The sequence below is a fragment of the Rhinopithecus roxellana genome, chromosome 7 (assembly GCF_007565055.1).
Source record: "Rhinopithecus roxellana isolate Shanxi Qingling chromosome 7, ASM756505v1, whole genome shotgun sequence".
In the NCBI taxonomy this organism is placed as follows: domain Eukaryota; kingdom Metazoa; phylum Chordata; class Mammalia; order Primates; family Cercopithecidae; genus Rhinopithecus; species Rhinopithecus roxellana.
In genome coordinates, this window is record NC_044555.1 from 58222873 (window position 1) to 58338335 (window position 115463).

General features: G+C 51.1%; 5 protein-coding genes across 5 annotated transcripts; 2 read left to right on the forward strand and 3 right to left on the reverse strand.

The window, feature by feature from the left end:
• Positions 1-19343: 19343 nt before the first annotated feature.
• Positions 19344-33858, forward strand: LOC104670347 (long-wave-sensitive opsin 1). Its single transcript, XM_030933513.1, has 6 exons — positions 19344-19490; positions 24511-24807; positions 27500-27668; positions 29458-29623; positions 31144-31383; positions 33642-33858. The coding sequence occupies exons 1-6, from the start codon at positions 19379-19381 to the stop codon at positions 33750-33752; spliced, it is 1095 nt and encodes a 364-aa protein (XP_030789373.1). The 5' UTR covers positions 19344-19378; the 3' UTR covers positions 33753-33858.
• A 174-nt stretch (positions 33859-34032) lies between these two features.
• TEX28 (testis expressed 28) lies at positions 34033-59122 on the reverse strand. The gene is made up of 5 exons (XM_010373542.2): positions 59051-59122; positions 55502-55601; positions 51136-51863; positions 35169-35304; positions 34033-34553 (listed from the first exon to the last, which is right to left on the reverse strand). The coding sequence occupies exons 2-5, from the start codon at positions 55511-55513 to the stop codon at positions 34197-34199; spliced, it is 1233 nt and encodes a 410-aa protein (XP_010371844.1). The 5' UTR covers positions 55514-55601; positions 59051-59122; the 3' UTR covers positions 34033-34196.
• A 6434-nt stretch (positions 59123-65556) lies between these two features.
• On the forward strand, positions 65557-89833 carry TKTL1 (transketolase like 1). The gene is made up of 12 exons (XM_030933514.1): positions 65557-65808; positions 69714-69811; positions 71197-71388; positions 71472-71599; positions 72939-73132; positions 75483-75647; positions 80853-81009; positions 83269-83399; positions 85361-85444; positions 87614-87710; positions 87865-87984; positions 89012-89833. The coding sequence occupies exons 1-12, from the start codon at positions 65725-65727 to the stop codon at positions 89182-89184; spliced, it is 1623 nt and encodes a 540-aa protein (XP_030789374.1). The 5' UTR covers positions 65557-65724; the 3' UTR covers positions 89185-89833.
• Positions 89834-98470: 8637 nt separating this feature from the next.
• On the reverse strand, positions 98471-99690 carry LOC115898580 (collagen alpha-1(II) chain-like). The gene is made up of 2 exons (XM_030933517.1): positions 99381-99690; positions 98471-99188 (listed from the first exon to the last, which is right to left on the reverse strand). The coding sequence occupies exons 1-2, from the start codon at positions 99566-99568 to the stop codon at positions 98477-98479; spliced, it is 900 nt and encodes a 299-aa protein (XP_030789377.1). The 5' UTR covers positions 99569-99690; the 3' UTR covers positions 98471-98476.
• An 8071-nt stretch (positions 99691-107761) lies between these two features.
• On the reverse strand, positions 107762-110223 carry EMD (emerin). The gene is made up of 6 exons (XM_010364789.2): positions 109900-110223; positions 109660-109764; positions 109424-109501; positions 109076-109209; positions 108572-108621; positions 107762-108487 (listed from the first exon to the last, which is right to left on the reverse strand). Exons 1-6 carry the CDS (start codon positions 109979-109981, stop codon positions 108160-108162), a joined length of 777 nt encoding a protein of 258 aa, XP_010363091.2. The 5' UTR covers positions 109982-110223; the 3' UTR covers positions 107762-108159.
• Between the last annotated feature and the right edge of the window lie 5240 nt (positions 110224-115463).

A 115463-nucleotide genomic window follows, 5' to 3' on the forward strand; every position in this document is an offset into this window, starting at 1 on the left:
GCCAGTGGACTTGGGGCACAAGTGACTTAGTGAGCTAGCAGCTGGAGTGGCTTAGGCCATGTTTACACCTCCCTCCCCCAAGGCCAGGCAGTGCTGCTCAAAGCTCCAGGAGCCCCTCCTTCCTCCTGCTTGAGGAGAGGAGAGGGAAAAGTGGGGAAGACATTGTCTTGTGTCTTGGATACCAGCTCAGCCACAGTAAGACAGGGCAGAGTTGTGAGACCCCCATTCCAGGCCCCAGCTCCTAGACGATGTTTCTAGATACACCCTGGGCCAGAAGGGAACCCTGTTCCTTGAAGAGAAGGACCCAGTCCTAGCGGGACTCATCACCTGCTGACTGAAGGGCTCTTGGACGCTGAGGAACCAGCAGCAATACCCAGGCCGTGCTTGCTGCAGGCCTCGGCTGACGCTCAGAGCCGTGCGGGCCCAGCACACTTCCAGCTGCGGTGGCCAGAGGCAGAGACCCCTTCTGTTTGAGGAAAGGAAAGGGAAGAGTAAAGGGGACTTTGTCTCGCAGCTTGGGTACCAGCTCGACCACAGCGGAGTAGGGCACCGAGTGGGCTCCTGGGATCCCCAGTTTCAGGCCTGGGCTCCTGGGCAGCATTTCTGGACCTGCCCTAGGGCCAGAGGGGATCCCACTGCCCTGAAGGGGGAGGCTCAGGCCTGGCAGCACCACCACAAGCTGACTGAGGGCCTTTGGTCCTCAAGTGAACACGAGCCTGGCAGTACTCCCCGTGGGCCTGGGGCAGTGGTGGCTGTGGGGTGAGGGTTCTCTGCCTGTGGAAAAGGGAGGGAAGAGTGGGGAAGGCCTGTGTCTCACAGCTTGGGTGCCAGTTCAGCTGCAGTAGAATAGAGCACCAACTAGATTCCTAAGGCTCCCAACTCCAGGCACTGGCTCCCAAATGGTATCTCTGGATTTGCCCAGGACTAGGGGGAACTCGCCACCCTGGAGGGGAGGACACTGGCCTGGCTGACTTTGCCACCTGCAAGAACCACAGGGTTACTGGGCTTGGGGTGCCCCCTAAAGCAGATACAGCTGCAGTGTATCTTAGATCCCGAAGGGCAAGGACAGAGAGAGGATCCCAAAAGCAGCAAGAGAAAAGAAACAACATGCAATGGAGGCAGCTGACTTCTCAGTGGAAATCTGACAGGCCAGGAGACAGTGGCATGACATATTTAAAGTGCTGAAAGAAAAAAAGCTTACCCTAGAATAGTATAACTGGCAAAAATATTATTCAAACACAAAAGAGAAATAAAGATTTTCCCAGACAAACAAAAGCTGATGGATTTCATGAGTCCCAAACCTGTCCTACAAGAAATGCTAATGGGAGCAGTTCAATCTAAAAGAAAAGGATGTTAATGAGCAATAAGAAATCACTTGAAGGTATAAAATTCAGTGGTAATAGTAAGTACACAGAAAAACACAAAACACTATAACACTGTAACTACGGCATGTAAAGTCCCAGCTACTTGGGAGGCTGAAGTGGGAGGATCAGTCGAGCCCAAGAGTTTGAGGCTGCAGTAAGCCATGTTTGTACCACTGTGCTCCAGCTTGGGTGATGGAATGAGATCCTGTCTCAAAAACAAAACGGAACAAAATGGGGCCTGGCGAGGTGGTTCACGCCTGTAATCCCAGCACTTTGGGAGGCCGAGTCAGGAGGATCATCTGAAGTCAAGAGTTCAAGACCAGCCTGACCAACATGGCGAAACACCATCTCTACTAAAAATGCAAACATCAGCTGGGCATGGTGGCAAACACCTGTAATCCCAGCTGCTCCGGAGGCTGAGGCAGGAGAATTGCTTGAACCTGGGAGGCCAAGGTTGTAGTGAACCAAGATCGCATCACTGCACTCCAGCCTGGGCAAAAAGAGTGAGACTCTGTCTTAAAAAAAAAAAAAAAAGCAAAAAAAAGCAAAAGACCTTAGTAGACATTTCTTAAAAGAAGGCACAGAAATGGGCAACAGATATATGAAAAATGTTCAACATCACTAATCATCAGGAAAATGCACATTAAAACCACCACGAGATAACCATTTTACTCTAATTAGAACAGCTATTTTTTAAAAGACAAAAGAAAACAAGTGTTGATGAGGATGTGGAGAAAAGGGAACAGTTGGTGTGGGTGGAAAACAGTATGAGGCTCAAGAACTTTATAATCGGCCAGGCACGATGGCTCACACCTGTGATCCCAGCACTTTGGGAGGCCAGGCGGGAGGATCACTCGAGCCCAGGAGTTTGAGAGCAGCCTGGGCAACATAACAAGACTCGATCTCTACAAAACATTAAAAAAAAAAAATTAAGGCTGGGCGCGGTGGCTCATGCCTGTAATCTCAGCACTTTGGGAGGCCAAGGTGGGCGAATCACCTTAAGTCGGGAGTTCGAGACCAGCCTGATCAACATGGAGAAATCCCGTCTCTACCAAAAATACAAAATTAGCCAAGTGTGGTGGCGCATGCCTGTAATCCCAATTACTAGGGAGGCTGAGGCAAGATAATCGCTAGAACCCGGGAGGTGGAGGTTGTGGTGGGCCAAGATCATGCCATTTCACTCCAGCCTGGGCAACAAGAGTGAAACTCCGTCTCAAAAAATAATAATAATAATAATAATAATAATAAAATTTAGCCAGGCTTGGTGGTGCACACATGTAGTCCCAACTACTCAGGAGGCTGAGGTGGGAGGATTGCTTGACCCCAGAAGGTTGAGGCTGCATGAGCCGTGATAGTGCCACTGCACTCCAGCCTGGGTGATACAGTAAGACCCTGTCTCAAAAAAAAAAAAAGAAAAGAAAAAAGAAATCAAAAATAGAGCTAACTACCATCTGATCTAGCAATCCCATTGCTGGGTATATATCCACAGGAAATGAAATGGTGTGTCAAGGAGATCTGCACCCTCATGCTTATTGCAGCATTATTCACAGTAGTCAAGTATGGAATTAACCCAAGTGTCCATTAATGGATGAATGGATAAAGAAATTCCGTTGTATCTATACACAACGGAATCCCATTCAACCATAAAAAGAATGAAATCCTGTCATTTGCGACAACATGAATAAACCTGGAAGACATCATGTTACGTGAAATAAGCCAGACACAGAAAGACAGATACTGTGTGATCTCACATGTGGAATTTTTTTTAAAAGAGGTGAGGGTAGGTGCAGTGTCTCACAAGTGTAATCCCAGTGCTCTAGGAGGCCAAGGCAAGAAAATCCCTTGAGGCCTGGAGTTTGAAACCAGCCTGGGTAACCTAGTGAGACCCTGTCTCTACAAATTTTTTTTTTAACCGGGCATGGTGGTGTGAGCCTGTAGTCCCAGCTACTCAGGAGGCTGAGGTGGGAGGATAATTTGAACTCAGGAGTTCAAGTCTGCAGTGAGCTAGGATCATGCCACTGCCCTCTAGCCTGAGTGACAGAGTGAGACTCTGTCCGTATACAAAACAAAAAAAGCTGATATTGTAGAAGTACAGAGTAGAACAGACTGGGGAAGGGAGCACAGGGAGAGGTTTGTCAACAGTACAAAATTAGATGGGAGGAATAAGTTCTGGTGTTCTGTGCACAGTGGGATGATGATGATGGTTAACAGTAAGATATTGCACATTACCGTTAAAAGAGCTAGAAGAGGCTTGTCATCCCAGCACTTTGGAGGCTGAGGTGGGCGGATCACCTGAGGTCAGGAGTTCAAGACCAGCCTGGCAAACATGGTGAAACCCCGTCTCTACTAAAAATACAAAATTAGCCAGGCGTGGTGGCGCATGCCTGTAGTCCCAGCTACTCAGGAGGCCGAGGCAGGAGAATCACTTGAACCCGGGAGACGGAGGTTGCGGTGAGCCAAGATCGCACCACTGCACTCCAGCCTGGGGGCAACAGAGCAAGTCTCCATCTCAAAGAAATAAAATAAAAAATAAAATAGCTAGAAGAGAGGTATTTGCACGTTCACACTGTAAAGAAATGATACTTGCATGAGGTGATAGATACACTACCGTGATTGGATCATTGTGCAACATGATATGAATTGACATCAAATTGTGCTACCATAAATATGCATGATTACAATGTGTTGAGAAAAAACAAATAAAGCCAAGAAAATAATCTAAAACTCCAGGTTTCCTCAATATTTCTTTATAAGAAAAATCCTTGAATAGATTACATAGTTTTATTCTTCATTTAAAAGATAGCTCTGTGTCTTCTCTCCAGTTTTGTCACAGTATGAGGTACGTAAAAGTGACAATAGGAACACTGCACTTTGGTTTTTTGCAAGATTTGAGATGCATCCATTATGATTTTCTCTTGAGAAATTGTATTATGTTGACCTTTCCAAACCCGTAGTACTTACCTTGCAGATCACGTACGTCAGCATTTCTTACACTAAATATCTAAGGTTTTGTAAATGTAAACACGAGCTGAGCTAAACTGAGTTATAATAATGAATATCTGTATTTTTAAAATCAACCTTTTAAACTTCCAACAATAGCAGTAATTTTGTAGCCCTACAAAGTTACTCCACCTTGTAAACGGAATAAATTTTAGTGTCATATTTGTCAAATTTTATTAATCAAGTGTGATCATATTGTGCTTCAATGTCACCCTACTATAATTTCTTTCTTTTTGTTTTGTTTTCTTTTCTTTTCTTTTTTTTTTGAGACGGAGTCTCGCTTTGTTGCCAGGCTGGAGTGCAGCGGCACAATCTTGCTCCACTGCAACCTCCGCCCCCCAGGTTCGAGCGATTCTCCTGCCTCAGCCTGCTGAGTAGGTGAGATTACAGGCATGTGCCACCACGCCCAGGTAATTTTTGTATTTTTAGTAGAGACGGGGTTTCACCATGTTGGCCAGGCTGGTCTCGAACTCCTGACCTCATGATCCGTCCACCTCAGGGTCCCAAAGTGCTGGGATTCCAGGTGTGAGCCACCACGCCCGGCCAGCCTACTATAATTTCTAAGACTCCCTCATCTACTGACTTTGAGACCTGGAGTGGACAATAAATTGAGGTAATTAGCAAGTATGTTTACCTGGATAATCTCCAAAGGAGTGAAAATTCATGAAGACAAAATGCAAATGCACACAGTTATTTCTGACATATGTGTATTCTAGTCTATGCATAAACACAACGGTACCACACAACACTCATAAATCAGAAAATCACTGTAGTCTAAACATTGTTTTGTGCTATGCCTGGATTTTTACTTACTTATTTATTTTTTTAGAGATAGAGTCTCACTCTGTCACCCAGGCTGGAGTGTACTGGTGCAATCCTAGCTCACTGTGGCCTCAAACTCCTGAGCTCAAATGATCCTCCCATCTCAGCCTCCCAAGTAGCTGGGATCACATGCGGGTGCCACTACGCCTGGCTGATTTTTGTATTTTTACTTTTTGTAGAGATGGGGCGTTGCTGTGTTGCCCGGGCTAGTCTTGAACACCTGGCCTCCAAGCAATCCTTCCACCCTGGACTCCCAAAGTGCTGGGATTACAGGCATGAGCCACTGCGCCCAACCTATGCCTGATTTTTAAATTTTTGCTATAAAGAGTAAACTCTTTTTTTTTTTTTTTTTTGAGACGGAGTCTCGCTCTGTCACCTGGGCTGGAGTGCTGTGGCTGGATCTCAGCTCACTGCAAGCTCCGCCTCCCGGGTTTACGCCATTCTCCTGCCTCAGCCTCCCGAGTAGCTGGGACTACAGGCGCCGCTACCTCGCCCGGCTAGTTTTTTGTATTTTTTAGTAGAGACGGGGTTTCACTGTGTTAGCCAGGATGGTCTCGATCTCCTGACCTCGTGATCCGCCCACCTCGGCCTCCCAAAGTGCTGGGATTACAGGCTTGAGCCACCGCGCCCGGCGAGTAAACTCTTAAAGTAATAAATAATACCACTACCTGAACATCTGTGTGTGTGTGTGTGTCTGTGTGTGTGTGTGTGTGTGTGTGTGTGTGTGTGTGTGTGTGATGGAGTCTCACTTTGTTGCCCAGGCTGGAGTGCAGCGGTGTGATCTCGGCTCCCTGCAACCTCCGTCTCCCAGGTTCAAGCGATTCTCCTGCTTCAGCCTCCCGAGTAGCTGGAATTACAGGCATGCACCACCATGCCTGGCTAATTTCTGTATTTTTAGTAGAGATGAGAGTTCACCATGTTGACCAGGCTGGCCTCGAACTTCTGACCTCAGGTGATCTGCCCGCCTCAGCCTCCCAAAGTGCTGGGATTACAGGCATGAGCCACTACGCCTGGCCCTGAACATCTTTTAATGTGACTGCATATAAGTGTATGTTTACATAGACATACATAGAGGTGTATTACATCAATGAATGTTTTTAAAAGTTTCTGTATAATGGAGTGCAGAGGCCTGGGCGCAAGGGAGAAAAGAGTCTTTAAGTAATCAATATATTTTCAACCTCAAGTATCCTACCTAAAGCCAAAGGTTTTTTTTCTCACCCTACTAGGAGCTCACAGCACTGCAAATCTGTTAACAGAGGTGCTTTCATGCTGCCCCTTGGCATGGTTATTTCATAACTGCAGCCAATTATAAGAGAACAAGCAATCAAACAGAACAGACAGCAAAGGCTCTTCCCTTGAGGAAGAGCTAAAATTCCCACTGCTTATCACGTTACTTTCTCCAGTGTGTTGTTATCAAATATTGGGACTCTGGTTACACTGTCAAGGCCATGGGCCTTTCTTGTTCTAGGGCAGCTGTGGTCCTCTCTTAAGCAACTGACCCATCTCCCCTGGCAACTCTCTTTGGTACCACCTTCTCCAAGATCAGTCCTCAAATTAATAACAACACTGACAATGGGCTTCGGACCACCGTGTTTGGTAGCCGGCTGCTTGGGACCATCCAGGTTTGCCCCTTTGCCTGGCTTGGGTAACCCACTGTATGGTGCACACGAATAAAGGCCGATGCCAAGAAGAATGAGGCTTGTAGTTATGAAAAGTGACTCAATTGGATTATAAAATCTACCCTGCAGGCTGGGAGCAGTGGTTCACACCTGTAATCCCAGTGCTTTGGGAGGCCAAGGCAGGAGAGTCGCTTGAAGCTAGGAGTTGGAGGCCAGCCTGGGCTATATAGCGAGACCCTGTCTCTACAGAAAAAAATACAAAAATTAGCTGGGCATGGTGGTGTGTGGCTACTGTAGTCCCAGGTACCTCGAGAGGCTGAGGCAGGAGGATCACTTGAGCCCAGGAGGTCGAGACTGCAGTGAGTTGTGATCGTGCTACTACTGCAGTCTGGGTCACAGAACAAGATCCTGTCTCGAAAAAAAAAAAAAGTATCCTGTAAATGTATAAAAATGTCACTAATTTCAATGTGTTTCAGTAAAAAGGAATGAAGTCCTGATACATGCTAAAACTGAGATCGATCTCAAAAACATTATGCTCAGTGAAAGAAGCCACACACAAAAAGTCACATATCAGATGATTCACTTTATGTGAAATATCCAGAATAGAAGAATTCATAGATACAGACAGCAGATTAGGGGTTGCCAGGGGCTGAGGGATTAGGGGATGAGGAGTCGCCATGTAATGGATACGGGGTTTCTGTATGGGATGATGAAATATTCCGAAAGTACATAGTGCTGATGGTGGCACAACGTGCATTAGTAAATGCACTAAATGTCACTAAACTGTACACTTTCAGATGACTAATTTTATGTTATGTGATTTTCACTTTAATTAAAAACTACAATATTGGCCAGGCATGGTGGTTCACAACTATAATCCCAGCACTTTGGGAGGCCAAGGCAGGAGTATCATTTGAGCCCAGGAGTTCGAGACCAGGCTGGCCAACATGGCGAAACCCCCATCTCTACAAAAAAATACACAAAAAATTAGCCACGTATGGTGGCATACACCTGTAGTCCCAGCTACTTGGGAGGCTGACGTGGATCGCTTGAGACCAGGAGGCAGAGGCTGCAGTGATTGGAGATCGCACCACTGCACTCCAGCCTGGGCAACAGAGTGAGACTCTGTCTCAAACAACAACAAAAACACAATATATTTTGGTAATTCATAACTTCTTAGGATGAATTTTAAATGTTTATTTTTTATGCAAGCGCTAACACAAGTGCTCTCAGCATGATGACTTTTTACCTTCTGAAAGATTGTACTGTGAGCTTTAAAATCTCTTTGTCCATTAATAGTTTTGGTGACTCACAAAATGGAGATTTCCAGACCCAAGATAGCTAGAAACAAGTGGCCTAGCAGGACAAGGTCATGGTGTACAGCCAAGCTGTACCTTGGTGTGAATGCAGTGGCTAGAATGCATCAACACCAAGGTTTGTCAAGTGGTGACACTGTGGACACCAATACTTGGAAAATGGCAGTGCCACCATCATAGACCCCCACTTTCCCCATCAGAGATCCCAGTGCCAAGGATGTACCAACTTCTTCCTATTCCTTGGGTTTTCTCTTTTTTTTTCTTTTTGTGAGGGGACAGGGTCTTGCTTTTGTTGCCCAGGCTGGAGTGCAATGGCACTATCTCAGCTCACTGCAACCTCTACCTCCCGGGTTGAAGCAATTCTCTTGCCTCATCCTCCAGAGTAGCTGGGATTACAGGCGCCCACCACCACATCCGGCTAAGTTTTGTATTTTTAGTAGAAACAAGGTTTCACCATGTTGGCCAGACTGGTCTCGAACACTTGACCTCAGGTGATCCACCCACCTTGGCTTCCCAAAGTGCTGCGATTACAGGCGTGAGCCACAGTGCCCAGCATAGGGTTTTCTCTTAAACATGGGAATGGACGGAACACCTCTCACTTCATGAGGTAGATTGTTTCCAAAGATGGCTGCTCCCATGGCTCCCATTCTGCATGTCCTTCTACAGCATTACTTGGCACTCTGCCCAACAAGAGGCAGAGGCTTTTTCCCCTTCTCTGGAATCAGAGCTGGCCTTGTGACTTGTTTTGACTACTAGGATGTGGCAGACAGAACATTAGGTGACTTCCAGACCTAGGCCATAACAGGATTTGCAGTTTCTGCCGTTGCCCTCTTGGAAGCCAGCACTGTAGAAAGAAGTCTGGGCTATCCTGCCTGAGAGGCCCTGCAGGATGAGATGCCATGTGGAGGAGAGTAATACAAGCCAGCTAACAGCCAGCACCAACTGCCAGACATGGGATGGAGGCCATCTTGGATGTTCAAGCCTTGGCTAAGCTCCCTGCTGGATGAAGTCACATGAGTGACCCCAACCAACACGAGATGGAGCAGAAGAACCATGCCTTACAGGTCAGTCAATACATAAACTCATAAGAACTCATCAATTGTTATTTTATGCCACTAAATTTGGGGGTGGCTTGTTAGGCGGCTCTACACTTGAGATCCAGACCAAACGGAGAGACTATGGTAAGCTCTGGGGAGCAGGTCGCAACCTGAAAGGCCTGGCGGACTCGACTTGTGGAGGAAGACTGCTGGCCCCTACTTATTCCCCCAGCAGAATAAGTAATAATTACAAAGGATTTGCAGGGAACAAGGGAAATTGATGAGGGAGAGCCGGTTCTTGTTCTCTATCTGTCTTGGAATATTTTTTGGCATCATCCTTAGTGTACTATTTCTAATAGTCATACAATGATGTACTGTCCTCTTGCCCTTTCTCTATTTCTTCATTTAACAGGTTAGGTCTGTGCAGGCTGGATGCTGCAGCTCAGACATCGAGGACCACATTAGATCCTACATGCCTCCGTGGCAAGAGATAGTATCACAATGTAGAAAATGCTTATATTGGCTGGGCGAGGTGGCTCATACCTGTAATCCCAGCACTTTGGGAGGCTGAGGTGAGCGGATCACTTGAGGTCAGGAGTTCGAGATGAGCCTGGCCAAGGTGGTGAAACCTCTACTAAAAATACAAAAATTAGCCAGGCATAGTGGTGCTTGCCTGTAGTCCAGCTACTTGGGAGACTGAGGCATGAACATTGCTTGAACCCAAGAGGTGGAGGTTGCAGTAAGCCCAGATCACACCACTGCACTCCAGCCGGGGGGACAGAGTGAGGCTCTGTCTCAAAAAAAAAAAAAAAAAAAAAAAAAAGAAAGAAAGAAAGAAAAAAAAAAGAAAATGCTTGTATAGCAAACAGGTTATGCTTTAGAAAACCACAGCTGTCTTTGATAGAGGAGTTTGGGTTGAGAACATATTCAACTTGACTTTTATTTGTTCAAATGATTACGTCGATGACCAACCTCAGGTGAGCTTATGACTGGGCAGGGAATGTGACCAATGTCTGAAGTCTGTGCCGCGCCACTGCCCACGGGCTGCTCGGCTTCAGAACAAAGCGGTTATTTGTATCAGTGAATCCAGGTTGGTCCTCTTGCCTCCCATGTTATCATTGGATATATCAAGTTTGTAAGTACAATATCACCAGAAATGTCACTTGTAAATGCAAAGCTCAAATCATCAGATCCAAGACTCTAAGAAACCCAGCCTTGCAGAACAAGGATGGAGCTTGAGAGGGGAGAGAATGTGCTAGAGCTTACCCTGATGACCTGGAGGGTCACAGCCTTACCCGGATGCACAGGGGCTGCAGTCAGAGTGGGGACAAGTTTTCTGTTCAAAGGCAGTAAAAACCTTTTTAGAACAATGGAAGCAAATAATATCTCTTGTTGCGTCGTGTACAAAATGTGAGACAGATCAATGGAATATACACAATAACAGATAAAGGAAATACACAGGAAATGGGCGCAAGAAAAACACCTGGGTCCCTGAATGACAGGAAATAGTGCTGTTTAAATGGGTTTGCACTAAGGTTCTGTTAGACGTTTCTTCCCTAGCAATGAAAGACAGTTAAAGGGTATCATGTCATTGTATGTGTAAATCTGAATATTTTAATTGCATATGTATCGTATAAATCAAGCTTTTGTCTGATTTCCACTGTCTGTAAGAGTTAAAATTAAAAAAAATAAACTTGGCTAGACCACACATTGAATTAATGATCTTAACACAAAAATGATACTGAAGACAATGTGAATGCACTAATGCCACCGAACTGTATACTTAAAAATGGTTGAGATGGTAAGTTGTATGTTATGGGCATTTTACCACTATTAAAAAAAAAAAGTTTTTAAGAAAAATGGCTAATAAGATTTCTGGGTTCAGGCAGGAGTAGGAAGGCAGTGAAAACCCGAATTCCCCCACTTCTCCTAAAAGAAGTCCAAACACAAGAAGAATGAATGAAACCCCCTGCTTGATATACTGGAGAAAACCAGAACCTATGACATCAGAAAGCGCTAGGATGTGACAAAGCAGGGAGGGGACTACAAAGGGCCCCAGCGGTCCTGACCAGGATCCACCCTTTCAGGACATGGCCCAGGCCAGCGCAGGATCGCATGGGGGCAGATGCGAGCCCCAGGAGAACTCCCGGGGCCCCGCGGCGGCCGCGGGGGGCTTCCTGACGCACGAACTGTGCGGCGGCGCCAGAAGAGGGCGCCCGGGAGCCGAACAGCAGGCCAAGCCCCGGGCCTTCCCGCGTTCCCGGGGGAGGTGGGGGGGCGGTCCCCGTGCTAAGGCAGACAGAAGACGCCCACCTGTCAGCAGTGAGAACCAGAATCCACAAAGGCCAACGTACGGCAGACACTGGGACAAAGCAAAGCGACCCACAGAACAAGAGGACCCAGCTGCCGCCGCCGCCGCTCACCGGAAAAAGCATTGCACAGGGCCCGAGGCAGGGGCTTCGCAGAGGCGTTCAGCTCCTTCCTGCTGGGAGCTGTTCTGGGTCTCCGGGTCCCACGGCCGTTTGCCCAGCCGTTTCCGAAGCCGCAGCCTTGCTCCGGATTCGCCTCACACTTTTTTTTTTTTTTTTTTTTTTGACAGTGCTAGGAAACATGCGTTTAATAAAGAAATCTAGGCATGCAGTTTTCAATTAACATGGCCCATTATGTCTCTCTCCTTCCGCTTACACTGAAGATCAGGACCATGAAGTGAATTTGAATTTCTTTCTTTTCTTTTCTTTTTTTCTTTTTCTTTTCTTTTCGAGACAGGGTCTTGCTGTATGGCCCAGGCTGGAGGATCATGGCTCACTGCAGCCTCCACATCCTGGCCTCCAGCAATCCTCCCACCTCAGCCTCCTGAGTAGCTGTGACTACAGGTGTGCACCACCACGCCCAGCTAATTTTAAAATTTTGTTAGTAGAGGTGGGATCTCACTATGTTACCCAGGCTGGTCTCCAACACCTGGGCTCAATTGATCCTCTCACTTTAGCCTCCCAAAGTGCTGGGATTACAGTCATGAACCACCGGACCCAGCCACAAATTCCTTATTTTCTTTGTCCTACAATATGAGCAACCAGTGAAAAGAGAAGCCTGCCACGGGGAGGGGAGCGCAGACCCAGCAGGCAGGCTCTCAATGGGAGGTTCAAGGCGAGTCCCCCTCCCACCCACCTGCTCCCAGCTGAGAGTCCATCTGGGCCTCTGGTGGGCAAGGACAAAAAACTCCATTTGGTTGAGAAGACATGACTGGCACTGGCTCAAAGCCAAACAAATACTTGGTGGGCCTGCTTGGAGTTTAGCTCATACTTTTTGATTTTCTATTCATTGAATTTCACTGCTGTAGGAGCCTCATATAAATGGAATCAGATAGCGTTTTTTTTTTTTTTTTTTTTTTTGTATTTTTTAGTAGAGACGGGGTTTCACCGTATTAGCCAGGATGGTCTCGATCTCCTGACCTCGTGATCCGCCCGTCTCGGCCTCCCAAAGTGCTGGGATTACAGGCTTGAGCCACCGCGCCCGGCTGCGTTTGTTTTTTATGACAGGCTTTGGGGGATGTATCTTTTTGAAGGCTCTTTATCACTAAACACTAAATAGTTTAATTACAGTGGAAATTCTCTGGACTAGATTGTAAATGTGGATCAGATTTGGAAATAAGACTTTTTTCTTTTCTTTTCTTTTCTTTTTTTTTTTTTGAGAAGGAGTCTTGCTCTGTCGCCCAGGCTGGAGTGCAGTGGCCTGATCTCCACTCACTGCAAGCTCCGCTTCCTGGGTTCACACCATTCTCCTGCCTCAGCCTCCCGTGTAGCTGGGACTACAGGCGCCCGCCACCGCGCCCGGCTAATTTTTTTAAATGTATTTTTAGTAGAGATGGGGTTTCACCGTGTTAGCCAGGATGGTCTCGATCTGCTGACCTCGTGATCCGCCCATCTCGGCCTCCCAAAGTGCTGGGATTACAGGCATGAGCCACCGCGCCCGGCCAATAAGACTTTTTTCAAGTCAAAGAAGAAAAACCAATTTAAAAATACAAGGCAATGGCCAGGTGCGGTGGCTCACGCCTATAATCCCAGCACCTTGGGAGGCCAAGGCAGGTGGATCACCTGAGGTCAGAAATTCGAGACCAGCCTGGCCATGATGGTGAAAACCTGTCTCTACTAAAAATACCAGAAAAAAGAAAAAATTAGCCGGGCATAGTGGTGCATGCCTGTAGTCCCAGCTACTGAGGACACTGAGGCTGAGGAGGATCGCTTGAACCCGGGAGGCAGAGGTTGTAGTGAGCAAAGATCGCGCCACTGCACTCCAGCCTGGGCAACAGAGTGAGACTCCACCTCAAAAAAGAAAAAAAAAAAAAAAAGACATGTCAGAAACAAAGAAAGAAAGACACAACAGGCTCAGAATCAATGTCAACCTGGGCAAAGGTCAGAAATGGAGCAAGGACCCGTCTTTGTGAGCAGGTTTGAAATGACAGGTTCAGCAACTTCAGCTCTTCTGATCCTCTCTTTGTTCTTGAGTCCGTTTTGGTTGTGTTTTCCTGAGAGTTTGCCCACTCCATCTAAATGTTCACATCAGTCGGGATCTGTGAAGAATGTCAATGGCTGTGAGGCGAGGGCCCCTTGCCCGTCCCCATGTTCGCTATTTATGGATGCCTGATGCTCACAACCTCGACTTCTCAGCTGAGGGCAGCTCCTCCCGTCCTCTCACTGCTTCCACCTAAGCCACCAGGAAATCCTATTGGCTCCACTTACAAAAGCTCTCCAGAGTCTGCTACCTCTCACCACCCTACTGTCGCCTTCCTCACCTGGTCTCCCTGCTTCTGCCCTGGCCCCCACAGCTCGCAGACAGCTGCCAGAGGAGTCTGTCTGAATCAACTTCAGATTGCGTCACTTTTTTTTCAAAATCCGACAAAGTTCCCCATTCCATTCAGAGCGAGAAGGGCCCTGCCATGCAGCCTTTCCTCCTCCTCCTCACCAACCCCACTCTCACTCCAGCCATCCTGATCTCCTTGCTGGTCCGGAGTAGGCCAGCCATGCTCTTGCCCCAGGGCCTTTGCACTTGCTGCCCCTCTCCTGGGATGCCCTCCTGGATCTCTGGATGGCTCCCTCCTGCCCTCCCTCCCTCGAGTCTTTGCTCACATGTCCCCTTCTCAGAGGGGCTCACCCTGGTGCCCTTCGAAAGTGGGCATCTACCGCCTTCCCACCCTGGCACCTGCACCCTCATGTCTTCCTTTTTCTGTTCTCCATCCTACTCATCTCCCCCAACTAGAAAGGCAGCTGCAGCTGTCAGAGCATGGGATCTCCATCTGTTCGCAAATGCATCCTGGGACCTAGAACAGTGCCTGGCCCACAAAAAGTACCTAATAAGTATCTGCTGAATGAATAATTGGCTGAGTTTTCTGTACCAAAGACTGAGCTAAGACTCTTTAAAAGGATGATCTTATTTAAGCCTTACAGCAAGTAAATGTTATCCCCATCTTCCTGATGAGGACACAGTGACCACCACGCTCAAGGACACAGAGGGTGGACGTGCCACATCCACACTCTTGACTTAGAGAGACTGGATGGACAGGGACTTAGGAAGCCTGCAGCAGCCAGCATGAGATTATGAGGCTGAGCTGAGAATATCAAGACTGTACCAAGCAGGGGGCCTTGGCAAGTGTGGAGAGCCCGGCGGCTGAGGAAGAGGTCGGAGTATGGTGTGTGTTTACAGACCTCTTCAAACGAGGTAGGAAGGCCAGAAGTCAAAAAGGAAACAAGTGATATTTAGCCACATGAAAATGAAAATCCAGTGGTTGGAAATCCATTCCAAATACACAAAGGCAATGGATAAGTGACCCAGGCCAGGCACAGAAGGCCACGCACCTGTAGGATTGCACTCTGAGCTCCCAAATGCATAGGAATAGAAGGGCAGGTGCCAGGGGCTGAGGGGTCGGGAAAGGGCATGGGTGTTTCATGGGGACAGAGCTTCCGTTTCATGAAGTGAAAAGAGTTTGGAGACAGATAGTGGTGACTGGACTGTACACTTACACATGGTAGTGATGGTACACTTTGTATTACGTATATTTTACCAAGATTTTTTAAAATGTCAAAGGCAAATGACCAAATGGTTCCTTGTCCTGTAGCTGTAGCAGCCATCGGCTATTAGTGACAAAGCCCCTGAGTCAAGATGACAGCAGCCCCCATAACTCCTAATCGGCTCTCCCGCGTGGAGTCATTTAGGAGTAGTCGCATTAGAGACAAGTCCGACATTTAATCTTCCACCCTGGCCAGGGCCCCAGCTGGCAGCGAGGACGGGAGACTCCGGGCAGAGCAGAGGGCACTGACAGTGGGGCCCGGCCTGGCTTGGGTCCCTCTGGCCTTTCACCAGGGGCCACCTTTCCTTGGGGCTTTCTTGGGTCGCCGCTGCTCCCGCTCCTCTCCCCCTATCTTACCCCCTCACCCCCTCTTTCTTCACATCCTTCTCTAGCACTCCCTCCACTTTCACCCACCCTTCTGCAAGAGTGTGGGACCACAAATGAGTTTTCACCCGGCCTGGGGACAAACATGCCCCACAGGTGCTGGGTGACTTTCCAGGACAGTAATCTGCTTTAGGCTAAAATGGGACTTGATCTTCTGTTAGCCCTAATCATCAATTAGCAGAGCCAGTGAAGGTGCAGAACCTACCACCTTTTCAGGCCTCCTCCCACCTCTGCCACCTCCACTCTCCTTCCTGGGATGTGGGGGCTGGCACACGTGTGGCCCAGGGCATTGGTGGGATTGCGCTGAGCTGGGTCATTAGCGTAATCCTGGACAAGGGCAGGCAGGGCGAGCGGAGGGCCAGCTCTGGGGCTCAGGCAAGGCTAGGGGCTTCCCTCAGACACCCCGCTCCTCCTCTGCCGGACCCCCACTTCACAGGGCACTTCGTGTTCTCAAAGGGCTTCCAAACAGCATGGTGGCCTTGAATGCCCAGGGAAACCTCCAAGTTGCTTATCTCCCTCTAGACAGAAGGAGAATCTGGGTCAAGAGGGAGAAGTTGCCCTGTCAAAGGCCACCCAGCCAGCTCATGGCGGTGCTGGGACAAGGCTGGCCAGCTGTCCCATGCTCAGAAGGGACCTGGTGGGGCAGGTGATCTCAGAGGAGGCCCACTTCTAGGTCTCACATTCTTGTATCCTTGGATTCTCTGACTCTGGTGGGGACAGGCAGACCAAGCTCTCTTGGACCTGGGAAAAGGGACCCTTGGAAGTCCCTTGGGATTGAGTTCTAGAGACTTGACACTGTTTCAGCAAGTGGCATTGTGAGGTCTATGCCTTGAACACACCTCAGGCATCTCATCCACAGAACAGGGACAATGACCATTCCATCTTGCCAAGGAGTGGGGGCACACACCATGCTGCTGGCAGCCAGAGTAGAAAGTCAAGGGGTCCCAGCTGAAGCACTGCCACAGAGGCAGGATGCAGTCCAAGAGGGGACTTCAGATCAGGGACCCGAGGCCAAGGCATCAGGGAGGTCTTTCTGCAGGGGGGATCTCTTTAGGAGTTGGGCCCTAAAAACAGATAAGAGGAGGAAAGGCACTTGGTGGTTTTGGTTTATTCACGGTGCTGTGTAGCCATCACCACCATCCAGCCACAGAACTCGTTCATCTTCCCAAACTGAAGCTCTGGCCCCGTTCAACACCAACTCCCCACCCCCCAGCCCCTGGCACCCACCCTTCCACTGTCCGTCTCTATGGAGTTGACCACTCTAGGCCCCTCGTATAAGTGGTAATTTTACAGTATTTGCCCTCCTGTGACTGGCTCATTTCACTGAGCAATGTCCTCAACAGTCATCCATGTTTGAGCATGTGTCAAATTTCATTTCTTTTTAAGGGTGAATCATATTCCATTGTCTGTATAGACCACAATTTGTTTATCTAATCATTCATTGATGTTTGTTTCTTTGTTTGTTTGCTTTGAGACAGAGTCTTGCTCTGTCACTCAGGCTGGAGTACCCTGGTGCCATCACAGCTCACTGCAGCCTCAACCTCCCAGGCTCAAGCAATCCTCCCACCTCTCCACCTCCCAAGTAGCTGCAACTACAGGCGCCTGCCACTGTGCCCTGCTAATTTTTGTATTTTTTGTAGAGACAGGGTCTCACTATGTGGCCCAGGCTAGTCTCAAACTCCTGGGCTCAAGTGATCCTCTCACCTCGGCCTCCCAAAGAGCTGGAATTACAGGCATGAGCCACCATGTCCAAGACAATTGTCCGTTGATGGACACGGGTGGCGTCCATGTTTCAGCTGTTGTGAATCGTTCCTGTAATCCCAGCTCTTTGGGAGGCCCTTCCAGACCCTGCTTTCCATTTCTCTGGGCCTATACCCAGCAGTGCGGTTGCTGGGCCCTATGAGAGTTCTAGGTTTAACTTTTGGAGGAGCTGCCAAACTGTTTTCCACAGTGGCTGCACCATCACAATCCAATTTCAGAATATTTTTATCACCCATAAAGCATTCCCTGTACCCATTAAGAAGTGATCCTCCATTTCCCTCCCCCCGCTGTCCTGACACCCATTCCTCTGCTTTCTGTGCCTCTGGATTGGCCTATCTAAGCATTTCACAGAGATAGAGCCATGTGCTCTGTGGCCTTTTGTGTCTGGCTTCACTCACCGAGTGTGCTGTTCTTCAGGTCTGTCCACGTTGTAGCGTAGGTTAGCCCTTCATTCCCTGTTATGGCCAAATGATACTTCATTGTACGGACAGGCCACTTTTTGATTACCCACTCATCTGCTCCTGGACTTCCAGGTTGCTTCTACCATGTGGCCTGTTGGGAACAGTGCTCTGTTTGTATTCATGTATGGGTTTTCGTGTGGACACACATTTTCAAGTCTCTTGGGTACATAGGTGTAGAACTGACGGAGTCAGGGAAAAAGCTCACCGGTGCTGCTGGGCATCGAGCCCACCTTTCTAGGCTGTGAATGGACCCTGGAAGTCTGTGGTCAGGACTCGACTTCTCTTCCACATGGGGCCCCTAGCTTGCCACCTAGCACGTGGCAGGTAGCGACAGACGTTAAAAGCCATTCTTGCTATGGGTAGCCAGGCTGGGGCTCCATGCAGCCCTGGCCTTCAGCTTGGCAGCCAGGGCCCCCCTGTGCCTGCAGCAGAGGCCATGCTGCCAGGAGTGTAAGTGTGAGCCAGGAATGCTGGAGAATCGTGGCTCCAAGAACAGGGACAGGAGGCCACAAGCTCACATCTTGGCTTTCCTGAGCTTAAGGAATAAACCCAAAAGGAGGTACCTGAAGGGAGCTGGATTTCAGGGCTGAGCCGGGAGCTGGTGTAAGCTGTGAAAGGGGATGTGCTCCCGGTGGGGAGCGCTGGGATGGGTGGGCTGTGGAGAGGACAGGTCCCCTTGGTAGGAAACTGAGGCAAGGCTACGAAGTTGGGCACTAACAGGTCATCTGTGCCCCTGCCAAGCATGGTGACAGAGGGACAGCAGACACGGCCTGTCTGAATACTCTGTCAACAGGGGGCCTGTGGTTGGTAAAGCCCAAGGCAAGCCTCTGAACTCAGGGCAAGGGAGACCTGAGCAGGCGCTGCCCTGGGCTGGTGGGGGCACTGCATGAGCACCCTGACGGCTGAAGGACCTGCAGCTCATGGGGGGAAAGGGGGAGGAGGGAAGCCAAGAGCAGGATGCGCGCAGTCAGCCTGCACCGCCCCCCACCCTGGAGGAGGAGCCCCCACTGGCACAAATCTCGCCCGTTTCGGCCCACGGAGATGGCCAGCCTCGCAAGGAGGATCTCGTTCCAGGCCTCGACCCTAAAAGTCTCCCTGGGCTTTCAAGAGAACCACATGAGAAAGGAGGATGCAGGCTCTGGGCAGCTTCAGCACCCACCCCCCAGTCTGTAAATCCTGACCCTTGAGTCCACCTGCCCCAAAGGTGGGCACAAGACAGTAGAAGGGAACAGAGGACACAGAAACACAGAGAGGGCCACAGAGGCTCCCACAGTCACCTCCACCTGCCTGGCGGGGATGGGTGGGGCGTCTGAGTTTGGTTCCCAGCAAATCCCTCTGAGCCGCCCTTGCGGGCTCGCCTCAGGAGCAGGGGAGCAAGAGGTGGGAGGAGGAGGTCTAAGTCCCAGGCCCAATTAAGAGATCAGGTAGTGTAGGGTTTGGGAGCTTTTAAGGTGAAGAGGCCCGGGCTGATCCCACAGGCCAGTATAAAGCGCCGTGACCCTCAGGTGATGCGCCAGGGCTGGCTGCCGTCGGGGACAGGGCTTTCCATAGCCATGGCCCAGCAGTGGAGCCTCCAAAGGCTCGCAGGCCGCCATCCGCAGGACAGCTATGAGGACAGCACCCAGTCCAGCATCTTCACCTACACCAACAGCAACTCCACCAGAGGTGAGCCAGCAGGCCCGTGGAGGCTGGGTGGCTGCACTGGGGGCCACCGGCCACCCACCTGCCCCGCCCAAGGGAATCTCTCTTCTGCACATCCCCACCAGCAGAGGCTTTCTCCCATAGCTTTTCAGACGACATGAATCCAGGGGTCCTCTCCGAATCTAGAAGGACACCATAATATCGAATATGCATTCGCAAGCCACACAGGCTTCCCAGCCTCTTTGAGAATCCATGGCTGGGGAAGAATTTATGTGCTGTTTCTTTCTGGCCCGTAGATGAGTGTGTTCACTGCTAGCAAGTAACCTCTCATTCCACGGAATCCCTCAGCTTCCTGGGGAAGAGTCGGGTCTGTCTTTACATTTGAAGCCAAAAGAAGGCAACATACTGACACACCAAGGGAGGCGGGAGGGTGGGGAAGACAGCAGCAGAGGGCAAGAAACTTCTAGAACTTCAGGGTCGGCAGAGATTGTAGCAGTCATTTTGTTGAACTCTATGATGGGGCCACACAGCTTCTGGCTGCACACCTCTGGGGGAAGAGGCTAGATTGGCACCCAGGGCCACCTTTCCGTTTGGAGCAGTCCTGGCAGAGAGGGCTCAGGCCCAATAGAAAGCTGAAAGCTCTCATCAGGGCAGCCCGAGTTCTCCCATTGGCAGTTGCCCAATCCAGAAGCTGCGCGCAGGCCCTCAAAGAAGCTGAGGACGCCAGTGACCTCCCTACTCCTGGCCCTCTCCCCTGGCTCCTCCTCTAAACCAAATTCCTTTGGTGCCTTCAAGAACATCGTGAAGGCAGGGCGCGGTGGCTCACGCCTGTAATCCCAGCACTTTGAGAGGCGCAGGCGGGCGGCTCACGAGGTCAAGAGATAGAGACCATCCTGGCCAACATAGTGAAACCCCGTCTCTACTAAAATTACAAAAATTAGCTGGGCTTCATGGCACACACCTGTAGTCTCAGCTACTCGGGAGGCTGAGGCAGGAGAATCGTTGAACCCGGGAGGCGGAGGTTGTGGTGAGCCAAGATCGTGCCACTGCACTCCAACCTGGTGACAGAGCGAGACTCCGTCTCAAAAAAAAGAACATCATGCAGGCTATGGGGCTGTGGTTTCCAGAAACCACGCCAGCTCCTTGGTTGCCAATAAATATCCCACTGTGGGGTGGCCAGGACCGAGTGCCAATTAGTGACAGAGTGCCCAGACCAAATCGGCTGAGGATCTTGCAGTTGACCTCAACGTGACTGTGCCCAGAATTTCCTTGGTGGCAATGCAACAGTCTCTTCCTAGATGTCCCCAGACTTCATCAATGCATGATGCTTCAATGCACTCTTTTCAAATGTCCGGGTGGGTTTTTTTTTTTTTTTTTCCCACAAAACTTCAAGCATCTACTAAAGTAGAAGGAAGAGTGTAATAGAGTGTAATGAACCCCGGTACCCATTACTCAACTTCCACAGTTTCATCTCATTTCATCTGTAACCCCTCCACCACCCTTTCTTCCTGATTCTTGGAAGCAAATCCAAGACCTCACACCCTTCCCTCTGTAAATCTTTACTATGTTCCTCTAGGAGAAAAGGGATCTTCTCAATACATAACCACAAGTCATCATCACACTGACGAGTGTAACAGTATTTCCTGAATAGCTTCAAATACCTAATAGTGTTCAAAAAATGTCATACGTGTTTTCAGTTTGCTTGAACCAGGGCTCAAATGAGGTCCACACATTCAGACTGATTGATAGGCCTTTGACTATCTTTGAATCTAGAGGTTCCCTCTCTATCTCCCTGCAATTTATTTCTGGAAGAAAGCAAGTCGTTCATGAGGTAGCCTGACAGGCTCCTCTGACGTCGTTCATTATGATTTTTCTGTAAACTGGTAGTTGATCTGAGGGTCTGACCAGAGGCAGGTTGGATTTGTTGGTGTGTCTTGGCAAGGAGATTGTCTCTTTTCAGGGGTGTTGGCGGCTAGTGAAACTCAACGCCCAGACCAATTAAACCACTGCAGTGCGGATGGGAAATGATGGCATTCGGACACCTTACCCTGTCTTCACCTATTGGTGACCAAAACTTTCACATCTTCACAGGTCTTCTTCCCCTGAGGGTATATGCCACTAGGTCATGTAGTAAACCAGTGTGTTTCAAGTCCCTTAGAACAGTCGTTCTCTAAGTGATATGCCACTCAGTGGATATGCATTTAGCTTCATTTCTTTTGTTGCTGATTTTCAGAGATTGGTCTTTCAATTTAAATTTTTCTTTTCTTTTCTTTTATTTTATTTTTTCAAGACACTCTCACTCTGTCGCCCAGGCTGGAGTGCAGTGGCGTGATGTCAGCTCACTGCAACCTCCATCTCCTGGGTTCAAGCGATTCTCCTGCCTCAGGCTCCCGAGGAACTGGGACTACAGGTGCCTACCACCACGTCCAGCTAATTTTTTTATTTTCAGTAGAGACAGGGTTTCACCATGTTGGCCAGGCTGGTCTCAAACTGCTGACCTCAAGTCATCCGCCCACCTCAGCTTCCCAAAGTGCTGGGATTGCAGATGTGAGCCACCGACCCCAGCCACTTAAATTTTGTTTTATAATTATGTAATAAAACAGTTAAAAGTTTCAAATTAAAGTCTAGAAAAGAAGGTGTACTTGAAGAAGTCTGGCTTCTCTGCGCCTCTGCGTTCCCCTCTCCCCCCGCTGCCGCCTTCCCTCTCTCCCTGTATTTCCTCGAATCACTTTGCCTGGGAGTTGACTTTGATTCTCTTGCTCGTTGCTTCACGAAATCAGTTCCAGAACTTTCACGAGGGCGAGGCAGGCCATTACACCAGCTCTAGTTGCACTGGTGGCAGCTCCTGTCCCCTCCCCAACTGCTGCTGGGACCTGTTCTCTCCTTTGCCCCCTTGTCCCTGCACTGCCCAATTTGGACCGCAAGGGTTGCCAGGGAAGAGAACTGGCTGCCTTGTTTTGAGAGGTCACAGCACCTAGATTGCTGCAGCCCCTTGCACTTGCCTACAGGCCAGAGTGTCCCAAACCCTCCCAGTCTCAGCTGCTCTTCCCCAGTTCACCCCAGGTACTTCCCAGGGAAGAGCTGCCGACAGTTTGGGGGTTCTCTGTTCTTAGGTCCATCAGCAACCCCATTGTTCCCCTCTGCTTCCTTCTGCACGGAGACTGACACCACGAAGGCCTTCAATTGTCAATGGTCTGTCCCTACTGCTCATACTGGGGGTTCCTGGGGAGCCAGTGCCAGGTATCAGGATTGCAGACATTGTCAGTGGGTTTCTGGAAGCTCCTTGTGTTACGAACAAATGGGGCCCATGCACAGAGGACAGCAGAGGCCTTGTGGGATCCAGCTGTGCTAGGGGTGAGATTTATCTGTCTCTCCTGGCCGGAGCCAGGAAATCCCCATTTTTCTTAAGCTAGCTTGAGTTGGACTTTTCTAACACACAACTAAAGAATCTCTTGATAAATCTTGGGACTCTCCATGAGGCCTTATATAGCAGCAAGTCTGTGGCTTGCAATCCCTTCAAGTAATCTACCAAAAACAATGTTACGACAAAGGTCCTTCCAACAAAAAAGGTGTAGAGCCCTAGCAAACTCCTACAAATAAAAAGGAGAAGTAATGCATTTGTAGTCCCAGCTACTTGGGAGGCTGAGGTGGGCGGGTCACTTGAAGTCAGGAGTTCGAGACCAGCCTAGGCAATATAGCCAGACCCCATCTCTACAGAAATAAAAAAATTAGCCATTGCGGTAATGTGCACCTGGTAGTCCCAGATACCTGAGGGCCTGAGGCAGGAGAATCACTTGAACCCGGGAGACAGAGGTTGCAGTGAACCAAGATCACACCACTGCACTCGAGCCTGGGCGACAGAGCAAGACTCTGTCTCATAAAACAAAAAACAAAACAAAAAAAGAAAAGAAAAGAATAAAAGAGAAATTACCATAGATTGGGTGGCTTTTAAATGACAAATTTATTTCTCACAGCTCTGGAGGCTGGAAGTCAGGGTGCCAGCGTGGTGGGCTCTGGTGAGGAACCTCTTCCTGGCCACAGATTGCCAACAGCTTGTTGTATCCTTACAGGGTAGAAAGACAGCTAGAAAGCGCTCTAGGGACTCTTTCAAAAAAATTAAAAAGTTTTCATTAAAAAAAATATTTTTTTACATGAGGTGTTGCCATGTTGCCCCGGTTGGATTTGAACTCCTGGGCTCAAGAGACACTCCTGCCTCAGCCTCCCAAAGTGCTGGGATTATAGGCATGAGCCACCATTCCCAGCTAATTTGGACTGTTCCCAAAGGCTCAAGTGATCCTTCCACGTTGGCCTGCTGAGTGGCTGGGGTTACAGGCCTGAGCCACCATGCCCAGCTTCTAGGGCCCCTTTCATAAGGGCACTAATCCCATTCATGAGGGCCCCACTTGCTCTGCACACATGAACTGAATGACCTGCCAAAGGCCCCACCTCCTAATACCGTCACCTTAGGGGTTGGGATTTCAACACAGGAATTTATGGGGGACACGCACATTCAGATCATCATGAACAGTAACTCCTATATGTGACAGAAGGTGACAGAGGTGGGTAGTGGTCTTCCCCTCAAGGGGGTGAGTTACCACTAGTTGGGGAATCTGGAAAGGCTTCTAGAAGGCAAATGCATCTGAGCTGGGCTTTACACGAGGAAAGCGTCTGTCTATGGAAGGGCGGAGGACTCTGGGAGGTAGGAGGTGGAGCTGAGGCGAAGGGAAGAGGGGAGCAGGGAAGCGGGGTGACTGCACACTGGGAGCAGGGAATCAATTGGGGGAGATGATGAGGAGTTCCGTTAAGTTCAAGGTGCCAGTGCCGGTGACCAGCAGGCGATGGTCTCTGGCTTGAGCGACAGGATGGAGGGGAGGCTGTCGGTCTAAGGATGGGCAAAGCTGGAGGGAAAGAGCCAATTGCAAAAGCAGGAGGGCGGGAGGGGGAGGGGAGGCCTTGATGGGGCAGGAAGAGGTGAGATCGGCATTGGTATAGACAGGCGGGGCTGCCCCCCAGTTCCTCTCTCTCCTCTGCCTCCTGCCCCCAGGCCCCTTTGAAGGCCCCAACTACCACATCGCTCCCAGATGGGTGTACCACCTCACCAGTGTCTGGATGATCTTTGTGGTCACCGCATCCGTCTTCACAAATGGGCTTGTGCTGGCTGCCACCATGAAGTTCAAGAAGTTGCGCCACCCGCTGAACTGGATCCTGGTGAACCTGGCGGTTGCTGACCTAGCAGAGACCGTCATCGCCAGCACTATCAGTGTTGTGAACCAGGTCTCTGGCTACTTCGTGCTGGGCCATCCTATGTGTGTCCTGGAGGGCTTCACCGTCTCCCTGTGTGGTAAGCCAGTCGGGGCCCAAGCTCAGCAGAAACCATTCATTCACTCTGCAAGCCCCTCCAACCACCTCATGATGAGCTGGGCCCAGCTTCTCCTGTGGGTCTGTCTCCCTCCACATCTGTGCCTCACATCCATATAATGAAGGGTTCTGGAGGTTTCTATCTGGACAGTCACATTAAATTCAGCTCCCTTCAGTCCAACATACCCTGAGTTCCTACTCTTGAGTCAGGCTCTGCCCGAGAACAGCCAGTTCGGAGCTATGGGGTTGGTGTGGGGGGAGACAGATACAGAGCTAGACAACTCCAGAACAGTAGGGGAGTGGGGACTCTGGGCACCCTGGACAGAACTCCCCTGCAATTAGGAATGCCTGCCATTTCAGCTCACCGGCATCTGCTTTTCCTGGAGGAGACACAATTCTCAGATCTTCTCCCCATCCCCATCACTAATATATCTGTGGGCCACGATTCCGCTCAGGTCAGCAGACAGTGGCCGAGAGGTACCAGTGTGCCAGGCTCTGTGCTAAGGAGAGGGCCCTACACCCAGACGGTGACCACACAGTACTGTCATCAGTCCTCTCAGACAAGAAGGGGCCTGGGGCAGGTGGTGGAGGAGCGAGTGGGAGCAGTTGGTGGTTCTAGTGGGCAGAGTACCACCAAGCAGCCGTGGCTGCCAGACACAAGGTGGCCAGGCCCAGGTCTTGGAGGCCTCAGAGGTCACACCCAGCAGCTGGAACTTTATTTCAGGAGGAGGAGACCCCACATCCAACAGGAGCAGCTCCTGCTCTTGCCTCCCCTCCTCTCTCTTAGCAGCCTCCCCACCCGGTTAACTGCCTTGAATTGTACCCACGATGGCCCAGACCAGAGAGGGCGCTTGTCCAAGTCCCGGCACTACCCTGACAGTCTAGAAGGGGAGCCAAGGGAAGGTCAGGCAGAGAAGGTCCATCCTCAGGTCCAGTGCTCTCTGCAGCAGGCATGGCCTCGGTGGTCACACGACCCTTCCTGAGTGCCCCCCTGCATCGCCGCCCACGTCTGTCTCTGTTTCTGCCAGGGTCTCCTGCTCACCCTTGCCTCTGCTCATGGTCTGTTCCTGGGTGAGTCAGGTGCCAAGCAGCCAGCACTTCCCCACCAGTTTTGGTCCACGGATGACCTTGGCCATCTGGGAAGCCTATGGACCCCATCTCAGAGGAATTTTTGCAAACACATAAAATGAGACCCCTAGGATTACAAAGGCAGCAAATTATATTGAAAACCAGTTATCCAAGTATTAAACATTCATCAGTAGCACAGTCTTTCGTTAAAAGCATTTATTGGCCAGGCTCATGCCTGTAATCCCAGCACTTTGGGAGACTGAGGTAGGAGGACTGCTTGCCTCCAGGAGTTTGAGACCAGCCTGGGCAACATAGTGAGACCTCTTCTCTACAACAGATAAAAACAGCTGGGCGTGGTGGCACACCAGTAGTCCCAGGACTACTCAGGAGGCTGAGGTGGGAGGATCACTTGAGCTCTGGAGGTCAAGACTTCAGTGAGCTGTGATGGCAGCACTGCACTCAGCCTGGGCAACAGAGTGAGAGTCTGTCTCAAAAAGTAAATAAAAATAAAAGCATGTATTAAACGTATTAGTGACACCACTCAGTACTAAAGTATTAAATAACAGGATCCCGCCTGACAACCACTGTTATCTCAGAGTAGTGATGAACATAAGTGATGTTCGAACTGTCTGCCACCTCTATGAATTGACAGAAAAACATCTGTGACCTCTCTCGCTGACCGAGTCACGGGTACTGCTAATACTGTCACGTTCATAATGGAAGGAAATGCCCAGTGTCTGTTCGAGGTAGATGGAAAGAAAGATGTCGTTTTTTCCACCTCAGTCTGTGGAGCCCTGAATTCTGTGTGCAGACGTTTGGGGTCTAAGCAGGACAGTGGGAAGCTGTCTCCACCTACTGCAGAGAGGGAGCCGGGGAGAATCTAAGGCCTTTACAAACGCCTAAAGGAACATGGGTGTGTACCGGAAGGAGGAACGCCAGGTTCTACACAGGGCCTGATTCCTTGCTCTTGGCTGGGACAACAGCACCTCAGTGTGGCTATGCTGCTCTGGACGTGGCCATCAAGAGTTCTGTCATTAGAGGAAGGGCTGGTGGCCAAGAGGGCAAGAAGTGGTAACAGGGCTCCTGTGGGTGAACAGGCACCGGCCACTGCGTCTGTGGCTCTGGCTTCCCTTTTGGTGCTGGATGTGTGGAGGTTGAGGACAGAGCTCCCTGAGTTCTGTTCCCAGATTCGAGATTCTAAGACTGGGTTGGCAAGAAACCCACTGGCCAAACTGGGAGCTCTAAGCTCCTGCTCCAGAGGGAGAGCAACAGAGGTTTAAGAGGAAAGAAAGAAAGGGGGGAGGAGAGGAGGAGAACAGAGGAGTGGAGAGTAAGGCACTGGGGTCAGTGGGGAAGCAAGGCGGGAGGAGAGGCTGAATGAGATGGGGAAGGAAGTGGAAAGCAGGAGTTAGGGAAACAAGCTGACCCAGAGGCCTGCTCACCCTGGACCTGAAAACACTCTTTGGAGACTTAGGTTTTACAGCTGGGTGGGAGGACACCTCCTGATTTTGAAAGCTTTCGGCTGGTCGGGGAAGGGAGCAGTGACATTGAAGGCTGTTCCACCTTTGCTTCGGCACAAAGCCCTCATCTGTCTGGTCTCCCTGTAGGAATCACAGGTCTCTGGTCCCTGGCCATCATTTCCTGGGAGAGGTGGCTGGTGGTCTGCAAGCCCTTTGGCAACGTGAGATTTGATGCCAAGCTCGCCATCGTGGGCATTGCCTTCTCCTGGATCTGGTCTGCTGTGTGGACGGCCCCACCTATCTTTGGTTGGAGCAGGTAAGGGTGCAAGGGCACAAGATGGAGTGGGCAGGGTCAGACTCTGTGACCTTAAGGCAAATCACTTCCTTTCTCTGGGCATCTCTGAGCGTGCAACGTCTATCAACGTATGAATGTGGCTGCAACATAGAAATGGATCTGTGGTCCCCGAACCTCTGGAAACATATTTGTCCCAAGTACGATCGGGTCACAGGAGCACACGGAGCTCAGGCCATCGACACAGCTGTCAGTGAACAGACAGTGTGTTTGCATTCCAGGTCTCTTTCTTGCACATGCTGCCCCCCATGCCCCCCACCTTTCAGAGGCTGCTTGGGTCATAGATCCACCTGGGCGTGCAGAGGACATGTCCTGGCCAGGCCAAGCAAGTGGCTCAAAGGTTTGATTGGGAGGGACTGGATGGGACAGCATTTCACTGTTTTATCAACAAGCTCGTGAATAAGTTCTCGTGGTGTTTGGAGAGCGAACATTCTTTCTTTGGGAACGTTCCATCATTCTGGGAAACAAACCTTGTGAAAGCCTGTCTCTGTCTCCCACCCTCCTCATGCCGCCATGCCCCACACAGTTGCCTGTTATCAAACATGTGTGGTGAGCTGACCCTGGTGGAGGCTCTCCCGCGGGTTATCTCATTTAATCCTTCAGGCCACCCAGTGAGCAGGGCCTTTTATTTCAGTCATGGCCTAGCTGACCTCAGATAAAAGACTCAGCTCTTCACGGGTGTTCTCAGAAGGTCAGGGCAAGATGGAACCTCACACTCCGTTTGTAAAAAGGGGGAGTGATTGGGTAGATGAAAATGTTCCGGAAGCAGATAGTGGAGATGTTTGCACAGCATCGTGCATAGTGAATGTACCAAAGGTCATAATGGTACTTTTTTTTTTTTTTTTTTTTTTTAGACAGGGTCTCACTCTGTCACCCAGGCTGGCACAGTGCAGTGGTGTAATTATGGCTCACTGCATTCTCGACCTCCTGGGCTCAAGTCATCCTCCCACCTCAACCTCATGATGAGCTGGGACTACAGGTGCACCACTTTACCCGGCTAATTTTTTTATTTTTTGTAGAGACAAGATCTCACTGCGTGTTCCAGGCTAGTCTTGAACTCCTGGGCTCAAGCAATCCTCCTACATCTGCCTCCCAATATGCTGGGATTATAGGCGTGAGCCATTGTGCCTGGCCTCTAATGGTACATTTTATGTTATGTATATTTTACCAGAATTTTAAAAACAGGAAAGGCATGAAATCTAAAAATGGATAAAGATTTACCAAAATCCTACACAACGGTTTCGTTTTGGGTTGATGAAAATGTTCTGGAAGCACAGGTGGTGACTGTCACAGAATTGATCACTTCAAACTGGGAAATTTCATGCAAAGTGAATTTCACCTCAATTTAAAAAAACAGGCTGGGCACAGCGGCTCAGGCCTGTAATCCCAGCACTTTCGGGCGTGGAGGTGGGCAAATCACAAGGTCAGGAGATTAAGACCATCCAGGCTAACACAGTGAAATCCTGTCTCTACTAAAAATACAAAAAATTAGCCAGGCGTGGTGGCGGGAGCCTGTAGTCCCAGCTACTCGGGAGGCTGAGGAAGGAGAATGGCATGAACCCGGGAGGCAGAGCTTGCAGTGAGCCGAGATCACGCCACTGCACTCCAGCCTGAGTGACAGAGTGAGACTCCATCTCAAAAAAGAAAAAAGAAAAAAGAAAAAAAAAACCCCCGGACTCAGCACCATGCCTGAGCTAGGAGTCCTGGGTCACCCTACCCTGTCTCAGGACTGGCTGCTGGCTCTTCTCTCCAGGTACTGGCCCCACGGCCTGAAGACTTCATGCGGCCCAGATGTGTTCAGTGGCAGCTCGTACCCCGGGGTGCAGTCTTACATGATTGTCCTCATGGTCACCTGCTGCATCATTCCACTGGCTATCATCGTGCTCTGCTACCTCCAAGTGTGGCTGGCCATCCGAGCGGTAAGCCCCCCGATTCCTCCTGGCCTCACCCCCCTCTTGCCCCTAAGTTGTTCTGCCCCCAAATCAGTCCACTGAGACTCCTAAACTATTTTTTCAAAAATCATTAGAGAAGAGGATTCTACCCCATAAGAAAATATTAAGATCCAGCGATGAGAATTAGGTGATTCCTTTGGGGCTTTACCACTGCCCACTGCCTCCAGGTTCAGCGCCAGCCCCGTTGTTCCTCAGCTCTGTGAGACGGGAAAGCACTGCCACTCCCTCCCTGGAGGAGTCCACTAAGGGAACAGAGGTGTGCCTTTCCCCGACCCTGGACAGTTCTCCCCGGGGTGGAAAGGCTGCCTTTCCCACAGAGTAGAGTGGAGCAGCCACATCAGCAAATGACACCTGCAAATCAAGGCATGTTTTTATGAGGCTGCCGCCGGAGTACCCTTGTCCCTTTCATAGGCTGTGGGGCCGACCAAGAAGTGGACCCGAGTGTGCCATTTGACCCCCGACCCACTCTCCACCCTCCATGTCTGGCCCTCTGCCTTGGGAGGCTGATCCTGTCCACAGCCATCACCCCCTACCCCTAGACTAGGTTACCACTGGGAGCCCCCGCGGGACATCAGGCAAGCGAGGAGAGCAAGGCTGGTTCTTTCTGTTAGCAGTGGGAGCCCTTTCAGGGTGGTGGGCTTTCCTATATGAAGCTACCTGTGCCCACAGTTGGATGGGCATGCCTGCTGAGCTCTCCCTAGAGGAGTCTGTGAGCCTGTGAAAGGCCCCCTTACCCCACCACCTTGGGCTGAAGGCTCCCACACGTACCCAACCATAGCTTGGGCTGTATTAGTCTGGGATGGTGGAGCCCCAGCTCCAGAATGTGACCCCAGCCCTGCTATCTTGGCCGTCCCCGCATTCCAGCCCTCACAGTCCCTCTCTCATCCCCACTCATCTGCCTGCCATCAGTCCCCCATCCCTGGCAGCCGGTTGCTGGCCTTTGTGGCCTCCCCCACAGTGCTTCTGCCTGGAGGTCATTCGTCTCCTTCCAGCTGCCCTCAGCCGCCTCACAATGAGTCCAGGGCAGGATTTAGCCCACAGAGGGACCAACCTGGCCTAGGAAGCCTGAGGGAAGTGTATGCATTGCTCTGAAACTCCCACTGGGCACCCCGCCAGCCACGGCTTTCGCCTCCCCCGTCATCTCCAACTTGTTAGCTCCTTCATTCTCCACACCCAGTGATCAGGTCCGGCCTCCATGCTCAGGCCTGAGCGCAGGACAGGACAGTCTGTTAAGGGATCAGGTGAAGCAAAGGAGCTTGTTAGATCCAGCTCTGAGGTAGTCTTAGGCCAGGCCTAGCTACGTGCCACCTCCAATTCTAGAACTCCCCCAGGGCCAGCCTGAGGCCGCCATGTCTGCCTGGGACCGGCTATGCAGGGCTGGAAGCTGGCTGCTGGGCTCCTCTCCTCCTCCACACAACTCCCTATGCCTGGGGCACCTGCCTCTTGCTGCTCCCCAACCCCCGACTCACTGTCCCTGTCTCCCTCAGGTGGCAAAGCAGCAGAAAGAGTCTGAATCCACCCAGAAGGCAGAGAAGGAAGTGACGCGCATGGTGATGGTGATGATCTTTGCATACTGCGTCTGCTGGGGACCTTACACCTTCTTCGCATGCTTTGCTGCTGCCAACCCTGGCTACGCCTTCCACCCTCTGATGGCTGCCCTGCCAGCCTACTTTGCCAAAAGTGCCACTATCTACAACCCCATTATCTATGTCTTTATGAACCGGCAGGTAAGCAACGCCATCAGCAGATCCCACTCAAAATACTGTGTGGCCTAGAAGGACAGAGTGATGGCCCCACCTGGAATCATGTCTCTGATGAGAAGCCCGTGGAGCATCTGGGGGATCCCCCAGGGAAATGACCGGGAAAGGCTCAGCATGTGACCCAGCCCCAGTCAGAGCTCCAGCTGGCCCTTAGCAGAAGGCTTAGGTACGCCCTCTGGAATCCTTTATAGTCTCAGCCTGAGGGTGGCATTTCCCAAACTGTCTGTGTGCCGTGTGCTCTTCCTTTCCGGTGGCCCTAGAACTATGGCTGCCGAGCTTCAGGGGCTCCCCTGGCGTTCAGACGCTCTAGGAGTTGGTGAGCCCTAGGTATATCCACCCTACGTGTGCCCCTCTTCTGTTCAGACTCAACCCTTCTCAACCCTCATCTCTCCATTTTCAAACCATAACCTCTGGAATTTGTCTTCCTATAAGAACAAAAGTCGGCCCTTCTTGGCTACACTGACCAAGAGTTCAAGAGCTTTCATGAGTTCGTGGGTTAGTTCAGTGGGGAAGTGCTGTGGTCCTGCCCAGAGGCAGCCTCCTTAGCTGACATATTGGGCCTCAGCAGCAAGCTGCTCACACACCTAAATCCCCCCACCTCCTGTAGGTTACAAGCTTCATTAAAGCGCAGCTGGGATGTGACTCGATGGTGGCCAGAAAGGTGCGCAGGGGCCTCCCATTTCACCAGGCCCAGTCCATCCCTTCCACGCGGCTCTTCCTTGCTCCTCCATCTGAGAGCCACTCAACGGCTCCAGCCCCTTTGGCTCGGCTTTGACTCACACAAGCCAAGTCTGCAGAGTTCATTAAGGGTTCATTCTCTCTGGTAACTTTTAAACAGTAAGTAGGACCAGGCCTGCAGTGGATTTCCGGGAACTCGCTGTAGCACACTGATGCCCAGAGTGTAGTTCTATCCCTGACCCCCGTTTCCTGACTTTCATGAGGATCTTTTCTAGGTTTCTGGAATCCTAAACTATCTTGCAAAGTACTGTCTTTACTGGATTATTTCCATTCTCCCTTCCAGAACTCCCCCTCCTAGACAGATGTCGGCACTTCTGGACCTCACCAGGCCCCCAACTTTGCTTTCACCCTTTCCACATAATTATCCTGTCCTGCCACATTCTGAGAGAATTTTCTGGAACGCAGTTCCAAGAAGACAGGAAATTATGCTGAGGACAGAGTCTGGCACACAGTGGGTGCTCAGGCAGCAGCTGCTGGATGGACTCCTCAGCCCTATCTCCCAGCTCTTCAGCGGAGCTGATTCTGCTGTTCATCCCATGTCTTATGTTATTAATTTCAACCATTATATTTTTTAATTTTGAGAGTTTTGATGATAGAGGGAGGTAGAGCTAGTCAGGAGTAGGCCTGAAAGAGTTAGAAAATGCCTTTGGTCTGGGTCCTCAAAGCATTGCGGTTACTTCAGTGATGACACAGGACATGATTTGAGACATTCATATGGCCCAGATCTCTTTGGGGTGAAGCAGCAAAGACAGACCCCCTCCTGGTACCGGAAGACGCTTGCCTGGAGAGATAAGGTAGGGGCTAGATTGTCATTACCTAAGCCTCACCTTGCCCCAGATCCATGGACTGGAAAAAACATAACAACCACATGTCTTTTCATTAACATTCCTCTGAGCCGCTCACCAGACAGTCTGGGGACAGGTCACCACTGCCCCTTAGCTGTCACTGTGGATGACTGTCCTGGGGCTGCCGTCACAAACTACCACAAACTCGGTGGCTTCAAACCACAGAAGTGGATTCTCTCACGGTTCTGGAAATCATGAGTCTGAAATCAGGGTGTTGGCAAATGGAAAGGTTTCCCATGGAGGCCGAGAGGGAGAAACAGCTGCAGGGCTGCCGGCAGTCCTTGGCGCTCCTTGACTCCAAGGTGTGTCGCCCCAGTCTCTGCCTTCATCTTCACGTGGCCATCTTCCCTCTGTCTGCGTGTCCGTGTCTAAGCATTCCTTTTCTTATGAGGACATCAGTCATTGGATTAGGGCCCACCCGGCTCCAGTGTGACCTCGTCTTAACCTGAACACATCTTTTGGGGGACACACTTCAACCCAGTGTAGTCAGATGACATCCCGGCGTGTGAGGGAGAAATAGCCCAAGCCTTCCTCCATCCCCCATGGCGTTCAGAACGGGTGAACGGAAGGCTCGGGCACGTATGTTCAGCACAGGGCTCCACCCTTTCCTGCTCTGCTCAATAACACTTTCTGTCCTTCCAGTTTCGAAACTGCATCTTGCAGCTTTTTGGGAAGAAGGTTGACGATGGCTCTGAACTCTCCAGCGCCTCCAAAACGGAGGTCTCATCTGTGTCCTCGGTGTCGCCTGCATGAGATCTGCCTCCTACCCGTCCCGCCCACCGGGGCTTTGGCCACCTCTCCCTTCCCCCTCCTTCTCCATCCCTGTGAAATAAATGTAATTTATCTTTGCCAAAACCAACAAAGTCACAGAGGCTTTCACTGCAGTTTGGGACCACCTGAGCCTCTGCATGTGCAGGCACTGGGTCTCGAGACGGTGCGAGGGGGATAAAGAGGAGAGAGTGCTTCATAGACTTTAATCTTTCCCGAGCCTCATGTCTATCGATGGCGTGAAAGGACCCTGACAAAACGGAAGTGTGAGGCAGGTGGGCGTCTATATCCATTTCGCCAGGCTGGTGGTTACATAATCGGCAAGCAAGAGCTGTGGAGGGGCTGTCTGGGGAGGGCTTGCTGGATGCCCTCGACACCCAGGAGGAGGGAGGGAGCTAGCAAGCTAAGGCAGGTGGCCCTCCTGGCCCCTTAAGGTCCATGTGCTGGAGGCCCAGAGTTCTTGGAGTACAGTCTACACCTGGAGGAGACCCATTCCGGCCAGTCTGTGGCAGGGATGGCGTGCCGCCTCTGCCAGGCCAGTACCCCAAGCCCAGTCAGCATCAGGGTGGTGCAAGCGCACAGGCGTGGGGTGATCAGTGATGAGGGGCAGGCACACAAGGTGGAGACAAGGACCAAGAGGACGGTTGCCAGTGAGAGGAGCAGACTCACGAACTTGAACAACATCTTCGGGGGACGGCTTTGGAGGTGCTCTGCTGCCTCCAGTTGGGTGACTTGCTGTAGCATCTCCAGCTTGGATATCCGGCTCTTGAAGGCCTCCATGATCTCCTGCAGGAGACGAAAATGCACGCACCAGAAGTCAGCACGGAACTGTGGTCGTTTACTGAGTTCCTAGGGGTGAGCAGCAAGCACCGTGGGGTGGGTATTCGAGGAGGCAAGCAGAGAGCCTAGAGCACATCCAGGGCAGAGGGGAGGGCGCAGGCTCTCCAGCGACTGGGAAAGCTTCATCTGACCCAGCCGTACTCCCCCATCCACTGTCTCCCGAAGCTGAGGACCTGGTCAAGACACAACTACCCAGGGATGGGGGTGGGCGCTATGGAAATGGAACAGTGAGGAGAGGGAAGCCAGGTCTAAGGAGGGGTTCTGAGAGGGTGCTCCCTACACCCGCAGCCGCAGCAGAAGCAGCTCCACCCCAGATCTCCCGAGTCAGAGGCTCACAGGTGAGCACTGCAGCACCAGAGTGGCAAAAGCAGCTAAGCCAGATGGTGGGAAGCGGAGCGTGCGTGTAAAGGTCAGATGCTGCTAGCTCTGAAACAAATGTGTATGTGGCCATTGAACACTCAGGAGGGGGCAGCTCGAGTGTCTTGCTTTGGTTTGGGGGTATCAGAATGGATTCGCTCATCCCTCCAGTCTTCTCACAAGGCTCCCCCAGGAGGTTCGTACCCATATTTCCTTGGCTCTCTCATAGGATAGATAGGCCATTCTCTCTTCGCTGCAGGCCAGATTGTGTTTGAGGTTGTAAATCTCATTCAGGTGTCCCTGCAGGCGATCATTCGCCCGTTCTTCCATCAACGCTTGTCTTGGGAGCAAAAGAGAAAGTAAGATTCCTTCAGTACCTCACCCAGAGTTCATGCCAACAGCGAGCGGCCCTGACCTAGACTAGATTCGGGTTCAGCTTCTGCCTTCCTCCTCCCCCGCCCCAGGCTCTAGGGAAAGACTGCCTCCCGCTCCACGTCTGCCTGGGAACACCCCAAACACACACCAGCCACACGCACACCAATATTCATATATGTTTTGTATGTAGTTACTCTTTTGTAACAGCTTTACAAGAATAGCCATAGACTAGAAGTTGTAGAAATGACAGTGTGAACTATCCGTGGGTGCTTGTCAATTCCGCAAATCCCCAGGACCAGTGTGGAGTACGAAGTTTAGCCTGCAGTTACTCTATAGAAACATGGTGACTATAAGGATTGAAAAGTCACAAAAGACCACAGATTCCAGTACGATTCCACTAATTACGAAATGTCCAGAATAGGCAAATCCATAGAGACAGAAAGCAGATTAGTGGGTGCCAGGGGCTGGGGGTGGGGGATAGGCAGTGGCTGCTAATGAGTACAGGGATGCTTTGGGGCTGATAAAAATACTGTGGAATTAGATAGTGGTGATGGTTGAACAACTCTGTGAATATACTAAAAACCAGTGAATTGTACACTTTAAATTGGTGAATTTTATGGGATGTGAATTATAGCTCAAATAGAGCTGTTATTTAAACAAAAAGAAAAAAGTGAATCATGGCAATAGTTGCACAACTCAGTAAATTTACTAAAAACCATTGAAATGGCCGGGCGCGGTGGCTCAAGCCTGTAATCCCAGCACTTTGGGAGGCCGAGACGGGTGGATCACGAGGTCAGGAGATCGAGACCATCCTGCCTAACACGGTGAAACCCCGTCTCTACTAAAAAATACAAAAAACTAGCCGGGCGAGGTGGCGGGCGCCTGTAGTCCCAGCTACTCGGGAGGCTGAGGCAGGAGAATGGCGGGAACCTGGGAGGCGGAGCTTGCAGTGAGCTGAGATCGCGCCACTGCACTCCAGCCCGGGCAACAGAGCGAGACTCCGTCTCAAAAAAAAAAAAAAAAAAAAAAAAAAAACCATTGAAATGTAGTTATAATGGTGCATTTTATAATATGTAAATTATATCTCAATAGAGCTGTTAAAAAAACACAAGCAGGCCAGGTACAGTGGTTCACAGTTGCAATCCCAGCACTTTGGGAGGCCAAGGCAAGAGGATTGTTTGAGGCCAGGAGGAATTCAAGACCAGCCTGGGCAACACAGTGAGACCCTGTCCCTACAAAAAAATTTTTTAAATTATCTGGGTGTGGTGGCACGTGCCTGTAGTCCCAGCTACTCTGGAGGCTGAGGCAGGAGGATCTCTTGAGCCCAGGAGTTCGAGGCTGCAGTGAGCTGCCATCACGCCACTGCACTCCAGCTTGGGCAGCAGAGTGAGACCCCATCTCTAAAAGAAAACAATCACTACCTGTTGTGTATATAATTATATAAGTAGTAAAAGTATAAAACCATGCATGGAAAAGATAAGCACCCAAATGAGAATGGCAAGGCCGGTATAGCAAGGCCAGAATAGCAAGGAAGGAAGATGGTGCTGGAAAGGGGTAATGAGGACTTCAACTGAATATTTTCAAGTTTTATTTCCTAAAATAAAGTAAGATTTGAAGAGAATATGGCAAATGTTAAGATTTCAGAAAGCTGGGGCTGTTAATTATGTTATCCTGTACATTTTCCCTGTGCTTGAAATACTTCATAATTTAAAAACTCCTTCAAAGTTCCTCTTTTGGCACCACAAAGAACAGGCCAGAAGGACAGAGGCCAGGGGGCCAGTGAGGGGGCTCTGGCACCACCGCTCACGTAGAAGAGAGAAGGCACCGGAGAGCGATGGAACCCATAGACTGGCAGGGCTGCCGCCCCAGGAGGCCCAGGAGGGTGGCGGCAGGCCTCAGGTGCAGGAGGTCTAAACGGTGGTGCTGACAGTGACGGGGAAAACGGTGACGACTTCTATTTGTTCCCGCTCCAAGGACTTGACCAACACCCACACGGGGAAATCCCCTGGGCACTGAATAAGCTGGCAGCTCATTTGTTGAAAGCCAATTTGTCAAAAGCTGGCTCCTCGCAGCATTTCAAGGAATGTTCCATTTGCCTCTGCCCCAGGTCCCTGTTAAGAAGAGAGTCGGTGGACAACATGGACTAGGCTACTGCTCACAGAGAGGGGGAGGGGGTCGGCAGGATGGTCACCCCGAAAATAGATTCCTCATTACTGTCTTTCCATTTACCTGAATCATCTAGCTGCGAGAACATTCAAGATTTTAAGTGTCCTCAGGAATATGAAGTCAATCTTCATCAATGTGTAGATAAAGACACATGAAGATATTTTTGAATGCATTCCTGAATAGCCTATTCAGATGTTAATAAACAATATTTTCATAAGGATATTCTCTCAGTCTCCCCTTCTCCCTGGCCCCCATCTCCTGGCCCTCTGGCAGCCACACTCCCTTCTCTTCCTTGGTCAAGGACCCCTCTCTCTCCAACTCCTACAGTCACAGAGGCAAATGGACAACTCTGGAGAATGCTCTTATGAAGACAAAACGATGACCAGTCAACCCAGACACCCTCAAGACAGACCAAAGGTGTTAAGACCACCCTCTCCAACAAAAAGTGTTGTAAACTTTATTTTTTTTCAAAATAGTGTATTTTTATTTTTATGTTTTCAGACGGATCTCCTTCTGTTTGCCCTGGCTGGAGTGCAGTGGCACAATCTTGGCTTACTGCAACCTCTGCCTCCCAGGTTCAAGTGATTTTCCTGCCTCGGCCTCCTGAGTAGCTGGGACTACAGGCATGCGCCACCACGCCTGGCTAAATTTTGTATTTTTAATAGAGACAGGGTTTCACCATGTTGGCCAGGCTGGTCTCCAACTCCTGACCTCTGGTGACCCGCCTGCCTCGGCCTCCCAAAGTGCTGGGATTACAGGCGTGAGCCATTGGGCCCAGCCAGAAAGAGTATATTCTTGATCATTTCTGAGAATTTGCTTTTGGCAAATTGAGCTACAACCTAATCATGGCCCGCAACTTGGAGGAAAAGTCTGAGATGGAGAAACAGCTGGAGGAGGGGTCAATAGCCCGGGGGCAATCGACGCATGTGGCCAGGATGGATGAGCTCGCTCTGAGCAAATGTGCCAAAGCAAGGGGCCCTAGGGAGCTGCGGGAAGAGCCAACAAAACAGAAGCCAAAGTGGACGGAAAATCACCAGGACGGCTCACACAGGAACCCAGGGGATGTAGGGATACAGTGGAAAGGTCGAACATACATGTAACTGGGGCCTCAGAAGGGGAGAAATGAGAGACTAGGGCAGAATCAACATTTGAAGATACAATGGCTGAAAATTTCCAAAATTGACAAAAGACATCAAGCCATGAACCCAAGTAGCAATGCGAACCCTAAGCAGGATGAATGCACAGAAAATCACACCAAGGGGAGAGTCAGCGGCACAAAACACGAGAAAGAAAATCACACCAAACATCATCGTAGCTAAACCACTAAACAACAATGAAACAGAAAAGATCTTAAAAGGAGCCTGAGGAAAACAAAACTGTGATCCGAGGAGCAACAAGAAGACTGGCAGCTGCCTTTTCAACAGAAACCATGGAAGTCAGAAGGCAATGATTTGTTCAAAATGCTTATTATTTCCAAAAATTAAGTGCCAACTTAGAATTCTATGTCCGGCAAAAAATACCCTTCAGGGCCGGGCGCGGTGGCCCACGCCTGGAATCCCAGCACTTTGGGAGGCCGAGGCGGGCAGATCACGAGGTCAGGAGTTCAAGACCTGGCCAATATGGTGAAACCCCGTCTCTACTAAAAATACAAAAATTAGCTGGGCGTGGTGGCACATGCCTGTAATCCCAGCTACTCGGGAGGCTGAGGCAGGGGAATCGCTTGAACCCGGGAGGCAGAAGTTGCAGTGAGCCAAGATCTCACCATTGCACTCCAATCTGGGCGACAGGGTGAGACTACGTCTCACCAAAAAAAAAAAAAAAAAAAAAATTCCTTCAGAAATAAAAAGGAATGATGGCATGTGTGAGGCAATCAGGTGACAGTGACTCCATATTTAACATTGTGGACTTGTTTTAAAACATCTTTGGTATGGTATTTAGGCTACATTAACAAAATGATCCGTATTTCAGGTTCACACTGAAATATTTACAGATGAACTGATGTAATGTCTGTGCTTTGCTTCAACACAATAGGGATGAGAGGAACCAGTTCAGAGAGCAGCTCAGACCTTAGGTCAGACCTCCTCAGAGATCCAAAGATGCAGGATGCTCTGACGTGGAGGAGAAGTCGGGGGAAAAATGGAAGTTCTTGTGCCTTCAAGTTAACACGACCTGAGCCTGCAACAAAGGCCTAAGCAGATACCTTGAGGAAAGTCAGCCCGAGACTGGATCCCTGGGGCTGAGAGGTCACAGAGCAACAGTGAAGGCTCTAGTAACCATAGCCTGTTATCTCCAAGCCTTGTCTGAAAGCAAAACATACCAGAACATTCTTGGGACAGAGGAGCTAGGGTCTGGATGCCCGCAAGGACCTGGTGTCCAGAAGGGAAAAAAAAGCATGGAGACCTGGCATATTCACTTCAGGGCATTTTCAATATGGCAGGAGGCTATAAGAAAATGTCACGACTGCCCATTTGTGGATACAGCCAGAAATACAAAGCGAGAGTGAAACTTTTGCCTGCTCGGCACCTGAGCAGCTTCTTTTTTATTCAATTTTTATTGAGGCAAATTTCATGTAACATAAAATGAATGATTTTAAGGTGAACAATTCAGTGGCATTTAGCACATGTGGTGTTGTGCAACCACCATGGCTATTAATAGTTCCAAGACATTGGCCGGCTGCAGTCACGCCTGTGATCCCAGCACTTTGAGAGGCCGAGGCGGGCGGATCATGAGGTCAAGAGATCAAGACCATCCTGGCCAACATGGTGAAACCCCGTCTCTACTGAAAATACAAAAATTAGCTGGGCATGGTGGTGCACGCCTGTAGTCCCAGCTACACGGGAGGCTGAGGCAGGAGAATCGCTTGAACCTGGGAGGCAGAGGTTGCAGTGAGCCGAGATCACGCCACTGCACTGCAGCCTGGCAACAGAGCAAGACTCCGTCTCAGAAAAAAAAAAAAAAAAAAAAAAAAGTTCCAAGACATTTTCATCACCCCCTCAAAAAAATACCATTTAGCAGTCACTCCCCATTCCCATCACCCCAGTCCCTGGCAACCACCAATCTGCTTTCTGACTTGAGCAGCTTCTTATCTCTGAACCTCTACCAGCAACTTATGAATGAGAGATGGACAAGACCATCAGATGTGTGGAGGCGGTCCTAGAGAAGCTGCTAGAAAATGACAGACAACCAGAGTAAGGGGTAGTGGGGCATTGTAATGCTGTGGAGAGGAGAGGGCAGCAGGAATGACAAGCCCAGGAGGCATTGACTCAGGGAAAGAAGAGGAAGGCAGGGTCAGGTCGAGATCTTGGCCAAATCCCCGAGCTCATCAACCTAGGGTGCTCCTTTGATGAATTTATCAAGAGTCATTGGCTGGGGAGTGGTGGCTCACGCCTGTAATCACAGCACTTTGGGAGGCCAAGGCGGGTGGATCATTTGAGATTAGGAGTTGGAGACCAGCCTGGCCAACATGATGAAACACTGTCTCTACTAAAAAACACAAAAATTAGCTGGGCATGGTGGTGCATGCTGTAATCTCAGCTACTCAAGAGGCTGAGACAGGAGAATCACTTGAATCCGGGACGCAGAGGTTGCAGTGAGCTGAGATTGAGTCACTGCACTCCCTCCAGCCTGGTCAACAGAGTAAGACACCATCTCAAAAAAAAAAAAGAAAAGAAAAAAGAAAAAGCCATTAACAACTTTTTTCTTTCCTTCTTTCCTTTTTTTTTTTTTTTAATTGAGACAAGGTCTCACTCTGTCCTCTATCACCCAGGCTGGAGTACTGTGGCACAATCATACCTCACTGCAACATAAAACTCTCAGGCTCAAGCGAACCTCCTGTCTCAGCCTCCCAAGTAGCAGGGACTACAGGCATGTGCCACCAAGTCCGGTTAATACTTTTAAATTTTTTTGCAGAGATATGGTCTCACTTTGTTACCCAAGCTGGTCTCAAACTCCTGGGTTCAAGCAATCCTCCTGCCTCGACCTCCCAAAGCACTGGGATTGCAGTCACAAGCCACTACATCTGGCCCAATTTTTCTTTACAATCTATCAAGGACTTAGTTTGCAGATAGGAAGCAGAAAGGAATTGTAAATTCAGTTCCATCAGCATCTACTTGGGGCTTACACACAAGTATTAATTAATACTCACAACAGTTCCAACAATAGTGGCATCATTATTACCTCCATGTTACAGATATGGAAACTGAGGATTGCAAACTTGAAGCACCTCGTCCCAGGTAATTCAGGAAATACCTGGCAGAGAGGAGGCTGGGTCAGGCCTAAATCCAGAATCAGCCCTCCTGACCCTGCCCTGATGTTCCCAAGACACAGCAGATAGAGTTCTGGCATACGTGGAGGAGGAAAGCAGCCCAGAGGGCGAGCTGGGTCCCTTCAGGAAGGGAGGAAAAGAAGCACCCAGATTGATCCATGAAACAGGTACTCACAGAACAGCCATCATGTGTCAACATGTCTTTGGGCAGTCACTGGGACACACTGGCCAACCTGAATGTGCTGATATTTTGACGAGAACGATACAACACAAATGAATACCTACACAAGGGAGAGCAGTTTGGGCGGTGAGTGGTGCGAGAAAGGAAAAAGTAGGGGAGTGACAAAGGTTGGTCCAGAGTATATAAAGAGCTCTGACAACTCAACAATGAAAAACAATCCAAGTTGAAAACAAGCCAAAGACTTGCTGGCTGATAAGCACATGAAAAGGGGTTCAGCACTATTAATCATCAGAGACAGGGTCACACCCACTAGTTTCATGGGCTAGGATAGTGGTTCTCAACCAGGGGCAATTTGCTCCCCTCCGCTCCAAGGGACATTTGGCAATCTCTGGAGAGACATTTCTGGTTGTTACAAATAGGTGGGGCATGGTAGGCTAAAATTGCCCCCCTGGGCTGGGCACGGTGGCTCACATCTGTAACTCCAGCACTTTGTGAGGCTGAGGTGGGCAGACTGCCTGAGCTCAGGAGTTCAAGACCAGCCTGGGCAACATGGTGAAATCCCGTCTCTATTAAAAATATAAAATATTAGTTGGGTGTGGTGGCACGTGCTTGTAGTCCCAGCTACTTGGGAAGCTGAGGCAGGAGAATTGCCTGAACCCAGGAGGTGGAGATTGCAGTGAGCCAAGATCGTGCCACTGCACTCCAGCCTGGGTGACAGAGCGAGACTCTGTCTAAAAAAGAAAAAAAAAAGGCCCCCCTGCAAAAGATATCTACGTCATAATCCTTGGAAACTGTGAATGTTACCTTCTATGACCAAAAAAGGGGGACTTTCCAGAAGTGGTGAGTTTAAGGGTATTGAGATGCAAAGATTATCCCAGATTATCCTGGTGGGCCCTAAATGCAATCACATGTATGAGAGAGAGGCAAAAGGACATTAGACAGGCACAGAGGAGAATGTCATGTGAAGACAGAACACAGGTTTGAAGATGCTGGCCTTCAGGACTGGAATGATGTGACCACAAAATTAAGGAATTTGGCAGCCACCAGAAACTGGAAGAGGCAAAGATCAGTTTGTTCCCTAGAGCCTCCAATGAGAGTGTGTCCTCGCCTGATTTCAGCCCAGTGAAACTGATTTCAGCCTTCTAGCCTCCAAGACAGTGAGAGAATAACTTTCTATTATTTTAAGCCATGAAGTTGGGGGCAATTTGTCACGGCACCATCAGGAAATTAATTCACCGCACCACTGGCATCAAGTAATTGGAGACCAGGGATGCTGCTCATCATCCTAGAATATACCGGACAGCCCCGCAGAACAGAGAATCATTTGGTCCAAAATGTCAACAGTGCCAAGGTTGAGAGAACATGGGCTAGGGTGATGAAATTTTGGAGTCTAATTTCACCAAGGTGTGGCTGAACTTAAGAGGCTGAAATTTAAAAGACTGATCTTGCCAAACGTTGGCAACTGGAACTCTTACACACTCCTAGCGGGACTGTAAGATGGTATAACCATGTCGGAAAACTGTTCCTCTGGTTGTTTTTGTTTTTGTTTTTGTTTTTTTGAGATGGAGTTTCACTCGTTGCCCAGGCTGGAGCGCAATGGCACGATCTCGGCTCGGCTCACTGCAACCTCCGCCTCCTGAGTTCAAGCGATTCTCCTGCGTCAGCCTCCCGAGTAGCTGGGATTACAGGCATGTGCCACCACACCCGGCTAATTTTGTATTTTTAGTAGAGACGGGGTTTCTCCATGTTGGTCAGGCTGGTCTCCAACTCCCGACCTCAGGTTATCCACCCACCTCGGCCTCCCAAAGTGCTGGGATTACAAGCGTGAGCCACCGCGCCCGGCCTTCCTCTTTCTTAAAAAGTTAAGCATACTGCTATGGTGTGCATGTTCCCCCCAAAACTCATGCTGAAATTTAATGGCCATGTGATGGTGTTAAGGGGTGGGACTGGTAAGAGGGGATTGATATTAATATTGTTATCGTGAAAGTTTGGCCCCCGCTCGCTTTCTCACGCCCTCTTGCCCTTCTGCCTTCTGCCATAGGATGATGCAGTACAAAGGTCCTCACCAGCTGCCAGCGCCTTGACATTGAACTTCCTTTCTTTATAAACTACCCAGCCTGTGGTACTCTGTTACAGCACCAGAAAGTGGGACTAAGACACATAACACTTCCCTGTCATCGAGCAATTCCATATATGAAAGCATATGTTCACGGAAAGACTTGTGCGAGAACGTTCATAGCAGCTTTATTCACTCGCCCAACTGGCAGCGGACCAGGGCATAAGCAACCTGCGGTGTCTCCATGCAATGGAATGCTGCCAAGCAATACGAAGCCATGAGCTACTCACACAGCTTGGGTGGATCTCAAAACAATGCCACGGAGCGAAAGCAGCCAGACGCAAAGCACTGCGTGCCGTGCGATTCCACTTACATGAGGTTCAAGAGGAGACCAAGCTAGAGTGACAGAAACCAGAACAGTGGCCGATTATGGGAGACGGGTGTTCACTGGAAGAGGGCGTTGAGGGTACTGTCTGGGGTGGTGGCAAAGCTCTTTATTGGGATTTTAGTTGCCCAGGTGCAAACCTTTGTCAAAACTCGTTAAACTGTATGCCTAAACTTAAATGCAATTTCACTGTATAAAATTCACCTCAAAAAGGCCAGGCGCGGTGGTTCACGCCTGTCATCCCAGTACTTTGGGAGGTTGAGGCGGGTGGATCACCTGAGGTCGGGAGATCGAGACCAGCGTGACCAACATGGGGAAACCCCATCTCTACTAAAAATACAAAATTAGCCAGGCGTGGTGGTGCATGCCTATAATCCCAGCTACTCGGGAGGCTGACGCAGGAGAATCGCTTGAACTCAGGAGGCAGAGGTTGCAGTGAGCCAAGATCGCGCCATTGCACTCCAGTCTAGGCAACAAGAGCAAAACTCCGTCAAAAAAAAAAAAAAAAAAAAAACTTTACTTCAAAAAACCCCACCTCCAAAAGAATAAAAGAAGAGGCCATTTGAACGTGGTAGCCTGGGAAGTCCCTTTGAGGAGAGGACATCAGAGCAGAGCCTAAAGGACAAGCTGAGTGTGGGAGTTTCCTGTGGCTGCCATCACAAAGCGTTACAAACTTTGAGTGGCTTTCCCAGCAGAGGCGGCCTCTCTCCTGGCTGGGGGTCCAGCAGTCCGAGAGGAAGGCGCAGGCGGAATTGGGCTCCTGCTGAGGACTGAGAAGGCGCCTCCACTCGGGGCCTCTGTCCCAGCTTCTGCTCTGCTGCCCATCTGCGGGCTTCCTTGGCTTCTGCCATGGCAGGTCAGCCTCGGCCTCTGTCTCCACGTGGCATTCTCCCTCTGGGTGTGTCCGTGTCTCCGTCTCCCTTTTCTTTCAGGACACAGGTCACATTGCATTAGGGCCCGCCCTTCTGCAGAATGACCTCATCCAAATCTAACTCATCACATCCGCAACGACCCTGTTTCCAAATAAGCCAGTTCCTTGTCACCAAGAGGAGCCTTCAATGAAGTGATGCCAAGGCAGGTCTAGGGAACTAGAAATGGGGCAAGAAGCAGTGTCCTCCAGCCAGGTGTGGTGGCTCACGCCTCTAACCCCAGCACTTTGGGAGGCCGAGGCGAGTGGATCACTTGAGGTCACGAGTTCGATACCAGCCTGGTCAACATGGGGAAATCCCATCTCTACTAAAAAATACAAAAAAGTAGCCAGGCATGCTGGGGGGCGCCTGTAATCCCAGCTACTCGGGAGGCTGAGGCAGGAAAATCGCTTGAACCAGGGAGGCAGAGATTGCAGTGAGCCGAGATCGTGCCACTGCACTCCAGCCTGGGGGACAGAGTGAGACTCCATCTCATAAAAAAGAAAAAAAAAGAAGCAGTGTCCTCCTCACCGTCGGGTTTTCTCCTGGGACCATTTTACTCATCCAACAAAGAACAAAGATGTCCCAGCAACCCATCTACCCCAGGCATTGACCACTAGGGCTACAAAGGTGAAGGAGGAGGGTGGGGCTGGGCAGGCTGGGACTGGCTATGGACCCCAGAGAGTAAAGATGGTTTTGCTGGCACCACACCCCCAACTCCAGGACTTGTCCATGCCCTCTCTACGGGGCCAAGCCTGAAACCTGACTGCCTTTCACCATCAAGCAGAAGTCAGCTGCGCATCCTGCAAGAGAGGGAGAAGGACTCCCAGACCCTCCCAGAGTCCCCTGGCTCATTAGGAGGCTAGAGGGGGTCTCCTGCAACTCTCCATGCAAGGTGCCCAGATGAGACCTGGCCAGTCGAGACTTTCACTTGAAGGCTCCACATGCCTTCCTTGGGTGCCATCTCTTCTACCAATGAACATTTTCTGAGTTTCTCAAGCCTTCTTTCCTCCTGACCCACAGAGACGCTGAGGAACCGGGGCCTTCTGGTCCCCCAGGAGACTGGCTTGTGCTAAGGAGACAGGCCACTCATTGTGCGTCTTCTTGGAGATCTGAAGCTCCCCCTATTTCCATAAGAAAGAAAGAGAAGCTTGGCAAAGACCCTTCCATCCAGAATCATCAAGTTCGCGATGCCCGTGCTTCTCCTCAGCACACAGAGGGGAGAGATACCAGGGGCCTCAAGCAACTCCAGCAGAAGCAGTCACAGTCCTTCCCGGGCCCAGGAATGTCCTCTGCAAGGACCCACAGACCCAGACCTCATGAAGGAGGAGACCCCAGGGCCACTAGCCCAGCCCCAAGCCTCCTGAATCTAATTGTTGCTGTGATAGAGACCCTGCACGTTGCAGAATCAAAAAGAATATATTGTGTTGCCCTCTTTTTTTTTTTTACCACAATCAATTTTAAAAAATGCATTAAAAAGTAAGAACTGGCCAGGCACAGTGGCTCACATCTGTAACCCCAGCACTTGGGGAGGCCATGGCCAGGTGTTCAAGACCAGCCTGGGCAACATAGCAAGATCCCATCTCTACAAATAATTTTTTAAAAGTTAGCCAGGCATGGTGGCACATGCTTTGTACTCCCAGTTACTCGGGAGAATGAGGCAGGAAGATCGTTTGAGCCCAGGAGTTCAAGGCTGCAGTGAACTATGATTGTGTCACTGCGCTCCAGCCTGGGCAACAGAGACCCTGAAAAAAAAAATGAACGAAAGAAAGAGAATAAGAGAGAAAGAAAGAGTGTGAAAAGAAAAGAAAGAAGAGAAAGAAGAAAGAAAGAAAGAGAAAGAAAGAAAGAAAGAAAGAAAGAAGAAAGAAAGAAAGAAAGAAAGAAAGAAAGAAGAAAGAAAAGAAAGAGGAGAGAGAAAGAGAAAGAAAGGAAGAAAGGAAGAAAACGAACTTTTGCCTATCCAAAGACTCAGGAAAATAAAAAAGAAAGCCAGCCCTCATAATGAGATACCACTTCACAGTGACATCTGTTGGGGAAAAAAAAAAAAAGGATAACGACAAATGTTGGCAAGGAGGTGAGGCAACTGGAAGCCTTCAGCATTGCTGGTGGGAAGGTGGAGCGGCGCGGCTGCTGTGGGAAGACTCCTCTAAACGTTACACCTGGAGTCACCACAGGGTCCAGCAATTCTACTCCTGATTATAGACCCCAAAGAATTGAAAACTGGTGTTCAAATAAGTGGCATGTATGTGAGTGTTCAGGGCAGGGCTTCTCACAATAGCCAAACGGTAGAAACAACTCAAACTTCCATCCACCGACGGACAGATAAACAAAATGTGGTCTACCCATGGACTGGAATATAAGTCAGCCATCAAGAGAATGAAGTACTGATACATGCTACAACATGAATGAACCTTGAAAACAGTGGAAGAAGCTAGACACAAAAGCCCACATATTGCGTGGTCCCCTTTATATGAAAAGTCCAGAAGAGGCAAACCCACGGAGACAGAAAGCAGATTAGGGAACGCCTGGAGCCGAGGCTAGGAGTGACTGCACAGTGAGTCTGGAGGTCTCCTTCTGGGGTGATGAAAATGGTAGACAACTGTACAGATGTGACGGTTGGCCCACACTGCAGATGTACTTAATGCACGGAATTACATGCTTCCATATGGTTAATTTCACATTATGTGAAATTGTGTGAATTCTACACCAATTTTTTAAAGTGTTTGTCATAAATGTGTTTAATACAGTTGCTGCCTCAGCATCCAACTTTAGCAGTTGTACCCTGTCACCTTTGCCCCAGATAACACCCATCCCTCCCTACCATGTGATTGTTTGCGATATAGCCCACGTGGTCCTCACCTCACTGACCCAAAACCCAACACATTCCATGGCTGCTGACCACGATAAAACCTAATGCTCAACACCAGAGTCATGTAAATCAGTTTCCTCCTTTGCGCATGTTTTCTTTAAACCAGCCAACCGCAACCCCCGCAGGAAAGCCTGTGGGATCCCTTCACACCCTGCGACCTTAATACGGGCACAGCCCCGGAAGTTTCCCCGCCCTTCGTTCTGGGCTTCGCTCTTGCACAACTGATGAGCTCAATCAGCTCCCTGCTGCATCCAGACTTCCCCTCTGCCTCCCATCAGCACACCTAACGTCTCTGCGATCTGAGTCATACATTTCTTTTTTCCATTTTGTTTGTTTGTTTGTTTTTTGACACAGGGTCTCGCTCTGTCACCCAGGATGGAGTGCAGTGGTGCAATCATGACTCACTGCAGCCTCAACCTCCCAGGCTCAAGGGATCCCCGCTCCCGCTCAGCCTCCTGAGTAGCTGTGACTACAGGCACGCGCCATCACGCCCAGCTAATTTCTTTGAATTTTTTGTGGATACAACGTCTCGCTATGTTGCCCAGGCTGGTCTCAAACTCCTGAGCTCAAGCAATCTGCCCACCTCAACCTCCCAAAGTGCTAGGATTACAGGCGTGAGCCCCCGCGCCCAGCCCATGTCGCTGTTTCATGCATTTTCATCTGCCTCCTCATTGTGGCTCCCCTGACACACACATCCGAACCTAACGATCCCACGGGTCAGGGATCTCCTAGAGACTGGGTATCTCGGCTATGGCCACTCTCAGTAGAGACATGCCAAGACCAAATTAAAAAGAAACCACAATGGTAAAAACCGCTACAGCCCTCTTGAAAGCAAACGGATTTAACTGTGATAAACAGCACAGGACTTGCAGTGTGGATTCTCAGTTTGTGATGCACCAGAGGGGACGCAATAGTCACAGGGGGCCTGGCTGGTTGAAACACTTCTGCGTCCAGCTCATGTAAAAGTAAAATCTTGAGGAAGATTTTACGGAAGTATATGTTTTTATAATGCCATGAATTCCTGTGTCCCCTGCATCTAACTTAGCCACACAGCCAGGGTGTGGTGCGACGCTCTCAGGTCCGCTCTTACCATCCACATAGGCTGCTTGTGCCTCTGTGAGACTCTGCTTCCCCAACCATGAAGTAGGCGTCTGAGGGCCAAAGAACAATGCTGCTTAACCTGGTGCCCCAGCTCAGTTACGAGCCCGTGACAACAGTGAAAAATCATTGTCAGCCCTTTCTCCTCCCAGTAAATTTGGGCCCTGCAGACCTGCTTTTCTGCTCATGATGAACATTAGTAAGGATAGGCTCGCTGCTGCAGCAAACAACCAGAAATCCCATGTCACAGTCCAATCGGGGGTACTGGGTCAGAAGTGCAGGCTTCTGGAATTTGCAGCAAAAGTCTGAGAGGGGGAGAGAGAGGTATTGCCCTGCTCCCCGGTAGTCACCCCTGTATCAAGAGGGGGTGAAAGACTCGGATTTGAGAGGGGTTAAGAGTTTACCCGAGCACAGCATTCTCATTGACCCACACGGTTTGGAAACATACGGGGAAGTTTGTAACTGCCACCAAACTCTGTTGTTGCTTAATAGAAAGCTGACTGGGTAAGTGTGATTTTGACAAAAGGGTCTTTAATGCTCCCAAGATTTTAGATTTGGTTGCCATGTCCTATGAAAATAACCTCCAAGAGACACCTGTGACTCTGACTAGTCATCTCATTGATAGTGGTTGCCCTGTAATATTCTTTGATTGTCCTTTAACAGATTCTTAGGCCATGTAAACACCGGCAAAATTTCCCTGGGGAAACTAAAGAGGATGATTCCCACGCGCCTCTTCCCCTGCATCAGGCACTAAAAGGACTGCGGAGTTCTTCTTTCCATGCAAATGCTGAGAATCTGGGCTCACCTAAGGGAGTCACTGCCTCCCTAGCCAGGACTCTGGAGGGACTGGCGTTAATTAGCCACAGACTGCAGCGAGGGGGACAAAATGTGGCACCCCCTGAGGGCCCATGGAAACCCAGAGAACGGTCCCAGTCGGAATGGAGAGAATCCATTGAGAGACTGAGTTTGCCTTTTTTTTTTTTTTCCCAATTGGTAGGCCCTAGCCTTATCTTAGAGGGAAAGAAAATCGAGCTAGGGCAGGGTGCGGTGGCTCACGCCTGTAATCCCAGCACTTTGGGAGGCCGAGGGAGGCGGATCACGAGGCCAAGAGATTGAGACCGTCCTGGTCAACATGGTGAAACCCCGCCTGTACTAAAAATACAACAAATAGCCGGGTGTGCTGGTACTAGCCTATAGTCCCAGCTACTCGGGAGGCTGAGGCAGGAGAATCGCTTGAACCTGGGAGGTGGAGGTTGCAGTGAGCCGAGATGGTGCCACTGCATTCCAGCCTGGCGACAGAGCAAGACTCGGTGTCAAAAAAAAAGAAAAAGAAAAAGAAAATCGAGCTACTGCATGGCACAGAGAAAGCACTCACCAGAAGGCAGTCATTTTTGAAATAAGTATCTGAGACCCGACCTGTGCCCAGCTCAGCTAGGAGCACGGGTGAAGAGACCAGAGCTGGCGAGGCGACTCTGGTCCTGACTTCCCACCTTCCCGGCAGACTGGGACCAGAGGACGCCACCTCCCTAACTAGTGCCAGGTGTCTACCGGACCCTTGCCACCCCCATGTTGTCTCCTGCCACCACAGAGTCAAGGCCAGCCGCTGTGCCGCTGCAACCACCTGGCAGGGGCTGCCGAGATGGAGCATTTTCGTCAGCAAGGGTCAAGGGAGGTGTGGGACTGCAGGGAGAGGGCTGGTCGCCCCACGGCAGGGCCCGGTCGCTAAGAGAAGCATGGACCTGCTCTTCCAGCTGGCCCCTCACCCTGGCTCTCCAGGCTCATGTCCTGGCTCCCCTTCACCCTCCCAGAGGTGGCTCCCGGGAGCGGTTCCTCCTCTGCTTCCAGTCCCCAAAGCCAAGGCCTCACCTACACTTCTCCTCCCGAAGGGACTCCAGCAACAGCTGCAGGTCAGTCAGAGACCTCTCTTTTAGGCTGTGATAGGACGCCTGGAGGCTGATGTGGAAGCTCTTGGCTTCTTCCAGCTCTTCCTTTACCTTCGGCAATATCAGGTTTTGTTGCCGGGCCACATCCTCTGTCTCTAAGCGCGTCCCCTGCTGTGAGCTCTGGAAGCGACTCTCCTCGGTGAAGGGTGTGCTGACATCGGGCAGGTTGACGGGCCTGTCTTCCCCACTCGGCATGGGGGGCTCTGAAAGCAAGGCCTTTTCGCTGGGTGGCTCGCAGTTGGCTGGGTCGCTTTCTGCCATCAGCAGTAAGCCCTTGGGCCTGCAGCCTTCCTCCAGCTCATGGAGCTGCTGGTGACACTGGCGGAGCCTGTGGTCGATCTGGGCGATGGTGGCAGAGGCGCGCTGGTTCGCCTTCTTAAAGGCCTGCCGGATGTGCGGCACCTGGTGCCGGTCTGCTTTGGACACCAGCTTGAGGTAGCTCACGGTGTTGCCATCCCGACTGGCCTTCTCCACTCTCAGCTGCTCCGAGAGGTAGAGGATGCGGTGCCTGACACTCTCCTGTAAGTTGTGGGCTAGGCCCCCATCTGAGAGGCTGGAAGGGCCACTGGGGCCGTCTTCGCTGGATGGCAGGGACCGGCACGAAGGCACATTGGAGGGGAGGGTTGCGCTGGGGCTCCTGGTGTGTTCCGCCTACATTGGGAAACAAGAAATCACAATACGGTGCTCTGTGAGCCGCAAAGTGTGAGAGAATTGGACACGTTATGACTCCATAAAATACTTCCACATACGCATGGATACTTACACGCGCAAGATTTGTGCGTTCGGCCGGGCGCGGTGGCTCAAGCCTGTAATTCCAGCACTTTGGGAGGCCGAGACGGGCGGATCACGAGGTCAGGAGATCGAGACCATCCTGGCTAACACGGTGAAACCCCGTCTCTACTAAAAAATACAAAAAGCTAGCCGGGCGAGGTGGCGGGCGCCTGTAGTCCCAGTTACTCGGGAGGCTGAGGCAGGAGAATGGCGGGAACCCGGGAGGCGGAGCTTGCAGTGAGCGGAGATCCGGCCACTGCACTCCAGCCTGGGCGACAGAGCGAGACTCCCTCTCAAAAAAAAAAAAAGATTTGTGCGTTCAAGATGGGCCCGACGCAGACTGGGGAGGTGATGCTCATCTTCAGGGCTCCTCTCCCCTCCTTTTCAGCGTCTGACTCCTTGCTCTACATGTGTGCCTCACTACGACCGACAGGTGGCCAGATTCCCTTCTACATCTGCCTGTTTTTGTACTGCACTCCTATTTTCTCTTCCAAAAATTACCAATTGTGGGTCTCACTTATAAAGAGCTGTTCTTGTAAACTATGGAATAAACTTATTCCCGTTAACCCTTACAGCTTGCTGTATTGCTACTCCCAGGGAGACGGGAAGGGTTAGGCAGAGAGATTTGCCTCCTAACAGGTTCATTCATTCATCCAATCACTCATTCAACACATATTTTGAGTGCCTACCATGTGGTACAGAAGCCAGATACATTCCTTGATCTCATACGGCTGACAGTCTAGGGTAGAAAATTTTATTGCAACACAAAAGAATGAGTCTCTCACATGGTGAGGGGGTTAACGTTGCCTTTGACAAAGAACCCAGTTCAAATCCTGGCTCTACCACTCTGAGACCTTGAGCAAGTTAATAAACTGCTCTGAGGCTCAGTTTTCTTACCTCTAAAACAAAGATGGCAAGAGAAGCATAGCTGGAACCCAGCCCACCAGGGCAGACTGGAGAGCAAGGAGCTAGGAGACGAAGGTGGGGGGCAGCTCAGGTGCAGCCTCTGTTCTGTTTCTACTGTTTTTTTTTTTTTTTTTTTTTTCTTTTTTGAGATGCAGTCTCACTCTGTCACCCAGGCTGGAGTGCAGTGGTGCAATCTCAGCTCACTACAACCTTCACCTCCCAGGTTTAAGCAATTCTCATGCCTCAGCCTCCCGAGTAGCTGGGATTACAGGTGTGCACCACCACACCCAGCTAACTTTTGTATTATTAGTAGAGACAGGGTTTCACCATGTTGACCAGGCTAGTTTCCAACTCCTGACCTCAAGCGATCCTCCCGCCTCAGCCTCCCAAAGTGCTGGGATTACAGGTGTGAGCCACCGCGTCTGGCCTATACCTCAGTTTTTAAAACGCAAAGTGGTACCACTATGCACCCAGTAGATTGGTCAAACTCAGACAGACTAACAATGATGAGTGTTGGCAAGGATATAGAGCAACAGGAACTCTCAATCATTACTGGTGGGAAGCAAATTTGTACTACCACCACCTTGGAAAAGCACTTGACAGTATCACAAAGTTGAAGACATGCATACCAAATGATCCAGCAACTGCATTCGTAGGCAATATTCCCAGGAGACAAGTACACTGATGTTCCCAATATCCAACAACTAGCAACAAACCACCTGCCCAGAAAGTGTAAGTAAACTGTAATATATGCAACAATATACTACTGTACGGCAATGAGAATGAACTACAGCCTTGAAAAACATGAATGCATTTCACAAGCATAATGCTGAACAAAAGAAACCAAACAGAAAATCCGTACTACAAATGGTTCCATTTACACAAATTCCAAGAGCAGGCAAAACTAAACAATATTGTGTAGGGATGACTACGCAGGCAGGAAAGCATAAAGGGCAGCATGGATGCTGGCAACAGAAACCCCAGGATGGTGGTTCCCACTAGGGCGGGAGAAGGTGATTATGATTGGGGTGACAGTGGAGGCTGCGGTGCCTGGCCTGAGTAGTGGTTAAATGTGTGTTCATCTTATCGTTATTTCTTAAAACATACATCATTGTTTTCTGCACCTTTATATACATATGCCAGATTTCACAGTTTTAAAACTATTTAAATGTTCAATATAGGCCAGGTGTGGTGGCTCATGCCTGTAATCCCAGCACTTTGGGAGGCCGAGGCGGGCAGATCACTTGAGGTCAGGAGTTCAAGACCAGTCTGGCCAACAGGGTGAAACCCCATCCGTTCGAAAAAAATAAAAGCCTGGCATGGTGGCTCACACCTATAATTCCAGCACTTTGGGAGGCCGAGGCAGGCGGATCACCTGAGGTCGGGAGTTCAAGACCAGCCTGACCGACATGGAGAAACCCCATCTCTACCAAAAATACAAACTTAGGTAGGTGTGGTGGCACATGCCTGTAATGCCAGCTACTCTGGAGGCTGAGGCAGGAGAATCGCTTGAACCCAGAAGGCAGAGGTTGCAGTGAGCTGAGATTGCACCAGTGCATTCCAACCTGGGCAACAAGAGCAAAACTCCATCTCAGAAAGGAAGGAAGGAAGGAAGGGAGGGAGGGAGGGAGGGAGGGAGGAAGGAAGGAAGGAAGGGGTATGCAGAATGCAGCACAGAGGCACAAAGAAATAGAAAACTTGAAAAATAGAAGACATAGAAGATAGCGTGAGTAGGTCTAACAAAAATGCAATTGTCACACCAGAGAGAGAAGACAGAGAGAATAAAGCAGCAGCAATATATATATAAGTTTAAAAAATTTTTTTTATTGAAAAGGAGTCACACTCTGTCGCCTAGGCTGGAGTGCCATGGCACGATCTCGGCTCACTGCCAACCTCTGCTGCCTGGGTTCAAGCAATTCTCGTGCCTCAGCCTCCCGAATAGCTGGAACTACAGGTGCGTGCCACCACGCCTAGCTAATTCGTTTGTATTTTTAGTAGAGATGGGGTTTCACCATGTTGGCAAGACTGTTCTCGAACTCTCAAGCTCAGGTGATCCACCCACTTCGGCCTCCCAAAGTGCTGGGATTACAGGCATGAGCCACCATGACCGGCCGCAGCAGCAATATTTTAAGAGATAACTCCCTAAGAACTTTCCAGAACTGAAGAAAGACACAAATTCACAAATTCAAGAAGCCCAATAAATCCTAAGCAGGGAAGACAGAAATAGGTCCACACCTAGGCACAAGATTTTTTTTTTTTTTTTTTTTTTTTTTTTTTTTTTTTTTTGAAACAGAGTTTCGCTCTTGTTGCCCAGGCCGGAGTGCAGTGGTGTGATCTCGGCTCACTGCAACCTCTGCCTCCCGGGTTTAAGCGATTCTCCTGCCTCAGCCTCCCAAGTAGCTGGGATTACAGGCGCCCGCCAATATGTCCAGCTAATTTTTGTATTTTTAGTACAGAGAGTGTTTCACCATGTTGGCCAGGCTGGTCTGGAACTCCTGACCTCAAATGATCCACCCGCCTCGGCCTCCCAAAGTGCTGGGATTACAAGCATGAGCCACTGCACCCGGCCGACACAAGATGTTAAAAGCAGCCAGAGGAAAAAAGCTGATTACCTTTAAAACCATGACTTTTAGACTGCAGGCTGCCTTCTCAATAGCATCAATGCAATCCAGAAGATAGTTGACTGATACCTTCGATACGCTGAGAGAATAACTGCCAGAGAGAAAAAAATAGGTCACATTCAAAGAATCAGAAGTCAGAATGGCTTCAGACTTCAGCAACAGCATGGGGAACTAGAAGACAATGAAGTACTGGCTGGGCACGGTGTCTCACGCCTGTAATCCCAGCACTCTGGGAAGCCCAGGCAGGCAGATCACTTGAAGTCAAGAGTTGAGACCAGCCTGACCAACATGAAGAAACTCTGTCTCTGCTAAAAATACAAAAATTAGCCGGGCATGGTGGTGAGCGCCTGTAATCCCACCTACTGAGGCAAGAGAATCACTTGAACCCAAGAGGCAGAGGTTGTAGTGAGCCAAGATCACGCCCCTGCACTCTCGCCTGGGCGACAGAGCAAGACTCCATCTTAAAAAAAAAAAAAGACAATGAAGTGCTGCCTTTGAAATTCTGAGGGAAAAATGATTTCCCAGCCTAAAATTCTACACCCCAACTGTCAACTGTGGGGTTAGACTAAAGACATGTTTAGACATGAAAGAGTTCAGTACACCATTGACAAATCTAAGAATTCATTAACTGTTTAAAAACCAAGTCTTGCCAGGGCAGTGGTGTGCACCTGTGGTCCCAGTTACTCAGGATGCTGAGGCAGGAGGATCACTTGTGCCCAGCAAGTAGAGGCTGGAGTGACCTGTGACTGTGTTACTGCCCTTCAACCTGGGCAACAGAGTGAGTGAGAACTTGTCTCAAAAAAAAAAAAGGTAGCGGGGCGTGGTGGCTCATGCCTGTAATCCCAGCACTTTGGGCGGCCAAGGCAGATGGATCACTTGAGGTCAGGAATTTGAGACCAGTATGGTCAACATTGTGAAACACTGTCCCTACTAAAAATACAAAAATTAGCTGGGCTTGGTGGCACACACCTGTAATCCCAGCTACTGGGAAGGCTGAGGCAGGAGAATTGCTTAAGCCCGGGAGACGGGGGTTGCAGTGAGCCGAGATTGTACCACTGCCCTCCAACCTGGCTGACAGAGTGAGATTGTCTCAAAAAAAAAAAGTAATCACTAGAAAGAAGCTACATATGTACATAACCTCCAAATAACCAAGGGGAGAAAAAAATGGGACTTGATTAATAAAAAATAAATAAATAAATAAAAACAACATGAAAGAAAGGGGAAACAAAACAAAACAAAACAAGGGCTGGGTGTGCTGGCTCATGCCTATAATCCCAGCACTTTGGAAGCCAAGGTGGGTGGATCTCTTGAGCCCAGGAGGTCGAGACCAGCCTGGGCAACATGGCGAAACCTGTCTCTATTAAAAAATAATTAACACAAAAATTATCCTGGAGTGGTGGTGCACACCTGTAGTCCCAGCTACCCAGGAGGCTGAGACGGCAGGGTCACTTGATCCTGGGGATGTTGAGGCTACCGTGATCGCACCACTGCCCTCCAGCCGGGGTGGCAGACTGAGACCCCATCTCAAAAAATAAATAAATAGGCTGGACGCGGTGGCTCACGCCTATAATCCCAGAACTTGGGGAGGCTGAGGGGGGCGGATCACGAGGTCAGGAGATCAAGACCATCCTGGCTAACACGGTGAAATCCCGTCTCTACTAAAAAAATACAAAAAATTAACTGGGCGTGGTGGCGGGCACCTGTAGTCCCAGCTACTCAGGAGGCTGAGGCAGATGAATGGCATGAACCCAGGAGGCGGAGCTTGCAGTGAGCCGAGATCACACCACTGCACTCCAGCCTGGGCGACAGAGCGAGACTCCGTCTCAAAAAGTTAAAAATAAATAAATCATAAATAAATAAAAGCAAAGAAATAAGAAAAGCAAGGCTTGAAATAGATCTAATAGATAAAGGGCTAATCATCACATTATATAAAGAACTGCAAACCAGTAAACTAAGAGCAAATAACCCCATATAAAGACATTAAAGGGTGGCCACGGACATCTCAGACAAGATGAAAAACGAAAGGCAGTAAAACCTATGAAAAAACGTGTAATTGCAAGGTGATCGGGGAATAGTAAATGAAAAGCAACAATTAAATACTATTTTCTCATCCACCAGAACACCAAAAATTAAAAAGCCTAACAATGTCTAGGGCTGGTGAGAATGTGGCAGAAGGCGATGTCACATACTCTGCAAGCAGGAATCTAAACAGGTTTAGGGTTTTTTTTTTTTTTTTTTTATCGCAGTTAGGTGGCGTGTTAAATTTTTTTCTTGAGACGGAGCTTTGCTCTTGTTGCCCAGGCTGCAGTGCAATGGCTCGATCTTGGCTCAACGCAAGCTCGACCTCCCAGATACAAGGGATTCTCCGGTCTCAGCCTCCCAAGTAGCTCAGAGTACAAGTATGCGCCACTATGCCCAGCTAATTTTTTTGTCTTTAGTAGAAATGTGGTTTCACCATGTTAGTCAGGCTGGTCGCAAACTCCTGACCTCAGGTGATCCACCCACCTTGCCTGCCTCCCAAAGTGCTGGGACTACAGGTGTGTCCCACTGTGCCCAGCCACTTTTTTTTTGTTTGTTTGTTTGTTTTTTTGAGACAGAGTCTCGCTCTGTCACCCGGGCTAGAGTGCAGTGGCCGGATCTCAGGTCACTGCAAGCTCTGCCTCCCGGGTTTATGCCATTCTCCTGCCTCAGCCTCCCGAGTAGCTGGGACTACAGGCGCCCGCCACCTCGCCCGGCTAGTTTTTCGTATTTTTTAGTAGAGACGGGGTTTCACCATGTTAGCCAGGATGGTCTCGATCTCCTGACCTCATGATCCGCCCGTCTCGGCCTCCCAAAGTGCTGGGATTACAGGCTTGAGCCACCGCGCCTGGCCTTTTTTTTTTTTTTTTTTTTCAGACGGAGTCTTGCTCTGTCGCCCAGGCTGGAGTGCAGTGGCGCCATCTTGGCTCACTGCAACTTCTGCCTTCCGGGTTCAACCGATTCTCCCACCTCAGCCTCCCAGTAGCTGGGATTACAGGTGCCCACCACAGCCTGGTGCAGTGGCTCACACCTGTAATCCCAACACTTTGGGAGGTCGAGTTTGGCAGATCACCTGAGGTCAGGAGTTCGAGACCAACCTTGCCAACACGGTGAAACCCCCGTCTCTACTAAAAACACAAAAAATTAGTCAGGCGTGGTGGAGGGTGCCTGTAATCCCAGCTGTTCAGGAGGCTGAGGCAGGAGAATCGCTTGAACCCCGGAGGCGGAGGTTGCAATGAGCTAAGATCGAGCCACTGCACTCCAGACTCGGCGACAGGGCGATACTCTGTCTCAAAAAAAAAAAAAAAAAAAAAAAATGTAAACGCACGTTCCCTTTAACCATGGGAACCCACGGGGCATTCAGCCTGTGGCGCGACCAGACGGCCTGACTTGAGCTCACGTAGAAATCCAGCATTTTTGAACCAACAGACAGCACTTGGGATCCCGAATGTCTGGAGTTGGGCACGGCACTCTGGAGCTGGGGCAATTGGGAGCCAGGCTAGTTCTGGGTCGGTAGGTCACCTCAGAGGTGGGGAGAAGGTTCTCTGAGACCGACATGGGGGCTAACGCAGGCACCACCGGACGTGGGGCATTTCAGACAGAGGGCGAGCACATTCCCTAGTTACCAGGATTCACTCAAGTCACAGTCACGTCACAGGCTGGCAATGGGCTAACCCCACCTCAACAATCACATGCAGCTTGCCTCATAGAATGTTCTAGAAAGAGAAAGGAGGCTGGCACAGGCACCACCGGTCTCAGAACCCTGAGCATTCCCTCCCCCCGCCCGCTCCCGCCACAGCCCAGGCTGTTGTGGGGGAGGGGTTACCATTTAAAGGAAAAAAAACTGCGCCACAGCACCTCCCCCCTTGCTTTACGGTTGCGGCTGCACGTGCCACGTGCAGCATCACCCCGTGACACATGCGGCACCACACAGCTAGTGCCGGAACCTTTTGCGCACGGAAAGAAGACCCTGCACCTGCGCGGAGGGAGCCCTTTTGACAGTGCTGTCATAAGAGAGGTTGAGAATGGGACTATTTTCAATAACTTTGCGTATGCAAGTCACAAACATTCCAGATCTCTTGACTTGCTTGCGGAGGGAGCGGCACGCAGCACGCGGAGGGAGCGGCACGCAGCACGCGGAGGGAGCCACGCCGACCTCACATAAACGCGCTGGGCAGCATTCGGCGCCATTTGCTCTTCAGACGCTGAAGGGATTGGACTTGGTCTTCGGACACCTAAGGGATTGGAATAATGGCGGATGCTGAGGCGAGTGCTGAGTTGCCGGAGGAGGCCAGACCCGACGGGGGCACCTTGCAGGTGCTGAGAGATATGGCCAGCCGATTGCGAATCCATTCCATCAGGGCTACGTGCTCCACGAGCTCCGGGTAAGTTCCCCTCATTGAATTCTGGGTCATGCAGGGGCCACGGGCCGGTGGCCATGAGGCCGTGTGGTGAAGGGAGAGCCCTTAGAGGCGCAATGGGCTGTGTCGTAGATACCCTGTCTTGGGCTGTTGGGGCCAGCCGAGCACCCTAGATGGCGGCGAGGCACTCTTCCCGCCAGCCCAAGGGTCAGTCGGTCGGTCGGTTGGTCGGTCGGCCACAGGCTCTGGAACCCGCCCCTCATTTACCCCCGGCCGAAGTTCTGGAGGTCCCCAAGATCCCCAGTTGGAAGACTGGACCGAGGTGGCGGGGGGATGTTGTTGAGATCAAATCGGGCTAGTTGTGGTTTTCATTTTAGCAGGGAGCACAGCTTCCCGGGTAAGCAGTTGTAGTGGATCCCTGAGGGTGAATGAGCAACCCTAACCCATTATGTGAGGAGAAAAAGCAATTAAAATTCCAGCCTGGCCAACGTGGTGAAACCCTGTCTCTTACCGAAAGTAAAAATAAATGAGTTGGGTATGGGGGTGCACGCCTGCACTTCCAGCTATTTGGGAGGCTGGGGTGGGAGGGTTGCTTTTTGTTGGGTTTACTGGTATATGCGGTTGATGGTTTTTGCATCAGTTTGAGGGATATTTGTCTCTAGTTGTATTGTAGTATTTGGTTTTGGTATCAAAGTGTAATGCTGGCTTCATAGGATGTTTCAAAGTGTTCCATCTTAAATTTTTTGGAGTGGCCGGGTGTAGTGGTTCCCACCTGTAATCCCAAGCACTTTGGGAGGCCGAGACAGGCGGATCGCGTGAGCCTAGAAACTAGTTCGAAATCAGCCTGGGCAAGATGGCGAGCCTCTGTACAAAATGTTACAAAAATTAGCTGGGCGTGGTGGCACGTGCCTGTAGTCCCAGCTACACGGGAGGCTGAGAGGGTCAGGTTGCAGTGAACTGAGATTGCGCAACCGCACTCCAGCCTGGGCGAGAGCGAGACCCTGTCTCAAGGAAAAAAGGTTCAACCTACATGAGTACGGTGGCTCAGGCCTGCAGTCTCAGTACGTGGGGCCTGAGGCAGGAGGATCGCTTGAGCCCAGGAGTTCGAATTCAGCTTGGGAAACTGAGACCCTGTCTCAAAAAAAAAAAAAAAAAAAAAAAAAAAAAAAAAAAAAAATTAAAAGAAACTGGCAATTGAGTACGAATTGGAACAAAAATGAGCTGTTGGATTTGCTAGTATGCGGTTGATGGTTTTTGCTTCAGTATAAGGGATATTGGTCTATGGTTCTTTTTGTTTGTTTTGTTTTTTTGTTTTGAGATGGAGTATCACTCTGTCCCCCAGGCTGGAGTTCAGTAGTGCAGTCTCTGCTCACTGCAAGCTCCACCTGCCGGGTTCACACTATTCTCCTGCCTCAGCCTCCCGAGTAGCTGGGACTACAGGCACCCACCAACACGCCCGGCTAATTTTTTCTATTTTTTAGTACAGACGGGGTTTCACCGTGTTAGCCAGGATGGTCTCGATCTCCTGACCTCGTGATCCGCCCACCTCGCCTCCCAAAGTGCTGGGATTGCAGGCGTGAGCCACCGCGTCCGGCCTGATCTATGGTTTTATTGTAGTGTTTGCTTTCGGTATCAAAGTGTAATGCTGGCTTCATGGGATGAGTTTCAAAGTGTTCCATCTTAAATTTTTTGAAAGGTTGGGCGTGGTGGCTCCCACCTGTAATCCTAGCACTTTGGGAGGCCAAGGCAGGAGGACTGTGTGAGCCTAGAAAGTTCGAGATCAGCCTGGGCAAGATGGCAAGCCTCTGTGCAGAATGTTACAAAAATTAGCTGGGCGTAGTGGCACGTGCCTGTAGTCCCAGCTACGCGGGGGACAGAGTTTGCAGTGAACTGAGATTGCGCCACTATATAACAGCCTGGGCAACAGAGGAAGCGAGACATTGTAGAGAAAAAAAAATTTTTTTTGAGGAGTTTGAAGAGGATTGTTGTTAATTTTTCTTTAAATGTTTGGTAGTAATTGCCATTGAGGCTTTTATTTATTGAGTTTTTTTTTATTACTGCTTTAGTCTCCTTACTAGTTAGTTGTAGGTCTATTCAGATTTTCTTGTGCTGATTAAGTCTTGTGAGGCTTTCTGTTTCTAGGCATTTATCTATTGTAGGTTAACCCATTTGTTGGCATGCAATTATTCATAGTACACTGTCACCTTTTTTATTTCCATAGAAGCGGTATTAGTGACCCCACTTTAACTTGATGTACTTTTTTTTTCTTTTTTTTTTTTTTTTTTTTTTGAGGCAGAGTCTTGCTCTTTCACCCAGGCTGGAGTGCAGTGGTGCAATCATAGTTCACTGCAGCCTCGAACTCTCCTGGGCTCAAGCGACTCTCCTGCCTCTCAGCCTCTTGAGTGGCTGGAACTACAGGTGCACACCACCGTGCCCTGCCCATCTATTAATAGCTAGTTTTGTTGACCTTTTATAAAGAACCAGCTTTGGCTGGGGGAGGTGGCTCATGCCTGTAATCTCAGCACTTTAGGAGGCCAAGGCAGCTGGATCGCTTGAGCTCAAGAATTCAGGACAAGCCTGGCCAACATGGGGAAACCCCGTCTCTGCCAAAAATACAACAATTAGCTAGACATGGTGAGCACCTATAGTTCCAGCTACTTGGAAGGCTGAGGTGGAAAGATTGCTTGAGGCTGCAGTGAGCCATGTTTGTGCCCTACACTCCAGCCAGGGTGACAAAGTGAGACCCTGTCTCAAAAAGAAAAAAAAAATTGGTTTCATTGATTTTTTTCTATTGTTTTATTAGTATGTTTTATTTATGCTTTGATCTTTTTAATTTCTTTCTCCTGCTAGCTTTGAGTTTAGTTCTTAAGTTGTAAAGTTAGGTTGTTGATTTGAAGGGTTATTTATTTATTATTACTTTTTGAGACAGAGTCTTGCTGTGTCACCCAGGCTAGAGATGGAGTTTCTCCATGTTGGCCAGGCTGGTCTCGAACCCCTGGCCTCAAGTGATCTGCCTGCTTCGGCTCCCAAAGTGTTGGGATTACAGGTGTGAGCTACCACACCTGGCCAGATATGAGGGGTTTTAAAAAATGTGTTTACAGCTATAAATGTCCCACTTGGCACTGCTTTTACTGCATCCCATAGGTTTTGGTATTTTGTGCTTCTGTTTTCATTTGTCCCTAAAGGATTTTTGTTTTTGTTTTTTTTTGAAACAGAGTTTTGCTTTTGTTGCCCAGGCTGGAGTGCAATGGCGCGATCTAGGCTCACCGCAACCTCTGCCTCCCAGGTTCAAGCAGTTCTCCTGCCTCAGCCTCCTGAGTAGCTGGGATTACACGCATGCGCCTCCACGCCCAGCTAATTTTGTATTTTTAGTAGAGACGGGGTTTCTCCATGTTGGTCAGGCTGGTCTCGAACTCCCGACCTCAGGTGATCCATCCACCTCGGCCTCCCAAAGTGCTGGGATTATAGGCATGAGCCACCGCACCCAGCCTCTCATTTTCTTTTTTAAATTTTAATACTTTTAGGGGTATACGTGGTTTTTGATTATGTGAATAACTTCTGTATTGGTGAATTCTGAGATTTTAATGTACCCATCACCCAAGCAGTGTACACTGTTCCCAATATGTAGTCTTTTATCCCTCACTTCCTTCCTACCCTCCCCCTTTACTCTCCTCCCCAAAGTCCATTATATCACTCCAAAGCTTAGCTCCACTTACAAGTGAAAACATACAGTATTTGGTTTTCTATTCCTGAGTTATTTCACTTAAAATAATGGCCTCCAGCTCCACCCAAGTTGCTACAGAATACATTGTTTTTTATGGCTGAGTAGTATCCATGTTGTATATACGCCACATTCTTTATCCACTCATTGGTTGATGGGCACTTAGGTTGGTTCCTTATCTTTGCAGTTGTGAATTGTGCTGCCTATAAACGTGTGTGCATGTACCTTTTTCATATAATGACTTTTTTTCCTTTGGGTAGATAGCCAGTAGTGGAATTTCTGGATTGGATGGGTAGATAGATGGTAGATCTACTATTTTTTGTTTTTTTGTTTGTTTGTTTTTTGTTTTGTTTTGTTTTGTTTCATCTTGGGATGGAGTCTTGCTCTGTCGCCCAGCCTGGAGTGCAAGTGGCACAATCTTGGCTCACTGCAACCTCTGCTGCCCGGGTTCAGGGGATTCTCCTGCCTTAGACTCCCGAGTAGCTGCAACTACAGGCACATGCCACCACTCCCAGCTTATTTTTGTATTTTTAGTAGAGATGGGGTTTCACTATGTTGGCCAGGCTGGTCTCGATCTCTTGACCTTGTGATCCGCCCACCTCAGCTTCCCAAAGTGCTGGGATTACAGGCGTGAGCCACCGCGCCCAGCCCGATGGTGTATTTTGATGGGAATTGCATTGAATCTGTAGATAGCTTTGGGCAGTATTGCCATTTTCACAATACTGATTCTTCCTATCCATGAGCGTGAGATATGTTTCTGTTTGTGTCATCTGTGATGTCTTTCAGCAGTGTTTTGTAGTTTTTCTTGTAGGTACCTTTCACCTCCTTGGTTAAGTATATTCCTAGGGTGGGTTTTGTTGTTGTTGTTTACAGCTGTTGTGAAAGGGATTGAGTTCTTGATTTGATTCTCAAGCTTGATTGTTGTTGGTCTAGTGCTACTGATTTGTGTACATTTATTTTGTGACCTGAGACTACTGAATTTGTTTATCAGATTTAAGAGTCTTTTGGATGAGTCTTTAGGATTTTGTTTGTTTTTGACGGAGCTTCTGTCACCCAGACTGGAGTGCAGTGGCACGATCTCAGCTCGCTGCAACCTCCACCTCCCAGGTTCAAGCGATTCTCCTGCCTTACCCGAGTAGCTGCGACTACAGGTGTGTGCCACCGCACCCAGCTAATTTTTGTATTTTTAATAGAGACAGAGTTTCACCAGACCATGGCCAGCTTGTTCTTGAACTCCTAACCTCAGGTGATCCGCCCATCTCGGCCTCTCAAAGTGCTGGAATTACAGACATGAGCCACTGCACCTGGCCTAGGGTTTTCTAACTGTCTGATGGTGTCATCAGTGTCACAGCACTAGTTTGACTTCCTCTTCTCCAATGTGGATACCCTTTATTTTTTTTTTTTTTTTTTTTTTGAGGCGGAGTCTCGCTCTGTCGCCCGGACTGGAGTGCAGTGGCCAGATCTCAGCTCACTGCAAGCTCCGCCTCCCGGGTTTACGCCATTCTCCTGCCTCAGCCTCCCGAGTAGCTGGGACTACAGGCGCCCGCCACCTCGCCCGGCTAGTTTTTGTATTTTTAGTAGAGACGGGGTTTCACCGTGTTAGCCAGGATGGTCTCGATCTCCTGACCTCGTGATCCGCCCGTCTCGGCCTCCCAAAGTGCTGGGATTACAGGCTTGAGCCACCGCGCCCGGCCAAGAAATTCATTGTAGAAGGTAGAATGGGATCTTCATGGTATTTCTGGTTAGCAATGCTCCTGAAAGTTCCTCGGCATGTGGAAAGGCCACAAATGAATTTAAGCGTGTGAAAGAATACTCATGTCAGAGGCATGAAGGAAACTTGCCCTGAGTCCACAGTGCTCTGCTGTTAGGAGCTGGCCTCGCTGTGCGCAGCGGGAGGGGTGGTGAGGTTACTGGGCTTTAAAGCACCCTTCCAACCCGTGAGCCCTGCATTCGTCACCCTTGGTTGGATTCTTCCTGGGCTGGGAGAAATGACTGCTTCTATGAGGAGACCATGTGCCAAGGTCATGTGTTAGGAAGTCAGTTGCTGTGAGAAATGACCAGTGTCATGTCTGTCTTTCAGCCACCCTACATCCTGTAGCAGTTCTGCCGAGATCATGTCTGTGCTGTTCTTCTACATCATGAGGTACAAGCAGTCAGATCCAGAGAATCCGGACAACGACCGATTTGTCCTCGCAAAGGTATGCCAGTGGGGAGCCCAGGGCTGCTGTGGTGCTTGCTGGTTAAGCCCAGTTTGAACAGCCACCATGTGGGAACAAGACCTGAAATGGGCCTCGTTTATCATTTTGGTTCTTTTTTTGCGTCTTAAAGCTTTAGTGTTCCAGTGAGGGCCACTTGGAGCCCTGTGATGGCATGGTAGGAAGGGTGGCTTGGGAGAGCTGGCTGTCCTACCTTTCCTTTGGTCATACCCTACCGCGCCCCACTTAGCATGAAAGCTTCCTCCGTGGCAGGGTTATGCTGCTCCCACCCTCTGTGCTGCCTGAGCAGAGGCAGGCAGCCTCAGTGAATCCCACTCACTGAGCCTGGGGGAAATTGAGCGTAACTGGGAGGGACATCCCACCCCTGTCAGTCAGCTTCCTCTTCTTCTATGTTTCTGCAGATCTGACCTGAAACTGATGGGGCACTTCTCATTAGATTGGGCGCAATACCAGCCACCTCATGATGTTGGGGGATAGGAAAGAAAAAACCTTAAGGTCAATCTGTGTGGCTGGTTTGATGCCATCTCAAAGTACACTGTGTCCCGAAACAAATTAAAACCTGGCTAAGGGCCGGGCGCAGTGGTTCACGCCTGTAATCCCAGCACTTTGGAAGACTGAGGTGAGCGGATCACTGGAGGCCAGGAGTTCGAGACCAGCGTGGTCAACATAGCAAAACTCCGTCTCTACTTAAAAATAAATAAATAAATAAATAAATTAGCTGGGCGTGGTAGCACATGCCTCTAATCTCAGCTTTTTGGCAGGCTGAGGCACAAGAATTGTTTGAACCTGGGAGGCAGAGGTTACAGTGAGCTGAGATCGTGCCACTGCACTCCAGCCTGGGCGATAGAGCGAGACTCCATCTCAAAAGAAAAAAAAAACTCTGGCTGGGTAGAGTACTGTGTCTAAATAGAAATGTCAGATTAGCACAGTGGAAAGTAAAGACAAAAACTGGGCGTAGTTGAGGTGCCTAAAGTTCATAATTGTGACCCTTGTCTTGGTGTCTGAACCATAATGTCAAAACGGTTTGGCAAAAAATAAATAGAATTTACATGTGTACACGCATGTGGGGAGAGAGAGAGGAAGTAAATGCCTTCCATTGCTTTTAGTTGGTTATTGGAGGTAAGCAGTATACAAGAAGGAATCCATTGTGCTAGTCTTTAAACATTGTCTGTAAACTTGAACTTTTTTTACTTTTTTTTTCTTTATTTTTGGGGGGAGATAGAGTCTCGCTTTTGCCCAGGCTTGAGTGCAGTGGCTCAGTCTCTGCAAAATGCACCCCTGACCACCTGGCCTCAAGCAGTCTTCCCACTTCAGCCTCTTGAGTAGATGGGATTACAGGCATGCGCCTCCACGACCGGCTAATTTTTGTATTTTTTGTAGAGACAGGGTCTCACTGTGTTGCCCAGGCTGGCCTCAAACTCCTGGGCCCGAGCGCCCACCTCTGCTTCCCAAAGTGCTGGGATTACAAGCAACAAGCCACCACTTCCAGCCCCCTTTACAATGAAAATTGAAAAAAAAAAATTAATGTATAAATGCAATATGGGTGTTTAGATTTCTGGTTTAAAATAAGGAAAGGCTGGGTACAGTGGCTCACACCAGTGCTTTGGGAGGCTCTGGCAGGAGGATCTCTTGAGATCGGCCTAGGCAACGTAGCAAGACCCCAATCTCTACAAAAAATACGAAAATTAGCTGGGCATGGTAATGCACGCCTGCAGCTACTCAGGAGGCTAAGGTGGGAGGATCACTTGAGCCTGGGAGACAGAGAGCAAGACCCTGTCTCAAAAAAAAAAAAAAAAAAAAAAAAAAGGTCTAGTCATGTAACAGCTATCAGAGCCATTGGCCTTAGGGGATGAAGAGGCTTTCTATTGGGCAGCAGCACACCAGGCACTGTTCAGCTGCCAGAATTTGTGTGTTCATCAGATTTAGCTGGTAGATTAAATGGAAACAAAAGAGAAAACACGTGAAGCATTAGTCCATTGTGGTTTGCCTGGGGACAGGACAAACAGCCATCCTCCAGGCAGAGCAGATCTGTATTCCAGCCTTTCACCTCCCTGAATTGTCTACCCCCACAGCATAAGGGTTCTTAAGAAAGACACCCACGTGGGAGCACTTCTGCCATAACAGGCATCATACTGATGCCTCACCATTTTCTCAATCTATCCTCACTTTACTCTTAACCTCCTGTCACCTAAGGGGTCTCTGGTCTCCATTGCACCGATACTGTCTTTGAGATGGGCCCGCTGGCCTCACACTTCACAGCTAGAGGGAAGCAGAGTTGGTCTGTACTGCTGAGCCCCGGCTCGGTCCATTATTTTGTAGGACTTCCAAGGGCATGCAAGGCGACTGGGAGCCAGAGCTTGTTACGTGAGTGTGGTGGATGCCATAGGAAGGGAGACGTGACTGGAGACATAGTCAAAAGAGACTTGAGTTGAGTGGAACAGTTGTGCTGGGCTGGTAATGCAGAACCAAAAGGGAGTCTCTGATGGGCACAAAGCATGCAGAGAATGCCGGAGAAGGTCAAGAGTACCCAGGGAGTAGCAGAGGGTAGGAGGCAAGAAGCAGGAGATCTGAGAATCATAAATACCATCCATCCATCTACAGTAGTGATGACCCTGCTCTTCTCTGCTGGAAAGGCACTGACATTTGAGCAGAGGAGGGTGACAGGCAGGAAACAAACTTGTAAGTCAATAGATGGAGTGTCAGGTGGGGCCAAGCATCTGGGATCAAGTAAAAGTGGAGGAGGTAGGAGGCACTGGTTGAAAAAGAATGGTCCAGAAAGACCTCAGTGCTGACGCTTGTGTAGGGATTTGGAAGAGGCAGGAGAGTGAGCTGTGCCCACATCCAGGCACAAGCACTCCACTAGTGGGTGCCATGAGTGCTAAGGCCCTGAGGCAGGTGTATGCCCACTGTGTTCAAGGAACAGCAAGGAGGCCAGGGTGCCGGAGCAGTGGGAGGGAGAAATGGAGGTGATGGGGACTGGGGTGGGCAGACAGGTGCAAAAAGTTGAGCTCTACTTGGTCAGAGGTCGGAAGACCTTGGAAAGTTAACAGAGATGTGATCGGTCAACTTCAGTTTTAACAGCCTCCCCCTGGTGGCTAGATTGAGAATGGCTGTGCGGGAGGCTGGGAGGCCACTGCGGTGACAGAGACAAGGGATGTTGAAGACCAGGTCGAAACGGTGGCTGCAGAAGCTGTTGGGTAAATTCAGTATGCTTGCAAGTTGGGCCTCTCCAGTCAGTGGAGCAGCTCTTTGGCCTGACCTTGTGGCCCACAGAGGGCCACATTTTCTGCTTGGGATAGTGATGGCCCTGTGCCTGCAAACAGAACGTTGGGGATGGGGTAAATGCTAGTAGAAAGGGATTCATTTGTAGCATGGGCACTTCTAGATGACCACTTGTAAGATCTCAGTTGACCTGAGTTTTATAAACCAGGGAACCAGAATAGTCTGCTTTTTGTTTAAGAATCCATATCCTCCATAGGATTGAACATCTGATTTGTACATGACCGCGAAAGGCCATGGGAAAATGGCAAAAATCATACTTTACGTTTTCTGCTTTGCACTTAGGCTCCAGCCACCTTTGCCATACTGTATGGATTAGCTATTGACTCCCTGGGCAGGGACAGTGGATGTCTTCGCCACCTTAGTCACCTGAGTTTCCAGCCCAGGCTGAGCCCTGGGCTTGACCCACTGTCCACTTGTAACGTTGATCGGAAGCTTGGGGTACATATGGGTGTGGGGAAGAGGAATTCACCCAGCGGGGCGGGAGGGGCCGTTTGGATGGAACACTGCTGCACAGCTGACAGGAGCAGCCTGCACTCAGTGCGTGAGTCCACCTGATAACATGTCCTGCAGCTGCATCAGGGTTCCCTGGGTGCCTTCTCTTACAGAGACTGTCGTTTGTGGATGTGGCAACAGGATGGCTTGGACAAGGACTGGGAGTTGCATGTGGAATGGCATATACTGGCAAGTACTTCGATCGGGCCAGGTAAGGCTCTTACCCAGAAGCCATTTAACTGCCCTGCGTCCCCCTTCCTAGAGTCTCAGGGGACAGCCACCTATCTCCGTGAGGTGGAGAGCCCTAAAGGGCTAGTCCCCATCACATCCCGTGGTGACCCCTCTGAAAGGCTTCCCTGTGCCTTCTCCCCTCCTCGGGCGGCTGCCCCGCTTCCTATCCCATAGGTCTGTTGAAAGGTTTCAGCTGCTGTTGCCTTTCTGTTCTATAGCTTTTTTAAAAACTTCCAGCACTTTAGTGGGGTCTGGGATGTGTGGTTTGTTTTTGAGACTGAGTCTCACTCTGTGGCCAGGCTGGAGTGCAATGGCACGATCTCAGCTCACTGCAATCTCTGCCTCTCAGTTTCAAGTGATTCTCCTGCCTTAGCCTCCTGAGTAGCTGGGATTACAGGCATGCACCACCATGCCCAGGTAATTTTTGTATTTTTAGTAGAGATGGGGTTTCGCCATGTTGGCCAGGCTGGTCTCAAACTCCAGACCTCAAGTGATCCGCCTGCCTTGGCCTCCCAAAGTGCTGGGATTACAGGTGTGAGCCACTGTGCCTGGCCGGGTGTGTTTTCTTGATGGGAACACTCACATCGTTGGTTGTGGAGGAATTTACTTCACAGCAGAACACGTTTCCAAGTGGGGTGTTTTGATTGTGATTATCGTAAATAAGTTGTAAGAACAGAACTAGAAAGTGGTGGCTGGGGTTGGTGACGCATGCCTGTAATCCCAGCACTTTGGGAGGCCGAGGTGGGCGGATCACTTGAGGTCAGGAGTTCGAGACCAGCCTGGTCAACATGGCAAAACCCCCTCTCTACTAAAAAATTCAAAAACTAGCTGGGCGTGGTGGCGTGGGCCTGTAGGCAGGAGAGTCACTTGAACCCGGGAGGTGGAGGTTGCAGTGAGCCAAGATCATGCCATTGCACTCCAGCCTGGGTGACAGACACTCCTGTCTCAAAAAAAAAAAAAAAAAAAAAAAAAAAACCAATTAGAAGATGGCAGTGCTTTAAAAGGGAACTTACCAGGAAAATGAATGTGTAAATGTTTGGGGAACTTAAGGGTGCTACTTTCCTCCCCTTCCCCTCTGGCCCTGTTTGCTTATTGATAAGGAAATGTGGCAGAAGAACCTAAAAGTTCCTTTACAGTTAGAAAGAGAAAACTAGCCAGAGGCAAAGCCTGTTTGTGAGCCCCAGGCTCTTCAAGCTCGGCTTCCTTAGCTGCTGGGCTGGGGCAGAGTTGATGACGGAAATTGTGGGAAGTGGATGGTCCGGAGCAGCTGCTCCAATTGCTTCCATTTCTCCTCCTGAAACGCATTTGCTTGGTTGGCCCAGATGAGCCCCCACAGAGTCCTAAACCTCTCTTGTCTTGCTCCAGCTACCGGGTGTTCTGCCTCATGAGTGACGGCGAGTCCTCAGAAGGCTCTGTCTGGGAGGCAATGGCCTTTGCTTCCTACTACGGTCTGGACAATCTGGTGGCGATCTTTGATGTGAACCGCCTGGGACACAGTGGTGCATTGCCCGCCGAGCACTGCATAGACATCTATCAGAGGCGCTGCGAAGCCTTCGGGTAACTGTATTCTCTTGTGTTTGATTTCTATTCTGTCCTGCCCCCTTCATCTCTTGTAACCCAGCCTGCTCCTCTGTTGGCAGGTGGAACACTTACGTGGTGGATGGCCGGGACGTGGAGGCGCTGTGCCAGGTGTTCTGGCAGGCCTCTCAGGTGAAGCACAAGCCCACTGCTGTGGTGGCCAAGACCTTCAAGGGCCGGGGCACACCAAGTAAGCAAGCGCTTTCCTCTTGCTCTTGGTTGTTAAAAGCATCTGTCCGCTCAGCAGCAGAGGCGGGGAGAGGCTTAGATGGGCCTAGGAAGATGACTCATTTAGTGAATAGCAATTCTGCCTGGAGTATATGCTGGAGGCTCCTGCTCTCTTATTTTCACTAGCTAGTGTCTGCTTAGCGTAGGAGGGGACATCAAAAGCCCTAGGAGGTGGACAGTGATGTACTATCTGCACGAGGGAGTGGCTAGGAGTACAGCCCATTGGAGGACTGACGGGGAACAATCTCTGTGGTTAGTAGAATCAGAAAGTGTGCTGTGTGTATGAGCAGGTGCAGAAATAAGAGTGCATACTTAAACACGTGCCTAGGTCCACACTTTTCTGGAAGAACCCTGGGAGTTGGGGAAGAAGGGAGCTTGGAATCACCAACTATCACATTTCAAGGCTGACAGCTGAAACTGTTTATCTCAATTTAACTCATTACAAAGAGTGTGGTTCCTGGATTTTTTTTAAGACTATAGACATTTTAGAATAAAACCGTTCTGTGACTCCTACCGAAAATATAGTTTTACTCTGGTACCCTCCGTTCAGTAACTTATTTTGCCAGTGTGCTCCCGGCAGGACCCTGGGTTTTGGCCTTGCCTCTGCCTCCCCGTCATAGGCCCACACATACACCCAGTCCCCTAGATTACATATCTTGGACCCATTCACTCCTCCCCGTCTCTGCTACCATGGCTGTTGCCACACCCATCATCTCTCCCAAAGTTCCAGCTGGCCTGCCTCCGCACCAGTCTCTACACTGCCACCACAGTGATCTTTCTATAATGGATCTGATCACTTTCCCCACTCCAAACCCTTCAATGGTTTGCAATCTTGGTTTAGATAAAACTCAAACTTCTCATACCCACAAGACCCACCCTCCATGGTCTGCCCTTCCTGTCTCTCCAGCCTTATCATCATTCTCCCTTCCACTCACCAGTGGCCCTCAGGGGCATAGCTAGGTGCAGTGGCTTGCACTTATAATCCCAGCGACTTAGGAGGCGGAGGTGGGAGGATCACTCGAGCCCAAGGAGTTGGAAGCTGTGGTGAGTTATGACCACCTGCTGCACTCCAGCTTGGGGAGGAGTCATAGCGTGAGACCCCTGTCTCAAAACAGAAAGCCTCAAGGCCTTTATCCAAGGTGTTCTTTCTGGCTGCAGCAGCATCCCAGGCCCTCCGTGCCAGGTGTTCCTCCTGTGAGTCCTTGGGTGACGTCTTTTTCATCAGGGTCTGTTTTTCAGGTGACCTCATAGGCACTCATTAAATATTTATGGATGGATGCCTTTTATTTGTTTCGTTACAGGTATCGAGGATGCAGAAAGTTGGCATGGAAAGCCAATGCCAAGAGAAAGAGCAGATGCCATTATCAAATTAATTGAGAGCCAGATAGAGACCAGCAGGAGTCTTGACCCACAGCTCCCCATTGAGGACTCACCTGAAGTCAACATCACAGATGTAAGGATGATCTCTCCACCTGATTACAGAGTTGGTGACAAGGTAGGCAGAAAGGTGGATAATTGAATAAATAAGGTATGTCAACTGCTTTGTTCTCTAATGTTGTTCATATATACATAGGATTCTTCATTTATTCTGGTCTCCACGGACGAATTAATTATTAGAGTAACATATAACAGTTTATAAGCAATAAAGAGAGGTTTGCCATTTTAAAAAAATAGATTTAGGGGTACAAAGTGCAGTTCTGTCACATGGATAGATTTTGTGTAGCGGTGAGGTCTGGGCTTTCAGTGCACCCAGCATCAGAGTAGTGGACATTGCACCCAGTAGGTGCTTGATCCTTCACCACTCCTAGCCCCCCTTCTCTTTTATTAGGTCTGATTTTTATTTTTGGCTTTCACGTGTGCGTCTGAATTTCTGATTGGCCCATTGCTATGTATTAACTCCTGGTGTGGTGTGCCTTTTTATCGCTTCCTAACTTTGGTTTGTGCACGAAACTGCTACAATTCTGTATCTCCACTAAGAATACTGGTCCTAGGCGGGCTGATCTTTTGAACTTACTCTCTGAATTACACAGGAGCAGGCCAATTCATCAGAAACCTCAAAAAGGAATAAAATTATGCACAAAACTCTGAATATCAAGTCCTTTTGGTTTTTAGCATGTTTACATCCTGCCTTCTGGTATAGCAGACCTGACATAGGCGAGTTCTCTATGGCCTGGAGGAAGTAAGATGGCGAGCCTAGGGAGGAAGGACACACTTTCTGACCCTTCTTTATTTGGAGAAATTTTGAGTGTTGTTTGTGTTTTCTTAGCCTGGTAATGAGGGTTAAAAATAAATGAATTTTGAATACTTGAGAAATCAGAAGATAAAAACCAGAAGAAAGAAAAAGGTGTATCAACAAAGGGGTGGCCAGGCACAGTGGCTCACACCTGTAATCCCAGCACTATTAGGAGGCCAAGGCAGGAAGACCACTTGAGCCCAGGAGTTCAAGACTAGCCTGGGCAAAGTAGTAAGACCCCATCTCTACATACAGTTTAAAAATTAGCCAGGCCATAATGTGATTCCAGCTACTCTGGAGACTGAGGCAGGAGGATCACCTGAGCCCAGGAGTTTGAGGGGATAGTGAGCTATGACTGGGCCACTGCACTCCAGCCTGCGCAACAGAGCGAGACTGTCTCAAAAAAAAAAAAAATTTTTTTTTAGAAAACTTTGTAACGCCATAGTTGTATAATTGGTATGAAAACATGGGAAGGGGGGGGAGCATTTTTAGGAATACATAAAATATCAAAGTTGACTAAAAGAGGTATAAAAAACTTAAATGGATCAATAGCCCTAGAAAAAATGGAGAAAACTATCCAAGGGCTATCCCCCAAAGCTCCAGGCTCACCAGGTTATATAAGAGTGACTCATTTTTAACCTTCATGAAAAAAGTAATTTCTAAACTGTTTCACATTTTTCCAAATACGGAGGAAGATGAAAATGTCATCGCGATTTATTTATGAGGCGAAAATGTGACAAAGCTAGCCTAAAGAAAACGGTAGAGCAACTTTATTTGTGAATAGCAAGATAAGAATTCTAAATAGAACATTAACCCATCTCAACTTCATTAGTACATTTAAAAAGTTAAGTGAATCAGTGAGCTCAAATTAGTAATGCAGATGACTCATGCCAGGAGATGTTCTAGTATTAGGTCAAAGGAGGAGGGGAAGTGTGATCATCATACACACTAAACAAAAGCAATTCATAAAATTCAACTTTTTTTTTTTTTTTTTTTTTTTTTTTGGAGATGGAGTCTCGCTCAGTCACCCAGGCTGGAGTGCTTGGCTCACTGCAACCTCTGCCTCCTGGGTTCAAGTGATTCTTCTGCCCCAGCCTCCCAAGTAGCTGGGATTATAGGCATTCGCCATCATGCCCAGCTAATTTTGTATTTTAGTACAGACGGGCTTTCACCTTGTTAGCCAGGCTGGTCTCGAACTCCTGACCTCAGGTGGTCCACCTGCCTCAGTCTCCCAAAATGCTGGGATTACAGGTGTGAGCCACCACACCTGGCCAAGTAATTTGAAAAAATATAATGAGAACCATTGATGTCGGAAATCTCACTCCTGAGCTGTGGAGTGTTTACCTGCTTAGGAAGTGGGGGTTGGGGGGGGTGTTAACTAAAAAGAACACAATTTGAGAAAAACTTGGGTGCCACATCAGCTATTTAGTATGGATTTAAGATTGGCTAGTAATCCATGTTTATGACATTAAAGGAAATTTTTGGTGAGTCACGAATTTACTTTCTTCAAGATAGATGATAATTTGTCATTCTACGATATGGTACCTTCCTTCTGTAGTCATTCCTTCTAAATGCATTTGAAGAAACTCTACCACCTGATTCTTTCTTCTAGATAGCTACCCGGAGAGCATGTGGTTTGGCTCTGGCTAAGCTGGGCTATGCAAACGACAGAGTCATTGTGCTGGATGGTGACACCAAGTACTCTACCTTCTCTGAGATATTCAACAAAGAGTACCCTGAGCGTTTCATCGAATGCTTTATGGCTGAGCAAAACATGGTGAGTGTGTAGTGTCTCTCAGGGCTTCTTACAATTGCCCACTGGACACAGGAGGCCCAGCCTGTGCTAGTTTTTCTTTCCATTTATGAAAGCAAAAGGACTAGAAAAAAAATTCTAGGGAAACAGGAGGCAAGTAGCCAGGTAGAGTCTGAGAGGTAGCTTCTAGGTCTGCTACGAGGGCCGTAATAGACTACTCGGCACTCTCTGGGCACCCTCTCCAAGTTGGCTGAGGGCAGCAGGCCCAAGGCCACAGACAGTGGGTCCTCTGAGCCTAGAACCATCTGAACCCAGGGCTCTGGGCCTGAAGCATCCCAGGCTCCCTAGTAGCTCCTTCTGCCCAATTCTGCAACCACCCAGAGGCACATTGGTTGAGGAGTCACAGGGAATGCAATTTCTTTCTCTCCACTGTAGAGGGGCCTAATATATCACAGAATTGCAAATGTTGTACTTACTGCAATCACAAGAATATCAATACTTAGAGCTGGTGCCTTAGGCAAAGCCATTCTGCTTATCTGTGCCTCAGTCTCTCCCCAGAGTGGTACTAATGCAGCGAGTATCTCAAGCACATGCACACAAGCACACCTCTCTCAAGAGAGGAAGGAGTTACTGCCAGTAAACCCTTTGAACTCTAAAGCTCTGTGCGTCATAGATGTTGCCCATCTCCTGTCATTATGCCAGAAAACCACAGGCCAGCAGGTCTTATGTGACCACCAGTGACTTTATGTGGAACAAGTAGTAGTTAAAAGAATTTTTTTTTGAGACGAAGTCTCGCTCTGTCGCCCAGGCTGGAGTGGAGTGCTCGGCTCACTGCAAGTTCCGCCTCCTGGGTTCATGCCATTCTTCTGCCTCAGCCTCCCGAATAGCTGGGACTACAGGCGCCCGCCACTACACCTTGCTAATTTTTTTGTATTTTTTTGGTAGAGACGGGGTTTCACTGTGTTAGCCAGCATGGTCTCGATCTCCTGACCTCGTGATCCGCCCACCTCAGCCTCCCAAAGTGCTGGGATTACAGACATGAGCCACCGCGCCTGGTCAGTGTTTTAAATTTTTTAAAAATTAGTTGCCAGCATTTAAAAATCAGATTATAGGTGTGGTGGCACAAGCCTGCAGTCCAAGCTACTCGGGACTCTTGAAGCAGGGGGATGCTTGATCCTGGGACTTTAATGCTGCAGTGTACCACTGCCTTCCAGCCTGTGAAACAGCGAGACCCCATCTCAAAAAAGAAGAATCAGGAGGTCTTATATAGAATACACATTTCTGGATTCTTTTGAAAAATGGGAAGAACTGCTACCACAGGGTGGCATTCCCTCCTGACGCCAGTTGACTGAAGCCAAAAAGCACCCCTGTTGAGATGGGTACCCCCACAGCTCCCCATGCTCTGCTGGGCCATTTGGTTTTTCTGTTGTTTTTTGTTTTTTCAAGATGGAGTTTGTCTCTCTCTTTGTCATCAAGGCTGGAGTGCAGTGGCACGATCTCAGCTCACTGCAACCTCTGCCTCCCAGGTTCAAGCGATTCCCTTGCCTCAGCCTCCCAAGTAGCTGGGATTACAGACATGCGCCACCACGCCTGGCTAATTTTTGTATTTTTAGTAGAGACAGGGTTTCACCATGTTGGTCAGGCTGGTCTCCAACTCCTGACCTCAGGTAATCTACCTGCCTCGGCCTCCCAAAGTGCTGGGATTATAGGCGTGAGTGCCCGAGCCTGGCTCATTAAGCTATTTTCATTTTGAATGGAAAACAATGCAATCTATAATTTTCTGGATTGATGCTCCTGTCAAAAAGTTTGCTCCCCACCTCACTGATTCCCTCAGCACACAGCCATGTAGTCTTCTCCGTGCTTGCTGATATGTTCTCATAGTTGGAAAAAAGTTGTAAAGAAAAGGTGAGCAGGCCCAGGCTTGGGATGTTTGGAGTGCAGAGGGAAGGCCAAGTGGTAGAAGCATGGTGAACACAGAAGGGTCTCCAGGGCCCAGGTCATACGGGCTCTTATAGAGGCCCTGTTCAGTATCTGTGGTTCTCTTGCAGTTTGCTGGGAAGCAACTGGAGGGCTTTAAGCAGGAAAGCAACAGCCTGCATTTTCCAAAACTCTGAAGAGTGAAGAATGGCTTCACGTAGGAAAGGGAGGAGAAGGAGAGGGTGACTTGGACCAGGGCAGTAGCTGTGGAGTCGGAGGGAAGCAGACTTGTCACATATTGCCTTGGCAGGAGAGCCAGCAGGATGCCAACAGCAGGTGTCAGGACAGGAACCAAGGCTGGCACTTGAGTGTGGGCGACAGCACCTGGGGGAAGGTGGTGTCACCTCTTGAAATTGACAAGACTGGGGGAGAAATGGACTGGGGGGCACCAGCAGGAAGGAGCTCTGTGTCGGCCTAGGGGGTTGGGGCACCTGTTAGATGTACGGAGGGGAGACAGTGGTATCAGATGGCTGGGCAGTAGATCAGTCAGTCATTTTCACATGTGGCTGCTCCACACCGCTAGCAGTTTTCTAAACTACATATCCCTTGGCGTAGTTTTTAAGCTAACATCATTTTTTTATTTTTGTTTTTTGTAGAGATGGAGTCTTGCTCTGTCAGCCAGGTTGGAATGCAGTGGAATTAGTCATGGCTCACCACAGCCTAAACTCCTGGGCTCAAGGGATCCTCTGGCCTCGGCCTCTTGAGGAGCTGGGACTATGAGCATGAGCCACCATGCCTGGCCACATCTAAATTTTTAATCACAAATGTAAATAGTTGCAAAGGACGTAGTTGTTCATATATTGATAGTTTTGATATTTTAATACTCAAATCATGCCGTTAAAGATGACACTGGCTGGGCATAGTGGCTCACCTGTAATCCCAGCACTTTGGGAGGGTGAAGCTGGAGGATTGCTGGAGTTCAAGAGTTCAAGACCAGGCTGGGCGTGATGGCTCATGCCTGTAATCCCAGCACTTTGGGAGGCCGAGGCGGGCGGATCATGAGGTCAGGAGATTGAGACAGTCTTGGCTAACATGGTGAAACCCTGTCTCTAATAAAAATAAAAATAATAATAAAAAAAAAATTAGCCAGGCATGGTGGCGGGCGCCTGTAGTCCCAGCTACTCGGGAGGCTGAGGCAGGAGAATGGTGTGAACCCGGGAGGCGGAGCTTGCAGTGAGCTGAGATCGTGCCACTGCACTCCAGCCTGGGCAACATAGCGAGACTCCATTTAAAAAAAGAAAGAGTTCAAGACCAACCTCAACAACATAGTGAGACCTGGTCTCTAATTAAAAAAAAAAAAAAAATTCATGCTAAGCCACTTCTCTTTGTCAGAAATTAAATCCCTTTTTCTACTTGATTTCCAATTTCCATTCCATTCATTTCCCCAATATATCTTTATGCATGAAAGCCTTTGATTGATTGTCCTGTCATTTTTCTCTGCAACAAAAATATGCATATAAATTGAGAGCTTTTTAAAAAAAATTATAGGTCTCTGAGCATTAGGTTGTTTTTTTCCTGGACTGAGATAGAGTTTTTATTATTATTAGCTAGTATGTTAGTGGATGAATATACTTGTAATTTGAATGTGATAGCATTGAGAACAGATTCTGTTCCTGTTTTTCATTTTAATGATGTGCTACGAAACCTTACATGAATAAGTAGATGGGAAGGGAAGTTTTGTTGGAGGAATGTCACTCAATTCTTTGAATTCCTTCCCAGTTATAAGCCAAAAAAATCACATACTGATCTTTCATGTAAAGTTGTTTATAAAGATTATTTGCAGAGTTGACAGTTGCATTAATGAAGTTCTTTGCTTTCTCTCCGCCAGCGGAGTTATTTCAAACTGTCCTTTTTGCTTGGGTCTGGAGGTTCTTCACTCCAGGATGATCCCCCTATAAGAGTCAGGTGACTGAGAGCATGCCCTTTGGGGATCAGGTTGCTAGGAGGTGATTGTTAAAAGAGACAGTGGGAGACCTGGGGCAGTGGTTCACACCCGTAATCCCAGAACTTTGGGAGGCCAGCCGAGGCGGGTGGATCACCTAAGGTTAGGAGTTCGAGACCCCCCTGACCAATATGGTGAAATCTCGTCCCTACTGAAAATACAAAAATTAGGCGGATATGGTGGCAGGTGCCTGTAATCCCAGCTACTCGGGAGGCAGAGGCAGGAGAATCGCTTGAACCTGGGAGGCGGAGGTTGCAGTGAGCCAAGATTGTGCCACTGCACCCCAGCCTAGGTGACAAAGCAAGACCCTGTCAAAAAATAAAAATAAAAAGACTGTGGAAGGGAAGCATGGACCCTCCTTTTGACAGATGAATGTAGACAAGAGTTGATGTGGAGTTTGGGATCTTGAGTGTAACACCCACAGCCACATCCCCTTTGGAAAGCCCGTGTGTAGCCCCAGAGAGGTTTGTATTCTAGTTTGAAGCCTACTGGGGTATTTGAGCCCAGACTTCTGGGGAAGTGGGGTGAGGAATGGCAATGTAAAGTGGGGTTCATTACCAGTATGCAGATCAGGGGAGCATTGGGCCAGATGCGACTTCCCAAGGATGCCGCAGGGCCCTGAGGACTTGCCCCAGCAGCGCCCATGAGGCGACAGCACGGGGCCACTGCCACACTGCAGAAACCGAGAGGAGGAAATGTCTTGAGATAAGGGGCCAAGTCAAGTCACAGGCCAGCCAAGGTCAGGCAGCCTCTTGGTTTTGTGGCTTCGAGGTACCTTGTGGGGATGGTAGCCTAGATGAAGTTGGCTGGGAAGAACGTGGAAAATGAGAAGGAAGGGCAATGACTCTAGGCAAGTTTTGAGAAGTTTGCTGTGAAGGAGAGCACATATGTGAAGGCAGGACAAGGCAGAGATGGGGTGTGCAGGTAACAGGTGCTGGCACACGCCTGAATGGAAACGGAATGATCCAAGAGAAAGGGAGGTAGCACAAGAGGGGAGGAGGAGCTGCATGGCTGGGGACCCCTGTGAGAAAGGAACAGGATGCATTCAGGATGTCCTGTCAGGGCGTGGACCCTGGAAAACTGCGAGCACCAGGAGGGCAGGCAGGAGAGACTCATCTCTTGCTTCCTAGGAGCTATGAGCTGAGGGCACCATCTGAGCAGGAGGGACAGACGGGTGCCCAGGGTTTGAGGAAAGAGGGGCGTGGGAAGGACGCATGCTAGAATTTCAGAGCAGTTCACCAGGTGCAGAATGGGGGTTATCGTGGGGGCAGTATCCAGGGATGTTCTGATTCATGTTCTCTGTGTTGCAGGTGAGCGTGGCGCTGGGCTGTGCCTCCCGTGGACGGACCATTGCTTTTGCTAGCACCTTTGCTGCCTTTCTGACTCGAGCATTTGATCAGATCCGTATAGGAGGCCTGTCTGAGAGCAACATCAACATTATTGGTTCCCACTGTGGGGTATCTGTTGGTAAGGGTTCTAAATGCCATCATCTTGATAGCCTTCCTCCTTCACAGAGAAAGATAAGCATGTGATTGGTTAAACCATGAATTTCCTTATGGTTCCATGAAGTTTGATTATTCAAGTCTTTTTCTTGAAAGAGCCATATTGTTCTTTAAAAGTGTCAGACACTCAGGGCAACTTTTGAAGTGCATCTCTCGGTGGTACTGTTGTTTCAGACAGTGAGAAACAGTTGCCTATCCTGAGTGCCCCTTGTGTGTTGAGCTGTGTGCAGGTTATGGACAGGACTGGCAGAGTCATAGAGCCTTTTCTGCCCTCGCTGTGGTTGCAATCTAACTGAAGGTGAACAGCATCACAGAGGACAAGGAGCATTCTGGCTGGCTGCACAGCCTGCTCAGGTGGGAGGGGGGCTGGGACCACCACTCCCTCCTTCCTGCCTAGGGCAGCGAGAACGCTAGAGCATGACACAAGGCAGGAACTCTTACAAACACGCCCTTCTCAGAATAGTATTCACCTGGCAGGTGGGCTAGAAGGAAACCACAGGCAACGGAAAGCCGGAGAGGGGATTGAAAGAAGGTGTGCAAGGTGGGAGAAAGCCATGGGGTGGGGAGGGGGTCTAAGAGTGAAGAGAGAGGTGAGTGTGCCTCCTAACAGATGGAGCACTCTGCGATGGTGTGAAGAGCAAAACACACCGATCTCCAGGATTCCTCACTTGGGAAACGTCAGGGAGTCATTTTCATGAATGACAGAAATGACATGGGAAGATGAGCCAGCTGGCGTGCCTGTGGCAGGCAGATGGGCTCAGTAGATATGGCTGCACACACTTCTAGAATGCCAGAGGTGCACATTGGGGAGCCATCTCAGGGACTCCATGGGAGAATGAGGCTGGACAAGATGGCTCTAGATGGAGCTGGAGTCACGGCTGTCTGGGTGAAGCTGGAGGCACAGGTGGTGGCCAGGGAGAGGAGGCGCGGTAGTGTTGCAGGGGCAGAGGGGCCTAGGTCCTTGAGCCCACGTGTGGCTGTGTTCAGTGTCAGTTTTGAAATAGTCGCATGGAGAAAGTGGCGCTAGGTTCCATCCAAAGAAGAACTGAAAGGCTGGGCGCAGTGGCTCATGCCTGTAATCCCAGCACTTGGTGAAACCCCATCTCTACTAAAATTAGAAAACTTAGGTGTGGTGGCGCGCACCTGTATTCCAGCTACTCAGGATGCTGAGACAGGAGAATTGCTTGAACCCAGGAGGCAGAGGCTGCAGTGAGCCAAGATCACACCATTGCACTCCAGCCTGGCGATAGAGATTTTGTCCAAAAAAAAAAAAAAAAAAAAAAAAAAAGCCAGGAAGTGGCTCACACCTGTAATCCCAGCACTTTGGGAGGCCGAGGCAGGTGGATCACCTGAGGTCAGGATTTCGAGACCACCCTGATCAATATGGTGAAACCCTGTCTCTACTGAAAATACAAAACTTAGCCAGGCATGTTGGCACATGACTGTAATCCCAGCTACTTGGTAGGCTGAGGCAGGAGAATCACTTAAACCTGGGAGGTGGAGGTTGCAGTGAGCTGAGATCGCCCAGTGCACTCAAGCCTGGGCAACAGAGCGAGACTCTGTCTCAAAATAATAAGTTAATTTAAAAAAAAAAAAAAGCTGGGCTGTTGAGGTTAGACAGTGGTCCTAGGCAAGGCAGTGTGCATGGTGACAGTCCCCTTCCTACCTGAGAGGAGCTAAGCCACCCAGTGCACAATAAGATTTCTCTCACATTTCTGGCCAGAAACTGCGTTCCCACATATACCCTAAAGTACCCTGTAGCACCCTCAATGTGCCTTAAAGGTGTGTTAACTACTTGGAAGGCCTGGAGAAATGAAAAAGACCACTTTGGTATGTAAAACCCGGTCTCTGGATGTATAAAAGGTAGAGCAGAAAAGGTAGAACAAAGCCTGAGGACCTTCCTAAAGAGCATGGGTTCAGAGGCTTAGCAGGCCAAACTCAGGCCAATTCTCAGCCATTGTGGACAGTAGCTTGGAGAGACATCTGAAACGTCAACTGGGAGCCTAACCCGAGGCGTCACAGTGTGATCTCAAGGGAGACAGGCGTGCAAGAACACAATGTAAATGAGTTACAAGGATGCAGTAGGACCATTTATGGGGCTCTGCTAGAATTTGGGACATCCAGTGGCAATAGGAATAATTGCTTCTTCAGAGCTAGAAGTGCGTGGAGGGCAGGTTCCTAATGGGGTTATGCTCATGTTTTCATCGGGCTGTGGTTCTCTCAGGTGAAGACGGTGCTTCCCAGATGGCCCTGGAGGATATAGCCATGTTCCGAACCATTCCCAAGTGCACGATCTTCTACCCAACTGATGCTGTCTCCACAGAGCATGCTGTTTCTCTGGCGGCCAATACCAAGGTATTTTTGAGGGGACACTAGTTTCAGACAGAAAATGCTTCTGGACTCTGCTACTAGTTTCATACTGATGATTGGACTTTTTTTCTCAGCAAAAAAGTGATAATTCATTTTAGAAAATTTGGTGATAGAATTTTTTATAAAAAACAGGTGATTATACACACAAACACATTTGCTTTGTAAAAGAGTCAAACAGTACAGGATACTGAACAGAACCTGACAGCCTGTCTCAGTCAGGGCTCAGCAGAAGATGCAGGGACCATTCTGGGTATTGTAAGCAGGAGAAGGTGTTTAACAAAGGGTGCTTAAGAAGCTGCAGGAGCAAGCCCCAGGCAGAGTCCCAGACTATAGTGTTAGCCCCCAGTGGCTGCAGCCAGAGGTGAAGAAGCCACTACAGACGAATCCGTGTTCCCTGGCCCTGGCTTGCCTTTGGAACAGCTTAGGGTGCCAAGAGTGTGTGGGACCTCATGCAAGGGCATCAGATGGACAGAATCAAATTCCTGTTTAGAACCTAGCTGCACGGGAGACAGGCAGTGTGGTCTTGATATTTCCAGCCTGTCCTGCTAACACTCAGCAGGCTCCGCTTGCCACCCTGTACCTCACCCATGCCCCATACAGGTAACCCCTGGCACAGTTGGGGTGGGGACTGTATGTTCCCTTTCCAAGCACTCATGGGTGTTTCTTTGATTTTTTTTTTTTTTTTTAATATAAGCGGGTTCCCACTTTACATATTACTATGTACTTTTCTTTCTTTCTTTCTTTTTTTTTTTTGTTTTTTTGTTTTTTTGAGACAGTTTCACTCTGTCACCCAGGCTGGAGTGCAGTGACATGATCTCGGTTCTCTGCAGCCTCTGCCTCCGCCTCCCAGGTTCTCCCGCCTCAGCCTCCTGAGTAGCTGGGACTAGAGGTCGGCTCCACCACGGCCGGCTGATTTTTGTATTTTGGTGGAGAGATGGGGTTCACCATGTTGGCCAGGCTAGTCTAAAAATTCCTGGCCTGAACCGATCTACCTGCCTTGGCCTCCCAAAGTGTTGGGATTACAGGCATGAGCCACCGCACCTGGCCAATTGTATACCTTTAAAATTAGTTTATCTTAGAGATTGTTCTGTGATTTCACACATGCTATAGGATTTCATTTCTAGAAAGGTCAAGAGAGGCGCAAAACAACATTAGGTGATAGAAATTAGAGTAGAGGTTGCTTCTTAGTGGGTGGAGACTGACTGGAAAGAGGCACAAGGGCTGTGCTGGCGGAAACGCTGCTGGGCTTGGATGAGGGCTCCACAGTGGATGCAGCATTCAGGAAGTGCTGAACTTAAGATGTATGCATTTCACTGCAGCTGAGTTATGCCTCGGTGAAGACACTGAATAAAGATGGGTCATGGCGTATGAATGAACAGTAGTGACGTTTCTTGCTATATTCGTTTATAATGCATCCATTAATATGTATGTAAATTAACAAATACTTTAGACATACGAGTGTTCATTTATACTGGTGAATGTTTATGTGCTCAAATTGGTCATAAAAATGTATTTACATCTGATCGGAAAAGGGGCGAGTCATCTTGTATTCAGATAGATGTTTATGGTCTTTCTAAGGATGAAGCATTACAAGCTATTGTGGCAAAAGTTAATGTTTTAACATTCTTTTCTGGGCTTTCTAGTCAATGTGAGTCAGTGCTCCTGCTGTGAGTTAATGTTCTGTGCAGACAGAACAAGTCAGTGAGTATTGGGGAATCTTCCAAGGGGATTGGTGTGATGGCACGGGGAGCTTGTCCTTCAGGGCAGCCCCAGGGCCCTGCTGGGACGTGTCGTCCACTGGCTGTATATGGTCACCCCGTGCTCCAAAGCCTACAGTTTTAGTAAAAAGAGCTGTCCTGCTCACACCCCTCGCTCACTTCTTTCAATGTCTGTTGTTGGAAATTCATTGTTTGCTTTTCTAAACCATGGCTCCATTTATGTCCTAGGGGATATGCTTCATTCGGACCACCCGACCAGAAACTATGGTTATTTACACCCCACAGGAACGCTTTGAGATCGGACAGGCCAAGGTAAGGGCTTCAGCGCTCCAGCATTATTCAGTATCATCTCCTGTAAAAAGAACACTTCTGAATCTATCACCAGGTATCTTCAGGGTTGAGACATCATCCTTTCTTTGCTGTCACTTTTTTGAAAAACAATTGTGACCTTTACCTGCTTTTCCTTGGGAAGGAACATTCTATGAACTTCAGCTTAGCCTGATCTTCTCTGCTTTCCAAATGGAGTCTTTTGTTGTTGAGCTCAAAGATAATAACATGAAGCCACTTGAGCATCGTGGCTGTAATTTATCTTGGCCGCAACCTAAACAAAACAGAAGCCAGCACTTTGGGAGGCCAAGGTGGGAAGATTGCTTGAGGCCAGGAATTCCAGAGCAGCCTGGGCAACATAGTGAGATTCCAACCATCGCTACAAAATTTTTAAAATTAACTGGGTATGGTGGCATGCACCTGTGGTGTCAGCTACTCAGGAAGCTGCGGAAACAGGATAGGGGAGCGCAGAATTCAAGGCAGCAGTGAGCTATGATGGATTGCACCACTGTACTCCAGCCTGGGTGACAGAGTAAGACCCTGTCTCTAACAACAAAACAAGACAAAAAATAGTAGAAATCACTTGAAATGAATAATCTGTTAGGTTCAGATTTTACAGATCTGAGACCAGGAATAAAAGGGAACATGATCTCTGGTATTCTCGCAAAAGCTCTGAGAAGTTAGGTTATCAGCCCTATCTTTAGATGAGGATTGGAGAAGTTAAGTGTCTTACTGAAGGGTTTACAGCTTGTGAGTACCAAGACCAGAATCCAGGCCTGAGTGGTGAGCCCAATCTCCCCAGGCCTACCTACCACACTGACCATCCCCTGCTCAGCCTGCCTGTCAGGGCCATGCATGGGGAAAACCAGAAACCTCTATGGAGAAAATAAGTGACTGCTCATCACCTACGGAGTGGAGCTTGCAGACATTTTGGCATGCTTCCTTCCTTCCTGTCTTTGTTCTAGACATATATGTATATTTTACACACTTGGGATCGTACTGTATAGAAAGGTTTGCCCATAGCCACTCTTGAAAGAGCAGCAGGTAACATCCGATTTGGTTGCTAAGGACTAGGCTGCTCCAGAATTCACAGTTGCAAGTGCTCAGAATGGCCAGAGTGCTGCCATAAAGCAGACGTTTCCAGAACTGTCCACTGTGTGTCATGAGATAGCTGGGAAACGCCACCGAATAGAAAAGTCAGTGTTCACCTTTGGTGTTAACTACAGGTTCTGTTTCTATGGGGAGGGTCTCTTGACATTCACATGGTTTGCAGAGCTTGCTTATTTCTGTAATCTTTTTTCTAATAATTTTCCTGTCCTGACAAAAGCAAGTAAATTTACTGCTAATAAAGGATGTGAGTTAAATGTGTGTGATAACATGCATGGCATGGATCGTTAGAGGGCTGGGCTTTGCAAAGAGGACATGAATATGTGTGCATGCGTGTATATGTATTTTAAGAGGCCAGGGCATCCTCAAAGAATGGGGTGGCTCAGAAACCCTATCTGTACTATCAGCAATGGTTCTTAAGCTACAGGGAAACCTATACAGAGAGGAAGTGGAGAATAATTCCAGATGCCTCCGATGGGTAGCTTTGGAGGCAACTAAACTATGAAAGAAGCCCAGGAACTCTGTCTTCGCTTGCAGAATAGTATGTTACTGAGAGCGAGGGCTTTGATGTCAGCCCCGCCTGGCTGTGGGTCCCAGCCCTGCCCTGGGCCACTTCCTCCTGCTTTGAGATTTGCTTTCCTCAGCTGCAGAATGGTTGTGCCACTGAACAGATCTTACAGGGAGGCTGTGAGGGTTCTCAGAGCTCAGGCACACAAGATCTTAGCACTGAGCGTGTTTCCAGTGCCCAGAGTGTTCCCATTAACGTGTTAGTCATTGGAGTCCAATATTTGCGTGCGATAGTGAGCTCTCAAACCAGACTCCTGATGGGTATGTGGCATATCTATGCTCCAGGACAGCTGGAGCAGTGTAATTGTCTATCAAAAAGTATGTGTCCTGGCTCGTAAATGCATCTGATTTTTTTAGTAGCAAATTATTAAGGAGTGAAATTGTTAGAATTGGAGGATAGCAGCATAGCAAAGTGCCTTCCACTTGGAGATGCATTCTGTGTAGTAACCACGGTGTTCTGTTTTGCTGGCACTATACCAGGTCCTCCGCCACTGTGTCAGTGACAAGGTCACAGTTATTGGAGCTGGAATTACTGTGTATGAAGCCTTAGCAGCTGCTGATGAGCTTTTGAAACAAGGTCAGTTGGTTGAGTCTGAGCATTGAAGTTCAAACTGGGAAGAGGTAGGACTTCAGCTACCTCCTATGCCCTGAGTGCTCTTTTTATTTTTATCCCTGCATGTTAGTTAGCTAAGTCTGTTTCTTGTACCAAGCTGGTTTTTGCTGTTTTGCAGATATTTTTATCCGTGTCATCGACCTGTTTACCATTAAACCTCTGGATGTCACCACCATCATCTCCAGTGCAAAAGCCACAGAGGGCCGGATCATTACAGTGGAGGATCACTACCCGCAAGGTGTGTGTGGGCATTGGGAATGCTTTGGAAGGTTTGGTGTTTTTGTTTTCCTTGATTGGCCACGTGGCATGCTCTCAGGCATCACCTATAGTCTACCTCTCACCCAGCATGCCTTTGTTGTTTGGTGTTCACTAAGCGTGGGGCCACGCTCATCCACATCTGTGTGTCCCCAACAGAGTGCACAGTGCCCGGTCACCAGGTCGGGTCAGTGGCAACACAGAGGAGTGGCTATTGCAGGCAAGCGAGGCATCATGAAAAGCATCACTGTGTCTTTAGGTTTGGAATGATGAATAGTATGCCCCAGGCCAGGCATGGTGGCTCCCACCTGTCATCCCAGTGCTTTGGGAGGCTGAGGCAGGTAGATCGCTTGAGGCCAGCCTGGTCAACATGGTGAAACCCCAGCTCTACTAAAAATACAAAAATTAGGTGGGTGTGGTGGTGCACACCTGTAGTCCCAGCTACTTGGGAGGTGGAGGCAGGAGAATCACTTGAACCCAGGAGGTGGAGGTTGCAGTGAGCTGAGATCATACCATTGCACTCCAGCTTGGGAAAGAGTAAGACTCTGCCTCAAAAAAAAAAAAAAAAAAGTGTGCCCTGATGAAAGAAGCAGGAATAGTGCCTTGCAAGCAGAGAACACAGCAAGTGCAGAAAAACAGTGTGTCAGGGAGAAGGGACTGGGGAGTGTTTGCGCCTGGAAAGGTTAGGTGGGACAGATGATGTGTTGCAAGGAAAGCATCATGTGTCCACGCGGCAGGGGCCCTGAGCCTGCACAAGTGGTGCCTGATTCTCTTGAAGGACTCCTGGGACCCAACACACAGTTGCCCTCACACCTGAGGTTGATGACAGGGAAACGATGCAGGGCGGGATCCACCAGGGCAGGAACAAAGAATCCTGCCCCAGCCTTCCCCTGGTCCCACAAGGGGCATACTGAGAAGTGCCTCCCACGCATTCAAAGGCCTCTATGTGGTGAGGCTTTAAGGCTGAGGAGCTGCTTTCACGAAAGGGCCTAACATCCTTGTTTTCCCAGGTGGCATCGGGGAAGCTGTCTGTGCGGCCGTCTCCATGGATCCTGACATTCAGGTTCATTCACTGGCAGTGTCAGGAGTGCCCCAGAGTGGGAAGTCCGAGGAATTGCTGGATATGTATGGAATTAGTGCCAGACATATCATAGTGGCCGTAAAATGCATCTTGTTGAACTAAAATAGCTGTTAGCTTTTTTCTTTTGGCCTCTTTACCCTTTGTTTGTGTTTGTTCCAAAACCCCATTTAAATCTATACTGTCAGGCTTTGTTTCTTAAAAACAAAGCCAGTTAACACCTTCTTTCATCACTAGTTCGGAAATTCAAGCTAACTACTTATCCTTTAAACGGTGACTGCGGATGCAAGTACCACTGTAATTTTTGAATCATTAAAGGGAGTTACACAACTTTAAGTGAAAAAAATAGGTAACAAAACAACCACCTGATAGTAAGTTTTCTGATAAGACTATAGATAAGTGGTAGAGGTCATCAATTCTTCAAAAGTGTTTCCTTCGTAACTGGTAGAGGTAATAGTTTTTTCAGTGTGTTTCCTTCATGAGTAAAGAAAATGTGAATTGAAGTATAGATTGCAGTAGCCTAGGTTCCACAGCACAATAACACCATGACACCTACTGCTGTTCCCACCTTGGAATTCTGTGCCATGCCACCTGCAGCCACCCTGGAATTCCCTTCACTGTTTGCCTTAATCTTCCCTCCACAGTTGAGAGGCTGTCAGGCAGCAGCGAAAGCTTGTTAGGATGTCCTGTACTGCTTGTGATGAAGGTCTCCACACTGTACTGTTCAAGTCAATGTTAATAAAGCATTTCAAAAGCAGCTGCTTTATTCAGCACGTGCCTTCTGTATGAATCAGTTCCTCAGTGGTCAGTTCCTAAATAAGGAAAGAGCTTTTATCTAAACCAGAAGGAGAATGAGCCGTGGCCCCCACCAGTAAACCTGGGAAAGAATAACGGGCTGCAGAGGAAGCACTTGCTCAAGAACAACACATGGCCTGAAAAGCTGTCCCTGAGCTGATGCCTTGCTGTCAGCTATAAGCACATAAAGTATGTGGCTAGAGGGCAGGTGCAGTAACTCACACCTGTAATCCCAGCACTTTGGGAGGCCAAGGCAGGTGGATCACCTGAGGTCAGGAGTTCAAAGACCAGCCTGGACAACATGGTGAAACCCCCTCTCTACTAAAAAATACAAAAATTAGCCAGGCATGGTGGTGCGCACCTATAATCCCAACTACTCAGGAGGCTGAGGCAGGAGAATTGTTTGAACCCAGGAGGCGGAGGTTGCAGTGAGCTGAGATCCTGCCATTGTACTCCAGCCTGGACAACAGAGCAAGACTCCACCTCGAAAAAATTTTTTTAAGTGTGTGGCTAGAATCAGCCAGAAAAAGATGAACCTGAGCTTCAAAACTAGATTTAAAATTCTACTAGATGTGTCTGCTGTGTCACATTCCTGTTTTGGCTTTGCTTTTGTTTTGAGACAGGGTCTTACTATGTTGCCCAGGCTGGTCTCAAACTCCTAGCCTCAAGTGATCCTTACGCCTGGACCTCCCAAGGTGCTGGGGTTGGAATTATAGGCGTGAGCCACCATGCCCAGCACATTACTTATTTTGCCCAAATTACGTGGTCAGAGATCTTTGGTGTCATGACCAGTGTGACTGAGGAGTTGTTCCAGAATGTGCGGGATAGAGATGGAAGTACTGGCCTGGGGCTTGGAGTCCTCAGGAGCTTTTCCTACTCCTGCCCTTGTAAGTCACTGAGCTGGTTTCCTGGCCTGTAAAATGAGCATGATGCTGCTGCTTATTTCATAAAATTTCAAAATTTATTTTGTAAAAATAGTTTCTATAGGGTGATTGCAGAAAATTTAGAAAATTCAAAGAAGCAAAAATTTTTTTACCTCACTTATCTAACTACTTCAAGGTAATCACAGCTTCTCACACTCCAGTTTTACTCAAAGTATACTAGTGGTTTTCATTCTTTTTATGGCCACATACTATTCTGTTGTACAGAGATAATACATTTTCTTCTTCCATTCAGTTGATGAATGTGGATTAGTTCCACTTTTGTCTCTTGTGAATAGTGTTCTGACAATTCACATATTTTGTGAAGGAGTAGATGTCACAAAATACGTGAAAGATTTTGTGTAGATGTAGATTTTCCCTTCTTAGGGATGTGTATACTAGGAGTGGAATGGAATTGCTGTGTTGCAGGATAATTCTGTGTACCCTTTCAAGTGTGTGGTGGGAGATGGTGTTTATATACCGTTTTGTAAGGAGTAGATGCAGTGACACTGAAGGTGGCTGTAAAGCATTAGAGGAAGGCATTCTTAACAGACAAGCCATGTTTGCTTGTATTCAGGTGCAAAATGTCGGATTTGGTGAGACAACAGGACGCAGCGCACTGTGGCAACAAATACAGCAACAAATTCCATGATTAAAATGTGCAGTTTCTAAACACACGAAAGAGCCCCCAAAGCCTCACGTCAGTCCCCTAGAAGGTTCTGGGCAGAAACAGTAGGGCAGATCAAAGTAATGAGCACAGGAGCCATGATCGCCCAGCGAGGGGAGTGAGCCCTGTTCCCAGCTTGGCCTGGCTGTGGCTTCTGAGTAGACAAGTGTGTTTCTTAGCTGTTACGAGACTGGTAATGAATATTCCCTGGAAGATGCCATGGACCCTGGCCTCAGGCCAGCCCCCTCGCCCTTGAGTCCTCCAAACACCTTGCTGCCCTGATTACTTCCCATGGAGAAGCCACCCAGCAGGGACTCGGGAACCATGTGTCCCCAGACCTGGCTTGAATCCCCAAATCTGCTTCTTGACTGTAGGGCCTTGGGTAGCTGTAGAAGGGGATGATGGCGCTGATGACGGGGAAGTATGTATCCCACATGGCTGTGGTCAGGATGTTAGTGCCATCATTTTGGAACACCCATGCAGGCCTGCCCTGCATACCTGGCAGCTTCCTAGTCCCCAGCGCACCCTTGGCTGGCCAGCCCCATTGGCCCCTCCGCACGCTCCTTCCCCGCCTCACTGGGGTTATGTTGGGGTTGGCAGCAACCAACCCACCTGCCCATTCCCGGACCAGCCAGCCCTCTGCAACTCGGGCTGCTCCCCTGTCCCCGTCGTCCCACCGCCCTCCCTGGACACCAGCTACCCACTATTGGACACCACCTCGCGCCAGCCCCGCGCACCCTCCCACCCCGTCGGCTTCAGGTGCTACCTGGAGGGCGTGGCTCCTACTTGTGGGCCAAATGGCGGCGGAGGGAACGGAGGTGCAGGTGCGGCATGGGCGGAGGCGTGCAGCCCAGGCCCTTCTGGACACCAATGCAGGGAGGAAGGTCCAAGAGAGCCAGGCACTCGCCTTCACCCTCGGAGCCTGGCCTCCCCTGGGCAGCCAAGAGGTTCTACCGCTTCACGAGGCCTCCTCACCCTGCCAGGCCGAGGTTGGGGTTAGAGAAGCTGGGTCGTTAGATTCGGGAGAGCTAGAATGATCCGACGTGTCATTCCGTACTTGGGTGAGGAAGCCGAGCACACAGTTACCGCTCAGGGCAGGACCTGGGCTGCACCTGGTATCAGGGCCCATCTGAGACATTCCCTCCCTCCCTAAGTGTGTACCTGACACTAGTTCTGGGTCTAACCACAACAGTCTAGTTGTAGAGGGTCTCCTGGATGATACAAGTGAGTGTCCCCTGGCAAGGCTCCTCCCCAGGTAAACTTGCAACAGAGTTCTCCAACAAAGAAACACCAGTCCCCCAGACACGGGAGGTCGAACTACCTCCACTACCAAGGGAGGTACAGAGGGACTGGGGGCTTCTCGAGTCTCAGCTTCAACCAAGGCCAACCAGATGGCCCAATTCCGGGTTTCAAGGTCCCATTCTTCCCAAATCACTGCCCACGATTCATGTGTGAAATGTAGCGAGGCTGGGAATTCATCACTTTGGGACTCTGTAACTGGCACAATCAAATGTGATTGTCAGAACTGTTAGCCCTGCAGGTACAAGGAGTAAGGGAATTTTGAGGCCTTTCCTGGAAGCACCCTGGTTCTCTCACTGTGGCTTGAGCTGAGAGGGAGCCTGAGCCCATCATGTCTTCATAGTACAGAGTCAGGGCCACTAAGGATCATCCCATACCACAGCCCTCATAGCCATCCGCGACCACCATGACAGTCAGGTGCAGCGAGGACTTGAGCTCCTGCTGCTTACTTCAGTTGGCCCATCATCCCAAGCAACTGAAGTGACAGCTCGATTAACTGTGAAGCCACTGCAGGGCATGGATGGCTCGTGCCCCACTTCCCACTGGGAAAATGCTCAACCCTGCACTCCAGCCCAAAGGCAGGACCAGACCAATCCCCAAACTCCGTGTACATAGGCCTTTTCTTCTAGAACCTCACCCAGGGCCAGTTGTGGGTTAGTCAGGAACCAGTTAGGAGACAAAAATACATACCTAGTATCTCAAGAAAGGGAATTGAAAGCATGTTTACTTGGGGTTTGAGGGCTGAAAGTGCAAAAGGGACACTGAAGTAACAGTTGGTGAAGGAAGAAGATACAACCCCCAGAGCAGGGGGTGGGGGGGAGCAAAAATAAAGACGTTGGGGTGACCAGGAGTCTAGTAGTGAGCCTGGGAGCATGGAAGGCCTAGGGCTCTGGACTCCAAGGAGGGGCTGCTGCAGTGCATCACAGAAGTAGGAAGCCACATCATCTGCTAAGAACGGGGCAAGAGGAAGTGTCTTTGGTATCATCTTCCAGGTCACTCATTCTGTCTTCAGGGTCATCGATTTGCTGTTGAGTTCATCAGATGAGATTTTTATTTCAATGACCAGGCTTGTGTATGTGCTGCTTTTCAAATCTCCCTGGACTTCTAAACTAACTTACCCCTTTCTTTCTACCCTTAGGGGGTTGTGTCAGAGATCTGAGGAGTCAGTAGCTTGACATCACAATAATGCAAACATCTATGAGAACTGCTCTGTGATCTGCTGAGAATTCTAAGCTGGTCAGTCTGTGCTTGCAGAGTTCACCCGATTAGGCCAGAGAGGAGAACAGTGGTTCTCATTTTACCCTCCTCTGTTTTTCATGTGATGACCTGAGGCTTGTGAGATACTGAGCCAGACTTACCTCCGACTCCTTCCTTCCACATGCACCACAATCCAGACACCACATACCAAGGGGAATCTCAGAGGGCAGGAGCGGGAGTGAGTGCAGCAAATCCGAGAAAGGGCTCAGGCTCTGGAGCCCAACTTCATGAGTCACATTTCCCTCCTGTTCTTGTCTGAAAATGGGGGTAACACTGGCACCGACATCCTAGGGCTGCTGTGAGGAGGGGGTGGATGCTCCCAGCCATTGCTGACAATGATGTGATTGGGGCTCTTTGATGATTCCACCCCAGAACCGTGACAGGTCCAGCCTGACAGGTCCAGCCTTGCTCTTTGACCTGGCCACTGATTCTCCGTGATGGTGGCCAGTGCTGTCATTGTGAGGCTGTGGGCCCCACTTCAGCTTTACCTCCAAAAGTCCTGTGGCAGAATCCTGGGGTGATGTGTCCCCTCTAGGGAAGGTAAGTTGTCTCTGCCAGGATCCCAGCAGTATGACCGCACTAGGAAGGTGAGGTGATCTATCACCCGGGGCTCACAGAGACCTGAGCCTTTCCCCGCGCCTGTGGGCAAGCAGGCCATGCTAGAGGGTGCTCAAGGCACCTGCTGGGAGGCGGGCAGATTCCTCCTCGCCTGCTCACACAGACCCAGGCTGACGTGGACCTGCTATCCCTGAGCTCCCTGTGCTGAGGGAGGGCTCACGCCATCTTTCCTTTATCCCGGAGGTAACCCTGCAAAAACACTGGATTGAGCTGAGGGGCTCCGTTCGGCACACTCACCACCTGAAGGCACAAAGACTCCTGTCCCACAGCAAGCTGCCACTGCACGGGCCCAGCCTCAGGTCCTGCTTAGGCCTGTTTTTTCTTTGTTTGCTTGCTTGTTTCTTTTTTTCTCTGTATTTAGAGACGGGGTCTCACCTTGTTGCCCAGGCTGGTCTCCAGCGATGCTTCCGCCTCGGCCTCGCAAAATACTGGGATTACAGGTATGACCCACTGAGCCCTGACCCCTCTGTGTTTTCATTTGCCCTTTGTTTCTACCCAGGGACTGCCCTCACTCACCTGTGGCTCAGGTATGCTTGAAATACAACTACAAGTTGTATCATTGCTCCTTTCCTTGTCTTCTCCCAAATTCCACTACGGATGCATGGAGGACAGGCAATGGGGTCTGACAGGTGCGACACTCATGCCAGCCTAGTCAGCACTGGCTCATGTAACCTAGACCACAGGCCATAGCCGGACAGGGCTGGTGGGGTGACCTGCCCAGCTTGGGTCAATCAGAAATTTGTAACAGTCACTCAGAAATCCCACCTACAGTTGGGAGAGGTGGCTCACGCCTGTAATCCCAAGACTTTGGGGAGGCCGAGGTGGGCAGATCACGAGGTTAGGAGTTGGAGACCAGCCTGGCCAACGTGGTGAAACCCCGTCTCTACTAAAAATACAAAAAATTAGCTGGGCATGGTGGCGCATGCCTGTAATCTCAGCTACTCGGGGGGCTGAGGCAGGAGAATTGCTTGAACCCCGGAGGCGGACGTTGCAATGAGCCAAGATCACACCACTGTACTCCAGCCTGGGACCACAGAGCAAGACTCCTCTGTCTCGGAAAAAAAGAAAAACAAAAAAGAAATTCCACCTACAGTCTCCTCACTCTCTAGTGGGTGTTAAAATGAACTTTCCGTAGCCACTTTGGGCAGAGGGAGGATACAGTCTAATCCTGCATGCCCTAGAAGGTCGTGCAGGCTGTTTTCTGCACAAGGACACCTTCCTGGGGAGTGAGAGGGCTGAAATCCCTCCCGTGTCCTCGCCTCCAGCTGACTACCTGCTGGGAGAGCAGAGTGCCTCTTGCTGATCCGCACACAAGCCTGCAGGGGCGGGTGGGGGCCGTGGAGCCCAGACAGGCACCAAGCAATCTTGCAGCCCTACACGGTGAGGACAGGGGAACTGGTGGAGTTCCACCTGTTGGCTCCTCTCCCTCCTGACCTTCCCATGGGAATCCTTCCAATACATGAACCGTTGACACAAAGAAATTGAAGTGGGTTTCTCCATTGCTACCCTCACCATCTAGGACTCCACTGTCCTTTTTTTTTCTTTCTGAGACAGAGGTTGGCTCTTGTTGCCCAGGCTGGAGTGCAATGCCACTATCTCGGCCCACGTAAAGGGCATGGCGGCACGCACCTTTAGTCCCAGCTACCCGGTAGGCTGAGGTGGGAGAACTCCTTAAACCCAGGAGGTGAATGTTGCAGTGAGCCGAGATTGTGCCACTGCACTCTAGCCTGGGTGACAGAGTGAGACTCTATCTCAAAAACAAAAAAGTTGAAATTATAAAAAAGCTTAAAAAAAAAAACAAAAAACAAAAACAGAAAATCACTACAAAATGTGTAGCACAATGGGTTTTTTTTTTTTTTTCTTTTGAGACAGAGTCTCACTGTGTCACCCAGGCTAGAGTGCAGTGGTGCGATCTCAGCTTGCTGCAACCTCCGCCTCCTGGGTTCAAGTGATTCTTCTACCTCAGCCTCCCCAGTAGCTGGGACGACAGGCACATGCCACCACACCCAGCTAATTTTTTGTATTTTTAGTAGAAACGAGGTTTCACCATATTGGCCAGCTTGGTCTCAAACTCCTGACCTCGTGATCCACCCGCCTCAGCCTCAGAAAGTGTTGGGATTACAGGCGTGAGACACCGCGCCCAGCCAGATAATGGGCCTTAAATTGTTTAACTATGTGGGTGATTGCCCAGAAGAATAGTATAAATAACTTTATACTACTTTATACATGGGATAACTTGCTTCAAGTTGTTTCAAAAACCGTTTTTTGTTTGTTTGTTTGTTTTTGTTTTTGAGACAGAATCTTGCTCTGTCACCCAGGCTGGAGTGCCATGGTGCCATCCTGGCTCTCAGTGCAACCTCTGCCTCCTGGGTTCAAGCGATTCTCCTGCCTCAGCCTCGTTGAGTAGTTGGGATTATAGGCGAGGGCGCCACCACGCCGACTAATTGTGTTATTAGAAACGGGGTTGCACTATGTTGGTCAGGCTGGTCTCGAACTCCTGACCTCAAGCGATCCACCAGCCTCGGCCTCCCAAAGTGCTGGGATCACAGGTGTGAGCCACCGCGTCCGGCCTCAAAAACCTCTGGATGATTCGCTTGAATATGTGTAAAGTGATGCACAGGCCACCCTGAAGACTTTGGTGGTTTCTACTGAAACTACACATCAGGCCGGGCGCGGTGGCCAGTGGCCAGTGCCCAAAATCCCAGCAAATCCCAGCACTTTGGGAGGCTGAGGTGGATCACCTGAGCCCAGCAATCCCAGACCAGCCTGAGCGACAAAGCGAGACCCCATCTCTACAAAAAGTAAAAAATTAGCTGGACGTGGTGGTGGCGTGCGCCTGTAGTCCCAGCTATATGAAAGGCTGAGGTTGGAGGTTGAAGCCCTCGCTGGGGTGGAGAGGTCAAGGCTGTAGATGAGCCCTCATCGCGCCACTGCACTCCAGACTGGGCGACAGAGTGAGACCCTCCCTCAAAAAAAAAAAAAAAAAAAGAAGAAGAAGAAAACGAAAACATTACAAATAAAGCTATACATCCACTTCTGCGTGCACTCGAGCGTTCAAGACGGGCGTGGCAACCCGATGACAGGAAACCCTGCAAGTTCGTGCTCCCTGGAGGCTCTTCCGCGAGGGCCACCAGCCACGGGAAACCAGGACCTTGTCCCTCACCAGGAAAAGCTCAGCCTGTGGCTCCGCGAGCGTGGACCGTTCCGTGGCCATGAGCGGGAAGAACCACGGACCCCCGCCCAGAGCTGGGATGGATCTCGCGGGCGGGAGGCGGAGGGTACGGCCCACCCCAGCGGAGGGCAGCGCGTGGGTCCGTTGAGATAACGCTCCGCGGACTCGATGACTCCTGGAGCAGAGCCCTGGCTGCGCTGCACCGCAGGAGGGAGGAGCTGCGTCTACTGCGGGGCCATGAGAGGGAGGAGCCGGTCCGGGGATCGGGGGTGGGGGATGGGGGGTGGGGGGCAGAGACTGGAACCCGCGCAAGCGCGGAAATGCTCACGGCCGCGCCCTCCCGCGCGAACCGCGGCGACACCCGGGCCGCCCTCGGAAGGCACGGATGTCGCGCCGCGCTCCCGGGGTGCTTCAGTTGCGCCCACGGCCGACGCCCGGCAGCGGCGGGCAGGTGCCACGACCTCTGGACGTTTCTCGCCCCTTCTCGGGAATGGAACGCTTAGAGAAGCGCAGGTCCGCACCCAAAACACAAGGCGGCAGTGTTGCGTGTGCACCGACGACTCTGCGGCCAGCGCCGTGGCTCTCTCCCCGGGAACGCCTAGGAGCCAGAGAGCGCCGCAGCAGCGCGCACGCGACACGGTGTCGTCCATTGGGCAGCAGGAGCGTCCGTCAAGGGCGAGGGGCGGGAATTCCGTGCAATCTGAGCACGGTCATTGGCGAGGACAGGCGAAGAGGAGGATGGATAGGCGGGTCGGGGGCGGAGCTTCCTGTGGGCGCCTGGAGCCCACGGGGAGCGACCGAGGCGGAGGTTGGGAGCGAGGTAGCTTTGGGCCCCGGCGGGCGGAGACTAGGTCTGTCCCTCCACGCCCCGCCCCGCCCCACCCCGCCGCCGCCGCCGCCTCGGCGTCGCCTTCCGAGCCTCCCAGTCCTGGGCCGGGCCTGCGGGGCATGCGCCGAGTCCCCTTCCCGTGCAGACCGGCGGTCACTGTCCTCCCCAGGGGACGAGGCGGACGGGCGTCCCCCGAGATTAGGGCCCGGGAAGCCCCGTGAGCCGCTCTCGCCTGGGCGCCGTCGAGGGGCCGCCCCGCCCTTCCCACTCCACTGTGCTCCGAAAGTGCCTCGGGGCGCGTCTGGGGAGTCGTGGGGAAGCAGGGTCGTCCCCACCCGTCCACCCGGCAGCGAGCGTCCAGGGATAGGTGGGCAGAGCGGGCGGGCGGGCGTCCTGGAGGAAGCGGCGTCTGGAGGTGTCTGTGCAGCGTTCCGCGGTGGCGCGCGGTGGGGTAACAAAGTCTTGCCCGTCCCTTGACAGCGGTGGCCGCCGGGGAGGGAATCCTGCTCTGCTGCGGGCGGTCGTGGGCTGGGGCGCTTCCTGGCCTGTCTCCTGGGGGGTAGGAAAGGTGAGCCCCGCAGAGAAGGCGGTGGCTTCCCTCGACGTGGGTGCCAACAGGAGCCATCCCTCCAACCGGTCTTCCCGCGGGAGGGTGCCTGGCTGGGAACACCCGCAGGGCTGGTTCCAGCACCCATGGGGCCGCTGGGTCCAGCCCAGTGTGTTTCCGGGGAAGACTCGCCTTACCCGCCAACCTTCCCGCACCGGGAGGGTTCCCAGCTGCTGGTGATGCTGCTCAGGCGGCTCCCCACAGCGCCACCACCCACCCCCGGAGCCGGCCGCTGGGTTTGGCCCGTCCGCCCTGGTTCCTCTTTGCTGGGCTCCGAGGCCTGGCGGGACTTCCCGTCTCCGCGGCGGCTCTGGCGACCCAGCATCCCTTTGCCCTGGGGTCAGACGGACTCCCAAGGAATTGCGTCCCGGTGGAGAAGACGCTTCCTTCCCTCTTCCTTCCTCTCCTCCGCCCCCTTTTGCTCTCTTGTCCTTGCACTTTGCCTTGTCCGTGTGTCCAGCTCTGTGTGTGTGTGTGTGTGTGTGTGTGTGTGTGTGTGACTGACGCGAGCCCTTAGTCACCTCTTGCTACTATTTTTTCCCCATGTTATCACTTGTCTCTTGACTGTGCGGTTTGCGGGTTGTGCTTGGTCACACAGGGGATTTTAGTTTTCGTGTCATCGGAATCTCCAGGCTTTCCTGATGGCTTCTGGGGGTTCTTGTTGGTTTGTTTCCTTCTGGCTAACGCCGTGTCTTGCCCCCTGGACGCTGAGCACCAGTTCCGACTGCTGGGTAACAGACGACTCCACGTTTCGGTCCTTCCCCACCTAGCGCTCCTCTCACCCCCCAGGGTTCTGAGGGACAGGCTCTGGGAGGGCTCTCGGGGAGCCAGGACTGTGGCTCAGGGTCCCTCTCAGGCTGCGGTCAGGTGTCCACCGGGGCCCAGTCATCCTATCTGACTGGGTGGGGAGCCCTCGTGATGATTCTCCCTCTGGAGGCTGCGGCAGGAGACCTCAGTTCCTCCCCACCTGGCCTTCTCCCAGGGCTGCTCGGCTTCCCCCGGACCTGCAATCCAATCGAACCAGCAGGAGAGGGCGCCCCAGACCCGGCCACACTCTCTTTATGACCTGGCCTCCTAAGTGACTCGCCTCACCTCCGCTGTGGTTTTTATTGGTCTCACAGGCCCACCCTGGAACGTGCTGGAGAGGGCGCCACGCTCAGGGTGGAGGCTGTTCCTGAGTGCTGCAAGTCAGAAGCGCCCTTGCGCCTGTAGAGCTGTGTGGGCTGCTGGAGACCCCGAGCGGGCCGCCTCAGGGACGTGTCCTTGGTGTCAGCGGGAGCAGCAGGCCACCTCCTGGGGCTGACACTGGCCGGGGTCTGCATTTCTGAGGGCGGGGCGTGCTTTGACATCCTGAAAGGGTTGCAAAACCCATCACAGAGAACCCCAAGAAGGGAGACTCTGCCCCCAAGATCCAGTGTGCCCCGCAGGGTCTGTGCCGTGTGCTCTCTGGCTCTGCATGGAAGCCTTTCCCAGCCCTGGTCGGGGACCCCTGGTCCAACATCCCCAGGAGCCCTCGGGAAACCCGTTCTAGTCACCGCAGCCCCTTTTGCATGGCATGAGTGCCCCACGCCAGCTTGCATGGCATGTGCCTCCCACTTCCAATGCCCTCCTCCCAGGGGCTCATTCCTGCCCCTGCCCCCTCTCTGCCTCAAGTGGGGCGACCTCTCTCTGCAGACAGGGGCGGCCTCTCCTCCCGGCATGCAGCCCTGAAAGGGGAGGGGCCGGGGCGGGGAGGGGGTGTGCCGCGCCATCATGGTGAAGGCAGAGCAGCTCCTTTTTTCCGTGATGTGTCAGGCTGCCGGATACTGGGCTCCAGGGGCAGTCCCTGGCCTGGGGGGTGGGATGTGGAGGGCCAGGTGGGTCCTGGAAGGAGCTTTCCACTGGGGCCCCAGGAGGTTGCCCCATCCTTCCCACTGGGACTGGCAGGTGACTTCCTGATGACGCTCTCCGTGGCTCTGAATTTGTCACAGAGGTTCCGTGGGCGATGAGTGCTTTTCCTGTTGGCCGGTGCCGCCTCTGGGCAATGCAGGGACCCTTGATGACAGCTCCTGGCCCCTTCCAAAGCCGCCCGGCCCTCCTTGAACCCGACGAGAGCAGGTTGCCGGGCCTTCCCTGAGGAATGTGTTCCTGGCAGGTGGGGACAGCCCCTCCCCCAGGGTGTTGGGTACAGGGTCCTGGGGCGCCTCAGGACACGGTCAGGCCCACTGAACCCCCACACTCCTGGGCCACCTGCCCGCTGGCTGTCCTCTGTGACCCTGTCTCCCCTGAGCCAAGGTGTCCGGCCTGGTCCCCCAGGAAGAACAGTGAGGAGGTCTGGCTCTCCCTGCCATGGGGGCCTCCCTCCCCAGGCTGCCCGGCGCCCTCGCTCAGGGAGTGCTCTTCTAGCGGCCTGTTCGGCAGACGGGCACAGTCACGACGGCAGCCAGACCCTGTCCCGGCCCATGCACCCACCTGGACAGATCGGCGCCCTCCTAGACTCACTGGCTCCATTGAGGGTCCCAAAGGGGCTGCCCCAGAGCACCCTGGGGTCTCCAGACCCCTCGGCCCACAGCAGCTACCAGCAGCCCAGGCGGGACCCAGGGGCTTCCGGGTCACAGAGGCGCCACTCCCTGGCTTGTGAGCCCGGGGCCTCTCCAGCCGTCCCCTGTCGGGGGCCTCCACTCCTGCTCTGGATCGAGGTCCTGCCCCCAGGGAGAGCTGGTGCCTTTGGGGGACCGGGCCCTGGTTGCAGTTGGAGAGTGCGTCCAGGGATGGTGCTCTTCTTGGCTGCCGCCCTGCCTCCCAGGGGCCTCCCCAGACACCCGGCTGCTGTCAGCTGGGGCTGGGGGGGGTCCTCTGGCCTAGGGGTCATCCCGGTTTGGGAGTGCCCTGCCCTGGACACCGCGTCCAAGAAGGATACATGCTCGCCCTTTGTTGGGGGCCAGGCACAGGGTGAGGGGACACACGGCCCACCACCCCTGTCTCCGGGAGCCCTGGCTGGGTACGGTGCCTCTTCCGAGAGATCCTGCCCGGGACTGGTGCCGCCTGCCTCGGGCCTGCCTCCCACACAGTTGGGGACCCTGGCCGGGCACCTCCTGCCAGCCCCCTGCTTCTATCCTAGCCTCAGCCGGGCCCTGCAAGCTGTCCATGTGCCTGCGACACCCGGTCCCTCTGCGGATGTTTGCAAACACCCCTGCCCCCACAGTGATGTCTGGGGGCCTCTCTGGGCCTTTGTGTGCCGAGTTGGGGGTGGGTGGTGGAGGGGGGTCTTTCCATAGTTGCCTACTTCCTGTCCTCCTCGGCCCCAGGTCCAGGGGTGCCCTGCCTGCTCAGTTTCCAGCCTGAGCCCTTCCTTGAGCTGGCCCAGTCCCCTAAGCTTCTGCAGCAGGTTCCCAGATCCACCCGAGGGACTCCTGGCCAGTGTTCCCAATGGTGTCTGAGTGCTAGACTCGGTCCCTGGCCATAGATTTCGGGGAACCCCGCTCTGAGGGGCCGTTGCTTCCGTTTCCTCTCCAGGTCCCCTCCCGGTTGCCTCGGAGAGCGGGGATGGGGCTGGCGGGAGGCAGAAGGGAGGGTTGGGGTGCAGAGGTGTGGCTTAGGGGAGAGAAAGTCAACTGGGCTACCGCCCCTCCCTGCCCTCCCTGAACTCAGTCCAGACATGACCTGCGGGTTGGAGGCCTCTGCACCCTGTATCTCCTCCTACTAGCCTGGCGGGTCCTCCTGGGTCTTCCTCAGTGTGGCTGGGTCCCCAGACCATAGGCCCTAGCAGGGTAGGGGCCCGTGCTCTGCTCTTGTTTTTGCTCCTACTTGCCCGCCCTTCCCGGGGAGGCCCCTGGCCACGACCATGCCAATCTCTTTCCCTGCTGCCTGCCTGCCTGCCTGCTTGGGTGGCCTCCAGCTCACCGCCCTGTGAGGCCTGTGGCCTCTCGCCAGGGCTGTCCTCGGGGGCCTGGATCCCCCTAGTTTATCTACCGCCCTTGCTGCCCCACCTGTGTCCCTGCAGCCTGGGGATGATCCGGAGGGTTGGGGGATCGGTGCCCTTGGTTCACCTAGCCCAGCCCTAGGGCGGTTCCCCCGGTGGCCCTGCCAGGTATGGGGCTTGGGAGAGGATACGATGGAGCCGGCACAGGGAGGGGGGCAGGAGACTCTGGGTGACTCGGGGCAGGAGGGGGTGCCCCAGAGGTTCAGAATCCTGGGCACACAGTGGGCTGAGCGGAGAAGGCGCAGCCTCGGGGACCTCCCGTCCTCCCCGCTGGCACTGGATCTTTCTGGGCCTGGCTCTGCTGCCTCCCATCCCCATTCAGCTGGTGGCTTCTAGATGCTTCCAGAGTGTGCTTGGCCCCTTTGCCTCTATGCCATTGGGCCCAGGGGGAGCAGTAGAGTGGCTGGGGCTGGGGGTGGGACTTCCCCTTTCTGTGTCTTGCTTGCCCCGTGTCTCCCAGTGAGTGGCCGCCCTGAGCCTGGGGCCAGCCGCCCAGCCCCAAGTGGAAGTCAGGCAGGGCTCCTCTGCCGTTTTCCTTTCCTTTATGCCATCAGAGTCAGGAGTGGCCTATCCTCATGAAGCCACAGGTTCTACACCCCTGGCACTCTCTTCTTGAAAGTGGTAGCGGCCCAAGAGACACCCTTCCTACCTCCACCGCAGCTGAGGGTCATGGCAAGGGTCCTTCTTGGCCGGCCTTGGCGCTGTCACCTTTTGGACCTGTCTGGGGTCGAGGTCAAGGGCCTTACCAGGACCATGGGTTCTGGGCCCTGGCCCTGTATTTCCTCTCCACCGTCTCCTTCTCCACTGGCTGCCTTGACACCCTCCCAGCCCCCTCTATTGGTTCTCCTCCCTGGTCTGACAGGGCCTGGGGGCAACGGAGGAAAAAAATCCAGTATCTTCTTGGACAGTCCCCAGAGTGGCCTCTTGCTGGGACCTTGGGCAGCTGCTGCCCCCTGCTGTGTGTCTGAGCACTGCTGGAGCCCTGCGGGGGACCCCAGATTCTTTGGGAGCTTTTGAAAGTGGGGCCACAGTGGTCTCTTGGAGCTCTGGAGAACATTTAAGTGGAGGCCTGGAGGCTCTTGAGGCCCATGGAACCTTCCTAATCCTTCTGGTTCCAGTTGGGGCACCCAGTGCACTTGGGTGTGTCCAGAGTAGTTGGAATCCCTCATGGGGTTCAAAGCCCTGGGGGTTGGACAGATCACAGGATGAGCTTGGCAGAGGCCTGAGGAGCCCTGGAACAGGGAGGGAGTACTCCAAGGCCCACGGAGCCCTGGGGATTGGTGACCAAGCCCAAGTGGGAGGCCTCAGGAATCCAGGGGGAGCTCAGGGAGGTGGTGGGAGCAGAGCCCTGGGGAAGGCCGTGAGCCCTCAGGAGCAGGAAGTCTCTGAGCCCCAGGGTAGGAGTCTCGCAGCTCTTGTCATTCGCTGGGGCAATGGGCTGGGGACTCTGGGAGCCCTCTTTCATCCAGTCTTGGGAGCGCTTTTGGAATGAATGAAAAGGGGCAAGCTACGTCGGGGGTGGCCACTGTTCCTTCCTTCCCTCTCTTCCCTCACGCCAGACACCACATGGGTTGCCAAGTACACCCAGCTGCCTCCTCTTTACTCCTCACGTGTAACATATCCAGGACCTGACCTAAGGCCTAGAAAGCACCATTTCGTCCAGATACCTGGATATCTCTTTTCCCTCCTTGGGATGCCCCAAGCCCAGCTCCACATCCCCCATCTCCCTGACACCGGCTATTACTCCAGAGCTTTGGGATGTCAACCTTGCCTCCACCCCAGGTCCCATATAGGTTCCTGCTAGGCCCCATCTGCCTCTGTCCAGCCACAATCCCAGGTAGTGAGTGCCTCCTGGGGGAACTGGACTGCGGTGAGTTCGGTTCTTCCTGTCAGTGTACTTGGTTTTTATCAGCTGCTGAAACAGGGGCTGTCACTGCATCCTTCTAGGGTCCTGGTAGTAGCAACCTGTTTGTTCTGCCCCCCACGTACAGGCTTATTATTGGGACCATTGGGTCCCTAAGGTGGACCTGTGAGGAGTTGGCATCCCCTGCGCATGCCTACCACCTGCCATGGACCATCCAGGTCTCGCCTGCTGCAGGGCCAGCCATTGGGCTGTTGCATTGGGCATTGGTCTGTTGCATTGGGCTTGGGATGGTGAGGGGCAGAGGGCAAGGGCTTGGGGAGTCCACACAGCAAGTGGCTGGGCACTGGGGGTGAGCCAGGTAAGAGGAGCTTATAACAAACAAGAAAGGCTGAAACTGTGAGTGGTAAGAAAATTAGAAGGTGCTTCGCTCTTTTCTGCATGTTTTCAACACACAAGGACCATGCCCTATTTTAGGACCAAAAACATACGTGAGGAGAGACTAGGATGCAGCCAAGATAAATGGTCAGGAGTAGCCAGGGAGGGTCCCAACCTCAGCCCTGCCTCCACGGGCGCATGTGCAGGCACTGCATGGGAGCTGTGCCAAGTGTGGGAGGCTGGGCTGTCCCACTACCTGCAGCAAGGAACCAAAGCCGAGGGGGACCAATGCTAGCACCCCACCCCTTGTTGGGCCTCTGTTTCCCACCTGCCCGTGTGCAGTGGATGGCAGCCCCTCTGTGCTTTCCCGCCCTCTGCTGGCAGCATAGAGCCAGGCGTGCACAGCAACACGTGGCATTCTGTCTTGGGTTTTTTTTTTTTAATTATTATTATTATTTTTTTTGAGACGGAGTCTCGCTGTGTCGCCCAGGCTGGAGTGTAGTGGTGTGATCTAAGCTCACTGCAACCTCTGTCTCCCAGGTTCAAGAGATTCTCCTGTCCCAGCCTCCTGCGTAGCTGGGATTACAGGCATGCACCACCACACCCAGCTAATTTTTTGTATTTTTATTGGAGATGGGGTTTCACCATGTTGGCCAGGATGGTCCTGATCTCTTTACCTTGTGATCCGCCTGCCACGGCCTCCCAAAGTGCTGGGATTACAGGCATGAGCCACCGCGCCCGGCCTGTCTTGGGCTTTAGTACCCACTTTCTACTTAAAAAAATATATGTAGACCGGGCACAGTGGCTCACACATGTAATCCCAGCACTTTAGGAGGTTGAGGTGGGTGGACCACGAGGTCAGGAGATCGAGACCATCTTGGCCAACATGGTGAAACCCCGTCTCTACTAAAATACAAAGCATTAGCCGTGCATGGTGGTGCACACCTGTAGTCCCAGCTACTCGGGAGGCCAAGGGAGGGGAATCGCTTGGACTCAGGAGGCAGAGGTTGTGGTGAGCTGAGATTGTGCCACTGCACTCCAGCCTGGCAACAGTGAGACTGCATCTCAAAAAATAAAAATAAAATAAAATATTTATATGTATATACAGGTATATATGTATATCTATGGGTATATATGTATATATGTGGGTATATAATGTAAACTTTGAGCACAGTGGCTGACACCTGTAATCCCAGCACTTTGGGTGGCCAAGATGGGTGGATCCCCTGAGATCAGGAGTTCCGAGACCAGCCTGACCAATATGGTGAAACCCCATCTCTACTAAAAATACAAAAATTAGCCAGGTATGGTGGCGTGTGACTGTGGTCCCAGCTACTAGGGAGGCTGAGACAAAAGAATTGCTTGAACCCAGGAGGCAGAGGTTGCAGTGAGCCAAGACGGCATCATTGCACTCCAGCCTGGGTGACAGTGACTCCGTCTCAAAAAAAATTATATACATGTATATATAGAAGATTACGAAATACATACCCAGGGCAGAAAACCTGGGAGCTAAGTGAGAATCTAGACAGGTGAACTCCATCACCCAGGGATGATGGGGCATTTCAGCCTTTGGAGCTTTTCTCCCATGTTAAACAAGCAGCAGTTCCAGGAGCTGAGAATGATGTGCCAGAGATGCTTCATTTTTTTTCCGTCCCCATGCCCTTGGACACTGGGGTGGACTTCAGCTTTTTCCAGTTAAAACACCCGCAGACTGCTGGTAGCATGCATGCAGCTTTGCCTGAATTTCTTTTTTTTTTTTTTTTTTTTTTGAGACGGAGTCTCGCTCTGCCACCCAGGCTGGAGTGCAGTGGCCGGATCTCAGCTCACTGCAAGCTCCGCCTCCCGGGTTCACGCCATTCTCCTGTCTCAGCCTCCCGAGTAGCTGGGACTACAGGCGCCCGCCTCGTCGCCCGGCTAGTTTTTTGTATTTTTTAGTAGAGACGGGGTTTCACCGTATTAGCCAGGATGGTCTCGATCTCCTGACCTCGTGATCCGCCCGTCTCGGCCTCCCAAAGTGCTGGGATTACAGGCTTGAGCCACCGCGCCCGGCCAGCTTTGCCTGAATTTCTAAGTGGGTTCTCTGTATACGCCTTGTTGTACCACAATTATATGTATAAGCAGTTACAGGTGCTTTGGGGAATGAGTTAGGGAATAAAACTCCTAAACAAAACAAACATCTCTGGGTAGCATTTGATTCCTATCCCCAGACCAAAGCAAAAATGCGGACTCAACAAAGCCAGATTGCAATCCTCGAGCCCCAAGACGCAGAGGCCCTTGCCATGGGACCCCAACCCTCTCCTCCAGGAAGAGCCAACGCATTAAAAATAAATGGGGTTTTTATTGTGTGTCCACGAAAACAAAGGGTGGCCTTTGGTTAATCCCCCCCAACAAGATGACAAAAAGGAGGCATGCATGACAACAAGAACCATGTTCTCCTCTGACTGAGTGAGGCCTTGCCCTCCTGGACCCTAAGGGTTACAGGCAAGCAGGGCCAGGAGGCTGCCGAGGAAAGCACACTCAGGCCCCCATGGAGGGCCTGAGTCTGCTGCCTCCCTGGTGGGACAAGGCAGGCGGAGCAAGCACTACTCTGGGCTAGCGCCCCCCAAGCAAGAACACATAAAAGCCCCTGCCCCTGCCCCCACACCCACCCCCACCCCCACTGCTAAGGCAGTCAGCCAGTTCTTCCCCAGAAGACCTGGCTCTGAAGCCCAGACCCTCACGGCTCCCTCTGGAAAGGGTTGCCTTCCTCAGCCTGCATAAAGTAGTAAATGAAGAAGAGGACGATCACAAAGACCAGGAAAAGCAGCAGCTGGCCCCAGAGCGGGACCTGGTGATCCTGGCCCAGCCCAGCCCCAGGAGCATGGTTTTCAGGCCGGATGGCACGGCGGGTGAGCCATGAAGAGGAAGATGATGAGGAGGACATAGAAGAGGTGGAGGAGGAAGTAGGATAATAGGACAGGTCCAGGGAACTCCTGGAGGCTGAAACAGGGCGGTAGTGCGCAATGCTCTGGTAGGCACTGTCCCGGCTGTACATGGGGCGTTCCCTGAGGCAAAAGAGGGGAGCAGGTGGGCCAGGAGCCTGGGTCCAGAACCAGCCCCTGTCCCTGGCCTTCCCCATACATACATACCTATCCTTGCACTCCTCTTCAGAAGACGACAAAAGATCGTCATCACGCACCTGTAGAAGAGAGTCAAGGTGACGGGACTGGCTGGCAGGGCCACCATGGCCCTGTCATGTCCCTCTCAAACTTCCCCAGCGAGTCCCCTCTGGCCTTTGGTTAGAGGCCAGGGACCCACACCCTCCTGAATGACTCTGGGTGTTCAGCCTTTTATCCATGGGGCCTCGCTACTTGTGTTCATGCCCCAGCATCCCCTTTTGCCCCCAGGACTCTCAGGAAGAGCTGGAGCCTAGATCCCAGACCAGGGTGCAGGATGCATCCTATGTGCTCTAGTCACATAGTTCTGAGGGCTCCCCAAAGTAGGACCCTGACCAAACAGGTGTCTGCTGAGCCAGAGTCTCCCCAGAGGCCCAAGGGCCACCATTTGTACCCAGTGGCCCCCTGGATTTATCCAAACACAGCCGCGATCCCCTAGGTTGTACCCAAGTACAGGACGCCTGCCAGCCAGCTCACCTGGTGGTGGAAAGTGTCAGCATCTGGGAGTGAAGTCACAGACTGGCGGAAGCCCCTGGACGGGCCCGCAGACTCGGGCTCCCCATAAGTCCTGGTAGTGAAGTAGCTCTCTTCATAGTAGTCGTCATTGTAGCCTTGGGAAGGGGGGCAGCGGTAGCAGAGGGGGCATCGGTGTGCCCCGCCTGGCCCGATGGCCCTAATCTGAATCCCATTTCGGGACCTGTGACAGTTTCTCCCTCCTAAGGCTGCTGGAGTGGTTGGGACTGAGGTCTCAAGTCCTCCCTGTGAGCGGGGTCCCTGACGCAGTCGGGTGAAGGTGCCAGCGTGCCCACCCAACCCCTGCCTTACCCTTGCTCTGGTAGAGTAAGGCGTCCTCTTTCTTGGGAAGATCATACATATCTGAATCCCCTGACGTCGAATTCAAGTCTGGATTGAAAGAAGGAGACAGAACTGTTTGCCCCCCCCCCCCACCCCGGGACTTCCCTCCCCTTTCCCCAGTGCCGCTCTCGACCGGCGCCCCTGCCACACCCTCGCTGCCCCATCCTCCCCGCGTCCCAGGCCGTCCCCACAGGCGAGGCTCTCACCAGAGAAGCGGTAAGAGGAGGCAGCGGACGAGCCGGGGGGCGAGAGCCGCCGCCTCTGGGTCTCGTACTCGAAGATCTTCTGCTCGTAAAGCCTACGAGTTGATCCTGGCCGGACACGGGGCGGTCAGGGCCGCGGGCCGGGGAAGGGGCGCGGGGAGTGCAGCGGGGAGGGCAGCGGGGAGGTCGCGGGGCGGAGCACGAGGAGGGGGCCCGGAAGGGGTCCCGCCCGCCGCCGCGTACCTACTACAGGCCCGTGCGGGATGTTGTACCGGCGCAGCAAGGCGGTCAGCTCGGTATTGGAAAGATCTGCGTAGTCGTCCATGGCGGGTGCGGGCTCGGGCGGAGGCCTGGCGGCGGCCCGGGCCTACCAAAACCGGCCGAGCAACGACTGCCTAGGAGCACGGCGGGGGCGGCACGAGCGCATCGGGAGCGGCCGCGCTCGCGTCACAGCCGAATCGCTGTCGCGTCACAGCCGCTGGCTCCGCAGGCTGCGCGCGCTGCGCGGGGCGGGACCTAACAGCGGGAGTAGCCAGCACAGACCGGCCGGGCCCTGAGAGCTGGGAGGCTGGGGCCGCGAGCCCAAACGTCATCAACTCACGGATTGGCTAGGGGCGGAGAGGGCGGTGGAACCGGTCTCGCGCTGGGAGCGGGCGGGGCCGCAAGCCCATATGTCACAAACACGGGAATTGGCTAGTGATGGAGGGGGCGGGGCCCGCGCAGGCGCGGAGCAAAAGGTCTTGCGGTGGGAGCGAGCGGGGCTGCGAGCCCGTACGTCACAAACACGGGGATTGGCTAGCGATGGAGGAGGCGGGGCCCGCGCGGGCGCGGAGCAGAAGGTCTTGCGGTGGGAGCAAGCGGCGCCGCGAGGGGCGCCATACGTCACTAACGCACGGATTGGCTAGCAGCGTAGGGGGCGAGGCCCGCGCGGGCGTCAGGGCAATGCAAACTGGTATCGCAGTGGGAGCAGGCGGGGCTGCGGGCCCAAAAGTCACAAACGCACAGATTGGCTAGCGGCAGGGGGCGGGGCCCGCGCGGGAGTCAGGGCGACGCGGCTGGGAGCCAAGATGTCACCCTGTGGCGTGCTTGAGCCAGCCGGGTGAGAGGGGCGGGGCCTGCGCGCTAGGGACCCGGGACGTGCGAGCGGGCGAAGTCGGCGCTTGGGGTGGCTCTGGTCCCTAAGTCACTTGGGCTTCGCCTGGTCCCTGCACATCCCTACTCCCCGCCGTCGCCCCCCATTCCCGGGCCCCAGAGTCTAGGGTTTCCCGGCCGCATCCCGGTCGGCCGCCCCGGCAGCGGACCCTAAGAGAGCGCGGGCCCCGGGCCAGGCACTGCCGAGGGCGCTTTGTGTGCGCATTGCCCGGGAAGCGGCTGCGGGGCAAGGCCCGCGCCTACGCGATCACCGCAGATTCCCTGCCACGGGCCCTTCTTCCCAGTCTGCAGAGCTCTCGCCCGCGCACATGTGCCTGCTGCTTCCCACCGCCTACCTCTCTGCTTCCTTTCCTCCTCCCTCACTCCACCCGGGAGGAAATGGGGCACTGGGCCAGGAGGCCGCTGGCACTCCAGAAGCAAGCAGCCTTCGAAGGGGCCCGGGCATGCCGACGGGCACGCCAGTGGGCGCGGGCAGAGGGCGCCGTGCGATGCGTACAGAGACAACGTGTGCCCGCCTAATCTTTCATGCCGTTCATTCACCCGGGGCACTGGGGGGAGCTGCAGCGGGGCGTCCTCTCCTGTCGGAATGGTCCCTGAGCGCAGCGTGTCTTGGCAGGGGGCAGACGTGGGTGGTGAGCTATGGAAGGCTGCCAAGGCCTGCTCAGGAGCCTGAACTGTGGCTAGGATTCCCAGGGCCTTGATCAGATATGGGCTGTCCCATGGAGAAGGGAAAGGAGGTGACATTCATATTCTTTTTTTTTTTTTTTTTTGAGACAGAGTCTCGCTCTGTCACCCAGGCTGGAGTGCAGTGGTGTGATCTTGGCTCTCTGTAGCCTCCATCTCCCGGGTTCAAGTGATTCTCCTGTCTCAGCCTTCAGAGTAGCTGGGAGTACAGTCTCATGCCACCATGCCTGGCTACCTTTTGCATTTTTAGTAGAAACGGGATTTCGCCATGTTGGCCAGGCTGGTCTCAAACTCCTGACCTCAAGTGATCCGCCCGGCTCGGCCTCCCAGCAAAGTGCTGGGATTACAGGCATGAGCCACCGCGCCCGACTGTGACATTCACATTCTAAACAAAGCCAGCTGAGGGTGTATGGAATCAACTAGTGTGCCCCTCACTGGGTAGGCCCCAAACTGGGAGCATGAAGAGGTGACATACCATCTGTGGTCTCACAGATGAGGGCTGGTGACAAGGGAAGAAGAGGGGAGGGCTCTGGTTGTGTCCAGAATGACTGACCCAGCTGGTGAGGGTCACAGACCAGTCATCCATGGAGGTTTGCCCATGGGGTGGGAAGAGGTAGACACCTGGGGGAGTAATGAGGAGATGGGTCCTTGTTTTGACTACACACAAAGATCCTAACAAAGAGGAATCACTGTTGGTAAGGCCCTGCTCTGTGCCCAGCAATGTGGGAGGATGTATGGGTCCATGAAGACAGTGCCTGGCAGTGTGCAGCAGGAGAGCCTTGGGTAGGGCAGGGGTTTGCACCTCATCTTTCAGAGCTGAGGGGACAGATGGCAGTTTGGACTCTGGGCTGCTCAGAGGCTGCCTCATGGATTTTTTAGGTTTGACAAAATCAGATTCCCCAGCACCTCTGCAAGCCTTCTGCAATCCTGGCCCATCTCCCAGAGGCCTCTGTGTACTAAGTGCTGCTCCATCCTCCCCCATGCCACCCCTCCCCATACGGATCCAAGCTGTTTCCTTATGAGGTCAAGGAATTCTAGATTTGCCTTCTCCCTAAGGAGCACCCCCCACCCGTTCTGTACCTGCCTCGGCACTCTGCCTTTTATGTCCCACCCCTTTGCCCCACAATCAGGTCCCACCACAGATGGCACCAGGAAGCTGAACTGTGATGGTCCCTCTGCACACACCCTGTGGGTACCTGGAGCCTAAGTCCAGCCCCATTGCAGTGCAGCTCCACTCCAGACCACTGGAAGCCAGGCAGGCTCCTGAGCAGCAGAGCCTCCATCTGATACAGGGAGAGTCAGGACCCTGTGATCAGGGGAGACTTGTCCAAGAGCCCTGAGTACAGCAATTAATTCATGGAACATTTCCCCACCAGTACCTGGTCCCTGGGGTTGATGACCTGGACAGCCTCAGACAGTTTCCCGTCAAGGGTAGGGTGGGATTTGCAGTCGTCAGAGGGTCTGGGAAGGGCATGTACAGGAAAATCTGAGGGTCTCCAGGGGGTTCTTCCTGGGAAGTGCAGGCAGAGGAGACATCGGGGTGCAACCAATTCTAAGTCAAGAATAAGAAAACTGAGATGCTCCTTAAGGATGGAATGGCTTGCAAGCAGTGTATGTTGTATAACTTACAATCCCAACGTGATTGAGTTATGAGGAAAAAATATCAACATGGAAACATTCCTCAGTATCTATAACAAGTAGATGATTGTTCACTGAGCTGTTAACATTTTATTTTTATTTTTATTATTTTTTTCTGAGACGGAGTCTAGCTCTATCACCCAGGCTGGAGTGCAGTGGTGCGATCTCAGCTCACTGCAACCTCCTGGGTTCTCGCGATTCTCCTGTCTCAACCTCCCGAGTAGCTGGGATTACAGGCGCCTGCAACTATGCCCAGCTAATTTTTGTATTTTTAGTAGAGACCGGGCTTCACTGTGTTGGCCAGGCTGGTCTTGGACTCCTGACCTCGTGATCCACCCACTTCAGCCTCCCAAAGTGCTGGGATCCACTGCGCCTGGCCTTTTTTTTTTTTTTTTTTTTTTTTTTTTTGAGACAGAGTCTCACTCTATCACCCAGGCTGGAGTGCAGTGATGTGATCCCAGCTCACTGCAACCTCTGACACTCAGGTTCAAGCGATTCTCCTGCCCCAGCCTCCCGAGTAGCTGGGATTACAGGCACCTACCAGTGTGCCTGGCTAGTTTTTATATTTTTAGTAGAGACAGGGTTTCACCATCTTGGCAAGGCTGGTCTTGAACTCCTGACCTCGTGATCCACCCACTTTGGCCTCCCAAAGTGCTGGGATTACAGGCATGAGCTACAGTGCATATTTTTTTTTTATGTTTAATGACAGGGTTTCACTGTGTGACCCAGGCTGGAGTGCAGTGGTGAAATTATAGCTCACTGCAGCCTCAAACTCCCAGGCTTAAACCATCCTCCCACCTCAGCCTCCTGAGCAGCTGCGACTACCGGTGCATGTCACCACGCCCAGCTAATTTTTATATTTTTGGTAGAGATGGTGTCTTGCTGTGTTGCCCGGGTTGGTCTCAAACTCCTGGGCTCAAGTGATCCGCCTGCCTCAGCTTCCCACAGTGCTAGGATTATAGGCGTGAGCCACCATGCCCGGCCAATGTTTTCTTTAAGATCAGAATCTTCTTAATACTAAACAAACTTAACTTTCATGTCCCCCTGAGCGGTCCTGTTTCTGCTGCCTACCCCAGGCCAGACCTGGCAGTGCCCAATCCATGGCAGTCAGGCTCATCCCAGGGCTCGGAGTCCTGCAGTCCCGTCCTGGGGCCCTGCCTGAGGTAGGCGCCCAGCAAATGCCTGCCACGACCTGTTGCCCCCACCCCAGGAAACACAATCCCGACTTGGGACAGACACCAGGGGGCCGTGACTGTGGGTGGCTCCTTGGAGAAGGTGGCCTTGGGCCTGGGCCTTTCCACCTGGGGTGCGCTTGGCTCCCCCAGACTCAGACACGCAGCATCCTTGTGATTGGGCCTAGACATAAGCCCTGCAGACCCTGTGGGGGCTGGGGGCGACTCTCCCTGAAGTTCCCCCTCCCCCAGGGCCTGGCGGCCCTTGACGGTGGTGAGCTTGTTACTGTTGGTGTAGCTGGTTGGAGATTCAGCCTTTGCAGCAGGAATGGAGCCAATTCCAGTTCTCTGCTATCTTCAACGTAGGGAGATGTCACGATCTTCGCAAGGAATGACTGGTGCTATAGAAACCTTTGTTCCCACTGCAACCTGGAAAAAGTAGACTCAAAGAACTGCTTGTGTTTAGAGGGTGTGTGTGTGTGTCGGGGAGCGGTGCAGGAGTGGAAAGAGAGGGTTCAAATACAGCGGGGATCTTGAGACGCAGCCAAGCAGCCACTACCTCTTTCATGCTCCCTCCACCTGTTCCCGTGCCTGTGGGTGGGCGGGATTCCCTCCTCAGGATAGCCTTGGCTGTGATTCGCAGCACAGCTACCTCGAGGGCCTGAGCTCAGGTTTCTCATCTAGCAAGTGGCTTCCCCAGCGGGGCACGCACACTGGATGGAGCAGCTGGAGATGAGCCTCTGGGCCTGTTGGGAGGTTTCCGCGGGGCATCGGGGATGAAATGTCATTGCCAGCAGAGGCAGCAAGACCTAGAGGGCAACCAGTGCCTTGCCACAGTGTTAAACTGGGGATTGCAGAACTAAATTAGCAGGTGCGAGTAGACTCCCTTCTTCCCTCCCTCCCTCCCTTCCGCCCTTCCCTCTTTGGAATAGAATACAAAATAGCAGCCTACTCTTTGTTTCAGGTCTGTGTGTCTGTGTGTGTGTGCTGGCTCAGTGTCAACCAACTGTAATTCTTATTGGGGGTTGTGGGCAAGATGTTACAACGGCACTGCTTTATGCGGCTTTCCCCAAGGAAGTGACATTTGAGCTGAATCTGAAGCTACCAGGAAATGGGCACATAGAAGAGGAAGAGAGAACCTGGCAGTGCCAGGGCGTGGCT

What these genes read in the sequence shown, in the direction of transcription:
- LOC104670347 (XM_030933513.1), top strand. Translation starts at nt 19,379, where the DNA reads ATGGCCCAGCAGTGGAGCCTCCAAAGGCTCGCAGGCCGCCATCCGCAG. An exon ending in CCTATCTTTGGTTGGAGCAG is followed by an intron (nt 27,669 to 29,457) that starts GTAAGGGTGCAA and finishes TCTTCTCTCCAG; the next exon opens with GTACTGGCCCCACGGCCTGA. An exon ending in TGTGGCTGGCCATCCGAGCG is followed by an intron (nt 29,624 to 31,143) that starts GTAAGCCCCCCG and finishes TGTCTCCCTCAG; the next exon opens with GTGGCAAAGCAGCAGAAAGA.
- TEX28 (XM_010373542.2), bottom strand. An exon ending in CTTCGGGAGGAGAAGTGTAG is followed by an intron (nt 35,305 to 51,135) that starts GTGAGGCCTTGG and finishes TTTGCTCCCAAG; the next exon opens with ACAAGCGTTGATGGAAGAAC. An exon ending in AGAGAGCCAAGGAAATATGG is followed by an intron (nt 34,554 to 35,168) that starts GTACGAACCTCC and finishes CGTCTCCTGCAG; the next exon opens with GAGATCATGGAGGCCTTCAA.
- TKTL1 (XM_030933514.1), top strand. Translation starts at nt 65,725, where the DNA reads ATGTCTGTGCTGTTCTTCTACATCATGAGGTACAAGCAGTCAGATCCA. An exon ending in AAGTACTTCGATCGGGCCAG is followed by an intron (nt 69,812 to 71,196) that starts GTAAGGCTCTTA and finishes GTCTTGCTCCAG; the next exon opens with CTACCGGGTGTTCTGCCTCA. An exon ending in ATTACAGAGTTGGTGACAAG is followed by an intron (nt 73,133 to 75,482) that starts GTAGGCAGAAAG and finishes TCTTTCTTCTAG; the next exon opens with ATAGCTACCCGGAGAGCATG.
- LOC115898580 (XM_030933517.1), bottom strand. Translation starts at nt 99,568, where the DNA reads ATGCTGGGTCGCCAGAGCCGCCGCGGAGACGGGAAGTCCCGCCAGGCC. An exon ending in CGGTGCGGGAAGGTTGGCGG is followed by an intron (nt 99,189 to 99,380) that starts GTAAGGCGAGTC and finishes CCTACCCCCCAG; the next exon opens with GAGACAGGCCAGGAAGCGCC.
- EMD (XM_010364789.2), bottom strand. Translation starts at nt 109,981, where the DNA reads ATGGACGACTACGCAGATCTTTCCAATACCGAGCTGACCGCCTTGCTG. An exon ending in CTGACACTTTCCACCACCAG is followed by an intron (nt 108,622 to 109,075) that starts GTGAGCTGGCTG and finishes TCTCTTCTACAG; the next exon opens with GTGCGTGATGACGATCTTTT. An exon ending in GAAGAGGAGTGCAAGGATAG is followed by an intron (nt 108,488 to 108,571) that starts GTATGTATGTAT and finishes CTTTTGCCTCAG; the next exon opens with GGAACGCCCCATGTACAGCC.